Source organism: Gordionus sp. m RMFG-2023, chromosome 1 (assembly GCF_954871325.1).
Source record: "Gordionus sp. m RMFG-2023 chromosome 1, tfGorSpeb1-WG-v2, whole genome shotgun sequence".
NCBI lineage: Eukaryota > Metazoa > Nematomorpha > Gordioida > Chordodea > Parachordodidae > Gordionus > Gordionus sp. m RMFG-2023.
The window spans coordinates 57909538-58023713 of NC_088775.1; the positions used below are offsets into that span (position 1 = coordinate 57909538).

Consider the following 114176-nt stretch of genomic DNA (forward strand, 5'->3'; position numbering starts at 1 on the left):
CTGAGTTTAATGATATAAAAATATTTAAAATTACGTTAAAAATGTTAGCCTTTTCCTTCTGAAAGTTTTCGCGACAAAAAAATATATTTATAATACCGGAAGCGTAAAATAATACATCCAAGCATTTTTGGATAAGAAATTTAATTCTGAGTTTAATTATAAAATATTTAACATTACGTTTAAAATGTTAGCCTTTTCCTTCTGAAAGTTTTCGCGACAATAAAATATATTTATCATACAGCGTAAAATAATACATCCAAGCATTTTTGGATAAGAAATTTAATTCTGAGTTTAATGATATAAAAATATTTAAAATTACGTTTAAAATGTTAGCCTTTTCCTTCTGAAAGTTTTCGCGACAATAAAATATATTTATCATATCGGGAAGCGTAAAATAATACATCTAAGCATATTTGGATAGGAAATTTAAATCTGAGTTTAATGATATAAAAATACTTAAAATTACGTTTAGAATGTTAGCCTTTTCCTTCTGAAAGTTTTCGCGACAAAAAATATATTTATCATACCGGAAGCGTAAAATAATACATCCAAGCATTTTTGGATAAGAAATTTAATTCTGAGTTTAATGATATAAAAATATTTAAAATTACGTTTAAAATGTTAGCCTTTTCCTTCTGAATGTTTTCGCGATAAAAAATATATTTATCATACCGGAAGCGTAAAATAATACATCCAAGCATTTTTGGATAAGAAATTTAATTCTGAGTTTAATGATATAAAAATATTTAAAATTACGTTTAAATGTTAGCCTTTTCCTTCTTAATGTTTTCGCGATAAAAAATATATTTATCATACCGGAAGCGTAAAATAATACATCCAAGCATTTTTGGATAAGAAATTTAATTCTGAGTTTAATGATATAAAAATATTTAAAATTACGTTTAAAATGTTAGCGTTTTCCTTCTGAATGTTTTAGCGACAAAAAATATATTTATCATACCAGAAGCGTAAAATAATACTGCCAAGCATTTTTATATAAGAAATTTTATTCTGAGTTTAATGATATAAAAATATTTAAAATTACGTTTAAAATGTTAGCCTTTTCCTTCTGAAAGTTTTCGCGACAATAAAATATATTTATCATATCGGGAAGCGTAAAATAATACATCTAAGCATATTTGGATAGGAAATTTAAATCTAAGTTTAATGATATAAAAATACTTAAAATTACGTTTAGATTGTTAGCCTTTTCCTTCTGAAAGTTTTCGCGACAATAAAATATATTTATCATACCGGAAGCGTAAAATAATACATCCAAGCATTTTTGGATAAGAAATTTAATTCTGAGTTTAATGATATAAAAATATTTAAAATTACGTTTAAAATGTTAGCCTTTTCCTTCTGAATGTTTTCGCGATAAAAAATATATTTATCATACCGGAAGCGTAAAATAATACATCCAAGCATTTTTGGATAAGAAATTTAATTCTGAGTTTAATGATATAAAAATATTTAAAATTACGTTTAAATGTTAGCCTTTTCCTTCTGAATGTTTTCGCGATAAAAAATATATTTATCATACCGGAAGCGTAAAATAATACATCCAAGCATTTTTGGATAAGAAATTTAATTCTGAGTTTAATGATATAAAAATATTTAAAATTACGTTTAAATGTTAGCCTTTTCCTTCTGAATGTTTTCGCGATAAAAAATATATTTATCATACCGGAAGCGTAAAATAATACATCCAAGCATTTTTGGATAAGAAATTTAATTCTGAGTTTAATGATATAAAAATATTTAAAATTACGTTTAAAATGTTAGCCTTTTCCTTCTGAATGTTTTAGCGACAAAAAATATATTTATCATACCAGAAGCGTAAAATAATACTGCCATGCATTTTTATATAAGAAATTTAATTCTGAGTTTAATGATATAAAAATATTTAAAATTACGTTTAAAATGTTAGCCTTTTCCTTCTGAAAGTTTTCGCGACAATAAAATATATTTATCATACCGGAAGCGTAAAATAATACATCCAAGCATTTTTGGATAAGAAATTTAATTCTGAGTTTAATGATATAAAAATACTTAAAATTACGTTTAGATTGTTAGCCTTTTCCTTCTGAAAGTTTTCGCGACAATAAAATATATTTATCATACCGGAAGCGTAAAATAATACATCCAAGCATTTTTGGATAAGAAATTTAATTCTGAGTTTAATGATATAAAAATATTTAAAATTACGTTTAAAATGTTAGCCTTTTCCTTCTGAATGTTTTAGCGACAAAAAATATATTTATCATACCAGAAGCGTAAAATAATACATGCCATGCATTTTTATATAAGAAATTTAATTCTGAGTTTAATGATATAAAAATACTTAAAATTACGTTTAGATTGTTAGCCTTTTCCTTCTGAGAATTATATTGTTAAAGCGAAAAAAGCGCCAGTACAAATTCAATTGAAACGATAAATCGTCGGCGAATTATATTGTTAAAGCGAAAAAAGCGCCAGTACAAATTCAATTGAAACGATAAATCGTCGGCGAATTATATTGTTAAAGCGAAAAAAGCGCCAGTACAAATTCAATTGAAACGATAAATCGTTGGGAAATTATATTGTTAAAGCGAAAAAAGCGATAGTACAAATTAAATTGAAACGATAAATCGTCGGGGAATTATATTGTTAAAGCGAAAAAAGCGCCAGTACAAATTAAATTGAAACGATAAATCGTTGGGGAATTATATTGTTAAAGCGAAAAAACTTTAGGAGAAAAGATGGAATAGAGGATGCTGAAAGGAAGGAAGAAATTAATGATAATGAAGAATTAGAAGTAAAACTAGATGAAATTCAAAATGGTGAAACAAAGTTGCAGAAAGAATGGTCGGAAAATGATGGTATGAAACAAGGAAATACCAAAAGAATATATAATCAAGAAATAATAATGAAGGAGAAAGAGACAGGGCGGCAAAAAGACGAGGAATTTCGAAATGAAAATGGAATTTGCAATAATAAAAGTGCAAGAGGGAGTGCGAAGATTGGTGAATAATTATAAGGAAATCTTTGAAGAAAGTTTGGGATGTTTAAGAGATTATGAGGTAGATATCAAATTAAAGGAGGGACATGTACCAAAATTTTGTGCGTTACGGCGAATACCGTTTGAATGGCGAAAGGAAGTGGATAAGGAATTGGATCAATGGGCGCAAAAAGGTATAGTATGTCCTATAGAATATAGTGAATGGGCAACACCGTTGGTACCTGTGAAGAAGGCCAATGGAAAGCTCCGTTTATGCGCAGATTTCAGGGTCACGCTAAACCCGTGGGTAGTGGAGGTCAAATATCCGTTGCCTCGAATTGAAGAAATATTGGCCAATTTGAAGGGTAGTATGTACTTTTCGAAGGTAGACTTTTCCAACGCATATTTACAATTACGGGTAAAATCTGAAGTACAAAGATTATTAACTATCACTACTCCAAGGGGGTTGTATGCATTTTGTAGATTACCGTTTGGACTTAGCGTGTCGGCTCCGATTATTCAGCGAACAATGGCGGCTGTTTTTCAAGGTCTAGAAAGAGTATTTTACTATATGGATGATGTGTTGGTAATGAGAGAAACTCATTTCAGTGAGGTTGAAAGCGAATAGTATGGGAATACTAGCAAAGATGGCAGGTCATTAATATAAGAAAAATATTCGTAAGATAAATGGTTTTATATTTAGTCAAATATTATGTTGATGTGGTAAGTCCTCGATGACCTGAATGTTAGGAAAATTTCTCTATGGCTTGCAAAGAAGGAATCCACAGTCAAATTTTAAAATATTAAGCCTTGGGGCATGGGGAATTTAAACCCTGGGATTATGTGGAGGGGACTTGAAGCAGTGACCTAGCTATTAATTTTGTTTAGGGAGGGTTCACACCTATAAATGCATAGCTTTAAAAAGTCTAGCCGGGATTAACTTAAAAATCATTTCCTTACAGTGCTAAACATATGCTTAAAATTAAAGAAACAAAATTTGAAAATCTTATAAAAAAAAGATATTGAGCAACGATTTTCAAAGATAACGAAATTTGATCTTTAATATTAAAAAGATTTTGAATAATATCTTCAAAGATTAAATAAAATTGGAAGTTTCAAAAAAATCTTTTGTATATTACATGAATAAAAAATTTATATGCGATTTTAATATACAGGTGTAATAGTTTGTAAATTTTAATGTTTTAAAATTAGTATAAATAAAATGTTATATTTCCCATTGGGTAATTTACTAAATTTTTCTAAATTCCTTGAAATAAATGGATTAAAAAATATTTTTTTTTAAACAAGTTAAAATTAAGATTTCAGTGAAGATGAACCATAGAGAAGTGACGATTGTCATATTTGTTATTTTAAAATTTTTAGAAGAAAATAGGTAAAAATATACATTTGAACATGCTAAATTTAGATTTAAATGAAGAAGATTGGTAGAAAATGACAATTGTCATATACGTAAGTTTTTGAAGCTTGGGTAAAAATATAAATAGTAAACATGTTAGATAATTCGATGGAGATGATCATAGATAAATGAAAATTGCATTGTTCGTTATTTTTTTGAAACAAATTGGGAAAAATATAAATTCTAAACTCGTTATATTAGGATTTCTGAGCTCAATGAATAAAACTTCATTGGGACTAGATGCATAAACTTTTGAAATTAAAATGTTATAATCGCCTTAATATATTTATTCTATTTATTACTTATAATTATCGAAGGGATACCTACATTTATCATTCATTCTTCAGTTTGCATTTACCATGTGCCTTTTTATCTAAATATATATAAGTATAACAATTTTGTTTAGGGCTGAAAAGATTTTTATGTGTTACACGTATATATAAATGCATTCTTCATTATCCAACATATGAAATCTAATATTTTGTATAAATATTATAATATATCGACTGTAACAATATTAAATAAAAATAGAATTTGTTTAAAAATTTGCTAACTCATTGTAGAGAATTTCATATAGATATTGGGGTTTCTAAAATTGGTCTCTTAGATAGGCGTTGTCAGGATTTTACTAAGGGTTGGGGGGGGGGATTGATAAATTTCTGCTAGTTTCGTCTCCCAGACCCCTCTTTTGATGGGCATTTGACCTGCTTTTGCTCGGCCATAGGTCGGGTTTCCTTAGACTCTATACAGCTATAAAATATTTTTATAGGATAGGTTATTAATAAAAACAACTTATTATCTTTTTTTAGAATTAACGAAATTGGTTAATAAGAGATGGTATCATAAAATAAGCTAAGTCCGGAACAAATAGGAAATATATTTTTATTAGTTTATGTCGCAGTTGTTTAAATTTACAATGAAATACTGCAAATAAATATATTTTAAGAAACGTCAAACATTTAATTTTATGTTTGTGTTTGTTTTTATTTTTATATAAAATTAAATGAATATATATATATATAGACCTATGCGCAGGCTGGCCTGGCCGGCCGCCGACCTGCTTGGTCACGCCAAAAACGCCGCCGTTTAAGAAAATCAAGCCGGCGCGCCGCCGATTTCATTTCGGCGGCGCACGGCCGGCGCAGAAATTTCTTGCATATTTTATACCTTTTTATTCTTATAATTGGTCAATCACTCTTGTAATTTTTTAATGTCATTCAGGATTTTGATGAATAATTATTTTCTACTATATTAAAATCATAATTATATTGAAGTCATTATAGAATTCAATCAATCAAAAATCTAAAATTCCAAAAGTTACCATAACTTTACATATTTTTAAAATGGATGTATTTACATTTAATATTTCTATAAATAATTTTAGTCTCCTAACTCTGGAAATTTTTTGCAAAAGAATTAGAGAAATTATTACTGCTCTAAGATATAAAACTGCAGAGGTTGAATTTGAATTCGAGGAATATCAAAGAAAATGTCTAAGTACAATAGATTTAACATCAGACATGTTAGATCTTGACAGCATTGATCCATACCCGGGTACTCGTTTTCAAATTGGCAATTCTAATTCTAATGATAATAATAACAATAATTCCACGCATATGAAAACCTTAAAATTAAATGTCCCTAGTTGGCGTAGTATATTAATTATGCTAGAGAGCATATCTGGATTAAATAAGAATTTAATTAATAATGTTTTGAAAAGAATTGGGAAGCACTTTCTCAAATTATGAATCTGATCTGGTAGAAGAACTATAGGATTTCTTTCAAAATTTAAAGAAATTGTCGAATTTATTTCACAAAAAGGGCCTACTTTAAACTTGGCGTTACTTTTTAGAAGTGAAATTAACACATTTAATAGTAAATGATAGTGATAGTTCTGAAATTATTTTATTTAAGGAAAATATGCTAAAAAAACTTGCGTAACGATTTTCGGTTTGTAATCTGCAAGTAATATTATATAAGTATATTCTTTTATTTTTAATTTAAAATTATATAGGTATTGGCTTCTCTTTTAGATCCAAGATTTTAAAAATTGACAATTGTGTCAAAGTATTTAATAGAGCAAAATTGCTCAGTTTCAGTATAATAAAACATCTTAAACTTATAGATAATGATGATAATCAGGTAGTAAATAGCTAATGAGGATGAAGATGAATGATTAAATTCAAGTTATTTGACAAAATTGGCAAATAAACATTTAACAATAAAAATTATGATTCCAAGTTAGGTGATTTAGAACAAGAAACACAGTTTTCTTGGAAAACGGCATTCACAAGATATGGACGTTCTAAATTATTGGAGAGAAAAGAAGAGTAAACTTCCCAATCTTTCCAGGCTCGCCAAAAAATTCTTTGCATTTGGGAGACTAGCACACCTAGTGAAAGAGTTTTATTTACCGCTGGATTGACGTTAAATTCAAGGAGATCATCATTATGTTCCGAAAATTTAAATAAAATTATTTTTATACATGATATTATAAAATTACGAAATCGATTTTGGATATAATAAGTTTTCTATTAAATAAAAAATATGCCGAGATATCTGTAGAATAGTGTATATTTATTTGTTTTTTTTTAAAAATTAATAAGCAATTAAAAAAATTTATGTTATAAAAATATACAACTACGACGATTTACGCCGATTTAATTGACCGGCTAAAAATACGGCGCGCCGCTAGCCGTCGATTAGATTTTTGAAAATTGCGCCGGCCGCCGATAGTTTCGTCGGCGCACAGGTTTATATATTTATAAAATATTTTTAACAAAAGGAATCGATTTGTACCATTTTAAAATTTATTTGTAAGGTACTTCAAATTTTTAGAATCAGTTGCTTCGGACCCCCTCCCACCCCACCCTCCCTTCCCGTTGTAGGGCCACTGCATTTAACTTTGGTTAAACTTATATTTATTATTCACATTCATTTCTATAAAATTTTGTCTTTAGTTACATAGGTAGGAAAAAGACTCGACACTTAACAAGAATTAATATTTTTATTCCAAATTGAGAGTTACAAACATCATGAAGATTATATAAATTATTTGGGACGTGAAGCCATTCTATTCGACAACTTACCTATGATGCTGAATATTCTAGCATGTCCTTTGTGATGAGCTTTGACCCTTTCTTTTTGATTAAAGCGATAAAAGAACTATATAAAAATATTAAAAAAATGGTCTAAATTACAATTTTTGACTTATATAAACTGTGTTTTGATAGATGTTTTATATCCATAGTGTCAAAATACCTAAATAATGAAATTAACTTTAAATCCCTCACAAACTAAACACATTTTGTCAAAGAATATTATAAATTATTTCTGAGGACCGATTATAAGCTCCAACCCATTCTATATTATAATTTGATCTAGGTCAATTTCTTCGTTCATAAAATTAACCTGTATGGCTTAAACACAAATATATTTTTATTATACTTTGTATTGCGAATGCGATTAAACCGATCGATTATTATTTTTCTAGCCATTAAAATTATAACGTAAGAAAAAAGGAAAATGAATGAAAAAAAATCAATAATATTGGATGAGTACGTGGTTTCTATTTTACGAGCCACAATAAATAAAAAAATTTCTGAATATATTAGACAAATATGTTTAGCAATTTAAGCGATTTCTGTTAAATCTTATATAACCTTTAACCTGATATTTATGTTAAATCTAGATTGATTTCGATCTCAATAAATTAATCTAAATAACTAATATATGAAAGAAAAAAAGAAAGAACGAACAACGAAAGAAGGAAAGAAAAAACGGGAAAAAAGAAAAATATTTTTTTAATTCTTTTAATGGCGATAAATAAAATAAATAAACAAAAAGATATTGTTTGTTATTTTAATCGTTTTTTTTTCTCATTTTTTATTTTATATATTTTTAATTTTAACATGTATGTTTATTTTAAATAATAATATAATATAAAATATTTATATTGCGTTGTAAATGTCTTCTTTTCTTTTCTTTTCTTTTCTCTTCTCTTCTCTTATTTATTTATAATATTATTATTTTTAATTTTTTTATTAAAAAAATAATGTTATCGTTCTTGAATAAGAAATAATTTATTTAAATTTTTTTTAAATGGGGCATGGTCCTTTCTTGTTTTGATAGATAAAATATAGTTATATAATGCGATCGGCGTTATCGGACAGCGATGGCGCCACGCAAAATAAATCATTCTTTGAAGCTAAATATACAAACACGTACAAAGACTCGCAAAAGCAAATTTTGGGATTGTACTACTTTTACCAGCAATGCTATAATAAATCATTCAACCAAATTCGGCAGAACACCGACGCGGAATTTCAGCTTAATGGTCATGAATTCAATAATAGACAATTAGATGACGACTTATTACTTGATACAACTCATTCCTTTGAAAATGGAATCGAAAATTTTGTAGACTCCCACAATAATCGTAAATTACCTAATAGTGCCGACAATTTTTTAGAAACTTCAGGTATAAATTATAATTATGACAGTAATTCATTTTGCAGCAGTTTAAATAGGGTTAATCTCAAAATTCCGACGAATAAGGATTTTAAAGATGATAAATGCGCAACCCTCGTGCATTCTTATTCCTATAATTCCGATTTGAAGAAATTTCATTCTCGTTTCACAAAAGATTACCATACTAAGGGAACGATCAACCCAAGATATTACTCTCCCCCAATTTCAAATTTGGATGTCAAAGGTTGCAACATTAATTTGAGCCTAGTTAATAATATTGTTAACTCAACTGTTAACTGCCAACATAGGGAAGTGACTTTCACTCTTCTTGAAGGTCATGAAATATCTTGTTTTGAAATAGGTGGTGAAAAGCGTCTTTGTCTGCCTCAAGTGCTCAACATAGTACTGAAAGATTTTTCATTGCAACACATTAATGCGGCCTGTGAAGAATTGCATGTATATTGCTCCAGTTGTGATCCCAGCCAACTCAAAGCCCTTAAACAAGTAGATGCCTTATCACACATAACACTGGATTGCGGACTCATTACAAAAACTGACTCTGAGAGGTTGTGTGACTATTTGCTGAGGAATTGTTGTGGCCGAGAAAGAGCACTAGATTTGAGGAATTCTTTATCATCTTTGAACAGCATCACCCATATTATCAAGACACGATCTTTTGATTCTGATTCCCACCTTGATATTGCTTCAGCTACTCGCCACAAGAAAAAAAAGTTCAAAACTTTGCCTGATTTTGTGGGGACATCATGTATAACCACCAATCAAATCTATGATTTTAATGATGATGATGAAACTGATGACAACAATGAGGATACAAGTTTTAAGGTGTATCATGAATGTTTTGGCAGATGTGTTGGACAGGTCCATTTCAGCCTGTACAAATACCCTAAGGCAGCCTGTATTGAATGCCTGCATTGCCATTTGCTATTTACACCACCACAATTTGTTTGCCATTCTCACCGACAAGCAGAGACCCGCATTTGCCATTGGGGTTTTGATTCGGAAAGGTGGAGATCATATTTGTTCCTCAAATTGCCTTCAATCAACTCTAAAGATAACAATCATATTTCCGCTGACTCAACAAATATAGCCAAAACATTTAGTTCATCATCCTTGGAATACCTTGTTAGTGGCAGACAATGCTTAACTATTCCCATAATAACTGGCAAAGAAACAAGTTTACCTTCATACTTCAGTGAGTCTTATTGTGAGCATATATGCAATGACTATCAAGTTATCAAAACTTCTGAACAGGTAGGAATGTGTAAACGCAAAAGATATCTTTCTGACACCCAAAATAACCATTTACATTCTGACAGCATTGCCTTTAATCAGTCTATCAAAAAACTGGAAGCTCAACTTGAGGCCTTTAAAAATAAATTTTCTTCTTGTTCCACCTCACATAAAAATGAAACCAATGTGCTACCAATTAGGATTGAGCACACAGAATCATTTGATCATCCAATACTCACCCAAAATACCCTCAAGGTAAATATTTATACCTTGTTTATATTAATGTGTCACAATAAATCTCTTTTACATGATTTCTTTTATAATAATCTTAAAGATGTTCAGAGAAAAAAATTATTTTTTGAACAAACTAAACAGAGCCCAAAATTGGGCCTGTTTTTCATGGTCCACCCAACCCAAATAAAAATCTAATTTTTTTTATCCAGGTTCAGCGCAAAATTTTCCAAAATAACCAAGACTAGCCTGATTTTGCATGCTGAATCTGACCCAAAATTTTATAAAGATATTTTAAAAATAACATTTTGATCCTCTATGTGGGTATATTAGATTCAGATAAATATTTTTGATATAATTTTATTTTATATTCATATATATTAAAAATTATGATATTTGTATTATGCATGTTTATTTCCATATAAAAAATCTGACAAATTTTTTTTTTACACATTGGAGATGAAAAAAATTTGAAAATGTTTTATATAGAAAATCTAACAATTATTACTTATTTATAGTTATATAATTTAATACAATAAATTTTTTACCTCACTTTAACATTTCAATTTTAAAAATAGAATTCTAAATTAGGCATTACAAAAAAACGAATCGAATAATTGCGCTATTCCTATTCGTACGAATAATAAAATCATTATTCGTTTCGATTCGATTCAAAAAATTTTCTAAAGCTTATAAAATATTTTGCAAAAAAATTTTTACAGATGTTTAAAGAAGAAACTTTTAAGGTTTCTCAAAACTAATTGTCATTTTTGCATATATAACAAAATTTTAGAAAGTATTTCATTATAGATTTTATTTATTAAAAATACTTTAGTAGCATAAATTTCCTTTATTTAATTATTAATATAATTTTTAGAGGTGATTATGACAATGTAATAGAGGATGAAGATATTATAATGCACTATCTGATTTAGATTGTCTTTAAAATTTGCCAAAAATAAGGTTACTAAATGGGAAAAGGATTTTCCTAATCAAGAACTAGTCAAAAAATTTTAGTTATTTATCTGCCAGGAGCTCGAGAATATGGGAAAGAGGCACACTCTATAAAAATGTTTTGACTTGTTCATAACATCAAAAATGATTAAAGAGAAACAATCAAAATAAAATAATTATATATTACTTTGAAACTTTTCCTTTTCTTCCATTAAACTTTTTCAGCAAATATAACTTGTTATGATTTGATATTTGATAATAGGAAATAAAATAAAACGAAATGATATCCACTAGGAAAATTTAATTACTTCTTTTTATTTTACTTGCAATAAAATATTTGCGAATAATTACGAATATTTATATAAAAAATTTCAAATAATACGAATAATTTTCCTCATTATTGTGTTATTCGTATTCGTAAAATACGAATCGAATCGAATATCAAATAACAAATAATTCGTTTTAGGCCTACACCAGAGTATTGTTAGGTATACTATTAATAGCTCTATAGAATTTAACTCAAAAATGAAATGTGTTATTCGTTACATAAAAAAGGGAACGCGTGACCATTACTACCTTGTGTAAAAAAGATTGTGTGTTGGCTATTCAGAAAATAACACGTTACTCTTTACTTTTTTTAAAAGTTTCAAATCATTTTATTTATTTTAAAATAGGATATATACACTAAATATTTAAAGATATATATATTAAAAAACAAATAAACATATATTAAAAATAAATTAAAAAAATATATAAGTAAAAGAAAATATAAGTAAAAGAAACTGAGAAAAAAAATTTAAAAAAGAGTACAAATCACCCTAGAAAAGAGTGAATGCTAAAAAAATTTACTTGAAAAATTAAATATTATATATGAAAATTTCCTTGTATAATATAAATAAAATTATACAGAAATAATATGTTATAAGATGAGATCTCTTTTTAATTATATTTTTTCTTATATAATAAAATAAAATTATACAAAAATAAAATAATATATTAAGATATGATATTTTTATAATAATTTTTTCTTTATTTTTAACAATTAATTTTCAAAATCTTGATTAGATCAGAGACCTGCAGTGTTTGCACAGCCCAGACCATTCAAAATTTATTTCAGCCATTTAAAATATCTATACTTTAAAATATACAGCTCGTCTACTATTTTTTTTTTATAAATAACTTTCAAGCCTGGCTCGGGTATTTAAAAAAAAAATTTAAGCCCAGCCAAATATGGCCTGGGACTGCAGGTCTCTTAATCAGATAAACAACATTGTGCTTACATCTTTATACTAAACACACATTCAACTGGCTTATACTATATTTAATAAATATAAATTTTAATTGGGGGATATTAAAAATTAAAGAGTAATCCATATTTTGTAAAAAGCTTAATAGATCATCTTCAAAAGCATCTTCATTAGATCCTCAACAATTTTTTTTATCTTTATCAGAAAATAATCTGGTATTTTTGTTGTTCTTAAAGGGATCAAAGTCTGTTTGTTGTTTAATATTTTAGCTGTATGTATACCTTTTATGTATGTTTGTAGGATTGCATTAATAAGTGGTTTATAGATTTGAAATAATTTAAAGTATTTTTTTTAAGTTTTAATATTATATTAGTTATCATGGGAGTGAGATATCTCCCAAATGTTTTAAAATTGAAAGAGCCTTAGCAACAGGTTTTATAACATATAAAATCATTATAAACATATTTTAATTAACACTAACCATACAATATCTTTGAACGACTTGTCATTATTGATGTATATTATATATATATATAATATATTTTATATATATATTTAAACTATTATTCTTAAATGATTGATAGATGTCAATTATTATAAATATATATTTAGTTAGTAATAATATTGATTTTTGTTGATATTGATTTTTATATGATAATCGGCGCGGAAGGTTTTGTAATAACCTAAAAAAAAAATGAATGTTTTTATATTATTATTAAAATTATGACAAGATTGTGAGAATTATTTTATTAAATTAAATAAAATTAGAGTTATTTTATTAAAATTAGAGTTATTTTATTAAAATTAGAGTTATTTTATTGGTACCGACTGACCAAGATACGTTAACACTTATTAGGGAAAAAATAAGTTTGAGAAAAATATAAAAATTGAAATATTTAGAGGAAAAAATAAAACAAGAGTGTTTTATAAAAATAAATTTCAGACGTTATTAATCAACAAAAATATTTTCTAGGATCGGGTTCCTCAAAATTATAGTGGATTCTGGATATTTAAAAGTAAGAAAATTTTTTTATTTGATTTTTAAATTACACAACGCAATAGTAGGATTTTTGGATTAAAATTAGAAAAATATAGATAAAAATTTAAATTTTGGATAATTAATGAAATTATGGCTTTTTCTTTTGTTACTGTTCATCGTAAGCCTGATTTTGATAAAATGCAGAATTATAAGGATCATTTTAATAAAATATTTAATTCAAAATTTAATAAAGTGGATGTAACTAATAATATCATTACTCCAGTAATTTTTTTTGTGTTTTATGTAACTTTGATTACAATGAAACATGCAATTAAGAAAATAAAAAGAAGATCTATTAAAAATAAAGAAAATGATATAAAAAATACTAATGTTGAAAATTTAATTTCTGAAATTTTGGTGAAATCTCCAGATATTTCTGAGGATATCCAAAATAGCTTACATTTAATTTTGATAGAATTAAAAAAAATAAATGATAAAAAGAATATTATGCCGGAGGAAAAATCCGAGAAAATATTAGATACTGGTGAAGTATTTAATTTGCCTCAGAATAATAATATATCAGAGGATATCAATAAAAAATTAAATTCAATAGTGATTGAATTTAAAAAAAAAATTTCAGAGGTTTTAATTGAGAAACCTGTTGAAATTGTAAAAAATTATAATAAAGATAATACTTTGAGACAAAGTACTGAGGAATCTATAATTTTAAGTGAAATTAGAGAAATGAAAGAAAATATGAAAAATTTGTCCAAAGATGTGTCCAACTTAAAAATTAAAAATAATAATATAATTGAAAGTTGTGAACTCTGTGGAAGAAGAGAACATATCGGTAAAAATTGTTATTCAAGAGACCGAAAAATGAATGAGAATGGTAATGTAAAACCAAGTGAAAAAAATGACATTGTGTGTCATAGATGTGGTTTTGTAGGACATATTAAACGAAAATGGTTAAAGAAGCAAATTTTAAAAGTGGATTTCCACAAAGAACCTCGGTAGTGTTACAACCGGTGGTTAGAAATATACAAAATCCTATTATTAAAAATGTGGATAAAATTGAAAATAACAATACAGATCGTGACAGAATGTGTTTCCGATGTGAAGAAATGGGACACATTGCTATCAATTGTATTCAAAGTGTGAGTGGATTACAGTGACTATATGATTTGAAAGAGAATCATATAAAAATAGATAAATTAATTTTTGAAAATATTAAATTTTGTGATATATATAATTTTATTAAAAATTTTGTGGATATATATATTAAAATAGATAATCATCATGGGAATGAGAATTATACATTGAAATTTAACTTGAATAAAAAGAGTTGTAATGTTGGAAATTTTTATTGTCATTTTGGTGAAATAAAAAATTTTAAATTAAACAATAATCTGAATAAAAAGGATTATTGTAATCAAATGAGTGATATATATCCAGGGAAAATTTTAAATAAAAACATAAATGAAATTCAGAGACTTTTAAATTCTGTGATGAATTTAGGTATGAATATTAATTATATTGACAATGAGATTAAAATAAATGTCATTCAACTCATTAAAATGCCTAAAAATTTAATAACTGAGGGAGCAAAAGAACAGAGTTCATGTCCTCATATTAATTTAAAATTTGGTGGACAAATGGTTGAAATGTTATTTGATACCGGGGCAAGTATTTCAATAATGTCTAGTGAAAATTTTTATAAATATTGGCCGAATGGTATTGTTGAGAGACAAAATATGTGTATAAAACAATTTGATGGATCTGAAATCAAAGTTTTAGGTAGAACTCAGTGGGATGTTATTTTCCATGATATTCCTAATTTTGGATTTATGGATAGTGAATAAAAATGTTGAAACAATTATGGGTTGGGATTGGATTGCCAAATTGGGACCTCGAAATAATTATTGGGATTTATTTATCATTGATAGCGAATTGGCTAAAGAAAATGCCGAAAGAAAAAGAATGGCTAATGAAGTCAGAGAAAAACTTAAAGAAAGAGAAATGAATAAATTAATGAGTGAAATGAAAGAATCTATAGTTAATAATAATATTGGCAAATATCATGAGAAAACCATGATGTATTCAAATCCATCTGAAATCAATATTGAAAATGATAAAAAAATTAATAATGAAATTAATGAATTTAATAGAGTTAAAAATGCTTTACCTATTTTAGTTGAAAAATATGGTATAATTTTTGAGGACACATTGGGATGTCTAAATGATTATCAAGTGGATTTAAAATTAAAAGAGGGATTTTCACCTATTTTCTTAGGGTGTCGTAGAGTTCCTTTTGAGTGGAAAAAGGAAATCAATGAAGAATTAGATAAATGGGTTAATGATGGTATTATTATTCCTGTGGAATATAGTGAATGGGCTACTCCATTAGTACCTGTTAAAAAATCTAACGGAAAACTTAGATTATGTGCAGATTTTAGAGTAACACTTAACAAATGGGTTGTGGAAGTGAAATATCCATTGCCGCGAATTGAAGAAATTTTGGCAAATTTAAAAGGGGCCAAATATTTTTCAAAGGTTGATTTTTCATCAGCTTATTTACAATTGCCTTTGAAAGAAGAAATTCGTAAATTGATGACAATAACGACGCCTAAAGGATTATTTACATTTTGTAGATTACCTTTTGGATTAAGTGTATCTGCACCGATTTTTCAGTTTCATTTAAGCAAATTAAAAAGTAACATATAAAAAAAATATAAATAAATAACATGAGTGTTAAAGGAAAAAATTCAGTAATTATAATTTAAAAATTTAAATTTTTTTTTTAAAAAAAATATTTATTTAAAAGTAAAAAAAAATATATATATTGAAATATATATATCGTAATGAATTACAAAATTGAAACAGCCGATCAAATTATTTATGTGAAAATAGTTAAAAAGAAGAAATTATTCATTAAAAAGGATAAAGCGGGTATTTATAAAAGATGTTTTAGGTGCCAGTCCTATGGCCACTTCTTAAAAAATTGTAGTATTCCTGTACATATTCTACAAGGTCACGATAGGGAGGAACCTCTTAGTGAAATAGAGAAGACTCCTGGGACTAGTAGCTTATGGGAAAAAAATTATAAGATAAAGCCGGAGGATGCTTATTGTAATTATAACAAGATTAATGAGATGGAATCTCGTCAAAGACAATATGGGAATAGACCATGGCCACCGCATAATTATGATGGAAAGTTTAAAGGAGCAAATGATATACAAGTTAAGACAGTGGTAGGAACAAATTCACCTATGGAAAATAAATATAAATATTATGGAAAAATACCCAATACAAGCCGGAATTCCATCAAAGTAGGATCAACTATAGCTAAAGTGATTAACCAAATTGAGGTGCAAAAGAGATTCAATCCTATGGATACTGAGGAAGATGAAATGTTGAAGGAAGAAAAAGAAAACTTATAAATGTAAAAAATTTAATTTCACACGTTTTTTTTTATTACCCCGTCTTGTTTTTTTTAGGGCGGTCGTGATGTATATTTTATATATATATATATAATATATTTTATATATATATTTAAACTATTATTCTTAAATGATTGATAGATGTCAATTATTATAAATATATATTTAGTTAGTAATAATATTGATTTTTGTTGATATTGATTTTTATATGATAATCGGCGCGGAAGGTTTTGTAATAACCTAAAAAAAAAATGAATGTTTTTATATTATTATTAAAATTATGACAAGATTGTGAGAATTATTTTATTAAATTAAATAAAATTAGAGTTATTTTATTAAAATTAGAGTTATTTTAATTATCTTATTTTTTCATGAGGAAATATTTGAGCTGGGACACAATTTTACAAAGTGTAGACCTTGTACTTTATTTTCTTTTATTGCTGTAAAAAATGTTTCATATTATGGCTAAGGCAAGTTAAATCATCTTCATATGAAGAAATATGTACAATTGATATAATATTCATTATAAAATAAATTATAATATTAACGAATAAGAATATAAATTAACATATCTTGATTGATTCAATATTAATATATCTTGACTGAAAATTTAAAATTAAATTGAAGGAATTTGGTGGTTGATTTAAGTTAAAAACTCTGCTTATTTATAAAATTTGAAAAATAAATAAAAATAATTTTATAATATAATAAAATAATTTTTTCCATTTAAAAAAAATTTTAACGCAACGAGTAACGTTTTGCGTTACCGTTACTCAGAAAAAAAGAAACGCGCTACTCGTTACCTCTAAAGAAATGACTTTCCTTTTCAAACGTAACGCCGTTAGTAATAAAGTTACTTATTTGACTTCACTTTACAGCACTACTATTAAGCCAATTTTTAGCTAGCTAAAAGGCCTTTTATTAATTTATGATTTTCTTTCAAATTTGAGCTGCTATATTTCAAAGAAGAAAGTAATAGTTTTCCGCTAAAAATTCGGATTAGGCCATTTCCAGACAAAAAATTTTTTTAAAGCAGTTTTTGATAATACCAGCAATTTTTTTTATTTTTAAACAAATTATAATAATTAGTCAACTTTTTTAAAAATATAGTATATTATTTAAAAAAAATAATCTGGATACCCATTTCAGAAACCATTTGATTGTTAATAAAAATCAAGCTCTCTGGCACTCCCCTATACATTGAGTGAATTAACCAAAATTTAGCCATTACCCAACACCAGAGTTCTGCAATTAGCTGGGTATTAGCGCGCCTACCTACGCCCGCCCATAGAACGTTGGCGGGCTAAAATATTTTAAACATTTATCTAGTGGGTTAAAAAGTATTTTTAAAACGATGGGCCAGTGAATTTGAAATATTTTCTTGGCAAAATGAGCAGAACAGACTTCTATTGATGAATTTAAGTAAAAAATTAAAACCTTACTTTAAAAGAGAAACTCATTACATTTTTTGCTGCCTTGAATAACAATGCGTTTTCGTCATTTGTTACCTTATAAAAAGGAGTACACTCTACTCTTGATCAGATAAAGACCGCATGCTCAACACTGCTTCCACTATGTGTCAAAAAAAATAGTAAATAAAATTAAAATAAAGAACTTTGGGTCTTATGTTGGAAGGTTCCATTAACATTTTTTTGTTTGGTTAGCCACTACCACAATTGTTTATAAATTTAAAAATCTAAATTTGAAGAATACCTCTGACTTGGTGAATGCTTATATTATTTACATAAATCTGGGAAAAGGATTGGTTTTTTCTGAAACTAACTAGGTGGTTGTGTGTTATGAGATATAATATATAGAACTGAAACGACCTCATCATGATTCCATCTGTTAATATATATTAAAAATGGTACTCTTATTTATTTTAGATTAATATTGTCATTGTTTAGCAATTGCTATATGTTAACTTGGAAACATTTAACATTAGATACCGAGTGAATTGGTATTTTGTTTATTTAATTTGGCTATACTATTTAAAAAATCCTAATTTTCGAAAAGCATCTGTGACCCAGTCGATAAGATCGTTGCTTGCCAATCCGATAGTTCAGGGTTCTAAACCAGCATGGTCCATATTTTTTTCTGAAACCAACTTGGTGGTCCGTCCTTTAGGATATATTATAAATCGGACTCGGCTACGTGATTTCATAACTATATATTAAAAAATGGATGATTTTCTTTCAAATCCTCAGATGTATTTCATAAATTCAGGACCTAGGATTTGACTTTTTTTTCGAATCAGGAAAGAAAATAGACAATAAGTTTGTAGCGCAATCTGTAAATAAATAGCTAAGCGAATGTTTTATCACGTGATTGTTTGATTTTTTTAAAAATTTGGTAAGCAATGAAAGGTTAATATGTAACTAATAAATAGGCAAAATTTTAGCTTATAGATATTAGGGTTCAAAATGTCAAAAATGACTTATCTTACCATTATTTTCCTTCATTCACTTAAACATATCTTAAAATATATGTCGTAATTTTTAAAGGGATCATGACTATCCGGGATCTTCACGGGATTTTAAAGGGATAACTAAAAAATTAGGGTTTTAAATTAAGGAATGATAATACGGGATTATCACGTTTTAATCGTGATAAAGAGGAATCTTATTTTAAAAGCGTTTTCCACGAGTTTCGTTGCGTTTATACCCTATACTAGACATACCTTATATCATAAGGCCAAAAAAACAACATTGAAAATTAAAAAACGCAACGAAACTCGTGGAAAACGCTTTAAAAATAAGATTCCTCTTTATCACGATTAAAACGTGATAATCCCGTATTATCATTCCTTAATTTAAAACCCTAATTTTTTAGTTATCCCTTTAAAATCCCGTGAAGATCCCGGATAGTTAAGATCCCTTTAAAAATTACGACATATTCATATTTATAAATAGCAAATTTAATATCAAAATTGCATATCAAGATTATTCATTTAAATTAAAAAAATTTCGATTTTTCCAATTACCGGTCATCTTATTTAATATATAAGAATTAAAAACGTTTTTGAAATAATATATAGTGTTTGCAACGGTCTGGTCCCTTTTTTTAAAATGAGACCGGACCGATAGACCGTTAAGTCATGTGAGACCAGACCGTGGGATCATCGGTCCAGTCCGGCAGGCCCATCTAAATTTTTTTTTTTACTAAACTATAAAAGTTATATTCTGCATTAAATTTATTAAAAATAAAGTGTTAAATTACCAATATTTTAATTAATCAAATCATTTTTATTATATTAAACAATAAAAATGCCTAATATTTCAAAAGAATATTAAAATACAAATTTATTGAATTTAATTTAAATCAAATTGTTTTACATATTTAATTAGTTTTTTCTGATATATATAATGCCATAAATATTTGGTTATAAAATAAATTATATTTATCTTCTAAAAAATTAAAAATTCTATTTTTTATCCATGATTCAAGTGCATTATAGATTGAACCATCTTTGGATTCATTCTATTTCGTTTTTTTGTTATTTTATTATTAGCTTTAGAAAAGATTCGTCACTTGCTACAGATGTAGCCTGCTGTGGGAGATAGTCCATTGCTATTTTGGCTATGGATGATTCCCTTCCCATTAATCTAGTATGTTGGATTTAAACGGATATAAAATATCAGATAAATAGCTAATTTCATTTATATCATCTTTCCCAGCTTTCTCTGCTGATATCCCAGTTCCCATGAGCCTATCCCTGGCTACTCTCTTATTTCTATTCTTTTTTTGAATTTAAACCAATATCAATACAAGTAATAAAACCAATAGCAATATTTCGTTAATCTTGGTTCCCAGCCCTAATCATAACTATAAGTATGCTTATTTGATTAAGTTTTTATTCATATATTCGAGCTCCAATATGCATAATTTACTTGTGCTTGAAGAATTGGAAAATATTTGTAGACATATTTTACATGTTTTCTCAGCATTATCTTTTTCAAAATATTTGTATAATTCTTCAACATTATGTAAAGAATTTGTTAGATTTTTTTCATTTACATCAATAGTCATTCTTTCACCCCCTAAAGAGTGTGGTGATTTAATATTTTCATCAACTTATATGATTTCAATTTCAATTTCCATTTCTAAAAATAAAAATTAATATTACCTACCCTACTAAATTAAATTACTTGACGACGAATGAATTGGATTGAATGAAACGGAAGAATATAAAAATTAAAAGATAATGAGATATTATAAAGTGTTAGGCTTTAAATAATCATGTTTTATGTGTTCATGTACATGCACAGTAACTAAAAAGCAATTTATAGTAGAGTAAACTTTTATCTTCTTTAGTATAGTAAACTTTTATCTTCTTTAATCGGTCTTCAGTCTGACCGGACCGGATCATCGGACCGTGTTGTCGAACCGGACCGTCCCGTGGGACCCAAGAGTCTGATGAGATCGCCTTGGACCGGACCATTGCAAACATTAATAATATATCTTCATTTTTTACAAAAATTTTAGTAGACATCACTAAACGCTTCTTTTAATTTAGAAAAAAAAATCGGTCTGGTATGCCGTTAGCTTCATTCATAGAATCAATAGAAATTATTAGTAAAGTGTATAAATATTTTTCTAAAAAGGCGTCCTTGTATAAAATAACATGTTAATCAGTTTTTAATGGTTTTTTAAACCTATTTGATATAATTTATAAGGATTATTCATCTTCTAGGTGGAAATAATAAATAATATAGTTTTTAATCATTAAAGGTAATTCGCCCATTCCATGTCAAATCGACCATAATTCGACTGACCTCTTGTTAAAAATTGATAATATTATTTAAATCGGTAAAAAAACGAGAAAGTCGTTTATTATAGCTTGTTAGGACACCTGGATCCGATTCAGGGCCTCAAAGATGCGAAAAATGGTGATTTCGCCTGTAGAATTTTTAAATTACTTATATCTCAAAAACTATTTAAAGCAAAAATAAAATAAATACATCATTGTAGGCACAAAAATCTATCGGAAAATAAAATGTCGCCAATTTGAGGTTTTACCTTTCGGTTTACATCTTTACGTGTGTATTTAAAGAATTATGGGAGGGTTTTCAAAAAAAATTTTCTGCCTTTTATTTAGACACCTTTTATAAATAATGCCTTCAACGCTAAACAATGGCTGAAATGGGGGTCTTTAAAAGTCGAATAAATTGGGCATTTGGCAAAATGCTCTCCATTTAATTTTGGATATAATTGAGCTAGAAGCGTCATTTAAATTTCTTTATAAAGTCTACTGGTAGGCCTTGTTATATAATGTTAAATTTTGTTTAAAAAATTTACTGTCTTTATAATGCCTGGTAAAAACTATTTTATATCGATAAAGTTTAAAGGAGAAAAGTGCCAATTGCAGAAAAGACTCATTTTATGCAATAATTCCATGATAAAATGACCATCATAGCGCGATTTTCGGATGACTATTTTAAAATAGATGAAATTTGGCATGAAGGTTACTCATAATATTTTTGATCTTAAGTAACATTATATATATCATTCTGTAGCCTTAAAATTCTCTTTAAGAAAATACAAAAATTATTTAAAAAATATCTTCAATGTCGTTGTATTTCCGGTAAAACAAAAAAAAATGTTGAAAATTGCCCCGTTTAAAACAATTAAATTCATGAAATATGTTTATTACTAATATATTTAAAAAGAGAAAATAAGAATTTAATGTATTTATAAAGGGCGCTATTTTTAAAGATAACTTATGTGTTTTATAAATAAACATGCATTTTATATTATAAATAACAATTAATATTTCTCTAAAATTATTGTATACACTAGAAATTATTTAACTAATAATAGTGTTATTTCTATTCCAATACCGAATACAATGACCCAATTACAATTTCGAAATGTAAAATATAATTCATTTGGCAGACAATACTAAAATAGATTACATGATAGATATAAAGTAAGGCCTTATATTAATATATTGAATAATAAATGTCAACAATTCGGCAAACATCATTTATCAATTGATAAACAGATGATACACCGAGGAAGACATTCTTGCAAAATGTTCAATAAAGGAAAACTAATTAGATTCGGAATTTTGGTATTTGGCATTTCCCAATTATGTATTATCATTTGATATATATCAAGGAAAAGCGATAATGAATATGGATTATGGAAATGTAATTATAAAATAATAACGACATTACAAAAACCAAATTATCATAAAATATATTTTGATAATTTTTTTACGTCATTTAAACTTTTGTCATACTTTAAATAACGGGATATTTTACAATTGGAACTGTGAGAAATAATAGAATAAAGCATTGCCCAGCTGGATCATTCCACTGCCAAATATGATCACTGCTTATAATAAATAAGCACATGGGTGGAGTCAAAATGTGTGATAATCTCATATCTACATATAGAATAAAGATAAGAGGGGAAAAATGGTGGTGATCAATATTCACCAATTTTATAGATCTAGATGTTAGCTTACATTTTTTATGCATATTTTATTTGATAAAGTGATTTATTAACAGATATATTAATTTCGAAATAGTGGATTGATTATCTATTACAACATTTTATCACTCGAAAACTTTTAATATTTGAATTTAATTTGAAATGAATAAAAGTTGCATAGTAAATTATTCAAAGGATATCTCATCAGCGGCTATACTCTTAAATTTAGAATAAAATATCCACTGTTTCTCTGATGGTTTTCTTATCTTTTTTTACAATTACAAAAGTATCTTTGGTTAATTCGTAGAAAATCTGTAAATTCGTGAATCGAGATGAGAAGAAGAGTTTGCTTGCATTTAGATGAAAAGTTATACCTCTTTCGAACACCGTTAAATTGAAAAAAATAAGTACAGGGCATGCAAGCCAGTTTGCATTACAGAGTGAATACCATACTGATTCATCTGAACATTATTTATCCAAGATTATAGATGGGAAAAGACGTAGATATTTCCATACTCAAGATATATGTGCCAAACATGTCAAATCGCACTTCATATTAAATGTTTCAAGGATTTTTATAATTAAACATTTTCTCGTTTTTATTATAAATTACAAAAAAAGAATAAAGATTTTATAATTATTATCTTTTTTAAACCTCTTAATGGTTAATGGCTCAGGTAAGCATCTGGTTATCTATTTCGGATTATTTTTTTTGGCAGATTTTTTTAGAATAGTTTGGGCATTAATCAATATAATTTGGAAAGATTGAGCATTTATCCACAAGAAAAATCTTGAACATCAAAGGGTGTTCTTTTGTTGAAGGAATACATCCATTATCTTAGTTGAACTTTGATACAATTTGATTATCTAAAGTTTAAAAAAAGTATCTTGTATCTTAGATAATTTTTTAAAATATCTTATTGAAATATTTGATAAGTATCTAGTTTCTTATATTCAAAATTTTTCTGGATACAATTTTCTGAAAATTTACCTAACCCTGAAGAATAAATAGTATTTGTTAAACGGCTCGATGCCAGTTTTAAAAACGACTAACTTAATATTTCACCTAGAAAAATATTTCCTAAACTTCGTCATTTCGATAATAGATGTCCAAATCTTTGTGCCATCTATGACAAAATTTTTTTAGACTTGCATAATATTTTTTGGAAAAAATATTGAGTTAGCCGTTTTAAAAAATCGGCTCAAATCGAGCCGTTTTAACACTACCGAAGAAATTATATAAAAAAATTCAGATTGCATAGGAATCTTTCTCATTAATATTCGCTTATAAAACCAAAAAAGTATAGATCCCATATTCAAACTTTTCCCTTTGCACAATTTTATTTAAATATCTTACTTAACTAGTTTGCATACTATTAATTTTCATCGAATTAATTATTTAAATTAGTATTACATTTCATATTGGACCAGATGTTATAAGATTTATAGCCTTTACATTATAGAGAAAAAAATATCCTACAATATTATATTAGCTTCTCTCTATTCTAGTATCGTATCTACTTCGACATAATGTTTTTATCTTATTTCTTAAATGCTAAAATAATTAAATTATTCTATATAAATTTTATCTCTACTGTATTTTAGAGCAATTTCCGAACGATTTCTTATTCCTTAAAAATCAATAAAAATTTCTTATTTTTAAATTGATAGATGGACAACTCTGCAACAATTCATCCATCCACCGGACTTCATTCAACTGTTGAAAATCTTTCCTTTTGGTCGGATCTACGTGTCGCGAACTCAAACTCTTTTCAGCATTCATTCATCGCCTCTGCGACCGTCGCTGCTCCTTATTGGCTTCTCCCGCCATGTTACGTGTCTCCTATTTTTAGGGATATTTTATCGGCTTCTGCTGCCATTTTTAATTATGGATACAGTCCCATGCACAACTTCAATACTTTACACTTCCCGTCATCACCCTTATTTAAGTAAAGATTTCCTAATTATTTCTATTTTTTTCGCTAGACGAAATTCTCTTAATATCTTGAGTATATCTATTATCTTGCATTAGTTGGCGCGAATTCGCACAAAATATGATATAAATATAATAATTTTACATTTATTTTTATATACTTCGTCGCGAATTCGCGGTAACTTTGCAGGGTGAGACCTCCAAAACGAATCAGAACCGTTCATGAAGAATTGTTATTTGTATACAAATCAAAAAATTTAATATTTTCTATTCGTTAGGCGGATAACAACGAATTAAAAATCGCTAAAATTGCCTTATCTATATCTAAAATTTTGATCATCTATCTTGAATGTCGAAATCTTGTCGACAGCGAGCAAATAATAAATATTAATTAGTGCGTAAAATAACGTCAAAAAAAGTAATGTCTTACTAACGACGTTACCTTTTTTTAAAAAAAGGAACAGCATTCGTTACATTTTTCTCTAGATAACCCGTTTCTTTTTTTGATTAACCGTATGGTAACGCCAACATTATTCTTTGAATTTTTTCTTTAAAAAAACCGAAGGTATGTTAATTTTTATTTTATTTTATAAAAATATTATGTCAATTGTTCATATTTATTAAGATTAAGATGATTTAAACTGCCCTGGACCCATGAAACAATTTTTTAAACCAATAAAGAAAATTAAGGGTACAAATATACACGTTGTAAGTATAAATTGTGTCCCAACTTAAATATCTCAATTTCAATTGTTGAATAAACATGGGCAGTCTTTAAGTAAGGGTTCTGTGCGAATGAAGCAGATTACCCCCCTGAAAAGTACCCCCTTGAAAAGTACCCCCCCTTTCGAAAAAATGATAATTATTTTATGACACCCATAAATTTCAAAAATAATTTTTATTGCATCAATTTTTAATATATAATATAAATAAAATGCAAAAAATATATACTTTATAAATATTATTTTTATATTAATAATTTAGATAAATTAGGGGAAGAGAAAGCGAAAGAATTTATAATTTCATCAATATTTAATTGTTTAAATAAATTTTTCTCTAATGATAATATGGTTAAATTATTGAGAAATGAATCTTTCATGGTACTACGAAGTCTTGTTTTAATTAATTTAATTTTACTCATGACTCTTTCGGCAGTACATGAGGTTGTAGGAATGGTTAATAAATATTTATATAAAATTCTTAAATTAGGGAAAGCAGAAAAATTTAAAAGTAGACGATAAGGAAAAATAATTGAATAGTTTTTCCAATCTGAATCGTAAGTCCCTGAATTTTCATCATCATCAGAAGAAGCTAAATAATGTATTGGTAAAAATATTTTAAATAAATAAATTTACAATTCTCAGAATCTGATAAATCTTTAGATTCTTGAACCTCTAGGTCATGAGTAATAATTACATTCCCCATTTTGGCCATCTTTTCTAAACTTCAACATTTCTTCGAAAATTTGATTGTAAAATTCACAGATATCCTCGATATCTTCTTTAATAATTGTATTTTCTGCCATTCCCTTTGGCGTAAAAAATGATGTTTGATGTAAAAATTTCATCGAATCAATTATTAAATCTTTCGTTAAACTGCATATGTTGTATTCATTAAAATTTAATAAAGCTAAATTAATATTTATTAAAAGTAGAAAGATAATAGGAATTTCTTGTTCTACTTTATCAAATCTCTGCTCTGTGTCTGCCTATAAAAAAATATAGCAGAGATAAAAAATAAGAGTAATTAAATGACCTCTGGTTCACTAATTTTATGATCATTATCAGAATCATCAGATATTATATTTTCTTCTAACACATTTTCTTTATTATTAGGACACTTTTAAAAGATAATTATATTAATTAAAAATATTTATTATACCAACAGCATTGAATTCCCAACGATTTAATACCCTTTATAATAAGATAAGTATAAATAATTAAATATTTAATAAAAAAATTACTTTGCTATTTGTTCAATTTTAAGTAACATTCTTAAAAGCTACTATTTCAAAGTTTTTCTTTATATCGTTAAAATTAAGCCCACCATGTCTTTTTCTAATGTGATCTATCCATTTATCATCTCTTATATTATGCGATTTGCAATTTGGAAAAATAATTTATGACAAGAAATCTCGGATAACAACCTAATTTACTAAACATCGACCAAAAAAATATTAAGTTGGAGGAGGGGGGGGGGTGTCTTATTATTACATTTATAAACCAGAAATCACATGATCATGATGGATGTAACAAAACAGTAAAAGAATTAAATAATAAAGAAAATTTAAAAAAAAAATTTAAAAATTTACTGAACTAGTTGCTTCGGACCCCCCCCCCCACCATTGTAGGGGCCACTGAGTAAGGGAGAAATGGGTATATGATTAAACCGGTATAACAAGATGGACTCTTTTTTATAAATCCTTGAAATGAATACTTAGTCTTTTAAGGAGATTGACCAAAATTTGACGAATCTTATAATAAATCCGTACATAGATTTATCCGTACATAGAGATAATGACAAGTTGTTCATAGATGAATATTGTATGGTTAGTGTTATTAAAAAAATATGATATGTATATATGATTTTATAGGTTATGGAACCTGTTGCTACGGCTCTCTCGATTTATAGCATTAGGGATATCATAATATTAAAACTTAAAACAATGGCTTTAAATAATTTGAATTTTGTAATGCAATCCTGCAAGACATAGATAAAAGATATATAGTTGAAATATTGTTTACAATTTATATTTTGATTATATTTGTTTTCAATGGATTCAAATACATAAAGATGAATATATACTATCAGCAATAATTCACCCACTATTTTTGGATTGGCCCTGGATAAAATTGGAGGTCAACCGAGGTAGAAAACTTGAATTTATTTCCAGTTTGGGATCTTCACAAAGAAAAGGCAAATTGATTCCTTAAAAAAACAACACACATGCCAGATTATTTTCTGATAAAGATAAAAATAATTCAATGAAGATCTGAATGACGATTCTTTTGAGCTTTTTTCAGGATAAAGTTTGTTCTTTCATTTTTGATAAATTCCCCCAATTAAAATTTTTACTTGTTAAATATAAAACAACCCTCCCATCCTCTGCGCTAGTTGAACGTGTGCTTAGCACGGTGAAAACTGTGTTGAGCACTAGCATTCTTGTTTATCTGATCAAAATTTTGAAAATTAATGGTTAAAGATACAAATTATTATAAAAATATCGTATCTTAAAAAATATATATTATTTTTGTATAAAATATTTTTTCAAGTAACATGTAGCGTGTTACTCTTTTGAATAGCCATTATCGCCTATTCCTTTATTCACCAGGTAACGAGTAACGGTAACAGGTTCCTTTTTCCAGACGAAGAATAACGCATTTCTTTTTCGAAGTAATATTTACAGCATTACTAAAAATAAAATAAATATAATTTTAAGCAAAATGTTTTTTAAACTATCTTTTTTGACCCATAAGTAATAGTCTATATTTTTCAATTATTTTATGTTTTCTTTCTTGTTTCTTAAAAAGTATTTCCTTATTATATCAAATAAACGATTCAGTGCAGTAGATTTAAAAGAAGTAAGGTAATTATCACACATTAATGGAAAAAAAATATGGCTGCCCAAATTATATATAATTTTTTTTAAATTGAGTTTAACACGAAAAATAATTCTAAATATACTATAGATTATAGAATCGAATATTTACGAATTAATAATATTGAATTATTTGGCTATTCATATCCTTGAATTTCGAATTGAATAAGAATAATTACTAAAAATGAAATGCAACTTTTGATATTCAGCTCAGCATCTTTTATCATTACTCCCATTTATTTGTAAATCATTTTTTGCAACACTAAAAAATTATTCTACCGTGACATTTGACGGAAGAGTGGTGTTATATTGTGTGAATAACAACTTTACTGTGATAATCTTTAATATTGAAGACCCGACACTCGTGTAAAAAAAATTATGCAAAATTTATATCAATATTTATATCCTCTAAGGTGGTGCTGAAAAAATTCTGATATTATTATTTGATTATTTTCCACACATGATCTGTTTACAATCAGTTGAAAACTTTAATAGATCAACTAGATTTGAAATTTACCATGTTGTTATCAATTGCGTAAAATAAAATTTTGCCTGGTTTGTTTTTGGAATGAAATAAAGAAATGTTAAACTGTTGGCTAAATATATTGCTAAGCTGTTCATGGCAACTGACTTGGATTAGGGTTAATCTAGTTATAAAATTAGACAATGAAAATACTTAATTTATTAGACAATAAACCTATTACATTCGATAAAATCTAAAAGAGACTTAGAGCTGTTGAGAAGCTAATTAGTTTCTTTTAATTTTTACCGAACTATGCAGTTCAGGCTAAGATACAAGCTCGTGGACCGCGTTAGAAGTGAGCTTAGATAATGCAAATAAGATAAGGGCCAGTATTTATAGTAGATGATGAGAATAATAATTTTATTACACCAAACCCACTACATTCTGTAAAACTAAAAAATTTGGGCTGCACAGCCAGTAAGTTTTTTTTAGTTTTTACCTAACTACGCAGTCAGGTTAAGACCTGATATCAAATTCATGAACCGCTTTAGTGATTAGTTTAGGACTATGCAATAAATATAAGGGTAATATTTATATTAGATAATGAGAAATATTAATTTTATTAGAGACTAAACCAAATATATTCGGTAAAATCTAACAGATACTTTAAGCTATGTAGAATATATGAATAACTTTTTTTAATTCCCCTTTCTAAGCGTCCGGGGTAATTATATCTGGGATTCAGGTAGTTCCTTTATTCAAAATAAGCCTCTTACCTTTCTTTTGTACTTGTGAGTTTTCAACAACGGCTTCAATAAAATAAAAGAATGAACTATGCCACCATTTTTTCTACTCTTTCTATTTATTTGGCACTTTATATTGATTAAAAAAATCAACATTACCCATATTATTATTATTATAATAGGTGTTCAATTAGGCCAGAACTTTCATTGCTACCCCTCTCCCCATCTTGTTCATCCTGTACATAGAAATTATGTCATCAAACTCATGATAGTTTGATAATAAATGTACAGATCTATTATCTATCATTTTCAGACATACTATATTATCATTACTAACTTTGAAATCTGCATCACCCTTAATAATTATTTTATCTTCGGAAAAATTTTCTGTGTTTGATTGTTCCACATAAATAATTTCTAAATAACTATCATCAAAATATAATTAAATAATTTGTGAAATTTGTCTTCCATTCCTCCAATCATATCCCTAATAACTCATCTTCCCAGGTATTTTTCAATCATGCCATCTTTTTTCCCTATGTATATTCGAGATTTCCTTGCATACTATTTTAGCAAATAATTATACTAACAATATTAATTAATATTTAGTCTTCTCAGCTATAACTCATGTATTGTAACATCTATTTATAAGATTTTTAGGAGATATTTATTGAACTTCGTCCTATGACAATACTATCACTATGTATAATAGTTATGAATACCTTTGAACTTGATCATAGACTCATCTATTGATAAATTTCTCTAAGGGAATTTTCTTTGAATTTTAAATATATCTTATTTTAAAAGGTTAGATTTTATACAATCTGTCATATCCTATATCCTTTTTGATTTGCAAAACATCTTTACAATGTATTGATAAAAGCCAACTAAATCTTTTGCATGACATTAGCTTTGATATATATTGCACTTGGATTTCTGGCTTAGATTTCTGTATGAAGGATTTAATTTTCACAAACATGTTCATGATTAAAAAATCTATTTTCAGAAGCATTTGTTGGACTTGTAAATATTTTCTCATTCTATACAGCATAAAGATTTGTTTGCTCAACTATAAATCTTTGGTTTAAAATTTTGAATATATATCATATGAATCAACACATTCAATATTTGGTATTTTTTACACCACACTCTTTTAAAGTTTAATATAAATGTGAAATAAACAGGATAATATATTTTTGAAGTTTTAAAACGGTTTAAAATAATTGAATTGAATAAATATTCCGTAGGGAAATCTTATGTTAAAATATGAATAAAATCATATATAAAATTTTTTATATCTAAAAAATTTAGTTTTTATAAAATATATAAATTTATAATAGTTTAAATTATGCTTAACTATTAAATTATAAAACCCTTGATAAAAACTTTAGCGAAATTTCATAATCACAATAAATTCTAAAAGATATTTTATTAACTATTTTATATATATGTCTATAATAAATAATATATAATTATTATAATAATCATAATTTAATACAACAATCTAAAATAAATTATTAACAGTAACTTATTGTTATATTATATTATATAAAATAATAAATATTACAATCATGTATCTCTTTAAGGAACTTGAAGATTTTGAAACTGATATTATACTTTTTGTACTCATTTTACATTTGGTAAGGATAGAGTTAATATATTAAATATATGTTGTTACTGTAAAGTTTTTATTTAGGCTATGGTAATGTTGATTCATCTGATTATAAATTTTCAGAATTAGGTGATTATGATGAAATAACAACATCCATGCTTGCGCTAATCTATAAAATATAAATAATAATACTCAAATTAGTTATTATATAGCGTAAAAATAATGGCTGGTTAAAATTCAAATGGGATAAAAAAACAGCGGATTAAAAAATAACCCTTTTTCTTAAAAAATTATTATATAAAATTAATTTATTTTATTTTTAAATTAATAAAAATAAGAAGATTTTCTAAAATTGAACGAATGTGAAAAACGAACGCGTTCTTCAAAAAAAAGGAACGCGTTCACCTTCAAAGTTCGTCAAAAATAAAAGGAACGTCGTTCATCATTTTTTCAAATGAACGTGTTCGTTTACAACATTATCTAAATCTAATAAAAGTCGAAATACTTCACAAATCTGAATTTTTTTTTACAAGTTGTGATAACAAGAAGAAGTAATAAATGCAACAAAAAATTATCCCTACCCAATTTTGGAACATTGAGTTTATGGACACATCTTGAATAAATCTACCCCACATTGCTTAGATAATGTGAACAATACCAAAAAAAGCAGTACAAAAATTAATTTAATAAACTCATTCTTAGTTAATAAAAATAATAATGCTAACTTAAATACTTTAATTATAGAATATTTATTAATAATAATTAAGCCTTTACAATGATTGAGGATGTAACTTTTTAACATTTTTAATTTTGAATTAAAAGAAAAATTTGTTGATTTTTTTTGCTGACGATGCAATTTATCTGTAATGCAAGTAATAATTTCACATTTTTAAAAATATAAATCAAAAAGAAAATTTTAATTTAAATAATGCATGCAAATGCTTTTGCCATGTTATACATTTGTCTGTTAAGGCCGCCTAGAAGCCCATAAATTAAACTTAAAAAAGTATTTTAGATATCTTTATCAAAATTTAATAAATAAAAAATACATCTTTTCAATAATCCAACTAATTTCCTCACCCAATTTTGGATATTCTAGCTCCTTGGTATTCAACCTATGCTTTATGGCATTGCTTAAATCTTATTTGACAATTTAATCGATTACAAAATACCAACATGTACTGCCTTATGGAATAATGTAGTAAATTAATCGACAATTTCTGGAACCATTTAATTTTGCTATGGATCTGGCCTCATCTGCAAACACTCCATCATTTTTAACTATTGTTCCTCTCTTTTTAGCATTTTTAAACGATCAGAATTATAATAATAGGAGGACCATTCATTCCTCGACAAATCGATCAAAAATGGCCATTTTCATGGAGATCCTTAAAATCGAATGAAACATTCCAACTTGATTATATATGTTGTGAGGACCTATGAAATTTAATTCTGCAAGCTCTAACTCAAGTTCCGGGGATATGGCGGCTAAGGTTAAAAAAATCGTCTTTCCTAATTCGGGAAAACGGATATAAAATAAAAATTACTCAAAAATATAAATGATAGACTTAGTGTTAAGTCAGATTCAGGCAGTTTTTAAATATCTACCTGAATCTGGATTTTTAAAAAAGCTATAGAGACGTATATTTGATATCATTAGATAGTCCTTCAATCCTTTTCTTAAAAATAATTTAAAAAAAAAATCAGGTGTTTTTATATTTCCGGTAAAGGTATGGGTTGATTTTTTAATATTTATTTGAGCATATTCTAAAAAATGGCGTATATGTTTATTAAATCAATATAAATTTATTTTTAAAAATTAGATTGGGATAACCCTTGTATTTTTAGTTATTTGATTTTTTAAAATTTTTTATCGATTTTATTTCTTTTCATCATCATTATTTATAACATACGAATGAAGAAGAAGATCAATTGCTTAAAAGATTTAGTAAAGCTATTAAACGTCAAGCAAAATATACATGCGGTTATTCCAATAGGTCTGAGAACTATTGAGACAAAAATTTATTCAATTGTTTACGAAGATAAAATGGAAAATATTACTTATTTTGATACGAGATTCAGAATGAATGATATTAATGTCTGTTTATAACTTGTTTGTACGATAATTTTTGGTGGTTGGCGGTTGTAGATAAAAATGAAATGGTCTAAGAAGTGCAAGTTAGCTTTCTCCATCCACACGAACCTACTCCATATTTAATTTTTTCACATTCGCCTAAGGAGCGCTAATGAATATTAATAACTAATGAGTGCCAAAGGATTTTTCACTTATAGCTTTTTCGCCTAAGCGCTAATAAGTAACCATTTCGCTTATAACCTTTTCCATAAGAAACGCCAATGAATGCCATAACAAGCACCAATGAGTATTAATAAAGTGCCAATAAGCACCAATGAGTACTATAAGTACCAATAAATACTGTTAAGTGTCAATTAATACTAATAAGTGCCGATTTGCACTAATGATTGCCAATGAATACTATAAGTACTAATAAGCGCCAATGAGTTCTAACAAGCGCTTATTAGTGCCAATAGGCGCTAATGAGTGATAATAAGGGCTAATAGTATCCTAATAATTCTCAATAAATACTAATAAGCGCCAATGAGTACTAATAGGTGCCAAATAAGTACTAGCAAGAGCCAATGTGAACGAATAAGCGCCAATGAGTGCCAATAAATAAGTAAATAAACGTCAATGGCTACTAGTAAGTGCCAATAAATAATAATAAGCTCCAATGTTTACTAATAAGCGGCCATAAGTACTAATGATTGCCAATAAGCGCCAATGAATAATAATAAGCGCCAATAAGTACTAATAAACGCCAATGAGTTTATCTTAAAAGTCAATATAATTGTTACTCATTATTAATTTATGATTATTATATCTATTTATGTATTATGTAATTATTATATATTTATTCAACAAAATAACTAATTATTATATCTTTATTCAAGTAATTAGTTTTGGTTCATTTTTATATCCATTTATGTAAAATGTTATTATTAACTCAAGATGAATTTATTCAACAAAATATTCTTATATAATATCATTAATCATGAAAGTTTTGGATCATTCTTATATCTTGATATGATATGAACAATATGTATCATTAATTTATCATTATATTAATATTTAGTTTTTTTTCTCTCTATGTCTACTTCACAAATCTGTCCTTCATGTCTGAAATTAGTACATATTAGAAAAGATGTATGTCCACAAATTTATTGACTTTCGTCACTCAGATTTCCACATCCAGGCCTTGGTCCACTTTCTCTTATCAATCAATTCTCCGAAAATATCGTTCCACCTCTTCAGAACACATTCCAATTTCTCTGATTCTTTTCTTGACCATTCCAAACCTAATATCATCTCAAGGATCCCCAAAAGCTCGCTAAATCTTTCTGATTGTCTATTCTCCTTATTACTAAATTCTAGCAATGAGAATGAATGGCTAAAATTCCTTTTTTATGGATAAAATGTTTTCAGGGTGCCCGGCAAAACTTTACATAAATCCCTTACCCAGGAAATTAAGGATGCTGCAACGATTGATGCCCCTCATCTTCATGAATAAAGAATGCCATTGACTGTCAAAAATAAAAGAAAACCTTCACCGATTGAGATGAAGTACAATTTGATCTGCAAGAAATTTGACAATCTTAACATAAAAGGTGCACTCAGATTGGTTTCCACACATGACCTCCTTGCTGAACCTTCCAATGCCACTTATATAAATCTCTGTCAAAAACACCCTGCTGTAACCATTATCCCAATATCCCCACAACCTCACTCAACATGTGCTTCTCTATTTATTTCTGAAGAAGTGAGGAAAGTCATGGTCTTCATGCCACCCGCCCTTTCTCCAGGACATCACTTTCCATTCAATATGCTCACAAACTCCATTCTTTTTAAAATAACAAAATTTGCAATAAGGTTTTAAAAGATGAAGTACCAAGCTTTGTTTCTCCAATCATTTTCGGTGCTAGGCTAATTGCACTTTAAAAGCCCAATGATGATATCAGACCAATTTCTATTGGTTCAATTTTTCGCCGCTTAGTTGGCAAGATGATATCTTCTCGAACAAAGCATGAAGCTTCATGTCTCCTAAGCCCCTTCCAACTCGGTGTTAAGATGCCTGGTAGCGGTGAAGCGGTTGTACATTTAACTAGAATACATTTAGAAAATTAGCCCACCAACGAATCAAATTGACTTTCCAATGCCTATAATACTTTCCGGAATTCCTTCCTGAGTTCTTGTACTCTTTTCCTCGGTTACACAAAATTTTTTCATTTGTAATCAACTGCTATCCCTGCAATTTGATACTTATAAAATTCCTTCCATTGACGGCATACAACATGGATACCTACTAAGTTCTTTATTTTGTTTAGGTAGACATCTTTGAACTCGAAATATTCATTATCCTCGCATGCCTAGTACATTGATGATGGTATCCTTGGTGGTTCCAATGACGAGGTCAATAAAGCTAAATTTAATCAAAAAGGCTGGGGCTGCTATTGGACTCTCAATATACCTGGGAAATCCGAATTCATTTCTATCAAATCAATTGAACCTAATTCACACAATTTCAAACTGACCACCCATATCATATAGGTGCCTACTTTGAGGAAAACACAGCAATATCTTCCTTCCTACAGTCCACACACGAAACACTTTTTGAGTTGGCTGATTTATTTTCCTTCTCTCCTCCCATAAATTTTTTTTCCTTTTGAAATTTTTTTTCAATATTCCTCGTATCCTATATGCGCTTCGATCAACTCCCATTTTTAAATTCCCTATTCCTCTCGGTGTTTATGAAAATGGAATTATAGTCCATATCGAAAATATTCTAAACCTTAAATTCGATGAAATTGCATGGACACAAGCATCTTTACCCACAAGATGGGAGGACTTACTATCAGATCCCCTTCCGATCTTGCCTTAACTGCCTTCATATTCAGTTGTCTTAAAATATATAGAAATTCCCATTTATAAATCTGACCCTTCCTATAATGATGCCATTATCGAGTAGAAATGACCAATTAACGCTTATCACCCACTTCCAGAAACGAATACGCAAAAGGACTGGAATGAGCCTATTATTGCAAGTTGCGTTGAATCATTACTTTCCAGAATGCAATCATCTGACGATCCTTTATTCTCCTCGCTGCTTAATGGTTCTGGCCATGAGTTCCTTGAAGTCATTCCCTCTCTTAATTTACAATTACAACCTAACCAAAATGAGCACACCCACGCCATTGCTATTAGCTTAAAATGCCTAATAACCCAGCTCCACACATGTTTAGGTTGCAGTTCCCCTGTTTTGGGTAATGGAAAACATAGCCTCCATTGTCGTTCGTGTAAAAGTCATATCATTAGACATAATTTATGCAATCAATCATCCTTAGAGTTTTGAGATCAGCTCAAATTCCTTTTATTCTTGAACCTTCTGGTCTTTTCAGATCCGATGGGAAACGTCCTGATAGAATTTCTCAAATTCGTTGGGAGCATGGTCAATTCCTGGTCTGGTATTACACGTGTATTGATCCTTTGGCACCATCCAATTATACACTTAATATTCTCGAGAGAAAGGAGTCACCTAAAATAGCGAAATATTTTAAAATTTCTCAAGAATACATATTTATTCCCATTATTTCCACAACCCTTACAACCTTTGGAAATTGTGCTTTAGCTTTCAAGGAACTTATCTCACACATCTGCAAACTTACGATGAACCTTGCGAAGGCTTCTTCTTAAGACAAAGACTCGCCATGGCGATTCACAAGGCTAATTACATTAGCTTCATAGGCAGTCTCATCCCACAAAATTATTAGTTTTAACTTTAATTTTTTTATGCGCGTTTTTTTCCTTTTTTTTTTCCTTTTTTTTCATAACAAATATATGTATAATTGTATATTTACCATTATAATTATCTTAAATTAAAGATTAATATAATCGTTCGTTACTTATTATCTTAAATATTATAGAGTTTCACATTCAAAAAACAATCAAAAAAGGAAATGTCACAATCATAAAAGGAAAAGGAAGGAAACGGATCAATCAAGGAAAAGGTCCGACTAAAAAGAAAAAGTGTTAATCTAAAAAAAAGTCATAAATGCTTAGGAAAAGTCAGATCAAAAAAAAAGTCCCAAAGGCTTAGGAAAAAGTTCGATCATAAAAAGAAATGGTCCAATCAATTAAGGAAATTGTTTTATTAACTTTTTTAGTAATTAAAATCTTTATTTTCAAATTCAATATTAAAAGATTACAATAAGATTGAAAATATACCATTTAATAAAAAATATATTATAAAACAATATTATAAAAATAATATATAACTATTTAAAAAACACTATTTAGGTTAAGTCGGCGGAGCTTAATGACCCATTTATAGACATACAGTTTGATCGACTTGTCGCAAGTAGAAACCCTCTTTTGGATCCTCTAATTAAACGTAACCTTTGCCCTATTGTTTTGAATAATATTAGGGCTCGAGGTCCAAATGATCCACAGGTATCTAAAACTACAGGAAAAAGTTATAGGTATGGCTATATTTATTGGTCAATATATTTTCTGATCTCATAAGGAGTTGGCCAAAAAGGATCTGGCAAAACGATCTACACAAGTATAATCTTAAGCTAGTAGTATATACCTTGGTTCCAAGGACTAAGGTCATGCCATCAGGTCTGTGATCGTCATAGCTGACCAGAGGGTTCCAGTGTGGAAGTATTTCTGCGTCTCGACGTTTTATTAATGATCGAATTGACAGCACAGTGCCTAGGTAATATGCCTTTTGAAAAGTGACAATGTAGAGGATGGTGACCTAGTAACGATATTGGTATCACAAAAGACTTATGATCTCAGCGTAACAATTTTGCAGCCTAATCGATGACCTATGAAATGTCTAAATCCTTGCAAAAGGCCTAAATTAGAACTAGGTTGTTTCTAGCTATTCGTAACCTAGGTGGCATATGGTTGAGGCTGGAATTATTTAATCAGACAAAAGAGTCGTATTGCCATCATTCTTTATCTTGGTTGAGTTTAGGAAAAGAGCGATTCCTTTGCACAGCTTTTGAGTGTAAATATTCAACAGAATATATCAATGATAAAATGTTTGAATATTATCTTTTATATTATGTACTTAATATTATCAGAAAAGGAAATTAGAAAAATATAAAATTATTGTTATTACTAATAATACATCGAATCATACTAATACTAAATTTTTCGTTTCGAAATTTACTATATTTCAATGTTCGATTCAATTTTTTGGGGGCCTATGAAATACATGATTTTTATATAAAATAAATATTCTTAAATCAAGGCTTCAAACCGAACCCAAAGCTATGGGTCTTGATTTTTTTAGGCTATATGAACCAGAAAATTAAAAATGGGCTTGGTTTAAATTCAAGGTCCAGTATTATTGACCAATTATTCTATAAAGCATTCATTAAATATCTAGATTTTTTGAGAGTAATTATCTTTATCTTATTTTATCTATAAATTTGATCATAAATAAATATCACTAAATAATATCTCCTAAAAATATTGCTCATTTAGTTTATATCGATTTTATCTATGATATCGTAAAGGCTCATCTCTAAATTTATATTTATTCATATAAAGTGGTAATATAAAATTGTTAACAATATTTTATTATAATCAAAACGAGATTTTTAAATATTTCGATGCTAAAGATTCCCCAAAAAATTTTAAATATTTTTTTAAAATTTATTTTCTAAAAATTTTATGATTGCTTTTTTATTAAATTTATTATTTATAAGCATGTGGTTTTTAATTAATCATCAATTAAATGAATACCGACACTCATAAAGGTCATTTTTATTCTACCTCTAATATCTCCAAAAGTATAAAAGATAGGCTAAAACTTATCTCAAATAGGTTACACGAACCTTAGCTAGTATTTAAAATTTCATAAAAATCGAAAAGGTTTTGCCTAATAATTTTACTTATTAATAACGTTTTGAAATAGTTCCGAGAACCTTCCTGGAATCTCCGTTCCTTCCTCGTTCGTTCTATAATTTTCTAAGTTTTGTTACTCATGTCTTGAACTTTCTTTCCCATCTCCCAAGTATATTAACATAAATAATACTTCTAAAATTATTTAATAATGTTTCATAAAGAAACAATTATTTATTAATTTTTTTTTTTATATAATTGCCCTACAGAAGTTTCTATAACGCTAATATATTTTTTTCCCTAGTGTTGTTTAAGTGTTTAGTCAATATTTTAAAAATAACTATCGAGTTATTTTTGGCTGCAATAATAACTAAATAGTTTTATAATATGTTAAATATTTATATAATATAACTTATTCATTATAAATTACTTGTGTAGTTTAGGCAAACTAATTTTTGGAGAAGAACTAGCATGTCTTCTAAACACAAATTTTGATAATAGTTTATTTAGTTAAGTCAAGTTAAAATTTATTAAGCCCATTTTTTTTTGAAGGGATAAACATTATATTGTATTCGTTGTAGTGTATTTTTTTCAGTAGTATTATTTATTTAGTTATCATTTAAATTCCTTTAATTAAAATTTATAAATCTCAGAATAAATTTGTATAATAAAAGTATTATAATAAAAATGATTATATAAATAATTTATAAATTTTGCAATGTAGCTAGTTTCTTACATTCTATAACTGCATCTCCTAATAGCTAGATTTTTTAATATAACACTAGCTGTAACTAGTAAGAAAACTTAACTTTACTTGTTACTTTTCAAAAATAACTTATACAACATTACTCTTTTCATTTTATATATTAAAATAAATATTTTGCCCAAGGTTTCCCAACCCTAATATTTCCGATCAATCTACCCAACTTGTAACAGGTATCAAACACACTCATTCACCTGAATCGTTGGAGAAGTCCACTCCAGTCGCTTTCTCTCAAAGATTTGTCACTGACAATATCAACGAGGACCAGGAGCCCGATTTATTTCACGCCTATGTTACTTGTCCCAACGTATTAAAAGGACCCCAAAGTAATTAATTTTTAAAACTTAAATTTTAGGTATCTTCCCTGTCTTATTGCGATGTTCTATAACTTTATTTTCCAAATTTTATTTTTTAAAAGTTTTTTTAAAATATAACTGAACAGGTATACTACTTCTAGGGTTAACCCATTGCCATTTCTAGGTTATCATTATTATGTATCCCTTTCATGCATGTTCTACAAATAAAGGTTATTCTTCCTAACATCAAACTTCCTTTTTTCCTGCTACATCTATTATGTACCCATTTCTGGCATCTGGTGCATTGGATAGAATTTCTAGCAACTCCTTTCCCACATGCACCACAAGGCCACTTACCAGATTCCTCCATCTTTAGATTTTCCCCACCAATCATCACCTTTGTCTTTATTGCATTCATTTTCAAGCCCTTTGCTTCCATAGTCATCTTCCATTTACTAACTTTATCCCTCAATTCTCCCTCACTGTTTGCCATTAATACAAGGTCATCTGCATATAATAGCCCCCAGAGAAGTCCTTCACGCGTTTCTTTAGCCACCACATCCATTACTAAGATAAATATTAATGGACTCAGCACGGACCCTTGATGAAGTCCTAACTTAACCTCAAAGCTGTCACTATCACCATAATCCGTCCGTACTTCTGTTTGTGCTCCAACATACATTGCCATCACTGCGATAACCAACCATTCCTCCACACCTGATTTTCTCAAGGCCCATCTAGTAACTTCACGCGGCACCCTAAATGCTTTCTCCAAATCAACAAACACATAATAGAGTTTCTTTTCCTTCGCAAGATACTTCTCCTGCATTTGTCTCACCACAAAAATTGCATCTGTCCTGCCTTTTCCAGATGTAAAACCAAACTGCATTTCATAAATTTTAATTTGTTGCCTTATCCGCTTCTCTAACACTTAAATACTTTCATTGCATGTTCCAAGAGTTTAATAGATCTGTAAGACCCGCAATCTAAAGGATCACCTTTCCCCTTGTATACTGGGATAATTATACTTCTTCGCCAGTTCTGGGGAATAGTTCCTTCTGTGACAATTTGATTGGCTAAATTAATTAACCATTCAATCCCTAAATCATCAGAACCTTTAAACATCTCTGATACCACCATCGTTAAACCCGATGCCTTCCCTTTTTTCATCTTTTCACTGCTCTCTTTATCTCGTCCTTGCATAATTTACACCCTGGACCTTCTACCTTTGCACAACTAACATTATTATCCCATTCATTTTCTTCATTCAAAAGTTCTTTCATATAAATCTTCCAGGTGTTCTTAATACCACTACTATCAATCACCATTTTTCCTTCCATATTTTTCAAACACTTTACACCTATCAAAACCTGCCTCTTTTTTGACATCTGCTTTGCCATTCGAACCATATTTCCAAATCCATCAGCGCATTCCATTTCTTTAGCAAACTGTCTTTTTTCTTCTTCAGCCTTCGCTATTAATTTCTTAGCATTTCTTTTAGCCATCTTGTAAATATTGTTATCACTATTTTCTTTGCTATTATACCATACTTTAAAACACCTCCGTTTCTCATCAACAGCTTTCGCTACTTCTCCACCACCAAGTCTCCTTATGTCTAGGCGGCCCTTTTGTCCATCCACATACCTCCTCATTTGTCATCACCCAGGCTTTCTTCATGGCTTCATTTACCTCAGATGCTTGTGCCACCTTCGTCTCCTTAATCGCCAATGCCATATTGAATTGACGTCTAGGATTCTCCTCCTTCAATTTCCAAACCTTCAGCCTTGGCACAAACTTTCTTTTAGTGACCCTGGCACATTTAAGAGTGAGATCTCCTATATCTAGTCGATGCCGATTTATACATTCCTCTCCTGGTATCACTTTTACATTTTTACTATACATCGATCACATCTCCTTAATAACAAGTAATCCACTGCACTTTTGGTACTACCCGACTTATAAGTCATCAGCTCTCGGATTCTTTCTTAAACATTGTATTACAGACAATCATATCCATAGCATCACTAAAATCTAAAATCCTCTCTCCTTCCAAATTTCTCATGCCGTAACTGAACCCTCCATGTACTCCTTCATAACCCTCACTACTCGCTCCCACATGTCCATTCAGATCACCAGCCAGGATAATCCCCTCTTCATTTGCCAGTCTCGATGTCACCCCCAATAGACTGTCTCAAAATATATTTTTCTTTTCTTCACTTCTTCCAACCTGAGGAACATATGCCGAGATAATATTATATAGCTTACTACCAAAAATCATCTTGATAACCATTGTCTGGTTATCTAGCTTTCTCACTTCTACTACTTTGTCTACCAATTTCTCCGCAACCAATACCCCAACTCCAGCTTTACCATCATTACTTCCTTGCCAAAAGAATTTATATTTTTCGCTAGTCTTGCCAATCATTCTGGTCTCATTTCCTTTCCATCTAGTCTTCTGTATGCAGCACACATCTAATCTTCTGTGCAATACATCGACGATTTCTCCCGCACTTCCCGTCATACTCCCAACATTCCATGTCGCAACCCTAACTCGATTCCCCGTAGACTGGTTTCTCCGCTTATTATCAGGTCGTTTATGGCCGTCATAAGTTTCATTTTCATGAATCGTGGTTCCACCAGGTTTCCCATCCTTCTTTTTGTCGTAGGTGGATGAGGAGGCCCACAGGCTATTTTGGGCTGTACCCCGTCCATGCTTTGTTGTAACTTTAATAAAACTAACTACTACACTTTATTTTTCATCATTCCAATAGTATAATCATAAAAATCGATATCAAATAATTCAAATTCCAATTCATAAATATACAACTCATTTAATAAAATCTCCGACTCATTTCATATAAAAAATCACACACTGAATAAAATATTATTTTTCTAATAAAAACATATTATCAAAAGAATAATAATCTTATTGACATTTCTTGAAAATAAAAAACATTTATTATTTATCTCTTTAATTCAACATTTGCAACACGCCCACCCTTCAAAAGCCCAGATACCATATAATTATCATTCTTTTAGGACATTGATCATTTTCTCGTCATTTATCGAATCGTACCTTTGCACATTAAACTTTTAAATCTTGAATTGTCTTCTTTCGACATGCGAATTATAATAATTAATTTATTTTGCTTGTTTTACAATACATGTAAATTTGGATTCAACAATACTTTACAATTATTTTTTCCTTTCTTAATTTTCAATTATAAAACAAATAATTGACCACAAACAAAATAAAAGAATACGAATAGGGATAAAAAAAAATAATTTATAATTATCACTATTAAAACTACATATATGGAATATCATTATATCTTTATAATTATCACTGTTAAAACTACATATATGCAATATCATTATATCCATTAAGAAAATAATATGAACCACAAAAAAAATCAATATGTCATATAACAAAAATACTAAACTACAATATATTTATATATATAATATCACCAAAATCATATTTTTTGTTACAAAAAAAAATATAAAGATGTGCCGATGGATATAAAAAATTTAAATTTATTATTATAACTATTATATCATCACATCATATTCCATCCTTTTTTAAAACTCTTTTATTTTATATAATTCTTCACAAGGTCAAAGTTTAAAATCTTTTTATGGTCCACCAACTTTTTATTTAAAGTTTTTTTTTTAATTAAAAAAATTTTCTTTTACATTGTTTCACAACAATGTCTCTTTAAATTAAAAATTTTTTTAAAAATTAATTTACACAAAAGTTTGTATTTCATTGAACTTTCTAATACCATGCCACGTGGTATATTATTCACACGAATTTATTAAAGTCAATGTTTTTATTTTATTGATATCAATTTAATTCTTAAATTAAAATATTCTTCTCTATTGCTTATAAGATAAATAATACTTTCCTTCCCAGATGTTATTTTTATTAAAACTTTTATTATAATATATTATTACTTTTAATTAGGCTTTACTCAATTTTATATTTACACGAAAACACGAACACTGATTAATTTCTTTTTCAATCATTAAAATTTTATTCATTATATTTGAATCACCACCATTAATATCATTAATATTCATGCTTAAATTCAACCCTGAATTTAATGGCCTCTGAATATCCATATTTTTTTTATTAAATATATTGAAATTATTTTTAACAACACTATATATATTACAAATTTTGTTATTAATATATGAACTTTCAATTTCTATATGATTCTCTTTCAAATCATATAGTCATTGCAATTCACTCACATATTGAACACAATTCATGGCCACATGACCCATTTTCTCACATTTAAAACACATTCGGTCATTATCTTTATCTATCTTTTTCACTTAAATTTAAAATAACCGAATCTTTTATATTACGTACCACGAGATTTATCAATACCGGTGGTCTCTTTGGAAAACCAGCTTTAAAATTGGCTTCCTTCATTATGCAATTCTTTTTAATATGACCTGTAAAACCACATCGATGACAAATTATATCATTTTTATCATTTAATTTTACATTAACATTTTCATTGATTTTTCGCTCACGCGAATAACAATTTTTTCAACTATGACCCCTCCGGCCACAGATATCACAATTTTCTATAAAATTATGATTTTTATTACTAATTGTAATTGTATCTATATATTTAGAAATATTCTTCAAATTTTCTTTAATTTCTTTTATATCATTTGAAATCACCTTCATTTTCATTTCTTTTAACAAGTACATTATAATCTTTTACAACCTTCACAGGTTTATTAATCACAATTTCAGAAATTTTCTTAGAAATTTCACTCATAAATGAATCTAAATTAACATTTATATCTTTTGACGTCATAATACTTTTACCAACAATAGGCATTTAACTAGTATTTGAGTTCTCATTCCCACTGGAATTAATTATTTTCTGGATATTTTAATTTCTAAGTTCAATTAGAATCAAATTTAAACTATTTTTTAGACCTTCAGAAAAATCAGAAAATTTATCAGATGTCATAGGATTCACATCCACAACATTAGAATCATCTTACTTACTCACTTTATTTGTAAAATATTTATTCTTAATTATTTTAATTAAATGTATAATAAAAATCAATGAAATATATAAGATGAAAAAAATCAAAGCTGTAACCACACAATTGGTCACATCCAATTTATCAAAACTCGAATTATATACTTTAACAAAACTATTCTTATAAATTTGCATTTTATTAAGGTTAGAATTCCTATGATTATTAATAAAAAAATAAACCATTTCTCATTAAAATATTGATAATAAAAATTTTATCCTAAACAATAATTGCGTTGTGTGCAACAAGATATTTTACAAAGACAATATATTTTTATTTACCTTTTTTATCCGGATACGAATTATCCTTTTCTTCCTCGAATAAAAATTTTAGGAACTGCGTCCTATAAATTTATTTCTCTTTATTTATATATTTTTCCCAGTAAAATTTCGATCCTGGTTCAACGTGTACCACTTTAATAAAACTAACAACTACACTTTATTTTCATCTAATATATTCCAATAGTATAATCATAAGATATCAAATAATTCAAATTCCAATTCATAAATATACAACTCATTTAATAAAATCTCCGACTCATTTTATATAAAAAATCACACACTGAATAAAATATTATTTTTCCAATAAAAACATATTATCAAAAGAATAATAATCTGATTGACATTTCTTGAAAATAAGTAAACATTTATTATTTATCTCTTTAATTCAACATTTGCAACAGTAACCATAGGGACATTTTGTAGCAAGGTTTTTACATCGGATGCCCTTCCTGATATCAACCTCTTTATGTGGTTTTTACACCCCGTCGAGGGGACATTGATCCTATTCTAGACCCAGATCACAGGGAACCTTTTAGACCTCCATTAGCCGCCAAAAGACGTTGCCACTCCCACGCCACGATGAGGCTGAAGGTAGGATTTTGGTATTATCCATTGTAAAATCTAGAAATAATATTATAAAATTAACAACTATCTAAAAAAAATAGGAGGAAAAAAAATAATAAAAATCTTTGACGAATTACATCGTCTAAACTTTTTATATCATGTTTATATCTTTTTACAAAACTAAAAATTGGAATATAAATAAAAGTTATAAAAAATGGTTAACAAAAAAATTTATAATGAAAAGTAAAAGTAAAAGTCAAATTTGAATAACTGTAAAATAAGTTAAATATCATTATTCAACATTCTCTCTTTTCTGAAAGCTTTCCTAAGATTTCATGTAAGCTGTCATCGAGAGCTTGTTGACCAAATGGTTTATCGTTTTGGTTGTTCAAGTTGTTGCATAAGTCATTGTAATCGTTGGCTTGTGCAAATCGTTTGTTGTGTTTGTACGTCGGTTTGTTTAAATCGTCTTTGAGTTTGCACGTTGATTTGTTTAAATCGTTAGCTTGATATCCATATCATAAGTTGTCTTCATCAATCGTGATTTTGTCGTATAAGCTTGCTTGTAGTACTCAGTTGTCATTATTATCAATTTTTCCAATTTTGTAAATATCATCAGTCAGTCGTGAATAATTAGAAATAATAATTGATCAAATTTGGATATTAGAATAAGTGAATAATCGGAATAATATATGAATTTGGAATAATATATAGAATGTGGAATAATGCGTAGAATATGAATCAAATGGAATAATCAAATATTAGATTGATAAATCAAGATTATTATATAATATTTTTTACCTTTTTTTATTTTGGGCGTTTTAGTGTTAAATTTATTTTTTCGCGTTTTAGTCCAATATTAATTTTTTTATATTTTAAGTTATATAGTCTTTTAAATTAGCTAGTTTTTGTTTAATTCGTATTGGACTAGAAATTACATTATTTTTATCAGTAGTTTTTATATTTTGTCCACACTTCCCTCCTTAAAAGAATTCTTAGAGTTAGAATTATGATTTATAAGTGTGTTAAAACAATTTCTTATTCTTAATTGATCTAAATGTCTTCTTAAAACACCTTTATCTGTCTTAATTTGGAATATTTTGTCACTTTCTTTGTGTGACCATGCCTTTCCACCATTTGTCATCACCTTGTACTTTATACCAAACAAAATCTCCTATATTAAAGATTCTATTGCGTGGTAGTGTTATGTTGATTTTATCCTCTTTTTCTTCCAACGGTTTTAATAAGTCCCATTTAATCCTAATGTGGCGATTGAACATTCCCTTGGAAGGTGTAACTCTTGTAGTTTCATTTCGCGTGTTTCTATTATTGAATAAAAATTTGTCAAGTGCAGTATCTAAGTCAATTTATATATTTCTTTTCATATGTGTTTTGAACGTTCTCACCATACGTTCTACCTGGCCATTGGATGACTGGTTGTATGCAGACGTTAGTACATGTTTAATACCATAATCATTGCAAAATTTTTCAAAATCGTTACTTGTGAAGTTAGTGCCGTTATCAGTAACTATAGTTTCAGGTATTCCATATAACGAAATGGTTTTAAAAATTTCTTTTAATGTGATATCGGTCGTAATATTTTTAACAGGAACACTAATTGGGAATTTGCTATAGGCATCGACTATTATCAACCAATTTTTTGTGAAAAACGGACCCGCATAATCTATGTGTATACTTTCAAATGGTTTTTTGTAAACATGTTAAATTAACATTTCATTGAAGATGTACCTTGAAAGTGACAATTGTCACAATTCCTATAGGTAATTCAGGATTAAAATAAGGCAAGACAGTAGGAAGACTTATCAACCTTTTTAGATCACTAAAATTTCTAGAGTTTTCTAAGTTCCAAGCCCATTTTTCTTTGACGATTTTTTATAGAGGATCAGCTATTTCTGCAAAATTGTTCAAAAATTTTCTGTAGTAGCCAGCCATTCTTAGAAATGTTGATAATTCAGCAGCTGATTTTGGTTCTGATTGCTTCAATTTTGTCATGGTTAGCATGAATCCCCTTGGCGTCAATATCATGACCTAGGAACCTCACTTTATTTTTAAAGAAAACGCTTTTGGCGAAGTTGGGTACTAACCCAAACGATGATATTTTTTCAAACACTTTTTTTATGTTGTTTAGGTGAGCTTTATCGTTTTTTCCGGTTATAAGTAAATCATCAATATAAAATATGACATCTTTCATGTCACCGAAGATCTGGTCCATTATCTGTTGAAAGATTGCAGATGAGGTCTTTAGCCCAAAAGGAAGTCTAGAAAATCAATAGTATCCCTTGTGCGTGGATATAGTCAAAATATTTCTGCAACTTTTATCAATCGAAACCTCTAAGAAAGAATTTTTAAATCGATCTTGGTGAATTTCTTTCCTTCTAAAAGTTTTGCTATTAGGTCATTTATTCGTGGAAGTGGATATCTAAAATCTTCTAGAGCATGGTTTTCAATGTCCTTAAAATCAGCGCAAAGCCTAATGCTCCCATCATCTTTGTAGACGGTGGTAATAGGACTTGCCCATCGAACATCTTTTCCGGCTTAATAATTTCCTCTTGTATCCATTTATTAAGTTATTTGCCCACAAGATCAATCTTTGCATAGGGTATACGTCTTGGTGGTATAATTTTAGGTTGGATATCTCTTCTTAAATGTAGTTTGATATTTGCTTTGTTAATTGGTCCATTATTCAATTTGGATTCACACTCTTTAATCAGTTTTTTTTATATTTAATCCTCGTAATTGGTGTCAATATTTGCTATAAATTTGTTCAAGATATTTTTGAAGGCGTTAATCCATGTATGTCCCAATAATTCCTTGAATCAACAATTACCGCTTGTAAATATTTCGTGATGCCTTCATAACTTACTTTGACTTGGGTAGTGCCCATGATCTTAATTAAGTTTTGAGTTATTATGGTCTTAGAGCCTATGTCGACTTGCATCGTTATAATATCATCTACTTTTAAAGTAGTCATAAATTTATTATTAAAGCATATCCTCAGTTAAGTGATATATGTTAAGATCATTATCATTATTATTTTTTGTAGTGCTGACTTTATCTTCAACAATTTCTTCATTGTTCATATTATAGTTGTTATCATATTGTTTTTTGTCATTATATTGTATTTGCTTTCTCTGATTGTGATCGCTTTCTCTATAATTATTTGAGTTGTTACTATGGGATTGGTATTTATTACTATTTCGATCATCGTTGGATCTGTTTCCTCTGATTATTTTCATGCCATGTATTATTTCTACCGTAATTATATGAGTTGTTGTAATTAGATTGATTACTATTGTTGTTTATAATTATCATGGTATCTAAAATTATTATTATCGTAATTCCTATTATAATTGTTATCTCTATTATCATAATTTTGTCTAAAATTGTTATTAGTTCTATAATAATTATTATTGTCATTCCTCCAATTGTATCTAGGAAAAGTGTTATCTGAAGTATTTTGGTTAACTAAATTTTTATGTTCATTATTTTTAGTATTAAAGTTTTTATTTTTGTTAGACTTTTTATCATTATTAACATAGCTTATGTTGTCAATATCTGATTTAATATTAATTCTATCTAACCTACTCCCTATCTCCACCATTTCATTTAAAGTTAAATTAATAACTTTACTTATATTTTATATTATCATTTAAAGTGGATGTCCTAAGTTTCTCCTTAATACGATTATCATCAGAAAAATAACATTTTTTATTTAATTTGGACAGTCTTGCGTATCACTCAAGAAAATTTTCATTTCTTGATTAGCTCGATTAAATTTATTAATTAAAATATTTCTGTCTTGCGCCGGTAAAAGAATGATTAATTTATTGATTTAATATTCTCTTACACATCATCTGTTAAATTGGAAAGTAAAGTATTAATTTTAATAGAGTCAGATAATATGCTGGTTGTAAAATAATCAATACACGGTCAATCTTAACTTAGGAAACTTATAAGGTAGATAGGTTAAATACACATTAATAATTTTTTTAAAATAGCTTCTGTGTCTGCTTAACTTAAGATATAAGGTACATCAGTATGTTTAATATCCATTAATAATAATAATTTTTTATTGTTTATATGTTGATAATTATTAATAATGTTTCCAAAAAGCGTTAACATTTATGTTTCGATAATGATAAATAATTAATGATATATCTAAAAAGCATTAACATTCATGTTTTGATAAAGATGTATGCAATTTGCATAAATTCTGAGTCTCCAAAGATGTAGAACTTTCCATTAAGAGCTACGTAATATTTCAACATCACTTTTAAATTATATAATCTAAACGAGACTTTCCCCGTATTGGGTCCACGAAAATTATCCATGTCTGGGTTATCGGTTAGCTCGCAAAGGATGTCATGGACTAACATGGTCCAGAAAATATTATCATTTTATAACCAAACATAGATTCGGAAAATTTATCTAAATGTTGAAGTTTAATATAATAAAAATTTATCAATTTTTTTACCTTTTTATAACGAATGTTTCAATAAAATTTTTTTATTTTTGCATGTTAAATTTCCCTATTATAACGAAATGGAAAAAAAAGGTATTTGAAAAAAAGAAATTTTTACTACAGGAGAGTTTTTTTCCAGGACCAAGGCAAAGATAATGTTTTTTTATTTATCTTTAATTTAAATTTAAAAATTTTGATTTGAAGAAATATCCGGGACACCATGTAAAACACGAATTTTTAAAATAAAAATCCAAAAGAAGTTATATCTCGTCTATTTTATTAACTTTTTATATCATATTTATATCTTTTTACAAAACTAAAAATTAGAATGTAAATACAAGTTATAAAAAAAGGTTAACAATTAAATGTATAATGAAAAGTAAAGTCAAATTTGAATAACTTTAAATATCATTATTCAACACTATGACTAGACTTTGTCGGAAGAAAACACCTTCTCGGGGTTTTTCGGTTAGTTTAATGATTTGGGCTCCTAGATTTAAGAAGAATGATAGGGCGAATTTACTAAATATACGATTTCTGAATATTTTATAATTTTATTTTGTTCTCTTTGGTTGTTTGAGGACTTAATTGGAGCGGGTTCAATACAAGAATAGCTCAATATAAGTAATTGACCTCTCATGATGTTTTTGTAATATTATCGGGGCCTTTACCGTCTAATCTGAAAAGACCAAAAAGTTTTAAAGGTATTTGAACTGATTTAAGGTAACGTTGGCTGATAGAGTTATATTAATTATGTTTGATGAATCAATCATTGCATGATCGACAAGGTACGTATGTCTTCCTTTTATCTACGAGTAAGCTACCGCTTGAGCAGTATGTGGAAAGATGATAAGACAATTAAATCGAATTTATGTAGAATGGGTAATTTCGTTGTTCTCTCCCAAAATCCTACCTTCAGCCCCATCGTGGCGGGAGAGTGGCAACGTCTTTTGGCGGCTAATGGAGGTCTAAAAAGTTTCCTGTGATCTGGGTCTAGAATAGGATCACCGTCTCCATGACGGGGTGTAAAAACCACTTAAATAGGTTGATGTCAGGAAGGGCATCTGATTGTAAAAACCTTGCTACAAAATCTATGGTTATAACAAAGCATGGGCGGGGTACAGCCCAAAGTACCCCCTGGGCCTCCTCATCCGCCTACGACAAAAAAAAGGATGGGAAACCTGGTGGAACCACTATTCATGAAAATGAAACTTATGACGGCCATAAACGACCTGATAAAAACAGTTTACGGGTGATCGAGTTAGAGTCGCGACATGGAATGTTGGGAGTATGACGGGAAGAGCGGGAGAAGTCGTCGATGTATTGCACAGAAGACATATAGATGTGTGCTGCATACAGGTGACTAGATGGAAAGAAATGGGACCAGAATGATTGGCAAGACTAGCGAAAAGTATAAATTCTTTTGGCAAGGAGGTAATAATGGTAAGGCTGGAGTTGGGGTATTGGTTGCGGAGAAATTGGTAGACAGAAGTAGTCGAAGTGAGCTATATAATATTATCTCGGCATATGTTCCTCAGGTTGGAAGAAGTGAAGAAGAGAAAGATATATTTTGGGACAGTCTATTGGGGGTGACATCGAGACTGGCAAATGAAGAGGGGATTATCCTGGCTGGTGATCTGAATGGACATGTGGGAGCGAGTAGTGAGGGTTATGAAGGAGTACATGGAGGGTTCAGTTACGGCATGAGAAATTTGGAAGGAGAGAGGATTTTAGATTTTAGTGATGCTATGGATATGATTGTCTGTAGTACAATGTTTAAGAAAGAATCCGAGAAGCTGGTAACTTATAAGTTGGGTAGTACCAAAAGTGCAGTGGATTACTTGTTATTAAGGAGATGTGATCGATGTATAGTAAAAAATGTGAAAGTGATACGGGGAGAGGAAAGCATCGACTAGTTGTAGGAGATCTCACTCTTAAAGGTGCCAGGGTCACTAAAAGAAAGTTTGTCCCAAGGCTGAAGGTTTGGAAATTGAAGGAGGAGAGTGCTAGACGTCAATTCAATATGGCATTGGCGATTAGGGAGGCGGAGGTGGCACAAGCATCTGGGGTGAATGACAAGTGGGAAGCCATGAAGAAAGCCTGGGTAATGACAACTGAGGAGGTATGTGGATGGACAAAAGGGCCGCCTAGACATAAGAAGACTTGGTGGTGGAACCCGGAGGTAGCGAAAGCCGTGGATGTGAAACGGAGGTGTTTCAAAGTATGGTATAATAGCAAAGAAAATAGTGATAATGATATTTACAAGATGGCTAAAAGAAATGCTAAGAAATTAATAGCGAAGGCTCAAGAAGAAAAAAGACACGAGTTTGCTAAAGAAATGGAATACGCTGATGGAATTGGAAATATGGTTCGAATGGCAAAACAGATGTCAAAAAAGAGGCAGGATGTGATAGGTGTAAAGTGTTTGAAAAATATGGAAGGAAAAATGCCGATTGATGGTAGTGGTATTAAGAACACCTGGAAGATTTACATGAAAGGACTTTTGAATGAAGAAAATAAAAAGGATAATAATATTGAAAAAGATGAAGAAAGGGAAGGCATCGGGTTTAACGATGGTGGTATCAGAGATGTTTAAAGGTTCTGATGATTTAGGGCAAATCAAATTGTCACAGAAGGTACTATTCCCGAGGACTGGCGGAGAAGTATAATTATCCCAGTATTCAAGGGGAAAGGTGATCTTTTAGATTGCGGATCTTACAGAGCTATTAAACCCTTGGAACATGCAATGAAAATATTTGAGAGAGTGTTAGAGAAGCGGTTAAGGGAACAAATTATAATTGATGAAATACAGTTTGGTTTTACATCGGGAAAAGGCACGACAGATGTAATTTTTGTGGTGAGACAAATTCAAGAGAAGTATCTTGCGAAGGAAAAGAAACTCTATTATGCGTTTGTTGATTTAGAGACATTTGATAGGGTGCCGCATGAGATTAGTATATGGGCCTTGAGAAAATCAGGTGTGGAGGAATGGTTGGTTACCTCAGTGATGGCAATGTATGTTGGAGCACAAACAGCAGTACGGACGGATTATGGTGATAGTGACAGCTTTGAGGTGAAGGTAGGACTTCATCAAGGGTCCGTGCTGAATCCATTATTATTTATCTTAGTAATGGATATAGTGGCTAGAGAAATGCGTGAAGGACTTCCATGGTAGATATTATATGCAGATGACCTTGTATTAATGGCAAACAGTGAGGGAGAATTGAGGGATAAAGTTAGTAAATGGAAGATGACTATGGAAGCAAAGGGCTTGATAATGAATGCATCAAAAACAAAGGTGATGATTGGTGGGGAAAATCTAAAGATGTAGGAATCCGGTAAGTGGCCTTGTGGTGTATGTGGGAAAGGAGTTGCTTGAAATTCTATCCAATGCGCCAGATGCCAGAAATGGGTGCATAAAAGATGTAGCGGGAAAACAGGCAGTTTGATGTTAGAAAGAATGACCTTTATTTGTAGAACATGCATGAAAGGGATACATAATAATGATAACCTAAAAAATGGTGGTCTGGATATTGGTAATGGGTTAACCCTAGAAAAAGTGGATAAGTTTTGTTATTTAGGGGATATGCTAAACGCAGATGGTGGTGTAGATTCTGCCGTTGTTGCAAGGATCAGACAAGCTTGGAAGAAGTTCAGAGAGATGTCGTCTATTCTTACAAATAAAAAAGTTTCTCTGAAGTTAAAGGGGAAAGTTTACGTAAGCTGTGTGAGGAGTTGTTTAGTTTATGGCTGTGAAACATGTAAATGAGAGCCACTCACGAAACCAAATTAGAAAAAACAGTGATGAGGATGGTTAGATGGATGTGTGGGGTATCTCTGAGAGAGAGAAAAACTAGCAAGGAATTGCGACCAAGATTAGGTATAGAAATGATTGGTATGGTAATGCAACGAAATAGACTAAGATGGTTTGGGCATGTGGAACGTATGACAAGAGATGACTGGGTCACAATGATGGAAGTAGGAGGATCAAGACCTAGAGGAAGACTCAAGATGACGTGGACAAATGTGATAGCGGCGGATATGAGAAGCATGAATCTTACAAGTATTGATGCTCAGGACCGTCAAAAATGGAAAAGAAAAATCAGAGGGAAAACTGGCCTACCCGGGTAAACCTGGAAATCGCCATAAAACGGAGAAGAAGAAGAAGAAGAAAGGTAATTTCGTTGTTGAAGAGTTTGTAGATTGACTGAAGAGGAATAGCTAAGAAATTCGTCTCCAGTGTCATTGATTCAGGAAGGGAATAGGGTGCAGTTAATAAGTTGCAAGCTCGATAAGAGAGCTTAGACGTAGCAGCTACTAGGGCATTTCCCATCTATGAGATATAGACTATTGAGAAACAGCTTTGGTCAGAGTTTTCCACAACTATATATCCTCAATAAAGGAAGAGTCTTCTTTAGAGCGTAGAGCGTTATCAGTGGTTATCTGATTTGATAAAAGCTGCTGATATGATAACTATTACTGCTAGGTGGAGGGAGATTTGATGTCCAAACATCCACTCTTAGTTGGTAACAAGGCTTTCGCCCAACTGGTATTGTTGAACTGAAGGTTAACTATCTTTTCGGTTAGGCTTTTAATTACTTCTTCGTCTAACTTGAGAGGAAGGGAGTATTTAAAATCTAAGTGCATAGAGTATTCGAGGAGAAATGAAAAAGTTTTTGATAAGAAAAAAAGATTTGTGCAAAAGAATTAAAGCGAAGATATCTTCGATTTGAGAATGATGTCCAGGGTGGAATAGAGGAACATATATATTTCCGTATGTTTGTCAACTGGTGATCCATAATTGGTTAATATATCTTGCCGTATGTTTGCCAACTGGTGATCCATAATTGGGTAATATATCTTGAACGGTAAGTTGAAAATCGAGAGTGTTGGGGGAATTTTAATTTAATTGATAAATTCGGATTTGCCGATTCATAAATTAAATTTCATTTGTGTTAAACAAATCATTAAAATAATATTTTTTTTGGAAATCAGCTGTTTTTTAAAGAATTAAATAAATTTAACTAAGATCAATCTTACTAGGTTAATATATGCGTAATTAATTTAAAATAAAAGTTAAAAAGTCAAATATAGCGCAAGATCCAGTCTGTGTCTGTAAATCAGCAGGCCATACGACAGGCACAAATGGAAGCAACGATAAGGTTGTTATGATTTCCTTTGTTTCTGTAAACATTACACAGACTTTTCCATAAACCCTAGATAGGTCTATGGCAAACCTCAACAGTTTCAAATTTATATCTTCTTAGCAAAGGATAAATCGAATATTTATTGAATTATTCAATAGAGATAGATTTTATATAAGAATTAATTTGAATGGTCTGGGCATTCTGAACCCACACGTTTTACTTTCTTTTTAAATTAGAATGCAACATTTTACACTTTTTAAATGAACTGAATTTATTTCTTATTATTTTTACCTATATAAATATATCGAAGATGATCTGGAACGATTAAAACCATCCTTTATTCGTGTACCGTTCGAACTCAGCAACCGTATATATTTCAGAATCGGGGAATTGGAAGAAAAAGTAAAATCTCGCCTGTCCAATCTACCTCAAGCCTTGGTAGAGCTCATTCATGCCGATTTTAATGAAGCCTTGAATAATATCAAAGTTGATATAATGAAAACTTCTCTGGTTAACGATTGTTGTCCATTCAATAACAATATCGAAATCGTCGAAAAGCTTAAGAGTGATGACAAAAATTCTAAAATCAAGGTCGAAGAAGCTAATGACGCATATTGGAACGAAGCGATTGATTTTAGTATTTCAAGCTAATGTGAGTAATTAATTAAATATAACATTGATTTTATTTATATTAATAAAGTTTATTATTTTCTAGAAGGTATGCTAGTTTTTAAAATAAACTTTTTACATGAACGCTTGATGTAAATGGAGACATATTAGACGTGTCGAAAATTATTCCATTTGATTAATAATTTACAAATATGTATTACAGAATTCTAATCTTAAGCGAATTATTATTTTTAAAAATTTCAAAAATTGTAGATTTTAATATTCGAATTATTCCTAATTATAGAATTATTAGTTGATTGCCCATCAATAATGACGGGGAATCAGAATTTTCTCCTTTATTTGATGATGAATAGATCAGAAATTAAGCCTCTTCTATGAAGGAATCAGAAATTTTCCTTTATTTTGATGAGTGTTGACCGTAATTTTATTATTTTTATAAAATATGTTAATGAGGTATACATTTAGTACCTTCAACATGAACAGATAATTGGAAATTATGTGTGAATATACTTTTTTCATTATATGTGATAATTTTATTTATGTGCCTAATAAAAATATTTTTCACTACATTTATATTTGTAATTGTGCAACATTGAGGAAATTTTCCCGGGAAACTTCGAAATTTCCTATAGTTTACTAATTTTTATTTAATGTTTTTTTGGCTAAATAATTAGGACTTTTATAAAATAAAAAAATTTTTTTCCCTCCTGGTTCATTTATCATAATTGTGTTTTGCTTTTGTATGTACGTTCATTTTCGATAAAATAATAAGAGCTCAACTCTTGTAATGTTTATCAGAAAGGAAATTTTTATTGACTAAAATTATTTAAAGTTTTTAATAATAACTGAAATAAATATAAGGATAGGAATAAAGGTTAAAGAGATATAGGATAGGGTAGGCCAACTTCATCTTCAGATTTAATTCAAATAATATAAATTTCTAAAAATATAATTAATTATATGGATAATAATTGTAACGTGTATTTGGAAGAAATTATTTCAATCTTTAAAAGCAGCATTTAAAATTCTCTCGAGATATTTACTCAGTAAAAATTTGTTAAACAGTGAATATGAAAGGATTTATAAATATAGTAAACGAAAAGATAAGATAAAAAAAATTTGACCAATATTTGGGTGGATAAATATAAGAGTGGAATGTATGATAAATTTTATTATAGCAATAGGTTAAATTTTCTATAAATTTGAAACAGGGACAAATATGCATGCGGGAGAATATTTACAGTGAATTTACTAAAGTAATTGAATTAAATAGGAAACACAAAAATTATCATCATAATAAATATTGCAAGTAATGTAGAAAACTTAGGCATTTGTGATAAATAAATATCCAATAATCGAACGCATTCGGTCCGCATCTCATGTACTAATTTGCTTTTAAAGGATCTAGCTAGTGTTGCGTAATCGGCTAAAAACTACGCCTAAGCCTAATAAGGCTAAGCCTAAAAATCGGCTAAGCCTAATGAGGTTAAGCCTAAAAATCGGCTAAGCCTATATAAATCTGCAAAAATTAAATTAGTCAAAATTCTGCATCGATGCTTAGTATTAATTATTATTTATTTATTTTAGTAAAATAATTTATTTTATTTATATTTAATGTAAATATTTTATTATTATCAACAAATAAACATGATATGATTTAATATTTTTTATTTATATTATTATATTTTGAAATGAAAATAAATTTATTTATTTGATGTTATTTTAATAAAAAAAATAATATGCTGCTATATTGTAAAAATGTAATATTCTTTTTAATATAATTTATTAGTGATTTTCACAATCTTCTTTATAAATACATCTTTTTTATCGAGGAATTATATTGTAAATTTTATTAGATAAATAAACAATCATTTAGGTGAAATCTTTTATAATTTTTTTATCATTTTTTTTAAAATTATCTATTTTTTATTAAATGAGGTGGATTTTATGAAACTTTTTTGATGATTTTATATGATCTTTTTAAGGATAATATTTTAATGTGACAATTGTCATAATCGTTATTTTATAAGTTTTTTGAATTTTTTTGAAGAAAATAGGTTAAAATAAGTATTAATAACATGTGTAAATATAAATTTAGTGAAGATGTACCAATGAAAAGTGACAATTGTCATAATCGTTATTTTTAAAGTTTTTTGAATTTTTTTGACTACAATATGTTAAAATAAGTATTAATAACATGTTTAAATAAAAATTTAGTGAAGATGTACCATAGAAAATTGACAATTGTCATAATCGTTATTTTATAAGTTTTTTGAATTTTTTTGAAGAAAATATGTTAAAATAAGTATTAATAAGTTGTTTAAATAAAAATTTGGTGAAGATGTACCATAGAAAAGTGACAATTGTCATAATCGTTATTTTATAAGTTTTTTGAATGTTTTTGAAGAAAATATGTTAAAATAAGTATTAAAAACATGTTTAAATAAAAATTTAGTGAAGATGTACCATAGAAAAGTGACAATTGTCATAATCGTTATTTTATAAGTTTTTTGAATTTTTTTGACGAAAATATTTTAAAATAAGTATTAATAAGATGTTTAAATATAAATTTAGTGAAGACAATGAAAAGTGACAATTGTCATAATCGTTATTTTTAAAAATTTTTGAATTTTTTTGACGAAAATATGTTAAAATAAGTATTAATAACATGTGTAAATATAAATTTAGTGAAGATGTACCAATGAAAAGTGACAATTGTCATAATCGTTATTTTTAAAGTGATAACATGTTTAAATAAAAATTTAGTGAAGATGCACTCTAGATAAGCGATAATTGTCATAATCATTATTTTTAAAGTTTTTTTATTTTTGTTGACGAAAATATGTTAAAATGAGTAATAATAACATGTTTAAATTAAAATTTAGTGAAGATGTACTATAGAAAAGTGACAATTGTCATAATCGTTATTTTTAAAATTTCTTTGATGTAAATGGGTATTCTTCCCCAAAAACAGGAGCAAATTGGCATTTTATTACATCCGTTCATCGGGTCAGAAATTAATATGCAAAATTTATATCATAATATCTAATCCTAAGTTAGAAATTATTATTTTTTTACCAATTTTCACTAGACAATCTTGTTTAAAATTTGGGTAAACTTTTTTTTCTATTTTAAAATCAATATCGATGCAAGTTAACTATTTTCGTCAAAAAAAATCAAAAAACTTTGAAAATAACGATTATGACAATTGTCGCTTATCTAGAGTACATCTTCACTAAATTTTTATTTAAACATGTTATCAATACTTATTTTAAAATATCTTTGTCAATAAAATTCAAAAAACTTTAAAAATAACGATTATGATAATTGTCACTTTTCATTGGTACATCTTCACTAAATTTATATTTAGACATGTTATTAATACTTATTTTAACATATTTTCGTCAAAATAAAACAAAAACGGGAAAAAAAAAATATCTACAAAAAAAAACTTACAACATTATTTAAAGAATATTCTTCTCAAATAGACATGGGATTCATCCAGAAATCCTCAGCTCTCGACGGTTGCGAATTATCAGTTGATATTGTATTAGTCACTAATCTCTGCAAAAAATCTCCTTCATTTGTACCTCGAATCCCATTCACGAATCGACCCCGAACATCCACATTACTAATATCCACGGCCTGTCTCTCCATCTCCCTATCCAACCCTGAGGTAGTTGCGTCAGTTGGTGGTCTTCCCTCTGAAACATGATGTCCCCGCTTCCGCCCTGGATACACACGATTCTCAGATATTGCTTGCAAAGGTACGCGAGTCTCCATAGATGGCCGGGAACACTGATGCCTCAAGTGTCCCACCTCCTGACAAATGAAGCACCTTCGTCGTCGCACTTCTGGAATTGGTGCCTGGTTCTCGTTAGAGGATCCCGTCGTTAGAGTCAGTCCATTGTTTTTCTTTATCAGGGTTACTTGCAAGTAGCAATCAACCATGTCGATTATCCTTGATAGAGTTTCCATGTGGAAGGCTAATTTTCTAATATAAATTCCCTTTCAATATAAAGAATGTGTTTATACCCAACCTCCGAAAACTTTATCAATTAAAGTTTTTTTTTAAAAATTATTATTCTCTTTAATTCAAATTTCACAAAATAAAGAAATTAAATTAATTTTTTAATTTACACTTTTTAAATTATTATTTTCTTTAATTCAAATTTCACAAAATAAAGGTTTTAAATTAATTTTTTAATTTAAACTTTCCAAACGAAAAAAAAATATAAAATAAAATATTAATTTACCCCTTTCAACATAAATAATATAGATGTATTCATAACAATTTTCGAAGGAAAAACAAACAACTGTACCAATTAAAGTTTATAATTACAACATCTATAATTATAACCTCAACCAGGCATCTACACCCCTCACCCCCTCTACATTCCTTTTTAATTTTAATTCCTCTTTTACAAATGCCGCACGTGCTAACCCAACAACAAAAATAATTAATTAATTATATCTCTCTATTTTTTTTTAAAAAAAATATTTTCCCAGTACCAATACCAATGTTCAACAACCATGATTTATCCTATAAGGTTATGAACAAAAATGTATTCACAAAATGAATTACAACTTTTCTATTCCTTTTATTTTTTACACTTTTATTCATTTACAATACATATATTACCACAATTTCAATCTTTTTCCTTGTTTATTACCGACAGCCGGAACCCAGTTTAACTTAACATTACATATACATACATATACTTCAATTTCCCGTAATATTACCGAGATAACCTCCTTATTCAATTTCACTTTTTTACATAACATATCAATAAATTCTAATACCATCATATAATAATACATAAACTTAAACAAAAAGGTTACCGACCGTTCACGTACATTTTACTCCTTCATAAATATATATATTTACCACTTTAAGATGAGCCCCTCTCCTATTTGATCCTCTAACTTCCCATTCCCATATACAATATGTTACCCAAACCTTCATTTACACATTATATATTTGCTCGGAAACGAGTCTAATCCTTCGGGATGCACCTTCATTTTATTTATGTATATAATTTCATATTTATATCATCATATGAGATACCTCAGATTACTTCCTTGGTCTTAAATGATCATTGTGGCTCATCACTGTGCCGCCCATTTCTAATTGAATCAAATTCAACTTTGAACCTCTGTTTACCCCAACAATTCCCTTGGTCCATTTCTTGTCCCTCCCGTCAAACAAACGAGTCCATACTTTTTCTCCAACTTCAAACCTAATCTTTCGGTCCTCCAGAACTCCCTTCTCGTGACTCTCGGCCCTTAGAAAATCTAGGGGAACCCTAGTCCTCCGACCCAAAAACAATTCAGCAGGTGTCACTCCCTCCTTATTTCTAGAATTGAGGTAATACAACTGGGCCAAATACACCCCATTCCCTTGATTGCCGGCCTTTCTTATCCAATTCTTAACAATTGCTACCATCCTCTCAGCTTGACCATTTGAGCTGGGATGATAGGGCGGGGTCAAAATGTGTCGAATCCTAGACTCTTTACAAAACTGCTTGAAATTTTCGCTAACAAAGGCAGGTCCTCCATCAGATACAATGGTATCCGGTAATCCAAACCTGGCCATTAATGCCCTCAATTTCCTTACAACAATTTTCGTGGTATATCCATGTACCTCCTCATACTCTATCCATTTCGAATACGAATCCACTACTAAAAAATACGACCTTTTGTCTAAATCGAAAAAATCAACATGTAAGCGCTCCCACGGTTTTATCGACCTAGGCCATATCTGACCCACCTCCTTTCGTGGCATCGCCGCACACGAATTACACGGTTCACATGTCCTTGTGATATTTTCAATATCTTTTCCCATACCTGGCCACCAAACATATTCACGGGCCCACGATTTCATCTTCCCTTGACCTTGATGTCCAGCATGTAACAAATTTAAAATTTTACCCCTTAATTTGAACGGAATTACAGCACGATTACCCCTCATTAAACAATCATCTATCACCGACAATTCCTCCTTAACCTTTTTAAAAACTTTACAATCCTCCTCCCAAGTCTTTTTCCCCATTACACATAACTTTATCCTAGTCATTTCTCTATCTCTCAATGTACTCAACTTAAGATCCTCCCAATTGGTAGGACCCCCTTTGAGCATATACGAAAGCGAACAAACCAGGGCTTTTTCACTGTTTCGAACGTTATTCTTGTTCCCTTCATCATTTCCTTCACTTAATCCTAATCGGGACAAACTATCAGGCAAACAATTCTCTTTACCGCAACGATATCGGATCTCTACATTAAAGCTGCCCACCAACAACAACCAACGTTGTAACCGGGGAGACATCATTAACTCCCGATTGTTTTTCCGAAATAAGTGAATTAACGGCTTGTGATCAGTAAAAATTACAAATTTTTTTCCAATCAAATATTCACGACATTTTGTCAACCCGAAAATCACAGCCAGGGCCTCTTGTTCAATCACAGAATATCTGTTTTCCACCTCACGAAAAACCCGCGAGAAAAACAAAACGGGTCTCTCCAAGCCCTCTATTACCTGTAATAACGCACCACCAACTCCTTTATTTGAGGCATCCACCGCCAAAACAATTTCCAAGTCATTATCAAAACACACCAAAATTGGCTCTTTTCCAATTGTTTCCTTTAAAATTTCAAAAGCAATCTGCTGTACATCCTTCCACTCATAATGAATTCCTTTTTTCAATAAATCATATAACGGCGCCGCCACCTTTGCAAAATCTTCCACGAACCTATGGTAATAATTGACCATACCCAAAAAAGACTGCAACTCAGCCTTAGTGTTAGGCCGTTTCATGTTCGATATATTCTTCAAATTTTTATCCAAAGGTTTCACTTCAATTCCATTAATCCGATGACCCAAATATTCAACCTCCATTACCCCCAGAACACTTTTCTCCTTACTAGCTCTCAAGCCTTTATCACGAATTCTCCTAAACACTTCCTCCAAACGTTGATTATGCTGCTCCGGCGTGACTCCAGTAATTAACACATCATCCATATAATAAAATACTCCTTCCAATCCTTGGAAAACTGACGCCATGGTCCGTTGAAAAATGGGAGCAGATACACTCAACCCAAATGGTAATCTACAAAACGCAAACAATCCCTTTGGAGTCGTTATCGTCAATAATTTACGGATTTCCTTTCTCAAAGGTAACTGCAAATACGCCGACGAAAAATCCACCTTGGAAAAATATTTCGCACCCTTCAACTGAGCCAAAATCTCTTCAATCCTAGGCAATGGATATTTAACCTCCACCACCCATCGATTTACCGTGACCCTGAAATCCGCACAAAGTCTCAATTTACCATTTGCCTTTTTAACTGGCACTAACGGGGTTGCCCATTCACTATACCCCACAGGAATAATAATGCCGTCCTTCACCCATCTATCTAATTCCTCATCGATCTCCTTCCTCCATTCGAAAGGAACTCGCCGACAAGCCAAAAAGATCGGTGAAAAACCCTCCCTAAGTTGAACATCAACTTGATAATCATTTAAACAACCTAATTTTTCATCAAAAATAATGCCATACTGCCTCACTAGAATAGGAATAGCTTGATTAACCTTATTCCAATCCTCTTTTCCCCCGGCCACAATTTGCTTCTCATTTCCCTCATTATTATGATCCAACTTACTCGATTCCTCCATTATCTCCTCCGAAATTTCACAAATTTTATTATCAGTATTATCCAAATTTTCACTCTCTCCAACATCCATTATTACATTATCACTAGTATCAAAAATATTCCAATAATTATTGGGGGGACCAAACTTGGTAATCCAATCCCACCCCATAACAGTCTCAACATTTTCCTTTACTACCCATAAATCAAGGAAAAATATAGTATCATTAAGATTAACCCCCAATTTGGCCTTTCCCAACACAGCAACTTCCGATCCATCAAACTGCCTGACACACATAGCCTCTTTTTCCAGTTTGCCCCCAGGCCAATACTTATAAAAATTTTCCTGCGACATTAGAGAAATACTAGCCCCGGTGTCAAATAGCATTTCTATATTCCTATGATCAATCCTCAAACTAACCCTCGGACACAAACATGGTCCATCTAATTTTTCCGTCATTAAAATATCATATGTTTTAATCGGAGACTCAGCGTTTATTTTATCTAAAATAATGATTTCATTGGCATTCTCATTGCCCCTTAAATTCAACTCGGAATTTAAATTTTTATTACTGACAATTACATTTCTTCTAACAAGATTTGTGGGACATCTTTTCCAAATAAAATTCTTAACATCCCTTCTAAAAGAATAACGGACAATATTCCTCGGATATTGTTCCCACCTAAATCGACTAACCTCCCTCTCAGAGAAATTACGAGAATGATTTCTTATTTTACTTCTATCATTTCCCTCATTTCGACTTATAATATATGTTTTATTATACAAATTTTTCCGAACTCTCGGAGCCCCAACTCCTATATGATTCACCTTGCAATCATATAGTCAACACGAATTTCGTGATACTTCCATGCAGTCCACAGCTACATGTCCCGGCCTTTTACACTTAAAACATAATCGGACCCCATTTAAACTAACCACTTTTACATTGGCATTTCCTATATCAGGTCTCTTTAACGGAAATCCATCTTTAAACCTTTGCTCTGGGACTACGCAGGTATCCCTTTTATGTCCTCGCCATCCGCAACGATGGCAAATGATCATTTCAACAAATCTTTTATTTTCCTCGTAATCATTAAATTTCTTATTCATATTTCTATCACTCACCTGGCTCTTAACCGGACCTTTGCTCTCCTTCATCAACGCATTGATAGCTTCTTTCATTTCTTTCATTTCCAGGAGGATCCTATCTGACCTCTCCCCAACATTTCCAGCCTTGATTTCCTCTAAAACATCTTTTAGATTACTTTCCAAGTCTGCTATTTTCTTCCCATAAATATTCGATATTAAATTAAAATACGTTTCCTCCACTTTCTTTTTATAAACATCTGACACCGCAGTGTCCTTCTTCCAATTGCAATACATGCCTGTCAGTACCGCAGTATCCCTTTTTACTAACAATTTCAATATAATAATCAATAAATACATCATTAATAATATTCCCACAGTAATCAACTGTTTACCTAAATCCAATTCATTAAAGTTCTTATACATAACTTTATAACCCAAATCCTGATAAAAGAGAACCTTATCCCCAAAACTACTTCCCACTAGGCCTAAAAAAATAAACCATTTGCTCATAAATTCTTTTAATTAATACTAATAATCAATAACAAAAATTTAAATATTTGTAGAAAATATTAATACAGCACCTAAAATAAAAACTTCTCTATTAGAATCGTATAATGGTAGTACAAATGCGCAGTCAAAAATTCTTAAAAAAATTATATAATTAAAAATTTTTTGTTTTACCTTCTAAACCGAATAACTCCTAGGAAACTATCACAAAAAACTTCAAAAATAACGATTATGACAATTATCACTTTTCTATGGTACATCTTCACTAAATTTTTATTTAAACATGTTTTTAATATATATTTTAACATATTTTCTTCAAAAAAATTCAAAAAACTTTAAAAATAACGTTTATGACAAATGTCACTTTTCATTGGTACATCTTCACTAAATTTATATTTACACACGTTATTAATACTTATTTTAAGATATTTTCGTCAAAAAAATTCAAAATATTTTAAAAATAGCGATTATGACAATTGTCACTTTTCATTGGTACATCATCACTAAATTTATATTTACACATGTTATTAATACTTATTTTAACATATTTTCGTCAAAAAAATTCAAAAAACTTTAAAAATAATGATTATGACAATTGTCACTTTTCTATGGTACATCTTCACTAAATTTATATTTACACATGTTATTAATACTTATTTTAACATATTTTCGTCAAAAAATTTAAAAAACTTTAAAAATAGCGATTATGACAATTGTCACTTTTCATTGGTACATCTTCACTAAATTTATATTTACACATGTTAGTAATACTTATTTTAACATATTTTCGTCAAAAAAATTCAAAAAACTTTAAAAATAACTATTATGAAAATTGTCACTTTTCTATGGTATATCTTCACTAAATTTATATTTATACATGTTATTAATACTTATTTTAACATATTTTCGTCAAAAAAATTCAAAAAACTTTAAAAATAGCGATTATGACAATTGTCACTTTTCATTGGTACATCTTCACTAAATTTATATTTACACATGTTATTAATACTTATTTTAACATATTTTCGTCAAAAAAATTCAAAAAACTTTAAAAATAACGATTATGACAATTGTCACTTTTCTATGGTACATCTTCACTAAATTTATATTTACACATGTTATTAATACTTATTTTAGCATATTTTCGTCAAAAAAATTCAAAAAACTTTAAAAATAACGATTATGACAATTGTCACTTTTCATTGGTACATCTTCACTAAATTTATATTTACACATGTTATTAATATTTATTTTAACATATTTTCGTCAAAAAAATTCAAAAAACTTTAAAAATAACGATTATGACAATTGTCACTTTTCATTGGTACATCTTAACTAAATTTATATTTACACATGTTATTAATATTTATTTTAACATATTTTCGTAAAAAAAAATTCAAAAAACTTTAAAAATAACGATTATGACAATTGTCACTTTTCATTGGTACATCTTCACTAAATTTGTATTTACACATGTTATTAATACTTATTTTAACATACTTTCTTCAAAAAAATTCAAAAAACTTATAAAAGAACGATTATGACAATTGTCACATTAAAATATTATCCTTAAAAAGATCATATAAAAAACATCAAAAAAGTTTCATAAAATCCACCTCATTTAATAATAAATAGATAATTTTAAAAAAATGATAAAAAATTTCACCTAAAAGATTGTTTATTTATCTAATAAAATTTACAATATAATTCCTCAATAAAAGATGTATTTACAAAGAAGATTGTGAAAATCACTAATAAATTACGCAAGGTCTAAAAGTCGAAAGGCTGCATATACGAAAGGCTAAAAAATAATATTGAAAATAAAAATAACAAAGAAAATGATTTGCTTTTTTGCGAGAAATAACATTACATTATAATATATTAAAAAAATGGAAATTTTAAGATCTTTTCAATTTTTTTATTAATTCTTTGAAATAAATTGCGGTTTTAATTTTATTAATTTTTAATTTATATTTTTAATTAATTATATTTGGTTATTTTAAAATAATAGAATTTTTAAAATTATATGTATATTCTATTTAAGTTTTTTTTCAAAATTAAATTGATAGTAAGTATAACGATATTGTGAGTACTGGATTAGGGAAAAGGTTAACATCTTAAACGTAATTTTAAGTATCTTTATATCAGAATTAAATTTCCTATCCAATTATGCTTAGATGTATTTTTTTACGTTACCGGTTCAAAAAATAATATTTTTGTCGCCAAAACGTTCGAAGGGAAAAGGCTAACATCTTAAACGTAATTTTGAATATTTTTATATCATTCTACTCAGAATTAAATTTCCTATCTAAATATGCTTAGATGTATTTTTTAACGTTTCCGGTTCAAAAAATAACATTTTTGTCGCGAAAACGTTCGAAGGGAAAAGGCTAACATCTAAAGTTTAATTTTATAAATTTTTATATCATTGAACTCAGAATTAAATTTCCTATCTAAATATGCTTTGATGTATTTTTTTACGTTATCGGTTCAAAAAATAAATTTTAAAAATTTTTTGGTGGTAAAAACGTTCGATGGGAAAAGGCTAACATCTTAAACGCAATTTTAAGTATTTTTATATCATTGAACTCAGAATTAAATTTCCTATCCAATTATGCTTAGATATATTTTTTTTACGTTTCCGGTTCAAAAAATAATATTTTTGTCGCGAAAACGTTCGAAGGGAAAAGGCTAACATCTTAAATTTAATTTTAAAATTTTTTATATCATTGAACTCAGAATTAAATTTCCTATCTAAATATGCTTTGATGTATTTTTTTACGTTATCGGTTCAAAAAATAAATTTTAAAAATTTTTTGGTGGTAAAAACATTCAATTGGAAAAGGCTAACATCTTAAACGAATTTTAGGTATTTTATATCATTCTACTCAGAATTAAATTTCCTATCCAATTATGCTTAGATGTATTTTTTTACGTTACCGGTTCAAAAAATAATATTTTTGTCGCCAAAACGTTCGAAGGGAAAAGGCTAACATCTTAAACGCAATTTTAGGTATTTTTATATCATTCTACTCAGAATTAAATTTCCTATCGAAATATGCTTTGATGTATTTTTTTACTTTATCGGTTCAAAAAATAAATTTTTTATGATGTTAGACCTTTCCCTTCGAACGTTTTCGCCGCAAAAATGATATTTTTTGAACCGGAAACGTAAAAAAATACATCTAAGCATAATTGGATAGGAAATTTAATTCTGAGTAGAATGATATGAAAATACCTAAAATTACGTTTAAGATGTTAGCCTTTTCCCTTCGAACGTTTTTACCACAAAAAAATTATTAAAATTTATTTTTTGAACCGATAACGTAAAAAAATACATCAAAGCATATTTCGATAGGAAATTTAATTCTGAGTTCAATGATATAAAAATTTATAAAATTAAACTTAAGATGCTAGCCTTTTCCCTTCGAACGTTTTCGCGACAAAAATGTTATTTTTTGAACCGGAAACGTAAAAAAATACATCTAAGCTAATTGGATAGGAAATTTAATTATGAGTAGAATGATATAAAAATACTTAAAATTGCGTTTAAAATGTTAGCCTTTTCCCTTCAAACGTTTTTACCACAAAAAAATTATTAAAATTTATTTTTTGAACCGATAACGTAAAAAAATACATCAAAGCATATTTCGATAGGAAATTTAATTCTGAGTTCAATGATATAAAAATTTATAAAATTAAACTTAAGATGTTAGCCTTTTCCCTTCTAACGTTTTCGCGACAAAAATGTTATTTTTTGAACCGGAAACGTAAAAAAATACATCTAAGCATAATTGGATAGGAAATTTAATTACGAGTAGAATGATATAAAAATACTTAAAATTGCGTTTAAAATGTTAGCCTTTTCCCTTCGAACGTTTTTACCACAAAAAAATTATTAAAATTTATTTTTTGAACCGATAATGTAAAAAAATACATCAAAGCATATTTCGATAGGAAATTTAATTCTGAGTTCAATTATATAAAAATTAATAAAATTAAACTTAAGATGTTAGCCTTTTCCCTTCGAACGTTTTCGCGACAAAAATGTTATTTTTTGAATCGGAAACTTAAAAAATACATCTAAGCATAATTGGATAGGAAATTTAATTCTGAGTAGAATGATATAAAAATACCTAAAATTGCGTTTAAGATGTTAGCCTTTTCCCTTCAAACGTTTTTACCACAAAAAAATTATTAAAATTTGTTTTTTGAACCGATAAGGTAAAAAAATACATCAAAGCATATTTCTATAGGAAATTTAATTCTGAGTAGAATGATATAAAGATACTTAAAATTACGTTTAAGATGTTAGCCTTTTCCCTAATCCAGTAATCACAATATCGTTATACTTACTATCAATTTAGTTTTGGAAAATAACTTAAATAGAATATACATATAATTTTAAAAATTCCATTATTTTAAAATAACCAAATATAATTTAATTAAAAATATAAATTAAAAATTAATAAAATTAAATAAAATTAAAACCGCAATTTATTTCAAAGAATTAATAAAAAAATTGAAAAGATCTTAAAATTTCCATTTTTTTAGTATATTATAATGTAATGTTATTATAATATTTTTCTCGTAAAAAAAGCAATAAATCAATCAAATTACACATTAATCATTTTCTTTGTTATTTTTATTTTCAATATTATTTTTTAGCCTTTCGTATCATGCAGCCTTTCGACTTATACCTACCCAATAAATTATATTAAAAAGAATATTACATTTTTACAATATAGCAGCATATTATTTTTTTTATTAAAAAATATCAAATAAATAAATTTATTTATATTTCAAAATATAATAATATAAATAAAAAATATTAAATCATATCATGTTTATTTGTTGATAATAATAAAATATTTACATTAAATATAAATAAAATAAATTATTTTACTAAAATAAATAAATAATAATTAATGCTAAGCATCGATGCAGAATTGAGACTAATTTATTTTAGCCAATTTTTAGGCTTAGCCCATTTTTAGGCTTAGCCCATTTTTAGGTTTAGCCAATTTTTAGGCTTAGCCGATTTTTAGGCTTAGCCTAATTAGGTTTAGCCGATTTTTAGGCTTAGCCTAATTAGGTTTAGCCGATTTTTAGGCTTAGCCTAATTAGGTTTAGCCGATTTTTAGGCTTAGCCGATTTTTAGGCTTTACCTAATTAGGCTTAGCCGATTTTTCCACCTAAAATCTCGGCTAAGCCGTTTTTTAGTCGGCTAAAATTAGCCGATTACGCAACATTAGATCTAGCAAATAAAATATTGTCAATTCAAATTTTAGTAGCTAAAGCCCAAATTATTATAAAATATGATTTAACATTCTTTTACAAATTTAAAGAAAAACAACTACTTGAAAATAAAAATAGGATTGTTCCCTTAAAGTTGTCAAGCCTACCAAACTCCTTTGACAGTATAGTTTTGATAATTAATAGTCTGTTAAAAAATAAAGATATTTTGCCGCAATTCTCCATATTTTTATAGAGATAAAAACTTAATCTTCTTGATAATAAAGTTTTTTAAAGGATCTTGCACATCTATACAACTTTATAAAATTATTTCTACATATAGAGAAAGTTTAAGCGGACAAAACTTATCCGACGTCTTCAAGCATTTATTCATATCAGGGAAATCTCTTACGGAACTGAATGATAGAGATCGAACAATTTATAAAAAAAATAGGGAAATTTTTTATTGCTGGGACATACATTACCCTGCTCATACACCTGACCCAAAATATTGCGGATTTAATTTTTAAGGCAATAGTTTTTGATGGATACCTAGATTTAGATGTTGCGAGACAAATGATAAATTGCTCGATTTTAGTGATCTAAAATCGTATTCATCTTCATACCAAGATAACAAATTAAATATTGAAAAAATAGCATATTTGTTTATATAATATAATAGTCTATATTTTCAATAAGACATGAAAAAAAACAATATTCACCAGTAAAATAATTTTTTTTTTTAAAAGAAATTTCTTGTTGTTTCCGTATTTTCTCGTTTTTTCCCCAAATTTCCCTCAATTATAGTTTCCCGGGAAATTTACATTCCTATTTGTAATTTAAGTTTTTCATAACTTATTTTTGATCTAATAATTCCCCACAAAACCTTTTTCTAGCAAGAATAGATTTTTTAGATACAAATACAAATAAAAATTTTTTATGACCATAAATGAAATGTACCAAATATATACTTCATTAGCATATTTTATAAAAATTTTGGAAAATTTCAAAATAACTTCTCAGGAAAATAATGATAATTTCTGAATCACACCTCTTAAGATAGGTAAAATTTCTGATTCCCCCGTCATTAGCTTGTTAAAATGTACCATTTGGGTCCATTTTAAAAAGCAGAATTAGGATTTTAGCCAAAATTATATTATGTATCCTTGGTGATTTTGATCATAGATCGCAGAAAGTTTGGACCTCTATTTGCCAAATCTCGAGGCTTACTTAGTATTATATTGGCTAAATTTTTATCGAGTCGTTTTTAAAAATCGAAATCTTGATTGGCCATCTGCTTGTATTTTTTAAAAATGAATAATTTACTCTCATCAAAATAAATGTAAATTTCTGATTCAAAAATTATAAGATAAGCTAATTTTTGATTCATACTTCATCAAATAAAGGCGAAATTTCTGATTCATCCTTCATCAAATAGAGAAATTTATAGTACCCTGTCATTTTTGACGGGTTATCTGTTAGTTTCGTTATAACTGTCATCACCCTTGCTTCTTAATTATGGCTTATTTTATAAAAATTTGATTTTTTTTAATTTGGAATTTTAAAGCAGGGCTGAGAACCCTAACCCTCGATATTTCGCTAAATCCAAACCCGAACCCTTTTTTAAAATTTAGGGTTTAGGGTCCAAGTTTTTTTTTAAAATAATTTTTTAATCGTGGAAGTCTTAATGACGATATTTTATAAATTATTATGATAATTCGCCTAAATAAAATTTATAAAATAGAAATATAATATTATTTTTTAAATTGTTTTGTAGTATTTATTATATTATATATATTAATTATGATGATAAATTATTTTTATGGCAATACCAATTAAAATTGATTTTTTAAAAATAATGATGTTACTGTTATTTTAGCTAATTTTTTTAAGTCATTACTTTTCTTGTCTTCCATGATTTTTTTTAAAAGGCGAGCCTTGTTTTAAAGTCAAAAATAAATTTTATATATAATCCATTTTTTAATTTTTATTTTTCCTGATATATCAATTAATGAAGTCGGAGAAAATGAATGATAATAAAACGTTTATAATTTAGTATAAATCTTTTTTGGAAATTTGTTTATAATAAAAGAAATTATATTTTTGATAACAGTTTTTTAAAAGATCCATAATAGCATGGTCATAGTAGTTTTTTTATTTATGCCAAAATAAACATGGAATAATATTTCATCCATATCTCAAAATATATGAGATATGTTTTTCTAAGTTGATAATCAGAAGAACCATAGTTCTATATATATTAAAACTACAAACTTCCTCTTTTGAGATATCTAAATTTTTTTATTTTTTCTCCTTTTTTAAAAATAAAAATTTTTTACATATTATTTTAGGAGAAGTATTTTTTACATTTGCATCATAATAAGCTTTGATTTCTATTTTTTTTTCATCATGTTATTATTTTTCATTAAATTTTTTTTTTATGTATTCTCTCATCATATACATAATTAACTTCAATATCCTAAAAAAACCCTATGGCTTTCCAACGATGAAATTTATGAAGCATTGAAATCGTACTTTCTTTCAATTAACAATCCACCAATTATCAGAATTTTTTTTGAAAATGATTCAAATAAAACATATCTGGGATACCCATTTCTTTAGGTATACCTTTGATGGTAAAATTGAATCAGCTGAAAAAGGAAATATTTCAGTTTTTGAAATCAGAGACCTTCATGGGCCTTTAATCTTTCATCAAGCCCTGCCCAGATCAGCATTAATAAAAATTTGTAGATCCAGCCCTTATTTAATATAAAAAAATCCCAAGCCCGGCCTATCATAAATTTCAAAAATTCTGCCCAAACACATATCCAAAAATTTAATTTATTGTTTTTAATGAAAATAAACAATATTATAGGTAATCATTTTGTTTGCAATACTAAAATTTTTTATTAATAGAAGAAAAAAATGCAACGTTCTTTTAAGTTAGCAACTATTTAAATAAGTTATTAAATAAAAAAATTTAAGGCTTAAGTCCATTTAAAAAATTTCAAAAACCTGGCCAGCCCATGAAGGTCTGTGATTCAGGTTAATCTATTTAGAATCATTAAAATATTTGGTGACAAACAATAAATAAAAAAATTTTCATTAAAAGTAAAAGGAATACTTGAAACAAATATTAAAAAATGGACAAAAAAATTTGAGTAGATGCAATGTATGGTATAGTAAAATGTATATAGACGTAACATTTAATATTGGAATGTTTCCAATAGATAGAAATTAATAATGTTCCCAAGTGGTCATTTAAAAAAGTATATTGATTTTTTGAAAAACAGTGTCTAGTTGTTCAACCAATTTTGCAACTAATAAAAATATGCATAACTTCCTTTCACCAATAATCGGTGTAATATTTCTCTTATATTCCAATTTATGAACAATGTAGTGAACTGCTAATTATAACAAGCTTGATTTTTTCTATATTAGCTCACAATGCTTTCTATAATCAATATTTAATGAGAGGAATGGATTGTTCGTAGAATCTATAATTGCAATTATATGCAGACTAGTGTTGTTAAACGGCTCGTTTTGAGCCGATTTTTAAAAACGGCTAACTCAATATTTTGGCAAGAAAAATATTGCACAAGTCTCGAGATTTCGATGATATATGTATAGGCCTTTGTTACTTCTATGAGCAAAATCTTCAGGCTTGCGTAATATTTTTATGGATGATGTATTGAATTAGTCGTTTTTAAAATCGGCTCAAAACGAGCCATTAATTTTCGTTTTGCCAAGATTTTTATAAATTTTTAGATTGGCAAATATATTAGAGGAAATATGATTTGTAAGTTATATGAAATTAATTTTAATTATTTTATGTTATTTATATAAATTAAATTTTTTATATACATTTTAAAGCCTTTTAAATACATTTTTTTTTACTAAACTGGATCTATTAACCCTAATTATATTACTGTTATTTTATGGGAGTTTAATATCTCCCTAGTTATCTGTCGGTAAGGTGTCAGACTTTAGGGTAACAGAAATGTCTAAATGAATCAAACTTTCCTTTAAATAATGTTAAAAAATGACACGGCATTAAAAAAACAACAATGCAATATAAATATTTATTTTATTAAATCTTCACCAGGATGTCCCCGATGAATTATTTCTAGCACTGCATTCCTTAATTTATCCATGATATCACGGTCGACAGATAACTCTTCCCGTCGATTATAAAAGCTAACAATTTCTTTATCATTGTGACGATCAAAACAGCGCCAACTTTGCTAAATATGCCGTGATATATTTTTTTTACTTCCACGTCCAATATCGGAAGCCTTGATAATGCATCTGCGATCACATTTTTACTTCAGGCCCAACGAATCAAACGATTATTAGAAATTTTAAGTAGATCTCGTTTCTTTCTAATTTGTGACCTGTTAGAAGTAAGAATTTTTTACCATAAATAAATAAATGGAATTTTTGAATTCCACATAAAAGTGCTCGAGCTTCTTTAAATCGGAGCTTAGTGTTCTTCTGATTCTAATGAAGTCCTTGTAACACAACCTCTAATCTTGAATCAGAAGCATCGCATTCCAAAATTATTGGCAACTACACATTGTAAGGAATTAACATTTCCTCAAATGGCAATAATTTTTGACTCCTCAAAGAAATATTGTTCCCATTTCGTCCATCACCAAGATGCTTTCACTCTGGTTAATGATTTCGATTAAAACATGATAATTCACGAGTCCCAGAAAAGATCTAAATTATTGTATATTCTTATGTTTTATAGCCTTTACCTTTTCTGGATTAGGATGTATACCGGATTTATCAATAATTTCTCCTAAAAATGATACGGATTTTTGTAAAAATCGAACGTCTTCGCCATAAGACCAGCCGTCTGTAATCTGTCTAAAACTATTTTTAATTTTTTATGTGCTCTTCATCGTATAAATAATTACCATTTAGGTATGCACAGTCATTTGGCAATATTTTATCAACTCATACATATATCTCTGTAATGTAGTAGATCCACTTACCAATCCAAAAGGCATTCGTCGATAACGAAAATTCCCCTTTTGAATCGCTATCTTTAGCTCCGGAGACTTCGATTCTACCTACATCTGTAAGTAACCTCCTTCAGATCTATATTTATCACCATCTTGGATTTTCTCTAACAAATCGTCTAAGGTAGGAATAACATGAAGATCACACAATAAAAAGGGACTAAGCGTAATAGTGAAATCAGCGCAAATTTTAATATCACCATTACTCGGTTGGCGTTGACCGCTGTGCCATAGTTGTAGTCGAATTTATCTTTTCGATTCCTCAGTCACTAGTCGATTTAATTCTATTACTGCTTTACGAAGTGGAAATTGTACCCTGCAGGCTGGAAACGATCTTGGTACATCTGTTTCCTTTAAATGTATTCGCACCGTAAAATCACTCATATGTCCCAACTTATTATCGAAAATTGTTTGATGTTTATTAACAATTCTAGAATCTACTCTTTGTACTAGCGAGAATCGATGTTTTAGATTGGTTTAGCTGAATCACCGAATTCCGCACTTGTTTTATTGTAACTGATTACGTATTCCTAAATTGAACGCTACTATCCATGGTAGTTCGAAAAGAGATGCACCACGAGTATTCATTATTACCACAGATAGGGTCCTTTTCTGTGATCCAATTCTAACGTCATCTAACGGATGGTCAGCATATGCTGTCATTGGATTTGGCTTAATTTCTGGTCATCCAATACTTGTCTATATATCAATGATTCATGTGTACCAGTGTCAAAATCAAATTCAACAACTAACCCATTAATTTTTGCAGTTAGTTTAATAATTTTATAAATGTTTTTAATATATTTAAAAATCAATCAAATTTATATTGTTAATGCTTTAGTTTTGTTAATTCTACCCCCCCCCCCCCAATGGGTGAAGCTAAAATCAGCCTGACTTGGACCATTGCTATTTTGCCTATCAACGATATGATCAAGGCAATCAATGCTTCTTTCTCTCCATGTTTAGTACATTGACAATAGTATAATCGGTGGCTCATCTAATGAGGTCGATAAAGTGACGGATATAATCCTGGAGATCGGTTCTCCTATACTTATTCTCAATCAGAGCAAATCAGAATTCATCCAACTAGTTTCCAATAAATGCCCACCATTTTAGAGTCAATAATCAAGATCAACTAACACATTTAGCCTTCCCCGGTTGGAGGTAACTATGCCGTTTCACTTTACTGCATTCAACTCCTGAGACTCTTTGCAAGTTGGGTGATATCCTTCTTATATTTTCCTCCCATAAATCGTTTTTTCTTTTGAAATACTATTTTAATACCGCACATTCTTTATGCACTTAGGACTATCCCTGTTTTATTTCCTAATCCTTTAAGTATATATGAAACCGGAATCAAAGCACTTACCGAATAGATTCTAAATTTTAAGCTTGGAAAAATTGCTTGGGCCCGAGCTTCTTTACTAAAATTTAGCTGCATAAGATTTCCTTCTGATTTAACTTTAGCTACTTTTATCGAAAACTGCTTATTAACAAAACCTATTGTTATCGTTCACTCCATGGATGCTTCATCCTACATTAACTTTATAGAGATCTCGAATTATAATACACCCGCCACTTGCAAACAAGAGGAATGGGACACCGGTCGTACCCAGCCTCATTAAAGCTCTACTATCAATCTTGCATTTCTTCGATCGTCCTCTTTTTTAGTCACTGCTATATGGCTTAGGGCACAAGTTCCTCGAAGCTATCCCTTCTCTTAATCTTCAATTGCAATTCACTAGAAATGAGCTTACACATTACATTGCTATCCGTTTCAACTATTCAAATACTAAAGACCTTTGTTCTGGTTGCAGTTCTCATGTTGACTCGAAGGGACGGCATAGCGTCACTACCGTTCATGCAAAAGACATATCCTTAGACATAATCAATGCAGTCACATTATTTAACGATCCTAGAACCTCTCTGTCTCTTCAGATCTGAATCAAAATGTCCGAGAGCATTACCCAAATTCCTTGGGTCATTTCTTAATTCGGGACTATTCTTGTATAGATCTTAGCCCCTACTAATCTTAACGTAAACATCTTTGATGTCTAAATTAAATACTATCCGGACATACAGCATATTTTTACGCCTATTATCTCTTATACATTCATTTGTTGACCGTGCCTTATCCTCTCGAAGAACTTGATTCATCTTAAAATTACAACCTGGAGAAGGTTTTTTAACTTAGGAATAGGCCCTATTGACCTAAACAAATTTGATTACATCAGTTTCATTGGAAGTCTTCTTCCCCAAGGATCCAACCCTAACTTTTTTAATCCTTTTTACATATTTTATTTTTTTTATATATAATTTTATTACTCTAACATTTATAATTATAACATGTTTTGATTCGAATTGATAAAGATATAATATAATATAGAATTTTTATATATATAAACTGTTTAAGTGGGTTTAACAGAATTAAAAAATTCGGTTCGCTTCTTAAACGATAGGATATATGTTAGGCTACTGTTTAGAAAATTATACCGGTTCGGTAAGCTTCGGGTCCCTCATAAATATTTAACATATTTTACTTGAAAAATAGATTTATTTTTTTATCCTTACATTTCAAAAAGTTTAACAACAACACAAATAATATTAATTAATTTTTAACACAAATAATTATATAACAAAAATTTTAAAAAAGTAATTTTTATAAGTCACTTAATATTCGAAAAATCGAACTTAGAGAAATTGAAGACATCATTATTTGGTGAAATAATTTTGAACATATATACATATACATTTTTTAAGAGTATTTAAATATAATAAATACTAATACGTTTTAAAAAAAATACCTACTAAAAAAAATTCCAAAAACATCTAAATACAAATACTTTGAGGAAGACTTTTTAGAAATAGATTTTGATGATATCAAACCAATAACAATTTTTTTAGAATATTTATTAATCATTTTTTTAAAGAACTATTACGGGATTTAAAGGGATCCCTTTAAAGTTCAATTTTTTAGAGAATATCATTCAATAGCTAATCAAAAGATCTATTCAACAGGAAATCGATCTCCCCACCTTAATGGGCGAGTTTAGGTCTGGTGGGTCAGGAATATTTTTATCAAAACAAAATATTGATATGGGTATCAAATAATAGCTAATTTTAATATCTTTTGAATGAACGTAATCTAAAAATATAAGGAGAAAAACATCATAAAAAGTAAAAAACTTGTTATGTAGGATTGAAAAAAGAGGATTAAGAATTGTTAAAGAATGATATTAAAAATGGAGTAAAGAAGTGAAGAAAAATAATTGGAAAAATTAATAATAAAAAGACAAAAATGAGAAGAAAAATTATGAAAAATAAGGAGGAAAAAAACAAATATTTAAAAAAAATGACAAGGAAAAAAATTATCATTTTTTTAAAATATTTTTCCTTTTTTGATTGACATTTTTCCTTTTCTTTTTGATTGACACTTTTCCTTTTTTGTTTGACACTTTTTGTTTTTTGATCGGACGTTTTCTAATTTTCCTTTTTTGATCGGACCTTCTACTTTTATGATTAATACCTTTCCTTTTTTGAATGGGAAACCCTGTATTTTAAAAAACCTCCGCTAATTTTTTTACAACTTAAATTAAAACTTCTAATAATTTTTTTTCCCAATTAAAAACTATATTTCTATTTTTTTTATCGCTAGTATTTTGAATCTATCTCCAGTTTCAGGTTTGTTATATTCGATTATTTATTAACTTTATATTTATAATTTTAGAAAACCTATGGAAACTTTATATTTTCTAGGGGGTTATCTGAAATAACAAATAGATACTAAAGTTATTCACCTTTTCCCATCAAATTCCATTTTTACAAACAGATTTCAATATTCATATATTAACTAGCAACCAAATTTTGATCCTATGCTTTTGCGGAAAAAATAGGAATTGGAGCGATGAAAAAAATGGAATTGGCTAAAATATGGCTAAGCAAACCAATTGTTGATCAACCCAATGCAAAGACAGTTACCCATGATCTAAATTTATCCATTGGTATTGGTTCAGTTTATCGTTTCAAGAGGGAAATTTTCCCTGAATATTACGACGACCCTTTATCTGATTATATAATAAAACAACGAGGTCGGAAGAAAAAGGACATAGAAAGAACTTTAATATAATATAGCTTGAATTGTTTGATAATAATAACGGCTGTAACATCAAAACCATAATAAACACATACTGCCACATCTAAGGGTGAGCGGGTCGGCTATATCAAAATCTATTAAATCATTGGGTTGGAGCCGGAAAAGGGTTGGGAAATAATCCGATATTCGAAAGGAATATTATGACAAGATAAAAAATTTTTGAAAATGTATTCTTCCTGGGCGAGACAGGGTTTATACCCATATTATTTCGCACTATGAGTGGACACCCTTGGAAAAAGGTCATCTTTTAAGTTACCTCCCTACAAGGGAAAAATATATTAGTTCTATGCGCAATAGGAATAAGTGGATTTAAAAAATTTCACTATTATAGATAGGCTATAAAATTCAAAATATACCTCGATGAATTATATACAATTTTCCCATCGAATTCATTGCTAAAATGGATAATGCTCCTGTTCATCGAGCGAGGAATTAGTGGAAATTATCCAAATATCATATTTTTATACATTTGTGAGCAATAATGAATATGTCAGAGTTGTTAAACGCTATTTTTAAAAGTAGCGCGCTACCGATATAGCTTTTTGTTAAAAAAAGTAGCGCGCTACCGCTTTCGCTATTTGTCAAAAAAAGTAGCGCGCTATTAGCTACTTTTTATAAAAAAATTTTTAGAAACAAATGAAACAAATTTTTTTTATTTTTTTTTTGCTTATAATGTAAATGTATAATAAATAATATATAAAAATCAACATTATAAATATAAAAATATAGTTAGTTTAGATTATAAAAAAATAAGCAATATAAATAAATATTTATTTTAATTTGTTGCATTTTAATAATAATATCATTTCAATATTATCATCCCCAAGTCTAGAGCGACTATCAGAAAGTATAAGCTTTGCTTTACTAAATAATCTCTCGACACTAGCACTTGAGGGCAAGGAAGCTCTAAAAATATTTAATCAGATCAATTTATAAATATAAATAAGTTTTTACCTTCTGTTATGTGTCCAACTATCTGCCGTGGTACATACATAAGATATATCTGATAACTCTACTATTAGAGTATCTTTCATCACTTTGAAGTTGTCGTCTATTTTATTCATAAGTGTCTGGCGACATAAAACTGTTGTGCCAGGGGATAAATTTTAATCATCATAGTAAATGATGGATTATCAACCAAGGACAATGGCTGAACTGTGTCAATAATAAAATCAACAATTACTTTATCAGCCAATTTTTGTGAAATATTGGCATGTTTATTATCAGTTAATTTGGTTTGGATAGTATTTGTATTTTTGAATGAAGATTCTCCTATACCAAATTTTTTTATATGTTTCTCTATTTCCTTATAGCAATTGGCGTGAACAGTCTAATAAAATAAATAATATTATAATGTAAAAATAACAATTTACCTTTAGGTGTTTCTTCAGGTTATAGCTACTCGATTGATTTGATGATATATTTTTTTTACATTCCCTCTATTGCACCTTGTAAACCTGAGGCAACGTCTTAAATATTTTGCTATAAATATTGTTATAATTGATTTTACGATCTAACGCGCATTGTATATTCTAAGTAACATATATATTTTATAATAAAGACGTCAATCATGAACATAACATTATTTTTCTATCAAATATTATACATTTATTTTTCGCTTTTTATAAAATGGCTACCTTGAAAATTTAAATTTATTTATCGTATTTTGATTCGTTATAAATCATTTAAATTCTAGTGGAATTCTATAAATATTTTTAAATCTAGTAAAAATAATATCATTTTATATAATTATTATATTTTTATAAATTTTAACATAACAATACATTTTTTATTTCTGATAATATGGTATGTTAACTGAGGTTAACATTGCCCATTTAGACGATTTTTTTTATAATAAAATATTTATTGAAAATATTATCAAATAAATTTATAGCTCAATGACTAGTGATATAAATTATAGAATACCGGTAGATAGTGAGGATTCTCAATTGAGTGATTCGTCTGATGAAGAATATTTACCATGTGATACTGGTAAATTTAGTATTTCTTATGCTATAATAAATATTTTTAGGGGCAATTGAATCAGATTATTCGGATATTGAAAGCAATGACTCTGACTCAAGCCATCCTGATGATGAATTGTCAGGACGACGAAATATATGGAAATCCTCTTTAACTAATGTCCCACGAGTAGCCCCAGATTGGAAAGGCAGTTTACCCTTCGCCAATAAAGTTAAAAATCCGATATACTACTTCAAATTTTTACTGGGAAATATACTTCCTACAATAGTTCAACAATCAAATCTATATTCTATTCAAAAAGATATAAGCAGACCCCTTAATTTATTGTTAGATGAATTAGAACAATTCATAGGTATTTTGTTCTATATGAGCATTATAAATCTACCAAGAGCTCGTTTATATTGGACGGCTAATACTAGAATCGCTAATGTAGCTAACATTATGTCAGTAAAAAGGTGGGAGTTCATAAAATCATGTTTTCACATAAATGACAACACGAAAGCATGTCCTTTTGGGACTGATGGGTATGATGCTCTTCATAAAATACGACCTATGCTGACGATCACAACAAATATTTTAAAAGATATTACACTAGGAGAAAATCTATGCGTCGATGAGCAAGTTGTTCCTTTCAAGGGACAAAGTAAGATGAAACAATACAACCCCCAAAAGCCTAAAAAGTGGGGTTTTAAATTCTTTTTATTATGTGGAAATGATGGTATTGTTTATAATTATGAAATGTATATGGGGAAGATTCTCCAAGCCGAAGGTATGCCAGATATAGGAGCTTGTGGGAATTCAGTTCTGCGCATGGTTGTCGCAGTTCCATTGAATCAAAATTATAAGTTATACTTTGACAATTGGTTCTCTAGCATAAACTTACTGGTTATATTAGCGCAAAGGGGAATACAATGTGTATCAACGGTTAGGGCAAATCGCCTCAAAAATTGTGTTTTGCCGACAGATCAAGAGATCAAAAAAAAAGGAAGAGGAAGTTTTGTTGAAAAAAAAACGGTGATCAATGGAGTAGAATTATCTGTAATCAAATGGTTTGACAATCGTTCAGTTTATCTAATGAGCAGCTTTATAGGGGCCCACCCGATATCTGACGTGAAACGATTCGATAGAAAAAAAAAGGAAAGCATTAACGTAAAATGTCCAGCCATTGTTAAAAATTATAATAAAAACATGGGTGGAGTGGATCTTATAGATTCCCTACTAGCATTATATAGAATTCATATCAGGTCCCGAAAATGGTATCACCGAGTAGCCTTTCATATATTTGACATGATGCTTGTTAATTCATGGCTATTGTACCGGAGAGATTGTAACCTGTTACAAATTCCCAGGAAAGAGCAGGAGTCGCTCCTAACTTTTAAAATATCAGTTGCAGAAGTATTGTGCAAAGGAAATAAAAGCATTAATTCAGTAACGGGTAATAAACGAATATCGGTGCAATCGGAATATATAAAAAAGTGTAAAAAAGGTACAGCACAATGTTTACCAAATTCGGAAATTCGGAAAGACCAATTTGCACATTGGCCTAAGTATAATGACAAAAAGGTCAGGTGCAAATTACCAGGATGTAAGGGGATTACAAAAGTAGCTTGCGACAAATGCGGGGTATCATTATGTTTTACTCCAGCAAATAATTGTTTTACTATATTTCATAAAAACTGATTTTTTTGCATTTGTATATCATTTTTATACATTATATAATTTACATTATTAAAATAAAAATATTTTACCCTTATATGTGCGTTGTGTATTCTAGTTAACATACTGCAAAAAACTTAGAAATATTTAAAAAATTCGGGAAAAAATATCGTTTCCTTCTTTAGATATATATAGAGAGTAAAAAAATAATGAGTATTATAAATATTTCGCTTTAATTGATATAGCGTGCAATAGAGGGTTAAGCACAAAATTTGGATCCAGATTTTGTTTTAATATTTATTTAAAAAATTTTTTCAAATCTAGGGAATGGGAAATCGTTATTAGAGCTATTAAGTACATTTTCTTCCATTGAATCTTCCATGTCTGAATCACTTTCAAGAATTTGGATATCCATGGGCGATGCCATTTTAGATTATTAACACAGATTGAAAATATAAATTAAAAATTGAAAATATATTTAAATTTCCAAATTAAATAATAAATTATAAAAATTATAATTAATTATGATATTATATTTAAATTTTCATGTTTATACTTACATTCATTATATTTTTTAAAAGTAGCGCGCTAAAAAATTAAATAATTTTAAAAAAAGTAGCAGCTATTAGCTATAGCTACCAAAAAAGATAGCGCGCTAAGTAGCGAGCTACTTTAACAACTCTGATATATTAGTATGAAAAAATATCTTGTAAAAAGTTTTTAACAACAAAGGAATGTCTGAAACACAAAATTTTTATACTTTTTTCACCTAGAAGAAAATAAAATTAAAGTCAGAATTTATTCAAATTCTTCAGGTGATTTAATATGATATATTTTAAAATTTTTTATATATTATATTAAAGTTTTTGATTGTATTACATGCAATTATAGAAATTATTTAGTCAAATAAAGTTATAAATATGTTTAGAATATCCTACCACGTAATTTCGTGTGAAAATTAACCAATTGTTAAATAATCTACATCACCCCCCCCCCCCCCCCCCCACTCACTTTTCAGATAATTTTTTTAAATAATAAAGTAAGGGCCTTTCATTTAGACTTAATTTTAAAATAAATTATTACGTAAGTATATTTTAAATTAAATATGATGATATTTATGTTAAAATTGATCAATTTTAGGCACATAAATAAAGAGAACGAAAACGGACCGGACCTATGGATGGACCGATCTTTTTTTGGAAACCATAGTCCCTACCGGTCGTTTATTAATATTTAAGTTAGCTTGATTATATTTTTAAAATACCAAAAGAATAAAAAGACCAGTACGGAAAAATAATTCGAAAAAATACCTTTTTTTTTCTATATCCATTTCCAGTTTTGTACTTCCGGTTTTGGGTATTAATCGGGCTTCTATCACATTTATTTATATGTCATATTAAAGATCCATTATTAGGTTATATATTAAAGTTTTAATTATTGTTCCACTTAATATATTCTTGAGATATTTGAAAGTTAATGAAGTGCACTATGTCAAAAATGACCATTTTTCAACTCTTTAAACCCCTATGCTAGTAAGGGGTGTAAGGTAATAAAATTGCATTTTTTTAGGATACTAGCTAATAACCAGTCAAGAATGACGGGGTTGAGGGGTAATTAGTTAGTTTGTGTATATGCTACTAAATATGCTTTATATTAAAATTTAGGAGAAAATAGGTGAAATTGTTGCAATGTAACCCGTGAGCATTAAGGGTATTAGAAATATCAAAATTTAAATTTGTGATAAGAATCATATTAGGTAAAATTAAAAATAGAGATTATCGATATATAAAAAAAATTTAATATCTTCATGAACTCGATTTCGAAATCATAATTGCACATTTTCGCACAGCCCTTGGCAAAAAAAGTGCTTGATAGTTTGGAAGGAATGACCAAAAGGTTAGCAGCAAAAGATAGCCTTCAGTCTTCTTATGAGAAGCAGATATTAAATACTTTAGATTTATTTAATAAGTTAATTACACTGTTGTAAAAATGTAAAAATATTTTTAAACAAGGTTTCAAAGGCTAAATGGATTTCCGGAACATAAAGGTTTCACTATACCTCTTATGGAAAATATTTCCTCACCCTATTTTGGATATACTAACACGTTTGAATTCAACATACCAAATGCTTGAAAGGGCAATAATGCTCAAACCCTATTTGACAACATATACCAATCATTTACAAAATACCAATGAAGAAAATTATATTAGTGTCTTAGCCTGGAATAATATAGAAATGTACCGAGAATTTCTGGAACTATTTAATTTTGCTACAGAGATGGCCTTATGTGCTAATACTCCACCAATTTCAACAATTATTCCTTTATATTCCAGTATTTTTGAGCATATGGAGAGTTATAATAATAATCCTAATGCTATTTTAAAGACAGCTTCTTTAGCTGCCTTAACAAAACTTAATAAATACTATAATTTTAATAAACATCTATTTATTATTTCAACAATGATTGACATAAGGTTTAAACTATCAAGTCACTTATTAAAGCATAATAATATAGAAACTCTTATTGGATGTCTAACCAATTAATATAATATTTATAAAATAAATAATTACAATTCAGCCGAACATACAAATGAAACACAAAATAACAAAAAATTGTCCTTTTATGACAAAATATATCAGGTTAAACCTAGTCATAATAATAATAACTTAGAAAAAGTAAATATGTGGATGAAGCCACAATTTCCAATGATACAAATCCATTAGATTGGTGGAAATTAAATAAAAATAGATATCCAGTATTATCAAAAATTGCCAGAGATTATCTAGCAATTCCGGCCACCTCATCTAGCTCTGAAAGGGCTTTTTCAGAAGGACGGTATGTTATAACAGACCAACGTTGTTCACTAGATGAGTATACTATACAAGCTTGCCTCTGCCTAAAAAGTTGGATGCGCATGCAAGATTCTTCTTAAATACATAAAATTATTTTCTTATATTAAATGTATATCGCTCTACTATATTTTGTATAAATAGACAGTTATGTTACATTTTTAGTTTACTTATTTTGCTATATTCTTTGTGCTAAATAAAACGTTTCAAAATCAATACGTTTATAATTGTTGATACAAAAAATTTTGATTATACAAAAAATATATGATTAAAATAAAAATTTTTTATATTCACATTACCTAATTAATTCCTTGTTTAAAAAAAAAATTTGGATTCAGTAAAATTTTGAGAGTTGGTTCTTAGCCCTGTTTTTATGGTAATGCTTCATGATTTCCATGTTTATTTAAAACTAGAAATTAAGTGTTTAATAATCACTATTTCTATTCTTTTAATTAGTAATTTTAATTTAAACCAATACCAATATAAACCAATAGTTACCAATATAAATCAATAGTTACCAATATAAACCAGTAGCAATACCAATACAAGAAATAGAAAATATTGTTTAAACCAATACCAATATTTTAGACCCAATACCAATACAAAATTTTGTTTATATTGAGTTTTTAATATTGGTTCCCAGCCCTAGTTACAGTTATATTTCAAAAGTAACTAGTTACATAATGTTAAAGATGAAAAAAAAGTTTTTTTTTATCCTCCTGTTTTATTATGGTTAAGATGAAAAAGTTTTTTAATCCCCCTCTTTTGTTTATGTTAAAGATAAATAAAGTTTTTTTTAATACCCCTCCTTTGTTTACAATAAAATGAAAGTTATATAAAAAGGTTTCTCTTTTTGGTCCTTTGTTTTAAGTTAAACACAGTGAAAATAAAACATATGGCTTTTGTGTTTTCTCTCACTACTGGATTTCTTACTTTAGGAGTCCTCAGTAAGGTGATCCGAAAATATGAGTTAGACCGTTGGGTCCGGGAGACCACCCTGCATCCCAAGGTATATTTTGAGTTTCGGGAAGTTTAGGGGGGTAGGTTTTATCCCCAATTATGTACGATAAAACTAACACAACTCGGTTCCACAAAAACGTTCTTTTTTTTACTTTGCGCCAATTTAATTTTAATTTATAATTGCGCCTTTTATTTTCCCTATAAAAGGGACGAATTTTTTATAGTTTACATATACTTTATTTTTCTTCTGTAAATTAATGTTGAATTCTTTATAGTTTAGATATATTATATTTTTCTTGTAAAAAAAATTTCTTGATATTAAGGAAACAATAAATTAAACAATAATGTTTACGACTCGTTCTCAAAACACTTCACATAATAAGTTACTTTATACATCATTCATAAACACTTATTTATTTACTGAATATAAAAAAAATAGGATATAATAATTATAATCAATTATTTGAAAAAATATACAATTTATTTATAAAAAAAATAATTAAACCGAAAAAAAAATACGGAAAATAAAATATATTTATTAGAGACCTGCAGGCCCGGCCCTAAGCCCGGTCCGGGTACACAGGCTGAGACGTATTTTAATTTTTTTTTAAATTTAGGCTTTATTAGAGACCTGCAGGCCCGGCCTTAAGCCCGGTCCGGGTACACAGGCTGAGACGTATTTTAATTTTTTTAAAAATATACTCAGGCTGGGCCTGAAATTTTTTAAAAAATATCTAGGCCAGGCCGTATAGTTTAAAACCAAATATTTGAAATCGCTATTATTATCTATAAAAATCAAAAATAAATATAATATATTTATAAAAAATCCGGGCCGGGTCTAAAATTTTTTATTATTAGTAAGTAATGATTACTAATTTAGTAGTTTATTCAAAAAATATTTAATTTTTAAATAATTTATGTCTTTGTCGTTCCGTATATTAAGTTCTATGATCTAATTTAGTAAAATTAAAAAAAAAAATACATTTATAGGTAATTCCATAAATATTACCAGCAACTTGAGGGCAAAAAATATGGAATATATTTTGCTAAATAGGTAAAGAAATATAATATTAAAAAACAGGTTTATTAAAGCAATATAACAATTTAAGAAAAGAAAATTTATTTGGACGGGAAATTATATTATTATTGCATATCCTTTGTGAACACAATCAGACATTTAAACAAAATTTTAAATTAATAAATTTAAAAACAAAATATTTTCCTTGAATCGGACTGCTTGTAGTTTACAAAACTAGCTTTACCCACCTAGGTTCACCCATTGGAGGAAAGTGCTATATTTCATTTCAGAAATGAATTTCTTGTCAAATTCAATAGAATGAAAAATATTTTAAAACAATTTATTCAAATATTTTTTATTCATTCCTAAAATTTTACATGCCTCTCGTTCATCAACGATTTTTATGTCCCTTGAAATATTACTTTGAGGTTCATTATAAAAAATACTCTCGAATCTATTTTAAATATCAAATTCTCTTCACTCTTCAGTATGCAAGCTGCCCTTCCACCAAAGCTAGGTGGTATAGGTATCCATTCCCCCATATCTTTAAGCATTTTAGCTTTTTTATCCTCAGTTGCTAAATTTCCATACACAATTGGAGACTTGGATATTATCGAATCCACATCATATGGCAACATTAAACCTCTGGAGCAAAGATTCTCCAAGTCGCTCATATCCAAATTTAAGACAAAGAGACTGGAATTTACCATTGATACAGCATTGCGTTGAATACTACTTACACTTCAAAGCTGTTCATAGAAAATCTCCATCGCTCTTTCTCCCCTAAATCACAACCCCGAGTATACAGAATGACAACAATACGACTCTTTTGCTAGATCAAATAATTCCAGCCTCAGCCATATACCCTGGCTACGAATAGTTAGAAACTATACCTAGTTCTAATTTAGGCTTGTTTATTAACCAACAAAGAACTTAAAATAGCTATAGGTCTTCGTTTTGTGAAATCGTAACGCTTATATCATGTGTCCCTTATGAAACTCATATCGATAGCCTTAGATCCCCCCCCCTCCCCATACTGTCGTTTTTCAAAAGGCAAATTATCCAGGCACTATGCCATCTATTCGATATCAATAGAATCTTGAAATCTGCAAATATTCTTTCTATACTAGAACCCTCTGATACTCCTCGCTTGGGATTATACATGTGTAGATCGTTTTACCAGATCTTTTTATTTCAACTCTATCACAAAGCTGAAAATACAAAAACAAATAAATATAACCACCTTAATAATCTTTTGTTCGTTCAGGTAGTCTCAGACACCTGTGGATCATTTGGACCCTAAGCCCTAAAATTATTCAAAACAATAGGGCAAAGGTTACGTTTAATCACAGATGATCCAAAAAGGCTTCTACCTGCGACAAAGATTATCAATCAAAATTTGTCGATCCAAATGTATATCTATACATGGGTCATTAAGCCCCGCCGACCAAACCTAAATACATTATTTTATTTCTCTTCTTTTAATTATATACTTACACAGAATATAGATATAGTATAATAATTTTAATGAATAGTTAGTTATATTATTTTTAAAGAAAACATATTAAAAATAAAATGGAATAAATTATTTAGATTTATACATATATATTTTTAAAAGTAACTAGTTACTTTTGACAGTTACATTTTAAAAAATATACTAGTTACAGTTACTAGTTACAATTTTTAAAATATAACTAGTTACAGTTATTTTTTAGCAAAAATGTAACTTACTTGTAACAAGTTACTTTAACAACACTAGTTGTAAGTATGGAGGGGATATTTGGTTAAAGTTTTTACCTATATAAATTCATCACCCCCCCCCCCCCCCACCCCTCATCCAACATAAATTTTTAAAATGTGCTTTATTTCATTAAAAGTAATTTTGAACAAATATTTTTTGAAAAATTAGAAATTTTTCCAATCAAGGAAAAAAATAATAAAAGCTCTATTTTCTCAAATTATTTTTAAAAATCAGAAGATTTTGCTAAGTAATTTTTTTAAAATTTTGTCAGAGTTATTTTATTATTAATACACAGAATAATGATTAATTTGAAAACTCAAAAAAACATGCTTACACTTAAATTAAATAAATAGTAAATATATCAGAGACCTTCAGAGGTGCCATTTATACGGCCCGGCCTGGATATTTAAAAAAAAAATTTTTTTAGGCCAGACTCAGAATTTTTTAAAATTATATTCGGCCTGGTATATACAAAAAATTCACCTATTTGATATTTTATCATATTTTTCAGCGAGTATTATCATTTAATAAGCAAGCATATTAGCTAATGTTGTTAAATGGCTCGTTTTGAGCCTATTTTTAAGAACAAAAATATTGACTAAGCCTCGAAATTTCGATACTATATGTCTAGACCTTTGCTCCTTCTATGAGCAAAATTTTCAGGCTTGTGTAATATTTTTCTGGATCAAAAACTTAGTTAGCCGTTTTTAAAAATCGGCTCAAAACAAGCCGTTTAACAACACCAATTTTATTTTTTTTTATTCTAAACAGATATTTAGTATATTACAAATTGATACTATAAAAAATTTGTGTAAATAATTTGAGAATATACTATATTAATTGTTATAAAAAAAATAAAACTGATATTTTAAATATTATATAATAATGTATTTAATCCTTTGCGTATTTATTCCATGGCAGGAAAACTATAATTATATTATCTAATAGATACTATGAGTGTTAGCTAGTGTCAACCTTCACTCAACATTATATTAATCATAACTATATATAATCATTATAACTATACCATATCTAATTGACATATAATAATTCATGTTGTATAAAAATTTATAAAAAATTTTACGACCCGGGTATTTAAAAAAAAATTTTCAGAACCGGCCCGGGTTTTTAAAAAAAAATTTTCAGGTCCGGCCCGGCCCGGGTATATTCTAAAAATTTAAAATACGGCCCGGCCTGCAGGTCTCTGAAATATATAATATTTTCTAAGAAATTCAATTCTGAGAAAAAAAATTAAAATTTTTAGAAAAATTATTTTTTAGGAATTCAGTAAAAATTAAGTAGTTTAATTCTGAGTAATTAAGGGAAAAATAATAATATATGCTGTAGCCGGTTCAGTTCGTTCCGATTTTTAGTCTAAATATTTATAATGGTTTTGTTCCATTTTAACGGGTCTTTTAGCTTTGTTCCGTTTTTTATAAATTTGATTTAAAAAAAATTAATCCAATACCACCATATATATTAATTTTAGAGAAAAATCTTTTTATAATTTCTTATTTAATTTAACCATGATAATCTAATAAATAGATATTTTTATTAAACTTAGTAAATATAAATTAGACAAATTAATTATTTTTATTTCATAAATAAATAAGATAAAAACAAACATGCGTAAATAAATACAATGATGAATAAAATAACGCATAAATATAATAAAATGTATACTAACGGATAACTAAAATATTTTCTAATATTTCAGGATTTAATTTAATTCTCTGCGCAGAGAGTATAAACTTAAGGCTAGAAAATGCTCTTTCTACGGATACCTGCGTAGCTGGAACTGCTAGCACAGTTATAGCTAACATAAATTCTGGCATACTATTATTTACATTTTCCCAATAATTCAAAAGATTAGTATCTTTTTCTAATCTCTCTATATTTTCAAATGACCGAGTTATATATTCTATTTTTATACATTTATTATAATTTTATATGCCCTGAGAATTATTCTTTAAGACTTTCATGCGAAATCTTCAAAATCATCATCTAAATTATCTTTCGAATGCGAACACGTAGACATAGTATTTAGAATTTCAATATTCTGATTATTAAGACTGTATCAAGTTCCAAGTTTTACAAAGATGTTTTCTGGCGATCTCTCTTTCTTCAAATGTTAAAAATATTATTTTAATAATAAATAATATATAATGACTTAAATGAATATTAGAATTCTGAATTTAAAAAAAACAATATGATTATAAATAAAAAATTATTATATCATTATGACCATTTTATTTATTGTCATTTAAATTCTATTATTTAAGTTTTTATAATGAGATAAAAAATAAACTATATAATATAAAAATGAATGTAAATAATACTGATTTCTATTAGATTTTAGTTATTAATAGTAGAATTATTTAATTTTTTCCTAAATAATTAGCAAGTATTATTATAAAAGCTTATTAATAACTTATATATAAAGAAATCACCAATTTAAAAAATGCCCCCAAGGAAAATTAAAATTTCAAATTTAGGTTAATAATTTAAAATTAATTATTTTTTAAAACCGATTTGAACCGGTTCAAAATATTTATAACGGTTCGGTTCGCTCTTTTTATATTTTCTTTATAACGGTTCGGTTAAGGTTACGGTTCAGAAAATCATAACGGTTCATTCCGGTTTGGCCGTTCGGTTCGGTTCGAAACCCTGGCTGTAGCACTAACCTAAGTTAAACATTACTAATTGGCTTAAACTATAATTAATGTATGAAAAGTTTGGCAAACTTGCGTCTCAATATTAGATTCAGATTCCTATTAAATTTTGAACTAATATTTTATCCTTATTTCACTTAGATGAAGGCAGTCTAATAGCTTATAACTTTTGGTCACCGACTGGCAAAACCGATTGATGAATTCATTTTGATTTTTCTTTATAAGTTTAAAAAAGTATCTTCCCTACTTTTTTAAAAAAATAACTTTACCAAGATGCAATTTTCTGCAAATTTTCCCAACCCTGACTACATATAATAAATGCAAAAAATGTATCTCCCTGATTTTGGAACCTAATCAACCCACCCAATATTGTATAAACAATGTAAAAAATATAAAATAAAACAGTATAAAAACTAATTCAATACACTCATTCTTTTAAATAAAGATAATAAAGCCATAATAATTTAATTTTAACTTTTTATTAAGAATAACTTAGCCTTTAACAATGATTGAGTATGTAACTTTTAAAAATTTACTTGCATATTATAATCCAACATTAACATTAGTATCAAGAAAAACACTAAAAAATTAAATTATGAACCTAGGATAATATAATAATTTATCTAGAATTTCTTGAACCATTTAACTTGCTACGGAGATAGCCTCACGTGCAATCACTCTATTAATTACAACTATTATTCCTCTATGTTGTAACATATTTGAATATGTTCAGTTATAATTATATAATATCGACAATGATTGATCCACGCTTTAAAGTATATTTTAGAAACCCTCATAAATTATTTAACTATAGAATATAAATATACTAAAATAATAATCTCAATTTAAATGAAATATAAAATAAAACCAAGAAAATGACGTTTTTGAGAAAATATATCAGGTTGAAAATTATAGATATTAAAATAATAGCTTTAATTAAGAAAGTAGTGTTGTTAAAAAGCTCGACCTTTGTGCCCTCTCTAACCAAAATCTTCAGGCGCTTTATATTTTTTTAAAAAAATTCAATAATAACATTATCGAATCTCAAGAGGGAATTCAACAAGGAGACCCCTTAGGCCCAGCCCTCTTTTGCATCGGGATCCACAAGATAATCCAGGAAATTCAATCTAAATCTATCCCTACCTTAAATTCCTGGACGGCATTGTCTCGGGCAACCTCTCCACAATCATGTCCACCCCCCTCATCATTGAGAATCTCTCTCATATTACAGGACTATCTCTCAACCTCCCCAAATGTGAGATTTGCTTCCTAAATCCCACTTCTATCCCTTTAGACATGGTAGATCGCGTCATCAACAAAGACGAGATGACACATCTCGGATTACCTATTGGGGGTGAAAAGGCCATCGAAACATTTTTAAACAAATCCCTTAACAATTTATCCAAATTAAATACATTATTTAATTACCTCCCAGCCCATCAATCCTTTTTTTTAATAAAAAAACATTTCAATATACCTAAAATCTTTTATGCCCTGAGATCCTCCCAGCCCACAATCTTTTTTTCAAATAAAAACTATTTCAATATACCTAAAATCCTCTACGCCCTGAGATCCTCTCTGATCTTTAAATGCCGCCACTTGCTAGTTTCCCATGAAACCCAAATTAAGGGTCCCCTTGAAAATATATTAAACCTAAAATTTTCACCCTTCCCAGCAAGTCTGGTGGTATTGGTATCCGATCCCGATACAACTTTCCCTCTCAGCCTTTATCTCGTCTTGCTGCTCAATCTATTATCGATAATGGATCCACTCCTTTAGATACTGACCTCTCGCAGGCCTTCACCTTTTGGGACAACAACTGCCCACCCACCCTTTGTCGACCCGCTTCCAGCTTTCAAAAAGACTGGGATGTTTCTCTGATCGCCTGTTCCGTTGAATACCTAATTTCGAATAGGCCCTTTGAGGATAATCCCAATAATTTAGTATTGTATGCAAGCTCAGGTTACGAATGGCTGGAAGCCATCCCCAGTTCAAATTTTAGCCTCCCCTTGACTGGTGAACAGCTACGCATTTCCATTGCCCTCCTCCTTGGCTGTAATGCTGTGGTTCCCTCCATTTGCATCGACAGCGGCCATCCCATCGAATCTAAAGCTTGCCATCCTTTGCACTGCAAGTTCTCCCATAGACGACAACTGCTTCATAAATCTACTAACAACATTCTCCTAGCTGCTCTTAAAAAACTTAATATTCCATCCACCCTCGAACCAGTGGGCCTCTCAAACCAAAATGCGATACGCCCCGATGGCATATCTCTCATTCCCTGGACCAATGGTCTTTCTCTTGCTTGGGACTATACCTGTGTCGATTTTGCCGCCAAGTCCAACCTTTCATTTTCTGCTATCGTAAAGGCCGAAATCCTTAAAAAAAACAAATATTCTTGCCCCACCAACACCGTGTTTATTCCAATCGTTACCAATACCCTAGGCATGTTCGGAGGTGATGCTCTCAATTTCATTGAAACCATAGGAAAAAAACGAGTCAGATATCAAGGGACCCGAATGAAGGATTTTACCTTCGTCAGCAGATTTCCCTAGAAATCGTCGGTCCAATCTTTTTAGCATTCAGTCTTTTCTAGGGTGATTTGTACCCTTTTTTTAAATATATTTTTTCTCAGTTCTTTTTTATACATATATATTTTTTAATATATGCTTATTTGTTTTTTAATATATATTTTTAATTATAATTTGTAAAAGAAAAATTTGTGAAAATTTGTTTTTAAATAAAGTATTATATATATAAAAAAAATAAATATTGAGTTTGCTGTTTTTAAAAATCGGCTCAAATCTAACCGTTTAACATCTCTATAAGCAAGTATTTAGACGAAGCCATCGTTTCTAATGTTACAAATCCACTAACTGGTGGAAATTACATTAAAAAATATATCCGATATTATCAAAAATTGACATGGCAAGATTTTTCCAGAAAGACATTATGTTATAACAGACCAACGTTGTTCACTAGATCAATATACTATCCAAGCTTCCCTATGCCTAAAAAATTGGATAATTATTTTCCTTACATTAAATTCCTATCAATCTTTAGAACTGTTTATTATGCAATAGTCAGATATATATTTATAGTTTTTTCAATTTGTTAAATTTTTGTATGAAATAAAAAATTTCAAATTCAATGTATTTACTTTTTTTATTTGATTGGTTTGGCACAGTGTAAAACGCTTCTATTTTTAAAAACGGTTAGCTCAATATTTTATCCAAAAAATATTATGCAAGCCTGAAAATTTAATTCATATGAACACCAGAAAGTTGGATATCTATTAATAAAATTTTGAAAATTGCAAAATATTGGCTAAAATATTGGGTTGGCCGTTTATTATCAAGCCGTACAACACTAGTTTGATATCAAATTGTTGAATCAAAAAATTTATAATTAGGACAAAAATATTCCGTATTTTGAATTCTCTTTTTAAAAATGAATTTATTCAGAAAAATCTCCAGGGTTAGTTCTCAGCCTGGGTTTTTTTAAAGAGTAATGCTTCTGTTATATTTCACTTAAATTTTTATTTTTTTCTATTTTATTTTATTAAAAAAAAGTCGTAAATATCATACAACCGAGAAAAATCGATATAAATATTCTTCTAAAGAAAATCGTCACAATTCTGATAAAAAAATAATAACAATTCCGAGAAATCGATAATTAAAATTGATCCTATAATACTTAAAAAAATAAAATAAAAAATACAGAAAATCGATATTCATATCATCTCTCCCCTTAGAGAGAGTCTATTTCTAATTTGATCTTTGTGTTTTTTCCATTGGCCCTTGACGGTATTCACGTTATATATTAATTTCCCGGATAGAACCACTATAGTCCCCTTAATCCATTTTACCTTGTCATTATAAGTTTTGGTCCACACTGGTTGTTCTATCTTAAAAAATTGACCTCTTTGTTCTGTGTGAATATTGTCTAATTTGCTTCCTTAGGTCTCTAATTATTTCCAGATGATTTCGAGCATTTCGTCCAAACATCATTTGTGCTGGTGTCGGTTCCGTTGTTGCATGCTGTGTGTTTCTGTAGGCTGATAAGAATTCATTTAATCTATCGTACTTTTTATGGTTGTATTTTTCTCCAGGGCTGTTTTAACCATTCTTACCATCCGTTCCGCTTCTCCGTTGGAGCTCGGGTTGTTATGGTTTATTCGATGTTTCTTACAATATTCTTTGAATTAATATCTGGTAAATTGTGGTCCGTTGTCCGATACTAAAGATTCTGAATATCCCCATCTAGAAAGTATTTCGCCTAGTACCCCCATGGTTCTCTCTGATGTGGTGATGGTCATTCCTTTTACCTCCACCCATTTCGTAAAAGTGTCTACCAGTATGAGCCACATGGTGTTTTTGAACGATCCTGCGAAATCTATATTAACTCTTTGCCAAGATCTTGTCGGTTTCTCCCAATGATGATCTTGTATTTTTGGGATTGTTTGCCCATGTATTACACGATTCGCATTGACGGCATAGTTCTTCTATTCCACGGTCGATTCTGGGCCACCATACATATTGTCTGGCTAAACCTTTCGTTCTGACGATTCCTTGGTGACCGCTATGTAATTCGTTTAGTATTTTTTTCGCAATTCTGTTGGAATTATTATATTTTCCCCTTTGTATAAACACCGTCTTTTCCTATAGATTTTTTTCGCACATTTCGTATTGTCTTAATATACTGTCATCTTTTGACTTGAATTGAGTTTTTATACTCTCCTTTACCCTTTTTAACATGTCATCGTTTTTCGAGTTTTTCGCGAATTTCGTCTACCGATATTGGATGTTCATTTATAAAATATACTTCTTCATTATGGTCTTTGGTTTTGTATTCCATTGGGCATCTTGAGAGTTTGCCATTTTGTTTTCCTTATCCGCCTATATTTTATTTCACAAATGTACCCTCATAACATCAGAGACCATTTGAGCAATCGTGGTGACGTTATATTTGCTGAACATTTGTTACCGAATATACATACAAGTGGTTTGTGGTCAGTCCATATTGTAAAAGTTTGACCTACTAAATATTCATAAAATTTTACTTCGAATACAAGCGCTAATGCTCCTCTTTTTATAGTTGAGTAGTTTTTTTTACTATCATTGATAGTTTTCCTGAAGCAAAACTTATGGAATTCTCGGATCCGTCTTTCTCGGTATGAGACAATACGGCTCCAACCCCTTTCATAGAAGCATCCGTAGTGAGTTAGATATCTTTACCTTTATCAAAATGAATGAATGGGGGGATTAGTCAAACATCTCTTTAACCCTCTATTCCGCGAAATATCAATAAATGATATATTTTTTTAAAAAAAACTTATTTTTGTCTTTAAAGGGCTCTAACTAAAAATAATTTTTTTTAAAATTTTTTTTTAAACTGTATAAAAAATTTCAGTGTGTATATTTAAATACACAATGCGTGTAAAAAGTATTATATTTTTTCAATTTCAAACCTATTACAAAATAAAGATATAAAATTTTATTATTTGAAATATAATGTATTAAAACAAATTTATATTAATTTTTATGAAATAATTTAAAACAATCATTTTTTGTAGTAAAACATAATGATACACCATATTTGGATCACTTTCGTAACCAATTTATACCCAGGGTTTTTGCATCGCGCCTTTTTACTATATTTTGGCCAATGTGTTATTAAATCCTGTCTTATTTCTTTCTGCGTAATAAGACTTGTCGGCCCCTTGCTAGATTTTTCTTTATATTTGGTGTCAATATATTCGTTTTTTACGCTAGCGTTCATATTTATGTTACATTTACAAAGTATCTGCTATTGAAATTTTAAATGTTAATAATGGCATCTGTTCTTTTGCCTGTACCTTTAAAGCTACAAAATCTCGCTCATACATTAACCATGATTTATGAGCATTATATCAAGTATATGGAATACTATACAGTGATAATACCATTTACGTATATGTGAAACTACGCTTCATCTTTTAGAATTCTTTTTCAGTTGGCTGGCTATTATAAATTCTATTAGCTCTCGCTGTAGCAATACTCCCTTTTGGGCGAGTAATACTTGAAGTTCTATACCACAGAACCAATTAACAAAACACAATTTAAAATTGGAATGTAGTGGTACCAATAGTTGAAATACCGCATTTCCACTAGAATCATGATCTGCTGATCTTGAATCAAGAATTTACTCATCTGATGAACCGCCAAAGTTAGAATAGGAACTATCTTCTGGAATACAATACATTTTGACTATAGATAGAAAATAAAGAACATTTAATAATATAAAAAAAATAATCAAAAAAACCCAAATTTATAATGCATTTGTGCGCATTATGTATCTGGGTACACGTACCTTAAAATTTAAATTTTAAATACTATTAATGAATATAACAATATTCATATATAAAACATTTCTTTTACCTTTATTTAATAGGATTTTTAACTTCCTGTCCCTAAAAATTTGTACAAGAAAAATGACATAATTTATAAAATGGAAAAATGCAACTATTCGAAAGTTGTAAACTATGTAATTTAGAATTTTTATATTAATAGCTATCTTTCATTTTTGACAAAATTAATTATAGAAATAAATAAAATATATGTGTATTTATTATACATCATGTGTATTAAACTGTAAAAAATTTTATATTAAAATTTATACCCTTTTTTATGGTATGTGTATTGTATTCAAATATGATGTATACAATAGAGGGTTAAGATTTCAGCGCTTGATCCGCAATCTTCTGTCCATTGGAAATTGTTGCATTTCTTTAATAAGTCATAAAGGGGTGCAGCGATTGTTGAAATTTTTTTTATAAATCGATGATAGTAGTTCATAAGTCCTAAAATTCGTTGATTTACTCAGGAATTGGAGCATATTAATTATCGTTTCTAGTTTCTCGTCTGAGGGCATAAGATCTTTGCTGGATATGACATGACCTAGGTATTTTCTTTTTCTTTAAGAAATTTGCTCTTTTCGTAATTTGCTTTAAGACGGAACTCCGACATTCGTTGGAATACTTCTATAGGTTTTTTAGATGCTCTTCATCCAAAGAACTTATAATTATTAGATCGTCAATATAGTATGCCGAAAATTAGGTTCATGGTCATTTGGAATATCGCTGACGCTGGAGTTATTCCGAATGACATTCTTTTGAATTGAAATAGTCCTTTGTGTTAATAGCTAAAACTTCTTCGAATGAGAATCTATTACTATTTGTTGGTATGAGAAGTCAATAATTGAAAACTTTTCGACTTTTCTTAATTTGTTAAATATTTCCTCTATTCTGGGGATAGGGTATATGTCCGGTGTCAACATGGATTTATAGTTATTTTTAGTCTATGCAAAGCCTGATATTCCCATTGGGCTTAATTATTGGTACCAGAGGACTGACCCATTCCGAAAATTTTATAGGTTCTATTATGTCGTCTTTAATCCATTTTGTTAGTTCATCATCGACTTTTTCTTCTAAAGCATATGCAATTTTTCTAGGGGCGCAAAATTTTGGGGCTGCATTGTCTTTTATACTCAAATGGACTTCCATATTGTTCAATTTCCCTAACTTTTTATCGAATATTGTTACGTATTTCTCCGTTAGGACTTTTAATTCTTGTCCCATGTAATATATATTATTATTATCGTATGTATCTTCCGTCTCTGCTAATATCGATTCTTTACATACTAATTCTCTGAATTCCTTTATCCAGTTTATACCTATCAACGATAGTTATCAGCTTTCACTAATCAAAGGTAGGTATTTTATGGTTAACTTTTACGTCCACGCTGCCTATGATGGCGATTTCGTCACCTTCTTACGTCTTTAATTTTGTGCCCACTCATGAATAATTTTATCGGAGTTGATTTTATTCCATGCCTTTAATGAAATAATTGATACTGATGCTCGTATCTAGAATCATGCTTATTTCCTTACCCTCTATACTTAGATCAATTTTGAATTTTTCTTTACAAGATTTGATATCCATCAAGTATATATACGATCTGTCTTCCTCTTTGCCTCTTTGATCGCAAAATTTAATCAGATGCTTATCACTACCGCATATGAATCAAGTTTTTTTGTCTGACTGTAATATTGATTGTCGTTATATTTATAGTTTTTATTGTTGGTGATGTAATTCTCCTTATCTTATCGTAAGAATATTGATACTTGTTATGGTAATAATTATTATTGTCATACCAATTATTATGTAGGTAATATTTGTTATCATTATTTTTATATTTGTACTGCGGGTTAACGTTACTATGTTTTTCATAATTGGAGTTGTCATTTATTATATCTAGTAAATCTGTTATCTAATCTCGTTTGGTGGGGATAATTGTCACTATAGCATTCCTGAACTCTGCTATTTTTATTACTATGTATATAGTTTATTTCATATTTTGTCTTCATTTCGTTCCTTTCCGGCTTGACAATAAAATATACCTTTTCTTTTTCGTTTATCAAGTCCATGGTTCGAAGAAGTTTTAATTTCCTCTATTCCCATATCTTCTTTTAGTAATATCATTATTTTGATCTCTTTGATTTCAAATCCGTTAATTATCTGCATTTTTTAAATTTTCTTCGTATTTTTCTTTAAAATTGCATTTTAGTGCTAACGCCTTTAGTGAATTTTGAGAAACTTTAACTAATTGTACTTTCCAACGGTGCTATTTTTTTCTCGTTGGCTATAAAAAATCTAGCATATCGTCATATTTTATTTTATTAATGAACTTAGGAGCGAATTTTAAAATAACTTTAAATCATACTTTGATAATGCCGTAGTGCTGCCCTTTTTTCATTGTTTATATCGTTTAATATGAATTATGCCTTCAATTTGGTACGAAATATTGTGAATGAATCGCTGTTTTCCTTAATAGAAATCGAAACTGACATTTTAGATAATTTTATATCGAATTAAAGATTTATTTTTTAATTTTTAGTTTGATGTTTTTTTAAATGTTTATTTAGAAAACAATTAAGGGTTTTTTAAATCAATATCTTTATTCTTTTAATTTATTAATCGTTTTAATTTAGACCAATACCAGTATAAGCCAATAATCTATTAAATTATTTTTTTTAGGACTAATTATCTTTATATAATTCTAATCTTGAGCTTTTAATATTGGAAAATTACTTTAAATTTTATATATAAATACAATCTTTTTAATATACATTAGTTTTGCAATTTAGAAATTTTAATTAAATGAATTTAAATTAAATAAAACTTATATATAGAAATAATTACATTGAAATAATATTTATTTATTCCCAACACAACTAAATATTTCTCATAAATATTTGGCACTTTGGAAAATGGTAAAAAAAAATGTTCTTATAAACGATTTGCAAAACAGTGTAATTAAATTGATGAAGCTAGAGAACATATTAATCAGAATATGAGTAATTTGTAAAAATATGTGTAAATTACAAAAATTATAGAATATAAGTAATAAAAATATGTGGAAATTACAAAATATCATTATATAGAGAATATATGTAACTTGAGAAAAATCCCTAATGTTAATTAATAGCCAAATTTTTTTTAACGATATCTATATTATAGTGCACACAAATTGAGCGTTTGCGTTTGCAGTACGTTTTTTAACCCAACACATCTTTGTTTAAATTGAAAGCAGTACGTTTTTTCCTTGTTTTAAAATTGAAACGTGATTTAATTTTTATTAAACAATATGGATTTCTTTAGTTTACAAGATAAACAACTAATTGCTAATTTTAATTATACAAGGATGAGGAGATCATTATAATTTACAAATAATGCAAATAAAATAATTTAATTACATTTTCAATTCTTTAATAATAAAAATGTACACTAGAACATGTAAGATTATTAAATATCTTATTAAAATAATATAATCATACCATCTTGCCCAATTTTATTTTATTGGTTTTTGAATTTTTTTATTATAATCACATAAGATGATGTCAAAATAAAATATTGTTAGCTCAATAAAACATAGTAAGATATAAATAGTCGATATCTTAAAAAATCAAACATTATTATTGTGTTTATATACATAATATTTTATTTAATTTCTAAAGATAATATTGGCTAAATTATATGTCAATGAATTAAAATCCTAGAAAAGCTTCAAATTTTGATCTAAATAATTAATTATTATGTCAAAATTTATAATATACATACACTATTAGATCTTAATTGTAACTTCTTCCAATCATGTTACTCCTGATATTTTTATTTATTGGATTTTCATAACTGTTGACTCAATCTCATTCTTTCATAATTTGATTATTATAATATTTATTTGTTTATCCTACCTTAATATATAATCTATATATTTTATTAAAAATGCTAAATAAATTTTGAATAGTTTGCTTATTAATATATATTTTTCAAAAATGGACACTATAATATGGAATATTACTTTATTATATATAAATAAACATATTTACAAAAATAAACACACTAAGAAAAAATTTATTTAATGTTTGATTTAAAGTTGTTTCTATTGAATTTGTTGGTGATAATTTAATAGTATTTTGATTTTTTGATTGCTTCATCAAAGTATGATACAATCTTGATACTTCACAATTGAAAAAGTATTTATTTGAATGGCTCATACTTTCCAAGCCTTCTGCCACTGATTGTAGATACAATCTAAAATTATATTAAATTTATAGATAAAAAAATATATTTTACTGGCTTTCAGATGGCACCCTTTCCAAAAGAGCCAAAAGTCTTTCACCCATGAGTGCATTTATTTTTGAACCAGTAGTCTTTGGTGTAGTTTCTTTGGACTAAAATTGTCAGTAGTTTTTCTGTCCTTTATCATTGGCTTCATGAATTTTATATATTCATATTCAACTTCTTTAAGCATGATACAGTTGGATCATTATGTGGAAACTCCAATGCTAATAAAAATATAATTTATCATTGTTCATATATATTTACCTTAAACTAATGGTTGATATCTATTATTCTAATAATAATATCAATTAATATATTCTAAATTTATCTAAAATATAATTAATGTATTCTAAAATTTTATAAATATCAATTAATATATTCTAAATGATATAATATCAATTAATATATGAGATTTATACTTACAATTTTGTATCCATTTTCAAATTTTAGCGCAAAATTAAAAAAGCATAAAAAAAATCAAACTAGTTTGCTTTTTTTTTAACGCTTGCCGTAAAAAAATCCAATTTGCACAATACCATCTAAAATGCATTATTAGCTTTTAAAACGGAGCGTTGCAACGCTCAATTTGTGAGCACTATTATATTAGAAATAGGAGGCTCCGAAAGAATTGAATTTCTACTCAATTTCCAGCTAAAATAAAGATAGAATTTATAATATTCATTACATATCAGCCACCTTTGTTGCTTACAATATATAAAATATACGAAATTAATTCTTGTGGTCCACAATATTTAATAGAGTTTAAGGTAAACGGATTTATTTTTGCCAACCTAATGACATAATTAATATGGGAAATATTTTATTAAATGATTACTTAAAGACGAGCAACATTTTATTGATACAATTTAATTAAAATTGTTATTAAAATATATATTCTCTATGTCTTTATATATTATATAAATAATCATTTCAGTACGTGATGGTGATCGCAAACGCTGAGGATGATTCTATAGAAAATTGGTGGTATCTTACGAGCCAGAATCACGCAACAAGGATTCCCTAATAAAATTACGGACCATACATTTAAACCATTTAAATCGCCATCTTCCTCTTTTTATGGCTTTTTTCCATAAGTTAGTCTATACATCAATGCAATATTACTTTAATTTGATTACTTAAAATATGCCAGTAGTTTTATACTATACATTCACTAAATCATATTTCCCAGAGGCGTGTCCGGTGATCGCATTGAAGCATGCATAAGCCCTATGATGATTATTTTATTTTCTCCCAATATATAATTCAATAACAAAATATAAATTATGTTCTTATATAGAATTTATCGATTAAAATTATCGCAAGATTATGTCTGTTTTTCATTACTTAAAGGGTTTGTTTGCAAATGTTATTTCTCCTTAGTCAATTTATGGGATATAAGTTAGTTATCAATATAACCTATCCTTCGATGTATTTATCTCACATGACCCTCTCATTTTTTAGTCTAAATGTAATTATTGACTCTATGCCCCCCCCCAACGTTTCACAATTATTTTTTTTCCGGAAGTATAAATCTTTCTTGCTTAAAGTATATCGAGTATCAATAATTCCCGTCAAACAAGAATTTTTTCATAGAATATTCAATCCTGTTCTTTTACAATGAGCATATCACCAATCGCATAGATCTGGGTCCGAATCTAGAAGAGCAGATTTTTCCTGAAGCCATGATTGATATATAGTTTTTCGGAATCAACGGCGTGATTCCGACTATTAATTTTAAAAATTGGCTTATTACATTTTAATAAAATTTGGTTGTTGTTTAGAAAAAATTAAAATTTTGTCGTTGTCTGGTCAACTTCACCACGGTCTTTAGAAATTATATATTTTAAATAAAAAATTATTATCATATCGATACGTTTTTAGAGGAAACATTTTAAAATATGATTTGGTTATTTTTTTCTCTACCTCGCTATTTTCGGTTTTTTTATATAATAACCATATTTATTATTATTTATTTGTAATTATTTTAAATATCAAAATATATTTATTATCTCGTCATTGAATGTTTTATTATATTTTAATAATAGTATACAATAAATGGTTATGTTTTATATGATTTTTAGAGTAACCGCAAATTATCTAATTTTAAAATTATTAATGAGCTTAAATTAGATTTTTATATCATTAATTGTTTGCTTAGGCGAATTCTTTGGGGGGAGGGCACTATTGGGTGAGTTTCTCCCCATGTATTGGAGATCTTCTAAGCTTTGGCTATATTAGATATATATTAAAATAATTTTTTTTCTAAAAATTTTGAAGTATAATTGTTATTAACTTATACTAATTTTTCTTTCATATTCTCCTTTATAGTTATATATTGTATACATATTATTATTTTTTTTTGGTGGGGGGGGGGGAGGGGGGTTATGTAACGGGGAAATTTTTATTAGCTTAAAGTAATATTTTCCAGAAGGGCAAACAAATGTCCCCCCCCCCCCTCCGGCTACTGATGTTTAACCAAACCCAAATTATTTTTTCACCAAAAAACTTCCGTCATGAACGGGACTCTATGCTGTCCAATACCTTTGGACATATCCCGCCCAACTATAGCGGTTTTAGCGTGCTTAAAATGATGGAATATATATTTTATAATTTATATAGCAAATTAATTATAATAAAAGGAAAATTTTCTTAAAAATTTACGGGCTTAGCATCTTAAGGATCATGTAAATAAATATAGAGATTTTAATTATATATAATGTTAAATATTTATTTAGTATTTATTAAAATATAACAAATGTGTTGATATATAAATATTCTAGATCAAATTTAGTATGTAACCTTGATCTAAAAAATTTTTTTTTTATAGTCTATAAAAATTTGCATGATATTTATATTCATAATTTTATACGCCGGATTAGTGTTGTTAAACGGCTCGTTTTGAGTCGATTTTTAAAAACGGCTAACTCAATATTTCATCCAGAAAAATATTACGCAAGCCTGAAGATTTTGCTCATAGAAGGAACAAAGGTCTAGACATATAGTAACGAAATCTCGAGGCTTAGGCAATATTTTTCTGGATGGAATATTGAGTTAGCGGTTTTAAAAAATCGGCTCAAAATGAGCCGTTTAACAACACTACGCCAGATAATTAGTTCAAATAATATAAATTTTATACCATAATTTTCTATAACAACTCTGGATATTAAGTTGGGCAGTTCTTAATCTTCTACTCCTATTTTTCTTATCTGTTCCATGTCAATACTTTTATCACGAAGCACTTTTTCGTGAAACTTTTATAGCGAAACCTTTAAGGCGAATACATTACAGCGAAAGTTTTATATCGAAGTCATTATCGTGAAAACTATTTCGAAGATATTACGGCGAGGTCAATATTGCGTTAATTGCTAATAGTTTCTATTTTATTTTGAAACATTTATTTTTACGATATTAATATTTATTAAAAATAACATTATATAAATGACTTATTTTTCTTACTACTATTTCAAATTATTATAACATCATATTAATAAAAAAATAAAAATAAAATATATATAATTATGCATATATTAGTTATAAGTAAAAAAAGCCAATAAACGAGGGGGAGGGGGAGGAAACGGGCACAAAAGTATTGGTTAAAACTAATCATCTTGTGGGATGAGGTTGTCTATGAAACTAATGTAATTACCCTTGTGAATCGCTATGGCTAGTCTTTGACTTAATAAGAAGCTTTCGCGAGGTTCATCAGTAAGTTTGCATATGTGAGAGCCAAGTTCCTTGTAAAAAGATAAAGCACATTTCTCAAAAGTTGTAAGGGTTGTGGAAATGATGGGAATGAATATGTATTCTTGAGAAATTTCGGAATATTTAGCTATTTTAAGTGACTCCTTTTTTTAAGAATGTTAATGGTTTGATTGGATGGTGCCAGATGATCAATACACGAGTAATTCCAAACCAAGAATTGATCACGCTTCCAAGGAATTTGAGAAATCCCGTCAGTACGTTTCCCATCAGATCTGAAAAGACAAGAAGATTGAAGAATAGAGGGAATTTGAGCAGATCTCAAAGCTCTAAGGATGATTGAATTGCATAAATTATGTCTAATGATACGACCTTTACACGAACGGCAATGGAGGCTATGTCCTCCATTACCCAAAACGGCTGAACTGCATCCTTAACATGTGTGGGAGGGTTATTAGGCAGTTTAAACGAATACCAAATGCGTGAGTGAGCTCATTATGGTTCAGTTGTAATTGTAAATTAACTAAAGGAATAGCTTCAAGGAACTCATGGCCTGAACCATTAAGCAGTGAGGAGAATAAAAGACGGTCAGATAATTGCATTCTGGAGGAAGTGATTCAACGCAGCTTGCAAATAGGCCTATCCCAGTTCTTCTGCTTATTCGTTTCAGGAAGAGGGTGATCAGCAATAATTCGTGCTTTCCACTCGATAATAGCATCATTATAGGAACGGTTAGATTTTATCAGAGACCTGCAGAGGTACCATTTGCACGGCCCGGCCCGGTTTTAAATTTTTAAGGCCCGGCCCGGATATTTTTAAAAAAAATATTTTACGGACCGGCCCGGATTTAAAAATTTAAGGCCCGGCCGGCTCGGAATTTTTTAAAATTATGTTCGACCTGGTATATACAAAAATTCACCTATGAGGTATTTTACCATATTTTTCAGCGAGTATTATCGCTTATTATTTAAAAAATACATTTAAAAAGCTAATATTTTGAGAATATTATATTGAATTTATAAAAATTATAAAACTGTTATTTATAAAAATGGATATTTTGAGCATATACTATATTTTATATTGCATTTATAAAAATAAAACTAATATTCATAAAAATGGTAATAATATTTGTCATATACTATATTTTATATTACATTTAAAAAAAATAAAACTAATATTTAATTTATAAAAATGGAAAATATTTTGAGAATATAATATATTGTATTTAATTTACTATATAATTTATAAAATAAAAATAAATCGCTATTTAAAAAAATGCATGTATAATAAATAGTATTTTGAAAATATAATATTAATATAATTTATTTTATAATATAAATTTTTAACAAAAGAAGATAATTGTATTATATAATATTGTAAAAAAAAATAATGAAAAATGTTGGATTAAAAACTTTCAAGACTCAAGGTAAATATAATAAATGCAATAAATATTTGACAGTTTGCAAAGTAAAAAACCAGCATGATTGACGAAACCCTATACTCAAGAAAGATATTAAAAATTCACAAATTATGATGAAGAAAGAGAAGCATATCTACCTTTTCAGGTTGAAGATTACTTCTTCTTTCTTCAAGAATTCTCTCAGTAATGGAAAAATTCCGCTCTCAGCTTGTTGCACTTGAAGCAGGAATTGCCAATACCCGTTTTGCCAATTTTGCTAAAATTGGAAATTAAATGTTTCATCTATTTTTTTATTTATGTAATTATAATATTCATCATTGGGTATTGACATATTACCAGAATTACCATCGCCCCATTTGTCATAAAACGATTCAGTTTGTTTAACAACAGTCGTAATTTGACTGGTCGATGGTATTTCATTTACTTCCTGAGCCTCTTGTAATTTAATATAATCTTTTATATAGTTTTCCGTCAACTTAAGATCTGTCCCTGACTACATACATAATTGCTTGAATTTGGGACAGAGAAAAAGAGAAATAAAATGATACTGGTGTAAAACAAATTTTTCAATTAAAAAATACTTTATATTAAGTAAAATCAATTTTATTTCTCCTTTTTCGCTTTGAAAGGTATTACAAACTTCAACAAGTGATATTCCTTTATTTGATTGTTTTGGTAAAATATATTCTAAAAATTTAGATATGAATTATAAAAAAATATATTAATAATACTTGAATATTGGGGCTTATTTAAGTTATTCCTTTATTTGATTGTTTTGGTAAAATATGTTGTAAAAATTTAGATATGAATTATAAAAAAATATATTAATACTTTGAATAAATTTGCAGGAAATTAATAATTAGATCGATCTGTGGGTGTTAGGTAGTGTTAACCATCGCCCAATATTATATTAATCATAACTATAATATAATATAATCTTATAACCATTAACTCATAATGTTAAAATTTTTATAAAAAATATTAAGGCCCGGCCCGGATATATTTAAAAAAAATTTTTTTAGGCCCGGCCCGGATATGTTTAAAAAAATTTTTTTAGGCCCGGCCCGGGTATATTTAAAAAATTTAAAATAAGGCCCGGGCCGGGTTGCCGGGCCTGCTGGTCTCTGGGTTTTATTAAATGAGAATTTACTATATTTTTTATTGAAAGACAATTAGATATGAAGGCTGTTAAGGCAAGATCGGAAGGAGATCCGATACCAAGTGCACCCATCTAGTGGGTAAAAAGGCTTGTGTCCATGCAATTTCATTTACAGTTTAGAATATTTTCGATTAGGATTTTAATTCCATTTTTAAACACCGAGAGGAATGGGGAATTTAAAAATGGGAGTTGATCGAAGCGCATATAGGATACGAGGAATTGAAGAAATTTTTCAAGAGGAAAAAAAATTTATGGGAGGTGAGAAGGGAAAATAAATCAGCCAACTCAAAAAATGCTTCGAGTGAGAACTGTAGGAAGGAAGATATTGCTGTGTTCCCCCAAACGGGGGCACCTAAATGATATAGTTCATCAAGGGTGGTCAGTTTAAAGTTGTTTGAATTTGGTTCGATTGAATTGAATGGGGTGAATTCGGATTTCTTAGGGTTGATAGAGAGTCCAATAGCAGACTCAGCCTCCTTGATCAAATTTACTGCTTTATTGACCTCATCATTCAAATCACTAAGGATACCATCATCAATATTCCAGGCATGTAAGGGTAATGTGTCATTAATACCTAAACAAAAAAATAGGGAACCTATAGGGTCTTCCTATTATATGCCCTCAACGGAAGGAATTTTATAAGTAAGAAATTGAATGTGGAACGCAGTTGATAACAAGAATGAAAAAATTTTGTGTAACCAGAGAAAAGAGTACAAAAGAAACTAAGGAAGGAATTCCGGGAAAGTGTATTGTAGGCATTGGAAAAGTCTATTTTGACTAAAGATTAATTGGAGGGTAGATTTTCTAAATGTAATCTAGTCATATGTACAACCGCTTCACAGTAACCAGGGATCCCAACATCAAGTTGGAAGAAATTTAGGAGACGTGAAGCATCATGCTTTATTCCAGAAGATGTTATCTATAAACTAATCGACGAAAGAAGAACCGATAGCAATTGGTTTGATATCATCATTTGCCTTTTAAAGTGCAATTAGCCTAGCACTGAAGAAAATTGGATAAATAAAGCTTGGTACTTCACCTTTTAAAATTTTATTGCAAAGATTTGTTATTTTAGTAAGAATGGGCGTTTGTGAACATGTTGAGGGTAAGTGATGTCCTGGAGAAAAATGGGGCGGATGCCATCAAAACCACGGGCAGGATCACGATGAAAGGAGTAAATGACCATGGAAGGCTCAGCAATAGAGTCATGTGTGGGCACCAATCTGAGTGCACCTTTTATAATGAGATTGTCAATTTTCTTACAAATCAGATTGGCCTTCATCTCAATTGGTGAGTGTTTTCTTTTATTTCTAACAGGCTATGACATTTTGTATTCATGAAGATGAGGGGCATCAATCGATGCAGCATCCTTGATTTGCTGGGTAAGGGATATATGTGAAGTTTTGTCAGGCACCCTGAAGGTATTATATCCATAGAAAAGCAATTTTAGATATTCGTTCTCATTGCTAAAGTTAAGCAATAAGTAGGACAGACAATCAGCAAAAGATTTAGCAATTTCTAGCATCTTTAGGGGTCATTGAAATGATATTTGGTTTGGGATGGTCAAGAAAAAAATCTGAGAAACTGGAATTTGAATTGTGAAGAGGTGAAACAAAGTTTTCTGGAAGAATAATCGATAGGGACAGTGGAGCAAAGCCAGAATGTGGACATCAGACTGAAAAAGGTCCATGAACTTCTAAACATCCATCTTTTCTAATATGTACTAATTTTTAACATGGAGGACAGATTTGTGAAGAAGACATGAGGAGAAATAAACCAAATATTTATATAATCATAAATTAATGTTTCATATTGTTGCTATAATAGATTTAATTCCATAAATAAATATAAGGATTCCAAAACATTTTTGAATAATAATATTATATCAGAATATTTTGTTAAATAAAATGATCTTGATTAATAACAATTTACATATACAGATAAGAATGATCCAAAACTAATTTTTTGAATAATGATATTATAATTAGATATTTTGTTAAATAAATACAACTGATGATAACCAATTACATATGTAGATATAATAATAAATAAATGATTCATATGTTTATATAATAGATTTAATTTCATATCTAGATATAAGAATGATCCCAAACATTAGTATTAAGGATATAATATCAGAATATTTTGTTCAATAAATTTATCTAGAGTTTATAAGAACATTTTACATATATAGGTAAGAATGATCCAGGACTAATTTCTTAAATAATGATATTATAATTGGATATTTTGTTGAAAATATTTTTTTATAAAATATAAATAGGAATGTTTATATGAATAATATTTTTTAAAAAAATAGGTACAAGTTTTATTCAATGATATATATTTTAATTTTCTTTCAACATTAATACATTTATATATTAATTAATGAAATTAGATTTGGTTCATAAATTTTTTATTGGAATAAAATTTTCTTGTTATCCTGTTTCATACTTTTTCTCGAAGTCTAGAAGTGCGACAAGGAACTCAGGCTTTATTAATATATTAATGTTCATTAGTTAAACTTATTGAAAGTTTTCGCGACAAAAAATATATTTATCATACCGGAAGCGTAAAATAATACATCTAAACATATTTGGATAGTAAATTTAATTCTGAGTTTAATGATATAAAAATACTTAAAATTACGTTTAGAATTTTAGCCTTTTCCTTCTGAAAGTTTTCGCGACAAAAAATATATTTATCATACCGGAAGCGTAAAATAATACATCCAAGCATTTTTGGATAAGAAATTTAATTCTGAGTTTAATGATATAAAAATATTTAAAATTACGTTTAAATGTTAGCCTTTTCCTTCTGAATGTTTTCGCGATAAAAAATATATTTATCATACCGGAAGCGTAAAATAATACATCCAAGCATTTTTGGATAAGAAATTTAATTCTGAGTTTAATGATATAAAAATATTTAAAATTACGTTTAAAATGTTAGCCTTTTCTTTCTGAATGTTTTAGCGACAAAAAATATATTTATCATACCGGAAGCGTAAAATAATACATCCAAGCATTTTTGGATAAGAAATTTAATTCTGAGTTTAATGATATAAAAATATTTAAAATTACGTTTAAAATGTTAGCCTTTTCCTTCTGAAAGTTTTCGCGACAATAAAATATATTTATCATACCGGAAGCGTAAAATAATACATCCAAGCATTTTTGGATAAGAAATTTAATTCTGAGTTTAATGATATAAAAATATTTAAAATTACGTTTAAAATGTTAGCCTTTTCCTTCTGAAAGTTTTCGCGACAATAAAATATATTTATCATATCGGGAAGCGTAAAATAATACATCTAAGCATATTTGGATAGGAAATTTAAATCTGAGTTTAATGATATAAAAATACTTAAAATTACGTTTAGATTGTTAGTCTTTTCCTTCGCGACAAAAAATATATTTATCATACCAGAAGCGTAAAATAATACATCCAAGCATTTTTATATAAGAAATTTAATTCTGAGTTTAATGATATAAAAATACTTAAAATTACGTTTAGAATGTAAGCATTTTTCTTCTGAAAGTTTTCGCGACAAAAAATATATTTATCATACCGGAAGCGTAAAATAATACATCCAAGCATTTTTGGATAAGAAATTTAATTCTGAGTTTAATGATATAAAAATATTTAAAATTACGTTAAAAATGTTAGCCTTTTCCTTCTGAAAGTTTTCGCGACAAAAAAATATATTTATAATACCGGAAGCGTAAAATAATACATCCAAGCATTTTTGGATAAGAAATTTAATTCTGAGTT

At 28.5% G+C, this 114176-nt stretch overlaps 2 protein-coding genes across 5 annotated transcripts; both read left to right on the forward strand.

Annotated features, from left to right (window-relative positions):
* The first annotated feature begins 8317 nt into the window (after positions 1-8317).
* On the forward strand, positions 8318-106031 carry LOC135931650 (uncharacterized). Of its 4 annotated transcripts, none has more exons than XR_010573113.1 (5): positions 8318-10373; positions 25079-25356; positions 40576-40775; positions 46498-46687; positions 56601-56734. XR_010573113.1 is itself a non-coding variant. In XM_065468897.1 (5 exons), exons 1-4 carry the CDS (start codon positions 8547-8549, stop codon positions 56939-56941), a joined length of 2646 nt encoding a protein of 881 aa, XP_065324969.1. In that variant the 5' UTR covers positions 8324-8546; the 3' UTR covers position 56942; positions 86801-87254. The 4 variants fall into 4 exon arrangements, 3 of the variants coding, with proteins under 3 accessions (XP_065324969.1, XP_065324968.1, XP_065324967.1); XM_065468897.1 differs by lacking the exon at positions 46498-46687 and adding an exon at positions 86801-87254 and having other exon boundaries at positions 8324-10373; positions 56601-56942; XM_065468896.1 differs by lacking the exon at positions 46498-46687 and adding an exon at positions 86234-86617 and having other exon boundaries at positions 8324-10373; positions 56601-56942.
* Positions 82199-84308, forward strand: LOC135931698 (piggyBac transposable element-derived protein 2-like). The gene is made up of 3 exons (XM_065468969.1): positions 82199-82306; positions 82477-82574; positions 82615-84308. Exons 2-3 carry the CDS (start codon positions 82481-82483, stop codon positions 84243-84245), a joined length of 1725 nt encoding a protein of 574 aa, XP_065325041.1. The 5' UTR covers positions 82199-82306; positions 82477-82480; the 3' UTR covers positions 84246-84308.
* Positions 106032-114176: the final 8145 nt, after the last annotated feature.

What these genes read in the sequence shown, in the direction of transcription:
- LOC135931698 (XM_065468969.1), top strand. Translation starts at nt 82,481, where the DNA reads ATGACTAGTGATATAAATTATAGAATACCGGTAGATAGTGAGGATTCT. An exon ending in ATATTTACCATGTGATACTG is followed by an intron (nt 82,575 to 82,614) that starts GTAAATTTAGTA and finishes AAATATTTTTAG; the next exon opens with GGGCAATTGAATCAGATTAT.
- LOC135931650 (XM_065468897.1), top strand. Translation starts at nt 8,547, where the DNA reads ATGCGATCGGCGTTATCGGACAGCGATGGCGCCACGCAAAATAAATCA. An exon ending in TCACCCAAAATACCCTCAAG is followed by an intron (nt 10,374 to 25,078) that starts GTAAATATTTAT and finishes TTAAATTGATAG; the next exon opens with ATGGACAACTCTGCAACAAT. An exon ending in CGTATTAAAAGGACCCCAAA is followed by an intron (nt 40,776 to 56,600) that starts GTAATTAATTTT and finishes AATATATCGAAG; the next exon opens with ATGATCTGGAACGATTAAAA.